Source organism: Calidris pugnax, unplaced genomic scaffold (assembly GCF_001431845.1).
Source record: "Calidris pugnax isolate Ruff unplaced genomic scaffold, ASM143184v1 scaffold171, whole genome shotgun sequence".
Lineage (NCBI taxonomy): Eukaryota > Metazoa > Chordata > Aves > Charadriiformes > Scolopacidae > Calidris > Calidris pugnax.
In genome coordinates this window covers 2,366,084-2,510,262 of record NW_015091064.1, presented here as the reverse complement: position 1 = coordinate 2,510,262, position 144,179 = coordinate 2,366,084, and positions in this window count along the sequence as shown.

Genomic DNA, 144,179 nt, shown 5'->3' with positions numbered 1-144,179 from the left:
GCTCACTGCTCAAAAGGTATGTGTTTTTCACTTGGAGGAATTAACATATTACCTTGCTCTCAAAACTGCTGTGAAAGTTTGGTTTCATTTTTTTTACAGTCAGTCAGACAACATGAGTTTGAAGTATAGTGTAACACTAGTGATCTTGTCTTGTGGTGGAACTGCAGTGTCTCTTTTTCACAGTATCTTTATCCTGGGACAGTTCAAGCATGTGAATGGCTCTCAGATGAAAACCCACCTGGCTTTGACAGCAAAGTCCATGTTTTGCTTATAACAGTATATATAACTGTTATATATATAACTATATATAACTATATATATAGTTATAGTAACTATATAACAGTTATAACCACAGCTAATAACTGTTGGTTCCTAGATTCTTTGAAACCTAACAATATTATACTGGCAATGTTACTCAGGTAAAAAAGACATTAAAAAAATCATTGCATAAAACAACAATTTATTAAATAGGATATCTGCAGGAATGGTGATAAGAAACATAGGAACAGAGTAATCTTGAATTATATCTCAAAACAGTTCCTCTGCAATCTTTCTCTTTCATACTGTATTGCTACCTCAGTCATACACCCTGCAAGGATGTGCCAATTTACACAAAGGACATTACCCTCATGCCATTTGGGCCTGATGCTCTGTAGCCAAATACAAGTTGATCTCTTTGGTTTCAGCAGGCATTAGTACTCTCAGAAGAGAAAAAATGCCAAATCTCAAAGCTTTCTTGACATCTAAGATTTCTATACCTAGACCTACACTGCTTAGGATGCTCATACCAGTCCTTGATCCCCAAGCTATGTCATTCTGAACAGCACATGTCCATTTAGATTACAGCTAACTGCTTCAAGAGCAAACTGGTTGGATCTAAACTGCATACTACTTCAGCCAGATTTCTGCTTGCACACCTGTGGGGGTTTTATTTGTTTGTTCTAGTCGATTGGTTGTCTGGCTTTTTTGTTTGTTTGTTTGTTTTCTCAGCTCAAAATGCTTGAAATAATGTGAGAAGTGTTTTACAGCCCGCCTGAGCAAATGTTCTCAGAACTGCAACCAAATTTAATCCCAGAAAAGTCTAACCACTTTACTGGGAAAGAGAGCTTGGGTGTAAAGTTTTACACAGAGTGTATGATGAAGAGATTGGGATTTGGAGGAAAGGAGGGACCTGACTTTTAGGATAGTGAAGACATGCATACACTTAGAATACATTATAATGGACCTTGTAGAAATATCTAAAAAAACCTAAGTAGACATTTGGATCGAATCACAGATATGATTATAGTTTTCCAAACCTCTTATATCTTGGTCCAAAACCCACTTCCTCTTACACTATAGTCTTTCTACATTCCATATTTTATTGGACTATCTCAAATACAAGTTGTAATACAGGAAATTCCATTTAGATGTAAGGAAATTTTTTTCACTGCGAGCATGGTGAAACACTGGTACAGGTTGCCCAAAGAGGCTGTGGAGTTTCCATCCCTGGGGATATTCAAAACCTAACTGGTCACAGTCCTGAGCAACCTGCTGTAGGTGACCCTGATATGAGCAGTGGAACGATTCTGTCATTCTATGATTTTTTTCTGGAGAAAATTCATGGTTTTCATACTCAGAGCCTCATGAACTTCTTAATGTAAGCAGTGGTCAAAAAGTGTCGGTTTATGCCTTTATACTACACTGAGATTCAAACAGATCAATACTTAACACAGAAAAAGAACAAAACTGGGCTGCATATTAGGTCTTTTTCCATCTTCTTTCAGATACTTATTAAGTCACATATTTTGTATTCAGAAAAGTAATTCACCAATTAAGCTACACTTAGTATAGATGGTCTACATCAATGTTTCTACTAATGGAAATAAAACAATGAAATTACATTATTAATTATACACATGGATCGCAGTTCTCTAAATGCTGCCCTGCAGTACCAGTAAATGTCCCTGAACATTCCTGTGTTGTGCACTGGTTTGCTTTCTAGTAAACCAAAAGTGAATGTGGACTGTCAAATGCTGCATGAAATATTTTAATACCATAAATAGCTATTCAATATTTTTTCCTTCTTATAAACTCTGTAGTAACAATGATATTACACAGTGGACTTGTGTTATTTGTAACACATTGGAAAACTTACATTTCTGCAAAAACTTCTATATATGACTTAGTTTCCCTAAGATACATGTGTTGTGTCTACAAATTATAGATTTGACAAATAATCAAGAAGTATTTTGTATTGATCTAGATTGATTGAAAAATTCTTAACACAGAAATAGAAGAGTAGTTCTAATTTTCCTAGAATTTTAAAGATACTCAGATCCAAATTCAGATTTTATGGACCAAAAGACATGTTAATTCATTGCTAATTAAAAAAGATTTAAAGTAGCTTCAGTTAAATCACCTGGAAAAATTAAAGAATATGAAACCAGACTTGTGATATCAGGAATCAAATTTAATAGTTTAAAACTATCTTCTTAGCTTCATACAGATAACAGTCCCATATAAAGGGCAAAAGTTTTTTCCTACTGACAATGGCTTTGAGATTGATATGAAATAGTAAGGCACTTTCCTTAATTTTACATTGATTTGAAAACAAATATTCTTCAAAGTCTAGATTCACCAGTAACTTGGAATATCTTCATTATAACAATGTGTCCCAGATTTTAAAAATAACATAGGATAATGATATGTAGTGTTTTGGCTTCTGCAGTTGCGTCTTGCTTACAGAATGTGAGAAGTGTTATTTCAAGGGTCCAGGTCACAACTCTGTCTGAGAAGATCTGTATGTCCTGAGCATCATGTCTACCCCAGCACGTGGAGAATGGCAAAGGTAGACCAGAGTAAGTGGTGAAGACAGAGTGAGCAGAAGGACAAATCTTTCCTCACAGGAAGCAAAGTGAGTTGACAGGAGATGTAACAGCTAAAGATAATTGAATTTATTTGTACCTTAAATATTCTTTCACAGAGTCTATTAGTATATTGCAGACTAATTGCAAAATAAAAACCTTATTTTAACTCTGAATTCCGGGAAACATGTCTTTTCCTCATTCCCACCTGATCCTTTGAAATGGTTCGATTGCTGTCCAGTGGTGAAAGCTCCCAGTGGTGGGATCATCATTTCATATGATGTCTTCAGGATGCAAGGAAACACTTAAGTATTAATCACCCTTTTCTTTAAGACAGGGGTTGAGTGTCTTCTGCTAATGGCTTAGTAAGTTCAAAGGCACTTATTTTCCAGAGCAATTAAGTGAAATGAATAATGAACTACATTTATTGGGGTTCTTTCTTCTCTCACGCTTAGTTTTCATGAGTGTAACTTCATTGATTTCCACAAAGATATTCCTGATTTATTTAGTCTTTGCTCTGATTGTTGACCCTGCTAAAAAGAGAATTAATTAATGTCAGATAGAGTGGAGAATCACTGCCTATCAAATGGGTTTGACGTCAGCAGCTCCTTTCACCTTGAGTGCAAAACTGTCAAAGAATCAAAATAAATTTTGAGCCCTTTCAAGCAGCTCCATTTTCAAAGCAGTGACCCCTTCTGAATCCAGACCAGAGCCATCTATTTGGCTTTTTATTATGTGTAACTTCATTGATTTCCACAAAGATATTCCTGATTTATTTAGTCTTTGCTCTGATTGTTGACCCTGCTAAAAAGAGAATTAATTAATGTCAGATAGAGTGGAGAATCACTGCCTATCAAATGGGTTTGACGTCAGCAGCTCCTTTCACCTTGAGTGCAAAACTGTCAAAGAATCAAAATAAATTTTGAGCCCTTTCAAGCAGCTCCATTTTCAAAGCAGTGACCCCTTCTGAATCCAGACCAGAGCCATCTATTTGGCTTTTTATTATGTTTTTTTTTGTTGAGTTTTTTTTTTTTTTTCATTTCTAAACCCTTTACTTTAAAAATGACGGTGTGGTATGGCAGGCAAAACCAATCCTTTTATTATGTTTATGATTGAAAGGTTTAAACTTGCTGTAGCTCTGATAGAAAATCAGTGAAAAATGTTGGCTACTTCCTTATACTGCTGTGATTGCAGCAAAATATAGTTTCTGTTTGTAAAACTTTTTTCACTAGGTACATAACTGTTGTGACACATTCATAGTCAGCACTCACATTCTCTGGAGAAAAAACCAATAAATTCTTAGTGTCTTTAAACAACGGAACCGGATTTCTCTTTAGAGTTAAGTACAGACACACTGAATTATTAACATTTTTAATATGCCATAACAGGGAATCATGTGTTCATGAAGCCTTATTGACAAAACTTGATAGCTGCATGGTTGTCGGAATCCCCTTATTGGATTTTTTAAAAGAAAAATGGCAAAGAAACCCTTTCAAAATCTTTCAGAGCTTTCAGTAATGATGTATGCTTTTTTTTCTCCTGTGAGAATCTTTTTTTTTTCATGCTGCAGCATGTGCAGAATACCGGGTGACAAATCATTCCCATCTAGTGTTTTGTTAGCAGTTACCAGCCTTAAAGGAAGGCACAAATTCTGCGCCTGTGCTGAGCAATAAAAACCTCATTTGTAAAGGGAGAACCGTGATGAAGCACGATTCAAAGCTCAGTGAGCAAACTGAGATTAAAATAATGGGAAATTCAGTTCCAAAGGGACAACTTGTGTGTATGCAGATTATCACCTTATAGATGAAGCAGTGTAATTTGAAATTTCTGCTTGAAAAGACTGGAAGAAGAAGGTGGTAAAAAACAAAAGAGCTGACCTCTGCTGAAAATGTCTATGCAGTGACCACTGCTAGTTATACTGATTGAGAGCTTTATCTCACTTATTCAGTCTGATTCTATTTTGCCCTTGCACCTACTTAATCAATAGACCTTTTATGTAGCTTGTTGCACAGTTCAGCAATATATAGCCCCATAGAAGACTTTTTAAAAAAACTAAGTAAATTCCCAGAAGAAAGTTTTGAGGAGGCAGATTTTAAGGCTAAGAATTTTTTTTTTATTTATTTCAACTAAACCCAAATAAATAGAATATAGCCATTTCCTCTGTGAAATTTCCCGCTAAGTATTACCAAAATTTGCCTGTAAATTTAGCTAGTCACCTCTCACCAAAAAAAAAAAAAAAAGGCACTGTTTCCAAATTTTAAAAACATCTTAATGCAGGGTAGCTCTGATATGGGGCCATCCAGAAATGGAGAAATGTTTGTGTCCACCAACACTACCTCATTTCATTCGTGACATTTTGACTTCATAACTGTAAAATGCCAGTGCATCCTCTCAGAATTTCTGCCTGAGATTTAGATAGTGAGGAAGCAGCACTAACATTGTTAGAGTGAGCACTGCAGCTCATCACTGATTAAAAATAATATTAATCATAAATGTCTTCATAGAAGTTTACATAAAAATTATTTTTTGCTCAAAGAATCATTTAACAGTGTTTTGGGTTTTCTTTCTTTTTTTTCTGTCCCTTTCATTTATTCTCAGTTATTTCTCTTTCCTTAGTGGGCTCATTTTAATTAACTTTTTATTAGAACTAGTTGTAGATAAAATTTGCATATCAGAAATTATTGATGAAAAGTTTGAAAAAATCTTAGTCTTACTTACTTTTACATAAACATCAGGCCAGACTCCAAATACTTTCAACTTAGAAATTCTGTCTCAAAAGAAATGTAAAGTAGATTATTTATATTTCTGTTTTCCAGGCAGATCAAGTTCTTTGGTCAGATCTTTTGTGTAATCTCATGATTTTGGAGGGTAAAACCTACCTCATTGAGGTCAAGAGAGGGAACCTCACTGCATCCTGTAGATGGCATGACCCACAGGGAAGAGGAAAAAAAGTAGATCGTAAGTGTATCTTGAAGCCTCTGAAGCAGAACAGATGAAAAAAAATTAACACACAAAGGAAAAAAATTGCACATTTTCTACTTGCTTTTCAACATAAAAAACTGCTATACAGAACTAACACCCACTTTAAAACTTAGTCAGCAAACAGCTTAACACCGAAAAAGAGTGTCAACAAAATGTTTTCAGACAGAAATCCACAAGTATATCTAATACTAATCTTTACCTAGACCCTTTCTACAGCCTGATTCCTCCTTGGTACTGACTGCACTGTGGCATGGTTGGCATGGTCCTGGATATTGTGCTTGACACCATGATCTTCTCACACAGAAATGAAAGTACTGCTAACTAAGCTGTATTTTGTAGGCAAAATAGAGATAATGAGTGCCTACAGTTTACTCAAGAAACTTATCATAGTAAGATACAATTTTCTCAATGGAAATAAATCCACATTCCCAAAACCAGTTCAACAGCCTGCTTTTTTCTTTGGGACCATATTAGTCTTTACAGTTTTATCTCACCTCATTTCTGTGACCAAAAATTGCAGTAAGAACAAAAAGAAACAAAATTTATTCCCAAGATAAAGATTAAAAGGACACAGATTACATCATTTTGGCAGGTTATTAAAGATCAAAATGGTTAATTCCTTTTCTTATCATTACCCTTAGAGTAGATTCTTCAATTTTCCAGTTTTTGGCAGCCCTCCCTCTTAATGCATATTTGAGCAACTGCCAGCTTGTTCCTCCTCCCCAAAGTCTGCCTGGAATCATGGTACTTCATGTCCGTAGAGACAAGAGAGACACCGTTTCCTATATTAATGAAGTTTTGTGCTTTAACAGGAAATTTCAAAGAGAGAAAAAGCCAGTCAGTCTTATTTAAATTTTCCCTTCTTTTTAGAGTTTCTTTGTTGTTTATTTAAAACAAAATTTAAACAGGATTTAGAGGGAAAGTAGGAATACGATTCAGCACTCTTCAAAATGCTGAGGTAGGTTTTGAATCTCAGGTAAAATCTGTCTGAAGATGTTAAGCTCTTGGACATTAATTTTATTGTTCGGTCAAACACCAGCTTGACATATATCCTGCAATCATAAGAAAAGGGATACAGGGTACTCCCAAAGTCAAAATCAATTTTTCATTACTCAGTGCTGATTCACTGACTAACTTAAAGTAGTTCTATCATTGGAATTTCTGAGTCAAATCGAGAATAAAGAAGTATCAGAGAAAAATTGCTACTAAACTGCTGAACTGTCAACTATTTTGTCAGAAAGTTAAGCTTCAAGTTACTGGAATTAGGTTGAACTACTCTTGGCATTTAATTCCCTGGGCTACTGGCTATTTTGTCATAGCAGCTTTCTCGGTTTCTCTACAGAAAAGTTCTGCAAGAATTGTTTTTTGTGCTGAGAAGATGAAAAACAATAACACTTAAAAACAATTTTTCAAGATGAGTAAACCCGATTCTGTTAACCCAGCTCCAGGCAAATTGTCTCTGCTATTTCTCATATTTAATCTTGCATAAGTGAAAAACCACAGCAGAAGAATCTATGGGAGAGACAAGTAAGAGATCAAAGGAGTTGTGAACTAGGACCAATACTGCACCTACTCTTACAGAATGACAAGAGGAAGCATAAAGAGTTGATGAAAGAGGAAAAAAAAAAAAAAAAGAAACAGAGAAATAAAAAGGAAAAAGTTGTGGAATATTTTAATACGTGAAGACAAGAGTCAAGGTAGAAAATTAAGAAAGGAAAAGCTCAGCCTTTTGAATTTATACTTTTATCTTAGTTTGTGTAATCAGGTATTTGTCTTCAGGCTTTTGAACAGAACTGCTGTGAGAACAATTATATGTTATTACCACTATCAATTATAATAATTCATGAGAGATGGTAGAGAATTGGAAGGGACATTACAGTTTCTTCTCTCACATGAGATAACAGCAGAAAGCAGTTAAGAAAACAGGAATACAAAAGGGGCTTATACGTGAGAATCTTCACTCAACTGTTCTTCATGGGGAGGATAGGGAGAATGAAAGAGTTGTGGTGAAAATAAATAACTTTTAATGTATGCATGTGAGTACGGTTTTGCATTATAAGACAGGGAAGCATTTCTTTTTGCCAGACTTTTTAAAAAGACTGATCTGTGAAATCAATAAATATTTCAGCCACTACCTTCCTGCATTTGCTCTGAGAGTTCTTCGCAATTTTCTGCCATAAACAGGCCCTAATCCCACAATTTTCCCAGCAATTTCCTAGTCCCCTTACTTATTACAGCCAGAAAATTGTTATCTCATCATCTTCATCAGATTCTTTTACACAGACACTAACATATGGCAGGACAGAACAATTGCAAGCTTCAATCATCTTAACGTTTAGGCTGACAACTAGCAAATGATTCTTATTATGTTTTAGCCTCCCTGATCTCTTTCCAAATGCTCTTTATTCACTCTATTAAAAAAGAAAAGAGAGAGAGAGAATAAGACGAAAACAGAAAACTTGCTTTAATATGAGCTGTTACATTTCAAAATCTTTTTTATCTGTCTCCAACTTTTCCATCTCAAACTCGAAGATTACCTTTTCACTTATGTATTTTGTCCAATATCCACATTTTCAGTTCTGTATAATGCAAGGCTAGTTGGTGGTTTGTTTTGTTATCTCCTTTTGCTGCATTTTAAAGTTTCTTGACATCTTTTATTTGAATTCAGACACTTAATTTTTGGATGTTATTTAATTGTCTGCATTATGGTGTGTTGACATATGAGGAGAATGCATACATGCATGTGTGTGGTTGCGTGTGGTGCTGGAGGTACAGAGATGGGCTTACAACCGAGGGTCAAGCTACGCTTTTCAGCCATGTTAGTCCAGAAGGATGTTGCAGGAGCAACATTGCAAGATATTTCATTTTTCATTAAGGCACTAGCTGCTTTGTTATGCAAACTGAAGTTTGAGAGATTTCAACTAATGATGATTGTGAGGTCTACTAATATTGACTGCTGTCTCCATTATTGATCTGGAGTGCTAGTAAAGTTCCCTTAGCCTACAATGCAGGTTTTTGAGAAGTGGCTACATTTTCCTCCTCCTGCTGAACTGCATACTCCTGCATCTCATTAAAATTAATGATGATTGTGTGCCTGATGACGGCAGGTTGACTTGCAGTTTTGCTGGCTTTGTGGGTAATTTTCCCTACCATGCCTCCTGCAATTATTTTTAGCTAAATAATTCATAGCGATCTCACAAAAGTAATAAGCATACATATTTATTTTTAACTCATATTACAAAAGTGAAAAAAAAAAGGCAGTAAAAAGAGAAAGGGAAAAGGGAAGTTTTGTGCTTATATAGGGTCTATTGGTCTTTCACATCACAAAGACGGGGTTGTTCCTGGGTTGCTCTTGGGTTGCTCTGAGTTGGTCTTGAACATGTCTCTAACTGTCCCCTCCCCCAGTATCACTACACATCTGTAGATTTCATGAGGGAAGGATTTTGGATGCCGGTATTGACAGCACTGTGTGAGTTATTTTGTAGTTTGAAGCAGATGACTGAAATTAAGTAAGACTGGAATTCTGGAAGTCTGGAGAAGGATTAACAAAAATAAACCCACACAAATAAAAGGACATTTGTAACAGTGAGCCAAAAGGCTCTTAGAAAAAAAAAAAAGATGTATATATATATTTCCATTTTTATATATAAATGGAAAGCATTCACTAGGAATGATTCCAGTAAGGAACAGATATGCTGTAGGCATGATCTGCAACTCTTGGGAGTCTTTTTTTCATATTCTACTAGTCCTTGGATCTGGCTCAATTGATTCTTTAAAAAGAAGATGAACCTAAAATTTCTTTCTTTGTTTTATGGTTCTTTCAAAATTTACCTAATCTAACTTCTCTCTCACACATGCATGTGCACCTATGCAGAATCCTACGTTTTTTCATGTCTTTTGCACAAGACATGGTTGATCTTTCCACAGGAGACCGTGACCACACAGAGGGACACCAGTAATGGTTCCAGAGGAATCAGAGAATAACTGAACAGGGACATACTCAAATACTGTGCCTCCCACCCCTTCATTGCTGCTCCTCCCAGTCCCCAACATTCTCCACAGGGAAGCTCTCAAAGCCTGCAGATACAGGATTTCGCTGGCTCACAGCTAAATATCAAAGGTCAAACTGAAAGATGTGTATAGAATATGTTCTCTAAAGATAAACTGCCTTTTTTCAGCTGCAAAAGACAACCAGGTATGGAGCAGATGATTCTTCAGAGCAATCTTGAGCAGAAACTGCTTTGGAGGAGGTTTCCCATCCTTAGACACTTCTACTGATACAACAGATGTTACTTCTCCTAAGCATATAAGTATGTCCTGTGCTTATTGAGCAAAAAGACTTGTCTTTTTCATGGACACCAAAGAATCCACTGGGCTAGAAATTACACAGTCCTTAATCATACCGTGGGAGGAACCCTCCAGATACATGTTTCCGGTAGATATTACAAATTTGGATGGAAGCTACCTGGTCTTGTTCATCTGCTTTTTTCAGCTGACTCCAGGAACAACACTCCACAGACTGAATGTAGAATTTCTCTTGGCTTCAGTGGGAATTTAATGAATGAGTACAGAGAACTATCTGGATAGGACTGCATTATCAGACCATCCTCAGCACTAACACCACTGTAATGGGAAGAAAAATGGATTAAGAGCAGAGACCAAAGAGTACAAGAAGTAAGAGCTTTTTCATAATTTATTTTCCTTTCTTTGCAACTTTAAAATCTTCCAACTTGATTCTGAGATCTTGGAACTACTTTTTCTGAATTCTGTGTTAAGTTATATTTTTTTCTTTTCCTTTTGCTGAAAATCCTGGTGTCTTTTGTCATTTTGGCTCCAAAGATTGTATCTGGATCTAAACTATTGTTTTCTGAAATTTTGCAACAATAAGTTTGATCTAGGTCCCAAAATTTGGAACCCAAAATTTGCTGAGCTTAAATCTGGAATAGATTTTTGCAGCTGAGAGATTGAAAACAAAAGCCTAGACAGTCAAGATTTTACAATGGGAATATAGCTAGAAGCGCTACATGGTGCACAAACAGGAAGATCTGAACCCGTTTATTAATTTTAACAAATGCAGTGACTCACGCATTACTTATAAAGGACACATTCCTTTACAAGATTATTCAGTGTCTGTATCTGATTTAGACAGAAAGGTAATCATCCTATTTCTGCAAGACACAGAAAGAGTATTTGGCTGAAATTGAGCAGCAACAGTTCAGAAAGTTTGTTTTTATATTAAGTTCCTTTCTATTCCCTTTCCAATTAGGGCACATGAGAATTTTGCAAGCTCTGAAAGTTAGAGTAGCTTTGCTAAGAAGTGCATCCTTTAAAGTTTTCTGATTTGGAAGACCATAATCATTTTTTCCAACATTCCATGGAAAATTGTCTTCCAGGTTGTTTAACTGGGAAGGGAACTACTTAACTCATTACATTAATCTTTTAAGAAATTATATTACTGTATCTGCCCTTGTTCTTACTCATAACTCTCATTGCAATGACTTTCCTCTAGAAGCCAGTGAAACTAGAAGTACTTGTTCCTAAAAACCTGTATGAAATTTGTCTCTGAAAGGCTATATTTTGCCCTTTTGTAGTCTCTTCACATAAGTATGAATATGCTGCAGAGGTGTCCATGGCTTAAAGGGCTGAATAATTTATCTGACCAGGCTCCTTTTTTTTTTTTTTTTTTTTTTTTTTTTTTTTTTTTACCAAAGATACAAGCGTACGGCTCTTCTCTAGAGACATTCTTTGACTTTTAAGGTTGTTCTGACTTGCATCCTCCAGGGTCCTTTCCTCAAATGAGATCCACAGGAGTCCCTCACTCCTGGAGAAGGATAGTAGTCTCTATAGCAATGATTCCCTCTGCACTTTGCAACAGAACTTTGAAGTCAACATGGAGGAACAAAATGTGAATTTTCCAGGCAACTTCTCTTTGCATATCTACCAGCATTTTTGCATGGTGTCTCAGGAAAAGATTAATAGATGTGGTGTTGTGGGATATGGTGTAGGGGAGAACTTTGTAGAGTGGGGTTGATGGTTGGGCCCGATGATCCCAAGGGTCTTTTTCAACCTGAGTGACTCTATGATAATTTAACTAGCTATTATTGCTGCCCAAATAAACAGGTGATCATGGAGGAGCAGATCAGGTGGAAGAGCTGGCTCTGCGGAAAGCTCTTGTTCCACATATCTGTGAATGTCTTGCCCTGCAGATAGGAGTCACCCAAGAAATCATCAATGTCTTTATCACCTTTATGTCTAGTGGACTGTCGCTGATTTCAATTGAGTTAAACAAGAAATTAATGTGGCCTTAACAGATCAGTTTTCCAAAATCACATGCCTTACATTGGTTTAGAAAATGTCCATGAATTTGAAAAGTTGTTCAGTTGATTCCTTGTGTCTAAGCTGAGGGAAGAACACAGCGGATTCTCAAAGCAGTATTCAGAATTCCGTGCACTCCTCATCTGTCTCTTACCAGGCTAACTGTGCTGTATGGTGAATGCTGATATTGTACTGATAGTCTTATTACAAGACTATAAATGCAGGTCAGCATCTGATTTGAGAAGAAAATGACAATGATCAAAACTGGTTTAATGTCATGTTACATTATTGTTGTATGTACATTGATTAAATGCAAGCAAGTACCAGTAACAGTTTCTTATCTGACAATGATTACCTACTTAATATTTCATTGGGGTTTTAGAGTGGGACATTTGTAATAGCATTTATAATCATAGCACCTTCATAAGAATTAATTGCAATTTCATTTTAGAAAAAGATTTCCACCTCATTTTTGGTACACAAGGTACAAAATAAGCTGCAGTAGATACATTATTTTAATCAATTAATATGGAATTTAGGAAGCACAGAGCTATAACATTTGTTACAGTCAAGTCACTTTTTATTGCTGAAGCAAGAAGACATAGAGAGGAAATTTTATTGGGGTGAGCAGAGTTCTGTGAGAGAAATGATGGAAGCGGGTAGAGAAACGCTACACAATCTAGTGTTGAGTACCATTGAGCATCACTTGCTCTGCTTTAAGGAAACATAAGCACCTTATTGGCGATTTCCCACCCTTTGTCGTGTTGAGGGGTACAAAGTATGTCCCAAAGCAAAACAGGTAGGAGATGAGAAATTGCTAGATTTTTCTTTTGCGTTTCAGATCTTCCTATTCAGAAATTAACAATGTAAAAAACATCTTCATAATAAAGAGACTGACCCTGCAGTGTTCTTCAATTAATCTGCTGTTTCCAGAGCAATTCAGAAAACTGTAGAAAATATGTTCTTTCCTTACCAACAACCACTTTTCACAGAGGAAGGTAACAACACTTTTCCATCAAAACTTCGTGGTTAAAAGCATGTTGATAATCCCATTCTTTCTTTTTCCAACAGGGAAATAAGTACCCATTCCTCCAAGGTGAATTTTTGAAGCCTGCCAGACCAGTGCTATGAACTTTTTTGGTTTTCATCCAGAAACCCCATTGTGTTTTGTAGACATTAATAAACTCCATCTCAGAAGAGCCCTATATCATATAGGGACTGTATATTTGTGCTGTTTTCAAATATGAAAACTGAGACACTGCTATTATTTTATCATCTTCTGCCACTGATAAAGAATTTGTAATGCAACTGATTGAGGTTCCTCCTCTCCCAAGCTTGTTATTCAACCACAACGTGGAAACTGTTCTTCAAAGACCATGAACAGTGCATCTTAAATCTGAATTATTTAATATGCATCCACATCTAGGCACAAGTTTTCTAGCAGCCTTTCAGGTATGGTGTGCCAGATGCATTTCATTTTCGAAGAGGAGATAACACCTGACTGTCAGCAGATGCTGATTTCCACATCTGAATTATGTCAATTTGCAAGGTCAGAAGATGTTCACCACATAGAGGATAACATAATGGATTAATGGTGGGCTACAGTCCCACAGCCCTTTTTGCAAGTGTCTGATAAACACAGTTCTGTGCGTTGAAAGGGAAAATAGTGCAACAAAACAGTGCTGCTACATACTGTCCTAAAGCTGTCTGGGTATAAGTTGTCAGCCTCTGGGTAACAGTACTGTCTCAGGTGAGCTGCATCATTTTATTTTCTTCAACAATTTGGTCAGCTAGGTGAATAACTACAAATTCTCACACTGAAGAAAAACAATTTGCTACATAAAAATCTTAAATTTCTAAACAAATGTGAAGACATTTGATATTGCCTTCTTTTTTTCTTCCTTATCCTTTCAAGGAAGAAAATTCTGAGCAAGATCCACAGCCATCCCGTGTACTCAGGCAAGCTAGGAAGGAGCAATTAGCCTTTCACACATTTGGTGGTGGTAAACTCTGCAATATTATTTTCCCCAAGATTAGGTCAAAGCCATCTTTCTTTCCAATTTGCTTTGGTTTATTTGTGAGGTTGTTTTCTGCATGTTTTGAGGTTCTTTTCTTACAAAAAAAAAAAAAAAAAGAAAAAGGGGGAAAAAATTAAAGAAAAAAAAGAACCCCCCAAAACCTTAGGGCTATGTTGTTTAACTTCAAAAAAAAATAAACCAACTGCCATGAGCACCTCAATGTCCACCATGATTTAGCTGCTGTGATGATATAACCTCAAAGGCCTTTTCCAGCTCCCCAGACAAAGATGTCCCTTTGACACCTCCTTGAGGAGCACTGCACCCCTAGCAACCAGATGAACAGAAGATGGAGAAAGTCCACTAGGAGCTGGTAAGTAAAATACACTTATGGTGGTCTGTCAAAAAATGTAAGGAGGTAATGTGGGTAATAGGCTAATGCCAGTTCAGCCCAGCACTGCGGTGGTTCATGGGTTTGTCTGCATATGGCAGCAAATGATCCACAAACTCTTTGTCTCTGAGATCACTGTGGTGTTGCAGTACCCAGGGCAGTGAGACACCGTCCCATTCTGGCCTTATCCAGGCCACACATTGCCTGTCTCTACTGCCCTTATCTGAGTCGGTGGTATCTGCATCGTCTCCATGATCTATGAATACTGCAGTGGACATACTGGAGAGAGGATCATTCCCCCCATTTCCTCTCCAAACAGAGCTGAGATGAAGGATACACAAGATATTAATGTAGAGGAATGGTATGGTGAGGGAAAGCTAAGGTAGAGTTAACTGCAGGATCACAAAGGCCACCACCATCCTACAGATAGCTGTACCACCATTTCCACCGTGCGCTGAAGTCCTTCAGGGAGGACTTCTAGCCCCAAGCCCTATCTCTATACAGGTAAAAAAAACAAGGCTGGAACAGAGATTTGGGCAGTGGTGAGTAGTTTTCTGTAACTCTTTAATTTTAAACATGTTCCCTTGCATGGTCTTAACCCATAGCACCAAGCACTGCCCGAGACATTGCCTGGTCATGGCTCATGTTATAGTTCAGGCTATAAGAAAGAGAAAGAATTTTACCAGGAGGATAAGAATGAGAGGAACCTTACTGGGAAGAGTTACAATACTTTCTGTGGCATACCCTGAAACCACAGTTGCCTGCTACGAAAGTTGTGAATTTAGCATCAATAAATCTGTATAGCTTGCATTCAGGAGTTCTGAAAGAGTTGACCCAGACTTCTCTAGAACACTACAATTATTTTAAAATAACTTTTGAAACACTAATCCAGATGCTTGGAACAAACCCAGTGATGTGTGAATATTTCAAAAAGGATAAATGAGCAGATCCAGGTAATTACAGGTCTGTCAATCCAGCATTGATCTTCGGCAAAATAATGGAAAATCTGCTATGGGGATTGATTCATACAGAATTAATGTAAGGAAATACAGCAAACTCCATTAAAGATGCGAAGCAGATGCAATCAAACTCACTTGATGACTTTTTCAGATCAGACAGGAAGTGTGGTTTGTAGAGGTAAAAAAGGCTGATAGAATAGACATGTCCAGGATTGGTACTGCATGACATTTTATTTGCCAATAAATTCAGGATTATATAAAATTGAGTTGGCATGCACCATATAGATTGGAAACAAGTTATTGATCAGCCTTAAATTGTAATCATACATGAAGAATTATCATTAAGCAATTATTTTTGTTCTGGGAGATCTACACTGCTTAAAACATTTGTCAGCACAGTCTGTGCAATAACTTTAAAAATCATTACTAACGAAGTTTGCAAATATCATCGAAATAAGGGTAGCAAAATAGAAAAAAAGGAAGAAAGGAGTCAGTAATTGTTTAGCTACTTTGGTGCAATCCTTTTATATAAGAATAACTCAGAAAGAACTTGGGAGACACCAAGGACAACTGACTGAACATGACCTCTGGAAGTAACATGCTGACCAAAAACGTTAGCACTGTCCTTGGATAAAATGGGGGAATATCCATTAGGACCATTCAGCACTGGAGCCATAGCTGTGGAAAACTGTGTCAATAATTCATGAAATGGGAAAGGTTTGAAGACATGTTATTAAAATGATATAAAAGATCGCAAGGCTCTCTGCCTTTTTATATGAAAGTGGTCCAATAGTGGATACTGCTTTCCTTCATGAACATTTCTTCACTTATATAGTGAGACCACCACAGCATCAACACTACTTTATGACTTACAGTGACAGCTCCAAGAGCTCAATCTGCTTAGTTTACCAAAGGAATGCAGTTAACCCAAGAGAAGCATTAGATGTGATGTGTTTAGTCCAGAAACATCTTTGTGAGGAGCAAAACTTCAACGATGTTGAGAAAGGAAAAGCTAACCAACTCCAGTGTCTGGAGACAAATTGAGGGCAGCCCTTTGTTGCCAGCAAAGGTTGTTGGAAGAGATGAGTGCAGCGGTCCTTCAGACCCTAAACTCTAACTATCTATACAGACCTTTGGTTTCAGTGTAGCAGGGATGCCAAGAGGCCAAATTCCAACATAATTGCTGCTAGTCGTAACAAAATGTAACATATGGTTTCTCCATAAACAAGAGTTTATATCCCTGCTCTCAGATTATTATTCTTCAGACCCTGTTACATTGTCATGGTATGTAATAATATAATGTCACTGCCTACCATCGCTCATCTCTCGAAATATACCGTTAATCTGTTATTTACACTATTCTAGGAAAGTGATGAACAGAGAGATTTATTTTATTTAAGCCAATTTTTATTCACACTCTCCTAGACCTAGGCTGAGATATTGGTGACCCAACAATGGTACTTTAATAGATTTTAAAAAAATGTTTAAATTTGAGCTGATAGGTTATTTTTTGTAATATAAAGTGTTATGTTGCTGAGGGGAAAAAAAAGCTCTGACTATTAACTTTGCATTCTTGAATAAGAACCTGCCTACATAATTCAACATTATTTGGATATGTAACTAAAAACAATACAGTTGATGTCCTCACTGATTGTCTTTGACTGCAAATTCTAAAATGCATGTAGTGAGTTTGCACATAAACAGTTGCGTTGGGAAAACTAATACTCTGTCTAGTAGTCAATCCAGGTTATTATCATACAATCATTACTTGTTTGTACTATGTCACCTAGAGGTTTCTCTTGAAATCAGAGAATCATTGTCGTAGGAACAGCCTTTGCCCGGACAGCTTATGGCTTAACAGTTGAGACAGATGAATGCACTTCATCTCTAGTAATGAGGATTTTGCAGAGCAATTTACTTTCTGTTATGCTTGATTAAACCTATTATGCCTTTACTGACACTTGTGCAACCCCATTACCCTTCGTAGGTTTACACAGGTATAACAGGTTGGACCTCTAACAGGAATTAATTCTGTGATTTCTGCATAAGAACAAGTAGGACTCAACTCACTCTCTCTCAGCTGTATTGGCTCAGCAGGACGGACAGCAGTGAAAATTACCTGCAGTGAAAATGTATTTTTAGTTCTAAATTGCAGGGATGTGACTAGATGTGTAGAGAAGGAAGAGATCTCTGCTGGACTGAAAGATGTTTTGTTATACCTTTAAAAATAAAACCAGATTTTAAATAAGAGGAGAATGCTTCAGAAACGCTAAAGTGTTCTCATTGGGTAACATAAAGTTAAGTGAAATTGCTTCTAGTAAACTGTGGAGTGAACCAGTTGGTAAATCTGACTAGGTAGAACTGGTGTTACAGGCATGGTTTAAACTACAGGATATATTAAATCTAAAAATAGATATTTCAAGATCTATTTTGCTACTGAAACTGAGAAAGCTATTCTCTTCCTTGCCAAGACACCTTCCATAGCTAGGGAATATATATTTAATTCGCTGCTGTTGCTGCTCACACAAATATCAAATGAAAAACCTTTTACTACCTTCTATGGGACAAATAGCAAGTCAACAATGTTTAATTATGTGGGATTATATTGGTAAGAATAAATGTGGATTTTTAAAATCTGTATCTCACACTCCCAAATCCTTATGTGCAAGAACTTAGTAAACAGATCTCAGTGCATCATCGCCCTAAGGCAAATGTTTAACCAGTATCAAAAATTGCTTGACCTATATTAGCATTACTAAGAAAATGGTTTTGAGCTGTTATTGTAAATAAGCATGTGTCCTACTTTGGAACAAGCTTAGGCACAATATGCTAGCACACTTAAAGTTTATTCAATGGGAACAGCAAAAAAATTCCCAAGTTCACACTGAATTTGATTGTAAAGGTCAATGTTACTTATCTATTTCTCTTCTTTCTGCAAAATTAGCAGCATATATGACGAAAAGAGTTTTTCAATGGAGAAACAACTGATGTGAGTAGGTATTTTACTACTGATTCCAATATAACTAAAATTTCTGCCATGATATTTTGTCACCTGTTCGATATAATCGGTATTGTATGGAAACTATGTTTGCCTTAGCAAGCAGAATGGACCAAGAGGAGCCAAATGTAGACCGAAGCATATGGTTCGTGGGGCCTAACATCCACATTTTAAGAGCTTTTTTATTTACTATTTGACTAGCTCTACTCTGGTCCCATAGCCTGAATACTTGTGGCTGGAGTGCAGTAGGTGTTCCTCAGGAGCACATGTTGCAGTTTAATTTAATGCAAAATGAATTCAGCTTGGCACTCAGAAACCTCTGCATGCCATGAACCAGGGTAGGGACTACTGGGAGATTTATTTAAAAATATTTTTCTGATCTGAACTAAAACACTAACATGTACTCAGAGCATCTCTACTCCAGGAATGTTTCTGAATCAGAATGTGAAAGTGAAGGAAAACACAAAAAGTGAAAAATAAAAAAAAAAAACCACTCAGACATCAAAGAATACTAAAACATTTTATTCAGGTTCATCTCAAATTTTGAAAAGGAGGGATCAGTTCTTGTTTATTTATACTCATATGTCTGTTGTTATGGGAGAAAAAGCTGCATAAAAGCCTTTGGTTCACTCACATATGTCATCTCAAATTGACCAAAAATATTCAGAAAAGAACAATTGAAATTTGTAACATGTTTTAGGAACGAAAGCTGAAAGAAATTAAAGAGTATAAGCATTTCATTTTTAAGCTTTACCCAGTGAAATTGTTAAAAGTGTGTTCTAAAAAAATGAAATTTTGTTTTAAAATGTATTTATACTACTTTTTAAACAGCTATTAAAATATTTTGGGTCTGGTACAAGAATTTTTTTTTTAAATCTGTAAGAATTTTTACTTTTTTAAGAAACATTTATTATTGCAAATACTAGCCTTTTAGTTTAGCTTATAAAACAGCCACAAATTAGTAGATTTTTCTGTCATTTTTCATTGTGCTAATTTATACTGCTTGGTAAACCCGAGAGTTGGAAACACATAAATAACTCCAAAAGAGTTGGTTTAGGAAGAGCAGCAGTTGTAGTAGTGGTTTGATTGTGTACAACTTTGCCATGAGGAAAAAGAATCCAAATACAAAATAAAGTGAATCCAAATCATCAGCAAATGTGTTTTTTTATGGTATTGCTAAAAGATTTCTGGTTTAAACCTTGACATTAATGTGCAGTTTCCTGTATGTTATACAAAAGCGAAAATATACTCCAGGATACCTGAGTACAACCAGGGCAGTTTTTGGGACATAGACATGCCTTATTTGTTCTTTTTTCCCCAATGTTTTTTGATTAGAGGAACTTAGCTATTAGACAAATCACATTGCATGTTATCTAGTCCCTCTTCTCCTATATCAATGATTCATTCTGACAGAGGAAGTTTAAAGCAACAAGTAAAATATGATAAACAATATCCATCACCACATAGGGAGCTTGGCTAAAAGCTTTCTGTCACCATTAATATTACTGTTTGGTTTTTAGTCTCCCCATTGCATTAGTGGCAGATGTAAAATACTGCAAGAAGTAAACAACTTTCAGGAGATGCTACCTGTGAAAATTTGGCCTCTAAATGAGGATACTGTAAACTTCCTCTAGATAGCTATGTGCATACTCTGATGAACAGACATCAGAAGCAGTGCATAAGCAAAAAATATTCATGTAACTAACCCACACTGATTCTGTTGTGTTATATTGTATGATAAGATGCCACACACTATACCATCAAGACAAGAAAATACTTCTTCTCGCCTCCTAAGTTTATATCATTTGTCCATAAGCAGCTATTTTATGCAGTACTATTTCATCTCACAGAGGATTTGAGCCACATACAACTAAAAGTGTTCAGTTACAGACTCAAAAATTGTAAAAAGTACAGAAGATATTATTATTCAGAAGCTAACCTGGATTTAGGAAAAAAAAATACAGGAATATGCTTAATTTTAGGCAAATAAACAGACTCATTGTGGTACATTCATTCTTTAAGTGAGACACATACTAATGTGCTCTTGTGGAGAGGGATCAGTTTGAGACCCACAAGCATGTAAAATAACCAGAATCCATATTCTGCCCTAACACAAAATCTCTAGAAAATTTCTACATAAACAGTCTTTGGAGATGTTTTATCAAGCTATAAATACTAGTGCAAATAAACAGATATTTTTTTTTTCCATTTGTTGGCATATATGAAAAACTTCACACAACCTCTACACAACATAATTTTTCCCTAATTACCTAAGAAAAAGAATAGTAAATTTAAGACAAAAATAAATGTATTTTTAATATAAGTGAAATGTATACATAAACTTGTTTAGATAGTGTTAGATAACCCCCAAAAATATTTAAATTCATTTTAGTGGTTTTAAACTGCAGTAGAAATCTATGTTTACACAAATTTAAGGGGTAGAAAAGTTTGATTTTTCAAAAGTTAGAAACAATTCAAACAAACTAATGGTTGAATCTCATGGATAATTTTATTACCTCCAAAACCATTTTTTTTTTTGGCAAATAAACTATGCATCTAATAAAATATGCTCCTCTATGTATAGATCTGCAAATTCTCAAAATGTGTTGCTATGTCACTACATAGTTTAAGATTTATTTTATAATTCTTTCATCTCTTTTATAGATAGAAGTTATGTTTTCTGTGGATATGACTATTTTGTCTTAAATCCATACAGCTGAACGGGGGATAAAACAACCCAGAACATAAAACATTCCTATAATATCTAAAACTAGGTATTCTTAATTTGTCTTGAAAGAGATCATAATAAACTGAAGCTAATTTTAATATGCTGCTACTTCTTTCCTGTGGAAACTTTATTTGGTAATTAATATTAATTTATTATCAAGTATTTTGGGAAATTACATATCCATTTTAATTAGCAGTCACAGGGCTCTTCCTTGCTATTTTAATCTGGAGCGCTAACGCTGGACCACTTTCACACCGTGCTTTCAGCAGTCACTTTCTTTCCCTCGATCTCGCTCACATACTCAAGTGTACATGCATGTGTATAAAGCTAAAAAGAAACACCCAAATTATTTCCTTTCTACAATTTAACTGAATTAAAACCCCACCAATGTGTCTTTTGAGAGCACAAGTTAGCACCAGCCCATTAGTGAGCAGAGATGGTGCCACTAAAGTTTCCCCTAACGTGTATATATGTTTATGTATGTGTGTGGTTTTGTATGTATATCAATATAGAGACGCAGAATTGAGACAAGGATTTTAATTTATACAAAACTACATAAAGCAAACCTGGAATCACAGAAACTGTACTACTGCAGAAATCCTCAGTTATTTCAGTACAACAGACTTTGTGTAAAATTTGACTTGGTAAGTTTTGGGTTGTTTCCTACAGTAACAAATTGTTTCACCGTATTAGTGAAGCCTGTGTTTTACCTAACAGCTAGACTTCCCTTTGGATGCTGAATTAACAATAAGTGATTTAAGTCCACCAGTAAAACTGATATAACGATCCTAAAGCCTGGGTCTGGTAGTGCAATCCTATAGTGAAGTATTAGTGAATGTGGAGGAAAACTATGCATGCCCCTACCTTGGAGCCAGGATGGCTTCTTATCCAGTGTTCTGTGTCATTTATCAATCTCATTTCTTCTGTATCATCTTTGTGATACACACACTTTGTGTGTGCAGGCAAAAAATAGGTCATACAGACACCCCTTAGCTAATTCTTCACAATTCTTCGTTCCCAGTTACACAGAGATATAGAGATCTATGCTGTAATTTGAAGATACAACACATTGTATTTCCTAAAACATCTGAATAAGAAATAAGGTCTGTCAATCTGATGCAAAATTATTTCTTCATTAGGCCATGGCTGGCCTTAGAAGGTGGATTTTTCGTAAACAGGTGTTTCTGCAGACTCTCGACATCTCACAACAGTAAAGGAATTCAGAGCGAGAATCCTCTTCATAAAGTGCAGGAGCACTCTTTTCTACATGTTACCCACACAACAGTGGAGGTCTGAACCCTTTAGTCAGGGGAAAGGTTAATATCACTATGAGCAGCTGGATACAGTTAGTAGAAGACCTGTGCCGAGTCCAATTTAGATGTACAATTAGGTGCAGTAGCTAAGATGCTCTTGCTCTAATGGAGAAATCTGGGCAACAACATGGAGGAACTTGAATTTTTGAAGCACTGAATGAAACTTCAGTAGTGATGACTGTACTGGTAGGCATAATGTGCTGATAAAAGATAACATCACAACGGAAGCGGTTCCCCAGAAATGCATATCCCTAATGTGTAAAGAAAGGAGAGACAGTAAGGTGAAACAATTCTTGTTTGGATAAAATCGCCTGTGGGAGATAGGATGAAATAAATTCTGGGAATATTGGGAAATGGATAGGAGTGTGTTATTGATCCCAGAATAAAATCTAGACACTAATAAAGATTATTCTGCTGTCATTGCAAAGATGCATACAGCAGAGAATTATCCTGTTGTGAGGAAAAAAAAAGAGTACTACTGGCTCAGATAGTATTGATACATCCATCTGAAGAAGTATTGTTGTTAATTACCAGTGCCTTCAGTGTGCAGAATTTGATTTCTTTTAACTGAAAAAATAGAATGCCGTTAAAACTCATTAAAGTTCCTCATTTCAAAAAGACGGAACTTCATCTGAACTAACGACAGCCAGGAGTAGTTCTCAGCTCCCGAATCTGGCCGCCTCCCAAACGTATGAGGGCAAAACCTTGGCACACGCTTCCTCCCTTTCCTAGTTGAACTTAGGCTTGGATGTGGAGGAAATCTGGGCACATGAGTCAGGAGGGAGAGGCACCTCGCTCTGACACCGTGCCCTATCTCGGGATCGAGCAACTGGGGCTGCAGGCTCTGCGCCGGGTGCGCAAGCTGCTGAGTTTGGATGCGACCCAAGGTAACTATTTAGGGAGGCCAACTGAACTAAGGAACTCAAGGATTGGATTTTGGAGGCAGCCTGGAGTGTCTCCGTGTCAAACCTGCTAAAGCTATCTGGAATCTGTATGCCAGGCAAGGAGAAAAAAACAAATGTTGTATGAGAACTTTCCAGACCTAACAGGGAGAATAACCATCTTGAAAATGACATTAAGCATAAGTAGGGAGCCTACAAGGAATGGAAAAAAGGACTGATCACCAAAGAAAACTATGACTTCGAAGTCAAGAAATGCAGGTCTAAAGTGAGTTTTGGCAAAAGTGGGACTTGCTAAAAGTCAAACTGAATCTGACTTCATAGAGGAAATCAGACTAAATAGTTAAAGTTTTCTTCATGTGCTTAGATGGAGAAAAGGGCAGAAACTTGAAAGACTTTCCAGTGAGCATTAGATATACATGAAAACCCCACATTAGATTGGGTTAGTTTATATTTGGTCCAAAAAATCCAAACATTATTTTAATTTTCAATAAGACTCATGTTTTTGAACATAAGATTACACACTAGGAAGCAAATAGAAAAGGAGACTTCAGCAACCAAAGTGAACATTATACCCAAATAGTTTATTAAACTCAAATTGAGGTTACTCAGATAACCTGCAGTCTCACAAATTTGGAAGAATAGGTGCATGAAACCCAAATTCCCATAGCAATTGGCTGGAATAAACCTATCAACCTGGTGGCAGTTCACACAATGGGAGTACACAAATGCAGTGTATTAAGAACAGCTATCCTAGCACCTACAGGATGCTTTAGCCTGACCCCAGCAGTGAAAATTTCAGTGAAATAGATCTGAAGACTTCTAAGACCATATAGTATGGTTTTGTCATAGAAAAATTATGTCATACTAGATACTGATGCCTGTTTGGGACTTTTTTTAAACGGGTAATGTGAACTTCAGCACAGCAACCAGTACCCTACCACTGCAAAAACAGGAAAGCTAGTGAAGAGTCACCTGAAGTGTGTGTGTGTGTGGATTAACCCTGTTTAATATTTGCAGAACAACTAAGAAACAACAATAAGCTCATACTGGTAAAGAAAGTAAATTAAAGAGACATTGTGGGTATTCACAAAGTCTGACTTAACTCCAGTGGAACTAATTTCTCTGGCATCTTCCTATGGCAAATGATGGATGAATTCCACCAAGTGCAACTCATAGAATCACAGAATCATAGAATTGCCTGGGTTGGAAAGGACCTTTCAGATCGTCTAGTCCAAACATCAACCTAACACTGACAAAAACAGGTAATGAGGCTCTTGCTCCAACTCACTTTCTAGATAAGTAAGTGAATTCTCGCTTCCCTTGGCCACTGAGGCAGCCAGGGAAGATTAAATTGACTAAAGCTGGTCTGCACACACTTCTGTTGGTACACTTGCTCCTGTGTCCTCCACTTGCACTGTCAATACATTATTAGGTTATTATGCAGGAAAAACAAAGCGATCTTGAAGACTGAAGTAATAGAAATAGGATGAAATTCAGTAGTGCAAAATTCAATAGCTATATTGCTTTTATAAACTGGGAGACCATTTTTAAATAACCAAGGGGAGGAGGACCTGGGAGACCAGCAGGGAGGCAGCCTAGCACATGTAATCTTGAGATGTATAGGTAGAAGTATTTACACAGCAGCAGACACTGGAGGTGTCCTCCAAAACACTGCATACAATTCTGGACACTTACATCACAAATGAAAAATTTAAATAGAAACAGGCTGAAACTGGCTTATGGGAAAATCAGGAAGATGGAGAAGTAGCTAAAAGAGCCTAAAATTTTGGCTTATTTACCCTAGTGAAACAAAGTTTAAGGCAAGAAGTGATTGCCATGTATAAACATGTCAGGGATGTAAACAGCAGGGAAGAGAAGGCACCATTCAAACTAAAAGACATTACTGGCAAAGGAACTAATGAGTATAGACTAGCTGTTAATAGCTTCAGGATGGAAAGTAAAAGCTCTCTGACCATTACAGCACTGAGATTCAGAAGCCAAATTCTGATAGGGGTAGAGGAAAGAAAACATGCAGCTGTTTCTGAGATGGCAGGTGGACACTTCATGAAACAGGGGTATGTGGTAACTGCCATGATAAAGGCCTGACTCAAGGATGTGGGGTGTCTCACCCAGCCCAAAGATGCTCTTCAATCCTAGACAACTTCTCTGTTTTAAACAGATGATTAGACCTGCTCCAGCTGGGACAGGAAATTTGGTGTAACTAAAATGAAACCTGGACTTGAGACCCTCATTCCCTGATATAAAAGAGATTTGAAAGAACGAGTATGAGAAATCCCACGTGATACAGGGAAACTTGCTGGGTCGGTGGTGGCCTTCAGGAATGGAGAGCACAGCTCCAGCACTTCAAGCCACCTTGGCAAATCCACCCGAGCTTCCTACTCACGCTGTGGCTTTCAACATACCTATACTGCTTACCAAGCGGCACTGATCACTATGCTTTATTTTATCAACAAGTTCTGTAACCCATTAAAGGATCAGTCTGAATGCACATAAATTTTGTGGTTATTGTACCAAGAATTTCCCAGAACTGAATGCTCTAACAGAAAGCTACTGGCCGTAAATAACTTGAACTGGAGAATTTTTCACACTTCAGCCTTGGAAGAAAACAGAGAAAGAATCATTTAAAACAATTAAGCTCTATAATTTTGGTTTAGTTTTAATTAATTAAAATTAAGACACAAAATCCCTAGGGCCTTTGAAGAATTTTTTATTATTATGTCAAAAATTATCTTTAATTGTTCCAGGTAAATAATACCACAATTGTCTCCTTTTCTTATGGTTGTAGACTGCTAGGCAAATTGGCTTCTAGCCAATAGTAAGTATTTTTATATTACTCCAGTCTCAGAGTGGTAGAATAAATCAAGCTTCAAATTTTAATGTTACTCTGCTCGTTGTTTCAATTTAAGTTTCATGTATTGCATGGGTGTTTTTTTCCTTGACCACCTTTTTGGCAACTCTTAGAAGTAATTCAGGACTTTTTTGACCTTATAAGGTGCATTGGCATAAATACCACATACAATACATGCCTTTACAATGTGTACAAAAGGCATGTGGACTAAGTTTTGCAAATCTGAAATATTTGCAAGGAAAAAAAAAATAAAATTGCATAAATCTATTAATTATGTCTCCGAGTCTGTTTTCTTATGTAAGTATTATCACATAGCCTAGCTTGATTTCTTATAGTTCATTGACCCATTCCGTAAATTCACAGACAAACTTTGGCAGAGGTGTAACTTGATAATTAAAAAGTATGTTATCTCTTGCCAGCTTGTTATAGCCAAGTGTAAGCTGAACGCTAGCTTTCCCTAATCCCATCAACCCAGTCTGTAGGAAGGGTCAGGGGTCAGTAACTGCTTCTAAAAACACTGTTCAATTGAATCCAAACAAGCTCTTACCTACTAAGCAGCTGCTCACAAACAATTCGGAATCTGTCCTCATTACCAATTGTTAGGGGCTCCTGTTGCAAGAAAAGCCCTGTTTTGAATAGGCCTCTAATGCACCAGTAAGTCTTCATCTGATAGGCTAAGATCTAAAGTCAGCAAATTTTTTTACTTTTTTTTTTCCCCCCTCCTAGCACAAAGAGAAAAAAATTAGAAACCAGCTAATACTGGCTGGCATATCTACTGGCTCTGGCAGGAAGCAAGATGTTGATTTTCAAAACACACTGTTGCACATCAAGGACGACTTCTAGGAACTGGAGGGGAAAAAAAAAAGAGTAAATATAACAATATACAGAATATTGTGAAAGGTAAAAATTGTTTTTCAGTGACTGATAGAACAAAAAAATTGTCTGTGTTTGGAGAAAAAGTTTTAGAATACCATGTAAGGAAAATTGTATTTAAATATTTTAGTCACTACTGAAGATGAGAGAAACATCATTATGTCCTGTGGCCAGATTTAGTTTTGCTAATTATCGAAGGAATGCTGGTCCTGGTGCCAGGACTTGTAGACTTCTTTATTTTGTTCTGCTGTGTATTGTATGTAGAAATGGCTTTGGAAGGAGTAGGTAAAGATGTTAGATACCTGTAAACCTGTACGTGGGGAAATTTTTACTTCTAGTATAGCTTGATGCCATGTATAAAAGCAAATATGTGTCCTGATTTGAACGTACACAGATTTATTCCTGGGAGTTTGTTAAAGTCTTCCTTTATTATAAATGAAAAAATCTTGCATTGGTGACCAGGTATTGCGACAGTCAGTCACATCCTGAAACTGCAGTACAGAGGGTACCTCCACAGCTGTAAACTGGGAGCCTTGCAGCAGTCTCACTGGTTTCAGCAGGGGCAGAATCAAAACCTCTCTGACTGCTTTTATTTTTTATCTTTTAAATACAGCTGTTGGTTTTGAATTTTTTTGCTAGAGAGCCATGAAAAAGAATTAACAAGACCATCAGGAGCTTACAAACACGGGGCTGTACAGGGGTATCTCTTTAGTACAACCCGGTCCTGGGGCCACCTTGGTGAAAATGCCTGCATGCCAGAGACTCAGAGAGTTGGGATGTGGTCTCAGACTCATGAGATATTTCAGTCCCCTCCTCTTATTCCTGAGGTCAGTAGCTTTCACAAGCCTGATTCACAGAGCATCACATCTCTCTTTCCCTATGGTTGACTGGCTGTCCTGGCCAGGAAAGTGAAGTGCACAGCAAGATGAAAATTAAGGAAGATTTCCTAACTCAGGTGCAGAGTTCTATTACAGCAACCCATGCAGAGAGCGTTGGTGCCTTACGCCCCTTTATGTCCCTGTGAAATTACATGATAGTTCTCCTAATTTTATATCACAGTTCTGGAAGCTGTGAAGATCATGTTTCTTTTTCTGTGCTGTTCCTTTTTTTGCTTTCTGCTGCGAAGATCACAGTTTTTCATGGGAGCAGTTCATTTTCATTATTTTCATTGTTCCAGATGGAGAAACAAATATTTTAGGTAACTTTACCAAGACAGTGCTAAGAAAAGAGACTTGATCTTCAGAGAAACAGAACAAACCTTGCGAGTATTCTTGCAGCAGTTTCTGCACAAATTTGAATTGCACATCAAACATTGGTACAAACATTAGTTTTCAAATACATGCAACATTAAATGAGAAGTGAAATTGCTATAGAAATAGACATTATTAGAAATATGTCACTGAACCATATTTTTAGTTTTATTTGAAGCCTTAAGGATGTAGAAATTCCATTTAAACGATACAAAATTCTCTCACTTCCAGAGGCAGTAGTCATACGCAGTACATAAAAGGACTCAGTATATTAGGAAAATATAGCTAATAACTTAAACAGCAAAAAAATGAAGCTGAAGATGAGATTCACTGGTTTCCAGCAGCTATGGATATGCATGTATGCTGGTTTTCTCTGCTCTTTCAAATTCCTCCAGCCTCCACAGAGCCCTTTCTATGGGTTCATTCTATGGGACTCATTAAAGGCTATTTTTCTAAGGGCTTTGGCTGTTGTCTTTTTTATACACTCCCTCAAGAGCAGAGATGAGAGTGATGCCAAGGTCTGAGCTTCCCTCTATGCCGTTTTATCACTGTCCAGCCTCCCTTGCTGACTCCCCTCTGACTCACTGGCGATACACTCATTATCCATTTTGCCAGGCAGGCATTCAGCTATTCCTTCAGAAATTAATTTGCCCAGTGGACTCTGCTTCCAGAATAAGAATACCGCAATGCAATCGAAGCGATCACACTGCTAACTTTGAAAACATCAGCGCTTGCAGTCACTCTTTGTGGAACAAGTGCGTAATCTCAGCGCATTTCTCAAGGGTAGGTATTTACATGCTCAAAACATCATCCAAAATTGGCAGGCTTTTGAGGCTGAGGATGAAGGGGCTGGGACTATGCTGTCCCCCTGCCAGGAAAGACACTGTGGAGCTGCGGTTCCTTTCTGCTACCCCTTGGTTACCTGCTCTTATGCAGAAAGAGGGGAAATGGCTTCAATCACAGGGGTTTCAGCCCCATAATGTCTGTCAGAGGCAATTCCCACAGCAACCTCACATTTACAAACTGCTTCCTGCTTGTGTTGTCTCTCAGACAGATGAGCACTGCAAAGGATGCAGATTTTGAATGTGGTTTAAGATACAAATTTTTAGTTAATCTTGCCTGCTTAAAAAATTTTGCAGAACCAGACATTTTTGTCCTTGGACGGGAAAGTGTCTGAGATTCAAGAATTCATGAGATTATTTTCTAAAAATGGTTCCTGGGACTTCTTTCCCTTTTCTTTTTATTTTTTAATTTTTTTTTCTGTTTTTCCCTGGGTTTTAAAACATGACTGCATTCCCTATTCTTAATTGTCCCCCAGCAAATATTCAGCCAAATTAAGCTTTCAGTCACCCCAGTATAAATCCAGTGTAGCTCCAGTGAGTTCAGAGGAAGAAGGCCAGATTTACATCAGTACAACTAAAAACAAAATTTGACTCAGGGCTCTACCATATTCTTCTGCTGTTTATAGGAAAGTTCTGATCAAAATACGTATCCTAGCAAGACTAGTCAGTTTAAAAAAGAGGAGGAAAAAAAATAATCCTACTCCACTTTATTTTCCTGGCTCTGTTAATCGTTTTTCTTTGAATGTTTCTCTTTGTTTAGGTTTGAGTCCTAAATAAGAGCAACTTGCTAACAGCATGGACTTGATTTAAAACTAACAGTCACAGTCTAAGGCCCCCTGAAAAAGGGTTAACTATAGACCGTACTCTAAAATATCTGCTTAAAAAAATAAGTCTTTAAATCATTTTATGTTGAAGAGAATTTCTTTGCACCCTTCCCCCTTTCAAAAAAAAAAAAAAAAAAAACAAAAAAAAAAAAAAAAAGAAATATTACCTTTTTTTTTTTTTTTTTTAAAAAATTTTTTTTTGAAAAAAATTTTTTTCTCCCCCCCCCCCCCTAAAAAAAAAAAAAAAAAAAAAAACAGAAAAAAAAAGAAAAAGTGAGACCATCTTAACTGTAAGAGCAAGTTTATTCAGGTGGTATGAATCAGACAGGGCTCACTGATGCAAACTATAGCCTCAGAAAGCACAGCAGGCTCTGAGTCTCACAGGGCTGCCCCACGAAAAGATGCATAACAAAAACCAGAGAAGAACAGGCCTGCAGTAATCTCCTTGCCCTGGCTAGAAAACAGGGGTGAAGCAAAGCTGCCCTCTCATTATGGTTTTGGTCTCAAGGTTAGAATTAGACCCTTAGGGTAAGCAGCTGTCAATTAGAGATAACTCCGACCAATGCTGTCTGAAATCTTGGACTTATCTCCTAGCAACTCCCCTTCTTTCAGGGCCGCAACCCTCCGCTCTGCCTTCAGCTCAAGAGTCATCCTGAAGACAGAGAAATAACCTTTTCAATTTGGGCAGATGCATAAAAAATCCAGCTTCCAGAGCCTGCGTGAGGCCCGCATGACATTTGACTGAAGCTGGGTTTTAATCTAGGTTGATTATATATTTTCTTTGTTTTCCACATTGCAGATGATGACAGTTTGGTGATTTTGCTAGAAGAGCGTTCTCAGATAATACCTACAAATTCGGCAGGTTTTAGGCAGTAGGTCGTTTACTCAGAGAGATGCAGGGCTATCATGTTTGTGCATCTGCTGGTGCATCTTTCGCTCACGCTGCCTTTAACACTGGGAGGAATTTGCCAAGAGTTGAGAATTAGGAGTGGCCATGGTTACAGCAGCAGCTCTGGAGTCCTCTATCTAGCGTGGCAGGGTATGCAGAGCGGCGACAAGCATAAATCCTATTAAGAAAAGCATGAGGTTATGCACCATTTGTGTAGGAAACATGACAGAATTTGAGAAGGAAGTTTTAAAAGACACCAAAAAGCCACCCATACCTCTATTTCCAGGGTTTACCATTCATCAGATTATTTTTTTGATCCATAGCAGTGCCTTTTCCTAACCTGATGAAAGGTCTGAAAGCAGAGAGGGAGAGGGGGATCAGAGAGAGGAGGAGCAGGGAAAGAGAAATGGGGTGCTCGCAGAAAAATAAGTGGGGGGAGGGAAAGGAGCTCATCTTTGATTCAGCTGGGGTCCATATTCACAAAGAGATCACTCAGAAATTTTGTACAAATGGCAGGAGCAGAATGTGAGCGCAATGAGGGGCCTAATGCAGGCACTTGTCCTGTAATCAAAGATTCAGCTCAACATGAGTCCTTTGTGAGACAACAGCATCATTCTCCACCCAGGCTAACCCCTGAATGCAGAGCAGCTCTCTCCAGCAAGGCGGGCAGGACGAGCCTCACATTTCTTTGTCTTGTTTGGAAAATATGATTATTCTTTTTTTATTATTATTATTATTTAATTCTTTTTTTTTTTTTTTTTTTTTTTTTTTTTTTTTTTTTTTACCCCCATTCCTCATTTGTTTCTCTCCTAAAGAAAACATTTTTGGCTATGCCGGTAGTAAGGCAGAGGATGTTTGGGTGAGTGGAGGCACTCTCGAGGCAAGGGGAGGAGAGGAGAGGAGCAGCTGGGCTGAGATGGTGGAGCGAGGGCAGCTCCAGCCTGCGCCTGGGGAGAGCGTGCAGAAAAATGGCTGACATTTCCACGCCAGCGAATGCATGATGGGCGTCTTCCTCTGCGTAAGCACAATTCCCCCTTCCTCAAGGCTTCACCAGCCCTACAAAGGTGAAGCGCACAGGGATTCCTTTTTCCCTGCTTAAAGCCCTTTGGCTGTAGAATTTCTCAACCTTCTGAGACGTTTTTCTTTAAAAAAAAAAATAAAATGTTTCGCCATTTTATGAAAATAAATCAGAGAATTTCAAAATGGGTAAACAGACTTTTTCAATTGGGTTGCAATACAAATCCCTTTTTTAAGTTGCAAAGAGTGTTTCTGTATATATATATTTAATGCCACTGTATAAAATTATTTGTAAGTGAAATAGAAAATATAGAGTAGTGTTTACCCACTTCCTTATATTTTTGCTCAGTCTGAACATTACCTGATGTGATGAGTATAATCTATTCTTTTCAGAATTTGGCTCTGCAGAGCTGGAAACAATATGTAGAAAGTAAATTAGATTTGCAAACCTCAAAGCTTTACAAAGAAACAAGACAAAGGAATACAATTAAAGAATTGCCACGTGCAAAGCGAACGTAAAACTAAGCAGCCCAGTTGAACATTTTGTTATTCCGGGGTTACATCAGTGTAAACCAGCGTGGCATTGTGGCAAGGAGGCAGGTCCCAAATTCTTAGGAATCACATTAATTCTTTGCTTTCTTCATTTGCTAAGTGCTTATCTCTATAGAGAACTGACTGCTACCTCTGGGATTGCTAAAGGTATTTGTTGAAAAGGCTACCCAGAAAAGGGCTCAAGCCTACATTCCTCACTGATATCACAGGGAGTCTTGGAAGCAAAAGGCCGAATGTTTAAATTTCAAACAAGCTTATTTTAGACACAAACCTCATATCAAATAGTCAGAAATTGCAATATTACTATTTTAGCATAAAAAGTAAAGTTTAAAATATTGCTAAACACTCTGGGGTCAAAGGAAAAAGGGAAAACGTAGTTTCAAATAACAGATTTCTTGGTGCAAACCTAAATATAAAAGTTAGAAAGAAAATATTACTGAAAATATAATCTTATTGCTAGTTAACCTGAAAATTTATTTTTTATATCTGTTTGATATGTAGCATCACCTTTTTATTTGATTCTCCAAGACACTGTTGCAATTCATGCGTGCTGTATGCATGTGAGTGAGTGTATATATTTGTGGGGGCATATATCCCTCAGGTACTTTGCAGCTGAAGATTTTGGAAGCTTAAATTGTGTACTTTTCTGTCTGTTTGTGTATGTAATTATGTTTACCTACATTTTCATATCCCGTATATCCAAAACACAGCGAAAGTCTAGTTGCACAGTTATAATATAGGGCTTTATCAGATTATTATTTACTATTTGTACACTTATTCAAATTTATAGCAGTCAAAAATGAGCAAATATAAATCCCCAATGGAATATTTTTTTTTTTTTTCCTTATGGCAGACGTATGTTTCCAATTTCGTATTATAAATTTGCGACATTCTATAGGACTGCAAAAAAAAGTTTGGGGTTTTCAAACTAGGCCTGGCTTTAATTCTTGGCGTGATGTAATCACTGCCATACCCCTTCTTGCTGGGGAATAAAACCAGAGAGAAGCCTGCAGGCTTTGTGGCCTACCAGCCTGCCCTGGGCTCCGCCGTGAGAGCTTCCAGTGTGATTCAGCACTCCGCCCCTATTCAGGGACCGAATAAGAATGTGCTTAAGTGCTTTGTGCTTCGAAAACATGCTTAAACGCTTTGTTGAATTGGGAACTAATTAAATGACTGAAAGTTCAAACTTAATATCTCGGTGTAAGGAATGTGTGAATTTTCCCACAGGAAAGAATAGCGTGCTCTCAAAATATGCCCAAAAAGATTTTGTTTGTTTCCTTGGTTTTGTTTTGCTTTTCCTTAGGAAGCAGGTTATCATTAATTTTCAGGACCTTCCCTTCTAAATAATTTAAAATAATTTGTAAAACGTGAACAAGAAAAATTGAAAGCAAACAAAAAATTTATAATTTTAAGGAATTAATTTTGTAGTTCAAGTTTTGTTTTATTTCTGAAATCTAGAAATGCTACTTTGTTGGGGCTTTTTATTTCTCTTTTCTCAGATGTTAATTTTTAATTCTTTTTCCAAGTGCCTCACAGAAGGTTGGCAAAGTTCCAGAATAACAGCTGGAAGTGAGAAGGAATGAAAAAATATATCATAGAAATTCAAATGAGAAATAGGATATACATTTTTAATGGGTATGGTTATCACTCATTTGAACAAATTATAAAGGAGGGATTGTTTTTTAGATTTCCAGATGTCTTCAGCTAAACGTTGGATGCCTTTCCAATAGACAAATACAAGCGATTAACTTCACAGAACGTCTGTGGGTTGAAATTCAGACAAAGATAAAATGGTACATTCTGGCCTTCAGAGCCCAAAGCATTGGAGGTAGGAAATTCTGGAATCCAGGATGTAATCTTGTTTGGGGTATTTGTGGAAAAAGGTACTTCATTTCATGTCCTGAAGAGTGACTATTTTTTTTTTCATATGTGTTTTCCTTTTTTTTTTTTTTTCTGTTGGCAATGTCCAGGAAACCACATATATATATAACATCAGAAAGGGTGGCTATTAAGATCAGATCTATTGACATAATTAACTTATTTGCAAACAGTTTCATGTATTTTTGTCTGAGTCTGCCTTCTTGCACACACCAAATCTACCCTGATTCAGCTCCTTGTGAATTAGGGTGTACAGCAAATAAAGGAACAATCATCTAGTCCAAACATATTTGCATTCTTAATATGGTGCACACATTCAGGCAAGCGGCAATTTGCATGAAGACCATGAGCCAAATTCAGTTCTGACAGTAGCAGGCATAACTTTATTCAAATCAGACAAGCAGCAAGCATTTACAAGGGGCCAGAATAGGTTCTGTGTAGCTGCTGCATATCCACGCTCCAGCATAATGCATTGCAGTTGCTCAAAACTTCACATTTTCCTTAGGTGGACCAGAGCTTGTCAAAACTAAATGCAAGTTTCAGCTGCAAGTTTGGGTATATACGCAATAGCTGGCAAGACACAGAGCTTGCTTGTCTACATAGGTTTTGGTGTGAATAGTAAGCGTACTTTTAAAAATTATTCTCTTTGCAAGCTTTCATAACAGGGATTAGCTGAGAAGCAGCATGCCAGGATGCCTCTGGCCACCTTCAAAGTATCCTTGTAAACTCTGTCACAAGCAGAATCAACTTCATTTTGTCCAAAGTATTAGCATTTTTTTTAAGCCCTCATTTTCTAAGTGTTCTTACTAATACTTTAATGGTGGTTGTATACCCCAGTGCTGTGGAGCTGGCTGATGTGTCTTGCTGTGTTTCAGCAAATGTTGTGAGGAATCTACAGCAATTAGCTGTTCATGCCTCTGCTTTCCTGTTTTGTGCCTTGCCTTTCATGTATCAGATGTTTGTAAGTTTTCCATTAGACATTTCCTGCTTCTAATAGATGTTTGTGAGGCTTTTGCTTTGAGCTATCAAGGCTCCAATTTGTGCTGAGATGTTTGGTTTTGTTTTAGGGCTGAGGGGTCTTTGTACTCCTTTCTTCCTAGAAAACATTATAATCTGGAAAAAATAAATAAATTGTACTTTGCAAAAAGTGAATATGACTCCTTCATCTAAATGGCATGGTTTGCACATGTGTCTTTTGTCAGCAGATCACTCCTAAAATAAAAGCACTTAAACTGCAGTTTCTGCCAACTTATCAGACACCAATGGGTGACAACATATATGTATTGCAGTTTCTAAAGGCAGCTTTGTACTCCAGTGTTTTCATCTTCTTTTCCCTGGTTGGTTTTTTTTTTTTTTTTTTCTCTCTTTTTAATTTGAAACGGTGACTGATTTCTTTTTCTGTTTTCACCAGCTTGATGTGCTGTACTTCACAAGTAAGTAGCTTTAGCTGCTTTTGAAAGAAGAAAATACCTCTTAAAAAGTGTTTCAAATGAGCATTGCCCACTGTGAAGTGGCTGTCAAAATTAACAGGAAAGGCATAATTGATTCCCTGAGAGTCATACACGAAAACTAGCTTAAATTTTACAAAACCGCTTCTGACGTGTTTAAATACTTAAATAAATGTGGTGCTGATCTTTTAATCCCCTCTTCCATGTTTTACCAGCGGAGCAGCATACCCCGGCACCAAGGCAGCCCCAGCCCCTCGGAGGGTGTTTTTGCAGCCAGGCGCTATCTGTCATCCCTCCATTCACGTGGTACCAAGGGTTCTGGACCTGTATTTTGCTTATCGAGCCACCAAACCAATGAATCATCAAAGGAAGCTGTCAATTCACCGCACATCACCCGCGCTTTGAACTTAGAAGCGAGTCGAACGTCTCGGAGTTTTATTTATTAAGGTCAAGACTGGATTTGAATTGGCAACGAGGGGAAGGGGAGTGGTGAGGGGAGCGGAGGATGGCTGCTGACTCAAGAAACCTGCTGGGACTTTGTGGCCTACTGCTAGGCAACAGCCCATCCCCACCACAGCAAACATACGACCACAAAATGAATGACCTCATCTACAAATCAGCTATTTGATATGCAGATCGGACTGCAGCCCTCTTCAATAATACAACGCTGCGCCGGCAGCAGGTGCAGCAGAAAAAAAAAAAAAATTACATGGCCTTTCCACATTTTAAAAGGCAGGGCTGGTTTGTGCTCACCCGCTCCCTCTGGTCCTTTGCAATTCCTGAAGCTCTATCACCTTCATTTTTTATTTAGACCCTGCATTTAAAGAAAACATGGCTACTCCTTTCTGTTCCTCCCCGCGCCCACTCTTAGGCCAAGAGAAGAAGAGGCAGGATTAAGAAGCTGTGCCAGCAGCGTTTGTGATTCCCTCAGCATCTCAATACACAGCCTGAATAAACAAGGGGGATTTTAGGGAGGAATTGCAACTTCTGAGGTTTTTCCCTTCTCAGATGTCGTGTCTTTGCAAATGATTGTCAGAGTGTGGTTTGTTTGGTTGCTTCATTTTTATTTTTCAAAATGGAGCTCCTCTTTGTGCAGAGAGCAGTGCATGCAGAAGAAGGCATTTCTCTTTGTGCATGCGTACTCTTTCATTCATTGTATGGAAAGTGCTGTTTACATTCTACGGCAAGTGAGCTACATGCAGTTTTGAGGGCAGACTTGCAGAAACCAAACACACCATTTTGTAAGAGAATTAAAGTATTTTTCAGCTCTGTGTTAAAAAGAATAAAGAGCTGCTACTCTGGACTATGAAACAGCACTGAGCCTCTTAGTGGGCCTCAAAGAGCAATAAAACACAGTGTAATATAATTTGTATTGTCTGTGGTTGCAGGTTATGTCCTGAAAGTCGTAAACTATTACAGCTTTATAGCTATGCTGCTGGTATTAACTAAATGAAAGGGTTATTTGTTCTAAATCCGTAGTCTGTATGATAGCGAATCTTAAATTCATCAAGAGCAATTGATGAAAAAGGAGGTAAAAAAGCTGCAGAGCCAATGGAGACAAAGCTCCATTGCAAACGCAAAGAGGCAAACAGCAAAACAAAGGTATGGTGTGGTGTCTGATCCCTCCGAGCTTCTGCCACATCCTTCTGGAGGCAGAACTGATCATCCCTGAGACTAGGAGATATATTCAGCTGATGGGCCTGAAGGATGCCTTGGGCTGCTTCTCACAGGAAGGTGTGAGAAATCAGATGTTTGCACTACTGTGTTTAGATCATTCTGAGACGCTGAAGAAAAATCCTGTTTTTGCTGAAACATAAGAGCTCCTTCTTTTCCCCCCTTAAGAGAATTTTTGTCGAAAAATGCACCTAATGACATTGATTTAGAGAGCCACTTTAACAATACCATGTCTTTTTCCTGAAAGCTGTGACAAAGTTTAGAAGATTTTTGTCTGAAACCTTGGAATTTCCTGTTAAAGTGGAATTGTTGTTTTCCACTTGAATCCAGTTGTAATGCTTTAGCTTTATTCAGATATGAATTTAAACATGAATGAGATGTGTGTCATTAATCTTGCTCAGGCCTATGAATTATTTGTCGGATAATTCTGTGGCTGGTTCTTCATAACCTTCAGCTCCTGGATAAGCCATTTGTGGAAGGGATAGAGGGTCTGGCTGGCCACAGAAGTTGTGGACTACACAGCTTTGCCTTTGTGGACTACACTGCTAGTATTTGCCACTATGAAGTCCTTCTGTCAGGCTCATGTGGGACAAACAATTTTAATTTCAGTTCAGAATGCACATCCAGGTAATGCTCTCAAATATTTGCTTAAAACTGACCAACCCATGAATAGTTTTTGACTCACAAGAATGTTGACTGAAAATGAATGCTAATAGGAAGGAGGATGCCGCAGCACTCAGAGGAAATGGGTTTGGACACTCAAATGAATGTTGATGACACAATTGTGATATTGTTTCTTTCAAATGGGCTTTGCTGCTGGAAGACATTTTAGATGTCTGACTTTTGAACTGATGCCTCAGGGTCCCCAAGATGTTGTCTTCAGGGCTTCATTCAGGGCAAAGTCCTGCCAAACTCTACATTTGTCCCCTGCCTGATAGAGAAAAAAGGTGGCAGTTCAAAACACTTTGGGGTTTGGTACCAGGGAGCCTGAACAGGGTCTTGAAAATTGAGTAGGCCCAAGAGATGGGGCAGTCTATTTTCTGGCTCCCAAATCTCCTCAACTTTGCAAACCTCCACGTGCTTTGAAGTCCTTAACCACTTTCCTCTGCAGCACTCCCAGATGGTTGGCTGGACGGTTACTCTGAACATATTTCAATTTTTTAAATTATTTGCTTTTGAGAGTGTTAACCTCCATGCTCCATTGGTGGCCACAACACGGCTGGGGAGCCAGGGAGCCCCTGCAAGACCCCGGCCACGTGCCCACACCCCACAAAGCCTCAAGGCATGTCCAAGGCACCTTCCACTCCCAGCTAGAGCTCAGCAGACAGCACCCTATGTCTGACATGGGTGCAAAGGGGCCACTGACTCTTGCATTTTTAAGGACATGCCATAAGGCAGGGAGATTTCCACTCAAGGCAATACGTTCTGAGCAATAAGCGTTAGAAAACTTTGGACAACTGTAAACGAGGGAATCTCTGGTTGTGCTTTTAATAGGAAATTCAAGTGTCAAGAAGCTAGAGTGGGTGCGAGCAGAGTCTCAGTGAGGAGCTGCATGTGACCATCCAGGTCTAGGGCTGGCAGAGCTTGGTGGCACAGCTCCAGGCCATTCCCTGGCTGCTGGACCCAGCGCCAGGGAATGGGAGCGTTTCCATGTAATATTTGAAGGAGGATTTAAATAAAGATGCCAATAGTGTGTGTGTACAGATGACAAAAAGGCAAAGCTGCTGGTATGAGAGCCATTTGGGATGAGCTCTGGATGCTTGGCCAGGCTGCCTGGGCAATAGCAAGCAACTGAAGAGCCATTTCCAAGCCAGCTAAGTGGCATCTGTGCGGATTTCTTGCGCTTCCCTCCCCTGTGACCAGGCGAGGCACATTCTCCCTGTCCCGCCTGACGGCACAGAGTGGTGGTGGCAGCTCCTGTCCCCCCAGCTGGGGCCCCGCAGGGGCAGAGCCTGCTGGTGAGGAGCTGCTGCTGCTGGGACAACGTGAAAGAAAGGGTGAGATTGTTCCTGCTGGGCCGAAACACCAACGAGGAGCGGGCAGAAGCCCCGCTGCCTTGAAGCCAGAGGGAGGAGAGGAAGGGCGCTGGTGGCAGGAGGACAACAGATCCCACAGTGTTAATGCTGCTCCTGCTGAATGCATCCCTAAAGAACAAAGCAAGGAGAGCCCAGCTCTTGCAAGAATTTGATCCACCGAGCAAGGCTGCTACAGCCTTAACCCCTTCGTGGCCAGCCATTTGGGGTGTAATGTAACCGGAATGCTGTTGGAAAACGGCAGATTGCAACGCTTTACAGGCCAGGGATGCCATAAGCACCGGGAAGGGATCACTGGCTCTAACAAGCAGGCCTTTGCTTTTTGCACTTGATTTTTTGAGGGGAGGTGCTAGTGAAGCAATTGTGGCCAGCCCGTGGCATTGAAAGAGTTATTACAAACCAGAGGATAAAATGTCAATGATGCCTGATGCACAGAAATGTGCAGCGTTAGCAGATACACGCTGCTGATCTGGTAGCAGTGAGCCCTCTCCCCTCAACAATGTGATATTTCTGGGTTTCAGTAACCAGCCCCATAGGAGGTCTTCCTCGATACTTTGAACCAAATTGTGGCGTTTGGCTCCCGGCCAGAGAGAAGAAGCCAGCGGAGCTACTGGCCTTCAGGAAGGGCTCGGGGAGGGATGGCCGTCTGAGATGGCGAGCGGGCCAGGGCAGCGCAGGGGCTCCAGTGGGCACTGGCAGGACGTACTAGCCTTCCTGCGCCCAGGCAGCCCCTTCCAAAGCGTCTCCTAACCCCACTAGAGCAGAGAGGTTGCACTCAGGACACAAATCATTTCCATATCCTTTTGAGTGCGAGCGCTGTGACCGCGAGAGGCCAAGCGCCGTGTTTTCTACCGTGCCTCCGGCACCCCATTCAGAAAAACAGCAGTGTTTCACCTTTCCCTGTGCTCACCCTCCCCTGGCTGCTCTCCTCCCCTGACGACACTCTGCTGCCAGTTCCAGCCTCCTCGAGCCGACAAACTCAGGAGACCACAGCCTGGTTCTTCTTTCTGCAGCCGCAGGGTAGCGGGCAGAGGTGCAGAACCCTCCAGCCTAGCCCTGCACAAGTCACAGCCAAAATTTTTCCTGGGGTGCTTGTACTGACCCTTGCCAGTCGAGCGTGACTTTGGGATTAGAAATCACTGGGCTTATAACTGCCTTGCACCATGCTCTGCGCTCATCCGCTGGGATATTCCTGCTGCTTGTGGCATCCTCATTTCTAATTCTTAACTAAAAAGGTCACTCCAAGGCTCCATCTGTGCTGGATGTGACTTGCTGCTATTGCAATAGTGTTTGCAAGTACGTAGGACTGACAAGCCATGCTGGTAAACATCAGGTTTATACCAGCAAGAGACCTCCCCAAGTGGGTAAGCGCTATTACAGGAGCATCTATGTTTACACTGGAGGTTTTGCCAGTCACCCCCTGAGAAACAGGGGGGTGGTTTCTTCTTCACTCCATTCTCACACATAAAACTTTTAAGAATAAACTAGATTTAAGCTGTAGCTGAACAACTGCAGACAACAATACAAAAATTTGCTTCCAGGCCTGAAAGTGCTTGAATTTCTTTCTGTATTGCTATTTTTTTTTCCTTTCCTTTTTTTTTTTTCTTTTTCTTTTTTTTCTTTCCCCCAGAAAGACCCATATTGTAACACTTTAACAGAGAAAACTCACTCTGCCTCTGCTTTCCTGCTTGGTGTATATTTAAATAATTGCTGCATTTTAACAAGCTAAATTGCATTCCCACCAGCTGTCCCTCAGACCAAACCTTCAAGGATATGCTAAACAATAATGACTGCAACAACAGTAATATCAAAAGGCCTCAAGATCCCTTCAAAGATAAGATGTCTTGCTGTTTGCTTCCATACCCGGGCACTTTTATGCAGATTAGCAAAACAGCATGCATATAGCCTCCATAGGCAGAGCAGTGCTAAGAAGGGGGACAGTTTGGCCTTCTGTGAATGTAGGGAAGGAAAACATCATAAAAATCAGAGGCTGATGCTGCAGTGGGTACCTCTGCTGAGGCCAGAGCGCACCACGTTACCCATGACCTGGCAGGCATCAGCATTTCAAGTATTTCTCCCTCGACCACAGATCAGGAGATAGATGCTCTTCTCCCCATGGCATCTTTTGTCCTGCAGAGCCCTGACCCATGGGGGTCCCGCAGTCGGTGGCTCCGCGCTGGGCATTGTTGGGGTGTGTGGGGCAGGCAGCAGGGGCAGGCAGGCAGCGAGAGGAGGCAGGGGACAGACAGTGGGGAGCATGCATCAGGCAGGGGGAGCAGGCAGGGGAGCAGGCAGGGGGGCAGGCAGGGGAGAAGGCAGCAGGAGCAGGCAGCGGCCAGTCACCCATCAGCCAAACTGGCTGGCAGCAGATGGGGAGGGCAGGAGCCAGGATTAGCAATTCCTCCTTTACCTTCCCACCCCTTCCCCGGCCCCAGCTGGCTGTTTAAAAAGAAAGCCATAAACCCATTAGTACAAAGACAAATGAATCTCATACCCTGAGGCATTCCTTCATTCAGAACTGGCCTTAACTACTTTTCCAACCTTCCTCCCTTAAACCCTGCAGTCTTTTGGATTTTCTAATTGTATAATAGCAGAGTTTGGCAAAATGCTTGACAATACAGTTAGTTAGGAGATTTTTAGTATAACTCTATAACCTCACTTTATATGTGTTCAGGTATAGACTTATATATGCATATGTGTTGAAATAGCTGCATAAATCTGTGTCAGCATATATGTGTCCAAATATATGCTCGGATAGTTTTCCATATTATTTATATAGATACGTTTTTGGGGTTTTTTTTAAAAAATACAAGTTAGGCCCATATAGTGTCAATTAACATTGGAAACTGACTGCATGTTATAGCAAAGTTTAATATGATATGATTTTATGTGTCCTTGATTTTACATTAATGCTAAGCACATGTGAGCCTGTGGATCTGCAGCCAATGTGAATTAGTTCCCCTTGCAGCTACACGGGATGTAGAAAATAATGTGGCAATACTGTGGTGACTATAAAGGACTTGCCACAGCAGCATGGTGGGAAGGCTTTTGAGGAAATTGCAAGTGAAAAAAAAAAAAAGGCTTTATGGAGGTTTTGTTTTGTTTGTTTGTTTTCCAGTAAAAAAAAAAAAAAAGGAAAAGGCAAACAACAAACTTGCCTTAGATATAGATGAGACAGCACAAAGTACTGTGTGCTGAGTTATATGTATTCATTTAGAGGATGCAAATAAAGTTGTTTAAATGTGAATCCAACTGAATTAAATATGTCTGAATTATAGTTCAGATCTTCTGGAACTGTGCATGTTTGAATGTGCTACTAAATTGTGAAAATAAAGGTAAAGGGACACTAAGTCACTCGTTCTTAAACTTTCTATCACAATCAACTACTTTTGGCTGTAATTTGCAATTTCCTGCTGTTGATTATATAGATGTATACAAAAATGTGTTAACTAGCCCATAGTTTAAAAATGTGTATTTAAACTATGTGGAAGACTTAAGTTTCTTTTATAATAATTTCATCTCATTTACTCTTGGCAACTCACACTTCTTCCTTCCCACCAGGTCTACCACCTTTTGATTTTTCAGAGTTTTTACTCAGTGTTTTTTACTTTCCACGTGCAAATAAAATTATGTCCTGCATGTGGTAGATTGTGTTTACGAATCACACACAGGACTTTCAATCAGAATGATGTAGATTGTAGGTCAAAACACTTTTAAACTGGTAGGCCCCTTTGGTACGCTCAAACCACTGAAGTTGAGCACGCTGTATCCCTTCAGAGCAGGCAGCAGAATCAAGGGTTAACGCTTGACAGTGACTGGTTGGGTTTTATGAATATGGCCAGCTATTCCATTGAAATAAAATGTAGCTGCTGAGATTTCCTTGTATCACAGCTCTTTCTTAATCAAGGCTCACATCATAATCAATGAAGGTATAGATTACTAAAGATTTTGCCCTTAAGTGAAAGTCCTTGTATTTGGTTTATGTAATTTATAAAAATCTGGCTGGACTAGAACACATTAAGTATTCTTCTCCTGTATGAAACCCATCCAAGCTCAGGGTAGATTAAGTTAGTTTTACTTTATATCGTGTTGCTTGTCATGAATAATCCTGAAACCAAGGGTGATGGACACATGACACAGTGTTAAAAATGACAGGCTTTTCAAGCAGCTGGTGGACCAAGAGACATGATTGCTGCTAAAGTTAACTGGAGTTATACGAGTAAGGATGTGATTTACCAACACAGCTAAGTTATCCAGGAGTCTAAGTCTTGATGAGACACTTCTAAATCTCTTCTGTGCTTTGGAAAATTGCACACTATATCCCTTAGTCTTCTATGGATGTCTCCAGCTGCACAATTGAAACAGAGGGTAAGCCAAGTTGATTACGTTTACTAAACCCACCTAGCTTTTCCCTGTAAAAGAGGCCAAAGAGGGCAGTGCAGCACAAGGTGACAAGCTTCAAGCCTCAGAACAGTCACAGATTAGCACAAATTGCTTTCGTAAACAGGATTTTGCAGAGAGCAGAGCTGTTAATTGTTATTGTAATGCACAACATTTTAATTGAGTTAATCGGCACAAAATGTTTATCTCTATTGACTGAGATAAAATGTCAAAAGCTCTTTGATGGCAATTGGAATTACAGTAGGCCACCTTGACAATAGAAGTCAATGTTTTACAATGTGCTGCTGTTTAGATGTGTTTGCTGGTGAAATGAAACATAATGTGGCTTATCTCTAGGGTATCCATTTTGCCTTGAGAAAGAGTGTCCCAAAGCACCACTGCAGGTTGTTTTTTCAAGTTCCAACTGGCTGTAGAAAGAGGTGAAAGACGGGCTGACTCAGGTTAATTCCGTTTCTCCAGGGAAGTCCCATTTGCAAGCTCTTAGCACAGGGCTAAGCTTTCACAAGACCAGGCAGGGCTTTGCTTTGCCCGTGGCCCACAGCTGCCTGCCCAGGGGAGCACCAGGATGCTCCGCACACAGCCAGCTCCATCCCTCCTCTCCCTGCCGAGCCATTGCCTTCTGCTGCTGGGAAGGCACCGAAGAGATGGGAAAGAGGGGAAAAAAAAAACAAAAAAAAGTTCAAGCGCCACGCCAGAGACACTCTGCAGGCAGCAAGATCCAAAACTGAAAGTCCCAAGGCCAAATGGGAATTGAGCCAGAGACGGTGACGTGCTGCCTGGCTGCCAAGTCTCGGGGCTGCTGAGAAAAGTCCCACTGCTCTTTTTGGAGGGGTACAAGGTCTCCCAGCTCCCAGCTCTCTTCCACTGAGTTCGAAGGAAGCCCTTACGGTCATTTCAGCCCAGCTGCTACACCTCCCCCCAGCGAGGGCCCTCAAGTGAAAAATAAACCCACTCAATCTGCAGCACATTGGAGGGCAGCTCCTGATTCCTCTGCAGAAACGCCTTCCTGAATGGTGAAGTGAAGATCCCAGGTGGCTGTGGCGGGCAGGCAGGGGAAGACATGTGGGAAGAGCAGGCCTGCTCCTCCTTCTCCTCCTCCTCCTTGAGACGATGCTCAGGGCTGCCGGTGCCCACCAACACCAGTGATACACACAGCCCCTGCTAATGGCGGGCAAGCACACCAAGTCTGCGTAGCTCAAGCCAAAAATGCAGCTGTGTCTTTCTCTCTTTACTACAGTGTATCATTTTATCAGCCCGAGGGGGGTTCAATTCTCTTCAAAGTTATAATTTAACTTCCAGGAACGCAGCCCCCAGTTTTGTTCGGAGGCAGAAGCTTCTCGGCAGTCCTTCGGAACGGGAGAGCGCTGGAACACGGCCACGGGTCAGAAAACGCTGCCCAAGGAAGAGGGTGATGAAAGTACCGACACTTTTGTTTAAACAATTTGCCTTCCTTTTCCCCTCGAGGAGTAGTTTATAAATCATATACCTGTCAAAGCGGTGCCAACACACTACTCAGACAAATTTCTATTTTTGACACAAGCATGTGTTTGGCTGCACTTCCGATGGCTGGCTGAAGCTGCGTTATATTGAGATACATCCAGACAGAGCATCCCTGCGTTCCAGCGACCACCGTCTGTGACTGGGCAGGTCACCCACTCAAACTAGAAGTGCTGAGGCTTGATTCTCAGTCCCTTGTTAATTAAACACTAGGAAGCAGCTGAAGTTGGTTTTTGTTCTGTTTTGTGGTGTTTTTTTTTTCCTGCTGACAGCTTGCACAAACTCTTCCAGCAGAGTGGAGGGAAGGAATGGACCGAGCAATGAAGTGAGGCTGAGGTTGTTGCAAGCAACAAGCACAAGAGAGTTCTATGTGCTGGCCAGGCAGTCCAGTTCCTTTAACTAATGGTGAGAGGTAGAGAAGCTCTGAGGCTGCTTTCATTATATTTTTTCCTGGAGCACCTGCTTTTCTTTACATATTTTTCATATAGTTCACCTAAGGTCATGTCTGTTGCTTTGAACACTACCATATTTCAAGAGCAGGAAGAAAAAACAAAAGGGTCCCACAAAGCCATCAAAAAACTATTTTCAGGAATCAAAATCCCTGTAAATATTTTCATAAGATTATCTGAATCACTTGCATCTGTCCTATCTTTTATTAATTCTTCCATCCTAGGGTGAACTTCTCTGCAAGAGACGGGCCTGGTGAGATATTTCATTGTGTTAGCTAGTACAGCATCCCATAAATGAAGCGGTTTGGTAAGCAGAGTGCCTACCAGGCCATCAGCAGTAAATCTACAAAAGGTTAATGAAGCCTGAAACTACAGTCATTTTTGTGTGATGGCCTCTCTGCAACCTCTTTGAAGGAGACATCTCTGTGGTGTGAGCTGCAGAGAAATCTTTCCAGTGGAAACCAGCTATGGCTGGGGAGCAGGGGCAAGCAGGGAGAAGTTATTGTGGGAACAGGATGGAGCTCCAAGATTTCTTTTTTAATATGATTTGGGGTTTTAAAGTCCTCTCTTCTGCAAACCCCTGTCTTCTCACAGCAATCTAGCATGAAGAACTTTGGTTATTTCTTGCTTTTGTTTGATTCACATGTTTACCTGTCTCTTACTGTCTTCTTCAGTATTTTTTTTTTATGTCTGAGAATTATGATGGAATTGTTTTACTATCAGTGGAGTAAAAGGCAGCTCCATAGACAATTTCCTAGCCTACTTGTGCTTCAGAGTTACACCAGAGAAATAAGTTGTGTGATACAGTTGGCTTTCACTCATAGTGTAAGCTATCTTGTAGGTACAAAAGGATGGGTCTGAGTGACCAGGCGAGCTGTAAAAGTCACTGTGGGTACAGGCACAGTCTTTTATACACGTTTTTCATTGGTCATTTTCAATTATTCTCCTCTTGACCAGTACTTCTTATGCTGACTATAGAGCATTCTTTTTTTTTTTTTTTTAAGTAGTCTGTGTTGTTAAATTATTGCAATGATTCCTTATTGCACATCACTACAGAGGGGAAAAAGAAGAAGTTTACATGCAGTTAATTGTACAAGCAGAGCATCGCCATGAAGCTTTGCAAAAATTATATTGGTCTGGCATCATAGCAGGACAGTCACCTGCAAGTGTTTGAACATTAAAAGCTATCAACGGGGAGCAGAAGGGCAGGTAGCTGGCCGGATGAACTTACATGGGCAAAGGCAGGTGAGAGAAAGAAGAGATTGTTTTGAAAATATATGATAGGAACACAAAAGAGACAAAAATATGTTAAATTGAAAAAAAACAGTAGGTGATGAGATTTCGTCAGTTGAGATTTAGAGCTCTTCGGAACAGAGGCTGTCTTCACACGTTGCATTTTTATGTGTTTATAAAGCAGGTTCTGACCTCAGAAAAAGGACTTTTCGAAGTCTCACCTGTCTGAATCTTTAGTTATCTAAACACCTTTTATAAAATGGCCCAAAGTCATGTAGATTTAAAAACACCTCAGATCTATAAATAAAAAATGATGATAGATGGCAGAAAAATGAGCTGTGACAGGTAGATGTGCTGTGACCAGAGGGACTGGTCTGTTCTTATTTTGCATCCACATTAATTACCTAGAAGTGGGAGTAAATAGCATCTTAATAGAGAAATATTACAAAGGGACCTGGAGAAGTTGTAGGGATTAATTAGATAATCTTCATAAGGCATTTCGGATATGAGTACTTCTTTGCATACTTTCATTTAATTAAACATTTATTTCATCTAACAAAAGCTCGCTATGAAGAATCGGTATTTTTACTAGTCAAATAAGCATGTAAAAATTTAATTTCTACCTATAATTTTTTTTCTTTCCTTCTCAATGTACATAGAGGATGTGTGTCTGTGGGTATATGCCTGTCTGTACATACGTGTGTATATGGTAGTAATAAAATATGTGCAGAAGTGTATGCACTCAAACAATATCCCTATTGGGACAGAACTAAGAACAGTTTTCTTAGAAAACCAAGAGTTTCCGTCATCTATTTTTTATATTTGCAACAGTAGTAAGAGAAGTGAAGAATGGACATGTGCAGGTGAAAGCACTTTCCATTTTACAGTGCTAACTCTTCTTTATTAGAATCTCGATGGGAAAGGAGAAAATAAAAATCTATTGTTCATTTTTACTTTGATCATCATACCCATCATTTTACATACCACATGCTTTCCTCTTCCAAGGGCATATATTGTATTTATTCTGCAGCTGCAGTATATTGATTTTGGACTACTGAGTTCAGTGCAGATGAGTGACAAACTAAATAAGCTGCTGGGTGACTGATAAGTAACCGTGTTTAATCTCTTGGCTCCAAAATGAAATCCCATAACTCATTGCAACAATTTTAGTTTTGGTACTCAGTCAAGATCATACAATCATATTAATATTTTTTTTCTTATAGAAGTAAAGACCAGTAGTACAACAGAAGCTTTCATGGAAACTACCGCAATTCTTCATTCTACCTCTACCAAAGTACACACAGAATTATTCCAGATTTATACTAATGCATCTGTATAATTTCAGCTGATAGTTTTAATAAGATGCAAACATTAATCTGCATTTCTTTTGTGTTGTATTTATTTTTCAGTAACTGAATAAATTATTACTCCTTTTTAACAGCTGTGGTGTTTTCTAACCCTTCATCCACTGAATAAACAACAAACTACTCAACTTCCTTATGCGGTACTCTGGGTTTAAAATATAGATGTCAGACCTGCCTTCTTGAAGAAATGTATTATTGTTATTATTTATGATAATAATTTATTGATTTTTCTATAGGTAGCATATAGTATATAGTGATATATAAATATATTTTTTTCTATTTTTGTATTACTATATTCTTAGGTCCCCTATCAATAGGAACAATCCAGTTACCAGTTAGTAGTGGTAAACAGTGTATATCTTACAACATGCACTCTGAAATCTCGAGGCAGTAAAAGAGAGAACAATATTTAACCCAAAACCTCATTGAGGTTTATAAGGCTAAAAATTTCTCCTCCTTCTTGGCCCAGCTGGACAACACAGCCAAGGAGAGCTTACAAATTGTAACACAACACAATGGTATCGAATGAATTGTGGCACACATACTCCCAGGCAACTGAGAGCAGCATATATTCCATAAAATCACAGCTTGTGCACGCTCATGCACTGCAAACCATTAGACTGCTTGAAGCCAGGCTGTGCCTGCAGGGGAGGTGTGACTGCACCATGGCCAGGCATACTCAAGCTCATTTTTCCCTAACTGTGGCGGCCACCAGTGAAGTCCTCCAACAACTTGACATCTCCAATACAACAGATTTATTACTGTGAAAACCTGAAGGACGGTTAGAGCTGCCTATGGGCACTGGACTCACCCCTGAGTTTCAGCAGAGGCAGACTTGTTGCCAGCTGACCTTTTTTTACTGAAGAGAAACAACCATCCTCCTGCTTGTAGGTATTTGTATAAATAGTCATTTTTTACACCCTTTTTAACACGCATAGCACTTTTGGAATATTGCTGAGGTCTTTTATACAGAAATGCTAGGATGTGCTAAAGGAATAAAATTGCCTAAGAAAATAAAAATTTCCACCTGTAGTTGGGCATAGGAATATGTGCAACCCAGTAGCATGGTTGCCACCTGACTGAATGGCATGGGGTGCAAGGAGGAGAAGGTGGGTGCTTCTGAATAACTTTTTCAAGAAAATCCAGTAAAATGGGTTTCATAAAGGAGTAGCTGACCAGTAATTAGCCAGGCTTTGTTCCTGCTTTACGTGCTAATGGAAAAGCAAGTTTCTGCATGGAATGGCTGCTTAAAAACCTCTCATTAGACAAACGCGCAGGGGTTTTTAGCATTTTCTGGTGAGGCAGACTGTAGGTTATTTAAGCTGAGGCAATGGTAAGCATGTTAAAAAATTATCAAGCATTCCAATGACCTCAGGCTAGACTTGAGTTTGCTCTTAAAGAAGGAGACTGTGATAACAGCACAATTCAGACAATTAAAGTACAGTAAGGTTCACAGCAGAGGTGACTGGCTGTTTGAAAAGTGCTGCAGCACACAATTTATGACATCCTTTATTTTAACGCTGCTCCTGTAAATGCTTTAATGTGCTTAAGCCAGTTTATTCCTTTGTAATGGTCTGTGATTGCAATCAGGCATGCCCCATAGACAGCTTCACACTTCCGTGTGAGGTATTATTTGATAAAAACCCTAATCAATAAATCTAATTTCTTCTCTTGCCAGATACAGTTACATAATGTGTTTCCAATTTGGGCCGGGATCAGTTTCCTGGAATGCTGAATAACCTGTGCGATTCTGTGAGCTTTATACCAAGCTGGCATTCAAAATCATTATGACTGGACTCTAGACCTTGCTTTATAAAAAGAAAATAGGACTGTGTCTGAAATGAACTCATCTTTCCATAAGATTTTAAGGACAAATGAAAAGGTTATAGAATTAAATAAGGATAACATTTATAGTGCAGAGTGTAGCTTCCAGAGTTTCCTTTCTAACTGTGTTTTTAAGGTGACATCACATATTATGAGCTAAGGAATCATAATACAAATAAATGCTATCTTTTGGTCTAAGACTGAGTGACTAGTAGAAGCTGGACAGTTGGCACATTATTTCAAAGAGTATGGATTCTGACAAAAAACTTTTCCTACAAAACATATTGCTGTAAAATCTTATGACTCTTCCAAACTTTGGGGAAATGCCTAGATTAGTCCAGATCTTCATAGGATCGATGCACTGTAGAAATGAGAACTGTTAAAAACTGAAAATTTCATCTCACGGGATTTGCTTCTATTTGAAAGTTTCATTATTTCATTCATTCTTTTAACAAAATGGAAATTCTGTTAAAAATGTGTTTGGAAACATAAGTTCCTTCAATAAATGTGTTGAACTGCAGTCAATCCTTCAGGTTCATCTTCTGCTGAGTATTGCATCTCTTTTGTGTCACAGAGTTCTCAATAAATGGCATTTCACTTTCCAGCTGAATGACAGGAGTCACGCTGGCAGAGGAGAGTGACAAAAGGGTATTTCCTTTTTATAACACCACATTTAGAGTCCGGCCATAATCATTTCAAGTGCCACCCAAGGGAAGAGCGGGATTCACCATTTTCAGTGCATACTTCTGGGTCTGTACTTGTAGTTTTGTCTAGTGACTGCCTACTGTAAAAATACAGAAATGCTCTTTTTGCCAGACAGATCTGCTGCTGGCAGCCCCTGGAGGGGCAGGGCTGGAAGCCCACGCCGGGCTGCCTCAGAGCAGTACCTGGGGAGTTCAGCCTGGATTTAGGTTAGTAATTTTTAATCTCTCCAGGTAGGCAAGACCGCACTCTTGGGTACCTTGACCTTGTGGGATGTTGTCAATCCTATGGCCAGTGCTCAGGAACCACAGGCACTGGTTCCTGTGTGTTCCTTCCTGAGAGTGGAGGTAGGTATCTAGCAGAGTTTAACAGCTTTAGTTAAAATCACCCAAAGTCAGAATAGACTCATCTTCGATGACTTTTGGTTTGTGAAGAACTACTGACATCATATGTGTGTTAGGATATCTGTGTGTGTATATGCTTGTGTGTGTGTGTATGTTTATATATACATCACATATATTAGATATTCCTCTGTAATTCCTTATTTCCCTGTGTAAATGGCAGATTTGGTTTAACCTGTCTCAACCTTCATTCAAGCATACAGCACATGGGGAAATGCTGAAAAAGGTTGTTTTTTTTTTAAATTATAGTAGTAGAAGTAGCAGTATTAATAGTAATTGTTGTTATTGCTTGTTACAGACATATTATTATAGGTTATTACCTTCATAATCACACTCAAAGATTAATACCGAACTCCATAGAGGTGAACAAAAATCATCACTGCTGTACCTAGAATTAACAAAAACTCATATTTGTGGTACTAGTTGAAAAATTCTGTGCTTTGCTTTTTAAAATCACTCAGATAAGATTTCAGTAATATTATTAGACAAACAATTACACAGTGAAAATTATCAAGACCAACATGAGGTTACAATCATGTTCCAGCCACAGGTGTCCAGCAGAGCAGTGTGTGTTCAACACATAGCAGATACCCATCTCCAGCCCAAGCAAATGAAGAGGGAAACCCTGAACAAATTTTTTTCCTTCTGTGGCCTGAATAGTTGGCCAGAAGTTTTGAGAGTCTGGCAAGTTAATCCTGTTGGAGGAAGACAGTGACAATACTCTTTCAACAAAAATGTACACGTTCCTGTTTTCTTCAAAAAACCGTACAAACAACTAGAGGCCATTTAATTACCAATGGTATCAAACTTCTTTTCTGCCAGAACCCTCTAAAGACTCTTTCAGGGCTCTTCCTGGGGACAATAATCACGATATCTTAGTGATTCCTCTGCAGGATATTCCTGAGCTGAGATTTGCAGCTTTATTTTTCTCTCTTGTGTGCACATATTTACACATACACATCCATTTATCTTGCCAGAGAGTTTAAAATCCCAGGGAAGTATAATATTTTTTTTTGTGCCTGAGGTAAAGATCTGAGCCAATACTTTAGATTTGGAAAATACTGTTATTTCAGCCACCTGCACCCATTAAAAAAACTTAGTGGAACTTAAATGAAAGGTAGTGAAGATTCTTTCAATTAGATCTAAGCTATTATATAGCAATATTAAACGTATTTCTTCGTAGCAGTCTTCAGAGGCTATTCCAGTGGAATGAGTCATCATTTTGGGCTATATTTGCTCCTACATCATTTTCAGAAGACAAACAGCACCTTTGGGTGATCAATGCTTGCTTATTAGAGAGAAACAATGCTGCAAAGCTCCAGCAGCTAGACACTTAAATATCACACAGGGATGGAATTTTTCTAGATGAAATCCTGAGATTTTCTATGGATAATAAATGTGTGTACGTAGGAGGTTCAAATGTACTGGGAAGAGTTTCTATCCAGCATGATAAAGATCAGAATTAACAAAGATCATGGGTCACCTCTAAAACTTTGTATTTCAAGATATTGAAAGCCCCACGGTTAAATTCACTCAGTAGATATCATCACTAGTTTCAGAGCACTTAAAGCAGGAGAAAAAACATCCCTCTGCAGTCAAGTAAATTACCGGTATAATCTAATTAAGCACACTATTTTGCAACAAAAATAGTCTATTTTAAAGGGAAAAATAACCTCCTGGTGCTTATGCATATGGTTTTCTATCCAAACTGCCAGTACTTAGACCTTTGTACAAATGATATAGAATGAAAATAACGTATTGTTACAACAAGATCTAATTTTTGCTGACATTTTAAATTAAGATTATATTACTAATTCAGGATTATTCTTCACTGATGATAGATTTTTTACAAGCCCAAATTACTTACAGCCAGTAATGGAAACTTTAATGGAAAACTTTAATTTTTGCTTCAGTTCAGTTCTACTTTAGACTGATCCTTATACCACCCTCATTTCATAATCCTGTGCAACTATGTTATACCACTGCTAAATATATCTATAGAATGCTATACAGTGGTAATCAAAAAACCGTCAAAGGATAGTTCAGATATTCAGTATTCTATTTATATAAACTTTTGGAGTAATCTCTTTCTGTTCAAGAACACTATTGATTTGCAGATACCTATTGATTTCTTTGGGACCTTTCCACAGCAAAGGATTTGCTTATTAAGATCGAAAAGGTGGAGTACAAAAAATAGTTAGGTTTGCAGTGTGAAAAATTGGCATACAGAGAGACTTGCTTTGGTTTAAAGTTATGATGTTGGAGTTAGATAAACTTTGGTCATTATTTATATAAACTCAGTATATATGCTAACAGTTCTCCACTTTTGTAAGGACAGGAAAAAGGGACTATTTCTTGTCCAATATCCTGGGGCAAAGATAGTTTGTATGACCAATATAGAATCAGGATGCATAGACACAGTTTGCCAGCAAATGATGTTTGTGAGAGCAAAGAACATTACAATGAATGTCATACATTATGACATTATTAAGTTAAACGTATTTCCAGGCTACTTAATTCTCCCTTACAAAGTCTGATATATATTGTGAGCAAAGTTGTTTGTCTGAGGTAATTGTAGTTGCAAGCACATTCATAATATGTAATAAATTATGTACCTTCAGATACATCAAGCATTGGAGCAGGCTGCCCAGGAAAAGTGTGTGAGTCACCATCCCTGGAGGTATTTAAAAGACGTGTAAATGTAACACTTAGGCCTAGTGGTGGACGTGGCAGTACTGGGTTTATGGTTGGACTCAATGATCTTAACACCCTGGAGGTATTTAAAAGACGTGTAAATGTAACACTTAGGCCTAGTGGTGGACGTGGCAGTACTGGGTTTATGGTTGGACTCAATGATCTTAACAGTCTTTTCCAACCTAAACAATTTTGTGATTCTGTACTGCATATCTTACCACACTACGGTGTGTACTTCTGGCTACTTTCAGAAGCCTCAGAGACAGAGAACTGAACCACCAGTAAAGTTTTTGAACCATATTAGGGTGACGCATGTTGATAAAGAGAAGATAATTTATGGGCAAGTGGTACCATCCAGTCTTGGAAGTGAAGACAGATAAAAATCTTATCAGTCATGTGATCAACCTCAGACTTCCTTGCACAATCAGTCTTATTTGCTCTGTAGTTTCCCAGCTGTCAAACATATCACAAAATAGCTCATGTAGCAACGAGGTTTTCCCAAATTGCCAGGGCCATAGCTCAACAGCAGAACTTAGGTCCTAAACTATTCACTCTAGAGGATGTCTTGGGTATAGTACTGCTGCACTCCAATGATCAAGAGGAGGAAATCTGTTAAAAGTTCATGCCTTGTACTTGTTAAGTGTTTTCTTTCTTTTAATTTATTACATTTTCAGTTATAACCTAGTAAAATAATAACATATAATTTGTATAACGTATTGCCTATATAATATATAAAAGTATAAATATATAAATATATGTATATCAGATTAAAATTGTGTCTATGAAAGCCCAACCCCAAATTGTTTATATTCCACTTAGTGAGAAATTAATGTGCCTAGGTATTGTGTTGTTTGTCTTGCCAATAATCTCATTGGTACCCAGTGTACCTAACTGTTTTCTTGAAAATTATTTCTAGAAATAAATTTTATTTGTTCATTGTCTTTCCAGACATGTGGGCCTTACATAGCAGTCATTAGCATAGTTGACAAATATTTTTCCATTGCCTGTTGTCCTCTGCTCAGTAAATTGAGAGCTCGCTTTTAAGTTACTCGATGCTTACAGTAACATGAGACAATCAACATCTATCTAGCAGCAGGACTTCAAAGAGAAATCAGTATTTCCCCTGCCAGTCCTGCCCCATGCACAGCAGCTCCTGGAAGCAGCTGGGTTGCTTTGAACTCAACTTTAACTTTACTTCAGAGCCAACTTGGGGCTCTGATATAGGATGTAAATTGGAGTAGCAAGGTGGTGTAACCCACTGGTGAGTGGGTGTTAGAGGGTCCCCTCTGTGCAAACCTGTAGCATGTGTGATTTGCTGTAATCCCTGATCACAGCTACCTGCTTCTTTAGCTCATGCTGGAGTAATTTAGTGGTTTTATTTCTGCACATCCCCAGCTGAACCTCAATAAATAACTCTTACTGCAAACTGCTGGGCCACCTGAAGCTCAGATTTGGGGGAGTCTCACTGATCAACTGGAGGTTCTTTGAGCAGAGGAAATGCACAGGTATGAATATGTGGCAAATAATTTCCTTCTTTGGGTTTTTTCTCCCTGGGTAATGGTCTCATCCGTGCTCTACGTCTACTGATTCATGCTCCTCTTGAGCTATATTTAGAATTAAACCAGCACATTCCTTCTGAGAGGAGACTGGCTGTGGTTACATAGATTATTGCCCTGGGGGCTGTAATGCAGTCTTCACCTTACTTCAAGCACTTTGAACTGAGGAAACAGATGGGTGCCAAATGGCAACCAGAAGCGGTCTGGGTCAAGTGACGCGGTGGAGGTGCAGCTGGTCCGGTCTCAATGTGGACAGCCATGGGCAGAGCCAGCACAGACCTCCCATGGTCAGGAGACAAGCGATCCCTTCTCAGAGGAAAGACCTTTAGCAGCAGATATATTCAGAGTATACTGATAATTCGTATGAAATCTAAATTGTAATGAGGCACAGATCTTCAGGTTCTCCTGTGAATGCCCCAGGGCCAACCTTTCTTTGTCAGCTGTGCCTGGTCCTTTCAAGGCAAGAAGCCTTTGAAAACATCCATATGGGATACAATGTGGAGGGGCAAGAGGGTAAAGACAGACATGACTGGACTGATAAATATCAATTGATAGGAGATCATGAACAGTGGAGGAAAGAATACATGCTTTATTTTCTTCTGAGGCCTATAATTAAATTCTCTACAAGTGACAAAATTTTCTGGCACATCCTTGCACAGAATTTTAAACTGGGTATACTGGACCAGAACTCATGGTCTTCTTATCAACTTCCTCTTTTTCATCTTGCTACTGAGTACACACCTTCTTTACTAAGCCCAAAAGTAGATAATTATGATTTAGGCTATAATTAACAGGGGAAAAAAATGTTCACCTGACTAATCGGAATATGATTTTAACAGCTTTCTTCACAGGCATAATACAATACAGGAAGAATGGTCCCTTTCTAGCAGAAAATTATATACATGTTTTATACTCTGTACATATGTAACCCTTGCTATCAGTTCCCACTAGCCCAGTAAGTGCAAATCACTGCATAGACCTTTAACAAAAAATGATAACATTGCTGTCTGACTGAAGCCCCTCAGGATTTGTTTGTGTAGGAGCTCCAAATGCTAACTCTCACCTTCTGGAGGCCCCCCTAAGATAATATAAAACTGTTGTGTAATTTAACTGAAAAAAAAGAGGTCTTTTCTTAAACAAAAAAAATAATAATGGTTTAAAATGGCGAACCTTTCGAAAAACAAGCCAGTCCGTCACTGTACTTCAGCTGAAATGAACACCAGCTCCCTTAGAGAATTCAGCAGGAGAAAAACTTGCAGAAGGCATCAGGCAGCATTCCCAGGGCTCAGGCTGCACCAGGGCTGACTGAGGCACCCAGCAGCAACAAAGGAGGTGCTTAGGGGCAATGACCCACTTTTCAAAGCCCTCCAACACCACCAGATCAGAGTTTGGAGCCAGAGAAATGACTAATAAAGAATAAACAACCATGTTTCAGCAAATTAATGTCAAGCAGGAAGACCTACAGGTTGTGGAGAATCAAGAAATGGAGCTCTTCAGGCAAAGCTGAACCTGCTCAACTGAACCTGCTCAGAGTCTTGAATGCAAGTTCAGTGGGAGCAGGGCCTAAACAGAAGTGCCAGTAAACAGCAAAAAAAAAAAGAAAAGAGGTGGAAAGCCCAGAGCTGAGAGAAAGCTAAACAGAGGTCTCCAGTGCATATAAGATGTTTGATTTGCTAATTGATCAATTTACTTTTAACTACATGAGGAAAGCATTATTATTTCTCACATCATGGACACAATCATACCTAGGCAAAGATCCCACCGTCAAATAGAACTTTTCATAACACTTGTAGTTTGTATAGCTTTCATTATTTATATACCATTCCAACAAATCTATCAGGTTGTCCCTGAGCACGTAACCTCTGTAACATTCCTCATCTAATATTTCTTGTAATGGTAACCATAATTTCTACGTTTGCAGTTTATTCCTGAGTTTTGAGGCCCTTTCATCTGCCACGCAGCAGTTTGCCCCAGGGGGGTCACCAAGCAGGGAAGGCACTGTGGTGTTGCAGGGCAGCCCAGTGGGATGCACCTACCGGGGCCCCAAAGGTCCTGCTCCACCCTATGACCCAAAGGGCTGGATTCAGTGCTGTCACACCAGGCAACTGGGACAACTTCTGTGGGCTGACAGGACCTTTGCTGCTTGGATGAAGAGTAATTAAATAAATTGCAGTCATGAAGAAGGAAGTCAGTCTTCTAGGTTTTATTGCCTAACTGTTGGAGAAGTGAAATAGCTACATTGGTGCAGCTACATCATTTTACATGGACTGAGGATCTAGCCATTCAGTATAATTTAGCAATTTTCCAACCCCTTATTCAGCAGAATGTGGTCAGAGGTGACCTTTTGCACAAACCTCCAAAGGCCACAGAAACTGAATACTTCCCAAGCTGACCATCTGACTTATCCTTGTGAAAAGTTACTCTGTATTAGAAGGTCAAAAGAAAAAGAAAAGAAAAGGCTCCTCAGCAGGGAGCTGCCCTTTGGGATGTTAGGTAATTTAAATTAACTGGCATCATGCTGAGTAGCTTACATTTCTATATCTGTATGTGAGTGGGAACAGCTAAGGTCAAAGGGTCAGCCTCTTCTTCAGCAGGAAGGCATCCCTTTGCTGCCCCTTCCTCGCTGAGCATGATGCTGAACATCAGCGGTTTCTTTTGGGGTCTACTCCTGCATTCCGCACACCATGGCAGAAAAAGTGAAAATGTTAATGCGACAACAAAAGTCAAAATAGATTTCTCTTTGCCCTGGCTGTTACCTTCCAGGATTCCTTGTCAGAGCTGCTCAGCATCCTCATGTTTCCACTAACGATATAATGCCTACTCTCTAGAGGTAGGAGATTTTGTAGGAAAGCAGGAGTTATCTTGTGCAACTACTTGAATGGGGAAGTTTATGGAGTAGGAACTTGTTTGAACACGTGACCTCTAGCTTCTAAATTAGGAAAAATAATTGCAAAAGGTAAAATAAGTTTTCTGCTAACAGCACAGTGGGAGTTTAAATGGTCTTGTAGCCTCCCAGGTCTAGGAGCCAGAGTCTTTGTAACATTGAGTTTCTGCAGCCTCTGCCCATGATGAGTAAAATGGAAGAAATAATAATTAAAAGGGACTTTGCAAAAATAATTTATTTTTGGAAAAGTACTTTGATGCTCATATATAAAATCAGCATATTGCTTCAGGAGTATAACAAGCAGTTCCAAAGGTTTTGTTCTCACTCAGATGCTGAGGTTGTTCTATTTTGATTCAATTCAATGTGATTCAACTTGATCCAGTTCTGTTCCCAACGGCGTTGTTCCCTGTCTAGAACAGGTTTTTTTCCATGTGCTTTTTCCTTACCTCTTTTCTTTCCTCTGGAAGACAAGGGGGGAGAATCTGTATGAGGTCTTGACATTTGGGCATTTGTTTGTTTTTCATCTAATGTGTGAATGATGTGCTATGCATTTCACTAAGGATAATAAAGCTTACAGGAAAACGTCTTTCACCTGGAAGGAAGGACAGTTGATATTCCAAGCCAGTATCAGTGAAATCTGTGATGCTTCATTCCCCTTTCATTCATTCATTTGTTGAAATTACCACTAAGATACACAAAAATGACTAAAACATCTTGAGCAGAACACAGCTGTTATTACAGCTCATGAGTTAGCCACAAAATAACTCAGTAGCCTATTTAAATACATTTTGTAATTTTAAATATTTCCTTTAAAGGTTTTTCAAATTACTCTTGTTTCATTGCACGACCCGAGATCACACAATGCAATATTGAAATTCAACATACTTTTCAGGCTTTTGAGGTTACTTAGTTCCACTAGGCGTTTTACACCACGTCAGAGGTGTGCATTATCTCACCGCAACACAGTCCTGCCATGTCTCATTGCGCAATTAAGCTCCTGCATACCAACTAAATCAGTTAATTGATATATTACTGACAAGTTTATTAATAGAAAAACAAGACAAACTGATTCCAAGGTGTTAGCATATCTCTAAACAGAAGATTGCTTAAAGACTGAAGGCAGGACTGTTTATTTGTGTAATTGCCCTATCACTGAACTGTTGACTAGTGCTGTTTTGTAACTCAAGAATCTCCATATTCTTCTTGCCAAAATTAACAGAAGATAATGTACCACAGACTTCAAAATGCTATATAAATTAGGATTATGTCCAGTAACTGACTGGGAATGGAACTGTGGGATAGGGAAGTGAGGTTTGAGGCACACCAGCAGTAAAATATATGCCACAGCTTTAAATACCTGAAGTCACTTGTGCCAATCAGCTATGTTGCCCTTAAAAATTGAAGGGTGATTCCTATCATCTCCACAATAGGTGTCAGAAACAGGTGAGATGAATCACTCTCCAAGGTTGCCTGTTTCTTTCTATGATGATTAGATGAGCCTTGAGTGGGCTAGTTTAGATTTAGACAAGTAACATGTAGATATCTCCACCCCCTAGATAAATTCCACCCTGTACAGCAGGAAATTGTCCGCTAAATGTGCTTCTTCGCTATAGTCAAAGGTCTACATAGAGCAGAGACAGGCAGACCCGGGCTGACTTTGACCAGCAGGCTGAGCCACAGCAAAGAAGGCATGTCAGCACAATTACTGCTTCGTCGGGACACCCTGGACGATTAAGATTGCGCTTGCTTAACTAGCCTGACCTGAAATCCATCCACAATTTCTTCACTGCCATTGTTATCCACTCATGTTGCATTAGCAAGAAACACCCCCCTGTGCTTCAGTCATGGCTTCCCCTTACAGAATATGTGGAAACTAAATTTGTGATCCACCAGTTCTACAAGACTTAGGGAGTATGGAAAGCGTCTTTGTCTTCTAGTGGTCATTGTTGATTTTGATCTTGTCAGATTGTAACTTCTTTCCAAGCCAAAATGTGTCTACTGAATTGGAAAACAGCCTACTTAACAAATTGTGCATGAGGATAACATTCCCACATGTCTCCCCAGCCATCGGAAGAGAGACCTGCTGTTTTCCTAAGTCATGTGACAACCAACTCTTGAGAGAAGTTCAAACCTCAGCTGAGTATGTATGTGGTCTTTTTGCCGAAGAAGATGATTTCATTTTTCTGTGATGTTAGACCTGTGTACTTCAGGACTAAGATGAAGCCTGAGACCAAGAATAACTCAGTTCAAATAACACCATCACAGACTAAACAGCTGCCAGCAATTGCCAGTGATTATGCTGAAGTTCCTATCTTGATTTGTAGATGAAATGAGCTAAGATAAGTGTCTGAAATGTTTATGTAAACCATCACAGGGATCTAAGAGCAAATCTGATAGCCAAACTGTGCTCAGACATTGTGCTAATGGCCCATCTGAAGCCATTAGGAGATTACTTTTACCTGATCATTGCATCATTGTATTAAATACAATTAATCAAACTCCTAACACATCTTTTTTTTTTTTGGCAGAAGGACAACACCTTTACTAGAAGTTTATCCAAAGCCTAGCATGATGGTATTCCTAAGTCTGACTCTGGCTGCTATCACTAAGTTTCAACCACTCAGCCATCAGGAGGGCAGTGCACTGTCAGAAACCAGGTCTGTGTATGTTTCTGCAATTGTTACGTATGTGGTAACAGAAATTAGGTTGCAGAGCAGTTGCATTCACACTGTGCCCTGAAGGAGTACATAAGCCCACCATTAATGAAGGGGCTTACTGTTCACCTCGTCTTGCTGTCTCACACGACCTCTCCCCTGGTATTTCATAGACAGATGGTTAATAAGTATTATTGTCTTACTATAAATGCTCTTGCTTTTCTTGCCATTTTTCAAATAAGTCTAGAAAACATTTTGAAAAGAATGGGTGAAATCTAAATGAATCTGAACATTGGATGAAAATCTTCAGTTTTGGCTTTTGCCAGCTTTTAAAGGTTATTCAATTTATGTTGTTGTAAGTAAAATAAGTCAATGAAAATTACTTTCTTCAAAGCAAAAATGGCAGGAGTGAGCCTTCTATCACACTGTCTGTACAGGATATTGAAATAAACTGTTCACATAAGCTCAGTCAATTGTGGAAAACTAAAAAAAAAAAAGCACATATGATGAAAGGTAATCACTTCTTTTCACTGATTCTCATTTTAGACAATTTTTATGCATTACTGTGGGACACACATAACTTTTTAGTTTACTGTGAATGAGTCCTGTAACACTTAACCACAAAACTACACAGATGCGAAAGGGGCACTCGTGTTACATAGCCAGCTAAACTTTGTTTATATTTATACTCAACTAATTAAAATCCCAGCTCCAGGACACAACAATTTCTTTACCCCTTTTCCATCATTTGTGATATTAGCTCTGCTATTCTCTACATGGACTAGAATTACTTGCAGTGTAAGTGTATTACTTGACATGCAAAGCACTAGTGGAACCAAACACTATTTAGAACAGGGAACAGATTATCAGATATACAGAAGACTGTATATTCAGCCCACTGAATTTGAAGGAATTACACTCCCCAGTGGAGAATAGGGTCTTTGAATACATTTTTTACTGATTTCTCTTTTCAGTTTTATCTTTAATAGGAAAGGTTTGATCCTTTCAGAACTTGAAAACATAACTTACTCTTATAAAAATTGAATCACTGTACGTGTTTTGCAACCTTTCACTGCCAATGGGAGTACGGCTGTGCTACCCAGAAGAGTTCTCAGGTCATTATGAGGTACTGCCATGAATAATGTTCTCTGAAGGAAGATGTGGGCAGTGTGTCCATGAACGTGCATATGACTATATATATAAAGGGAATGACATACAGACGTATTGCAAAAGCTTTGCGATTACACTGACCTGCATGTGGTTTTGAGACACTTGCTGAGGAAGTAAAGCCAAATGTGCGTATAAGTTAAAGCAAACTTATAACCCACAAAAGATGTAGCCCCATGAGCCCATATGGAGATGTGCTGACCGTGAAAACCTTTTCTCTAATAGTGAATATTTTGCTATGTTCTTAGAGAGGAAATGGTGGTACGCAAAGGAAATAATATGCAGAGGAAATAAGTGGTCCTGTAATCTAAGTATTCATTTATGCCTAAAGTCTCTGCTCTGCTCTTCCCAAAAGTGCTGATCTTCCTTTCTTTTAATATTAAAAAATTCCAAACACCAAAAAACTAAACATAGAGGATGACAAGTATGCAAAAGAAAGTATTAAAGGTGGTGTCATAATTGTGAAATCATATTTTGAACAAGGTACTTTGCATCTCAGATGTAAAATATATCCCAAATGGGAACATGGTTTGAAATATTCTTTCCCTCTCCCATCTATGAAAATGTCCATCAGCCATGGTGAATTGGTGTAAATGCCAGGAGAACGTGCAATCTGAGCTTCAGGCAGTTTGGGCCTATATAGAACTGAAAAGGCTGATGGATTTTTCACATAATACAGAACAATATAGGGTTGGAAGGGACCTCTGGAGATCATCTAGTCCAACCCCCTTGCCAAAGCAGGTCCACATAGAGCAGGTTGCACAAGAACATGACCAAGCGGGTTTTGAATGTCTCCAGAGAAGCAGACTCCACCCCCTCTTTGGGCAGCCTGTTCCAGTGCTCTGCCACCCTCAAAGGAAAGAAGTTCCTCCTCATGTTTAGATGGAACTTCTTATGTTCAAATTTGTGCCCATTACCTCGTCCTGTTTCAATGGGCAGTTTACCTTTTGTATATTTTAAGATCTTTGACCATGTATTTCTGCTTCCTCATCTGACCCTTTTTCTCATTCTGATTCATTCAGAAATGTTCAGCCTTTGGAGCTCCGTCCTGCTAGGACAGATACTGTCCCTTTCCTTTTTTCCTCCCAAGAATGCTCCAACCAAATAGAAGGTACTTCTCTTAACTTTGATGTCTTTTCTGGAAGTGCAAGGGTCTGCAGTAGGCACTTCTCCTGTCTTTTTCACGTGTGTGACTCAGTGTGAGAGGGTGTGTTTTGTTGAACATGTGTGGGGTTGAGAGATCAGAGACACTTTTCCTCACTGTGTATTGGTGAGCAAATTACTTCAGCAAAAATTACAGATATGGAGGGATGAAGGAGGGGGCAGGAGAAAGAGAAGCGCAGCAGGAGTTACCTAGGTAGCATGCACGCGTGTAGGGTGTGGGTGTATGTGTTAAAGCATAGATTTACTTGTACCATCTGTGGGTGTCTGGGTGAACCCACCAGCTTCAGTAGGAATTGCACATGCACAGGGACTCAGGTGAGTGATCAGTTCTGCAGAAGGCACGTCTTGCCTCTTTAGGCAGATTAGAGCCTTTTGGCATAAAATATAAGATTTGGGTTTTCTTCACAGAAGGCAAGTTGATTGGAAAAAATAAATGCTAATTATATTTTGAGAAATAAGCCTTGTATGGGGAACTTGTTCTGAATGAGAATTAAATGTGCTGTCAATGTTTTACACAGACAGCCAGATTCCTGGTTGATGTCCTCTGTCGACAAGGTTTCTACAAAACTGCATTGGTCTGCAGGCTTTGCTGGTGTTGGTCACCATGTGTGACATGTGCTTCTGCAGTCAAAGCAGTTTAAAATTAAAAGTAGCTCATTTGCCCTGAAGCAGCAGCCAAAATAGCAATACAAGAGAAGACCTGACTTTTTGGAAAATAGTTAGGGTATTCAGTAATCCACTCAGCTGCATGTTGTAATGGTCTGATAACTGTGGGGAAACACGTCTGGATCCCAATCCTCACACTTCACCAGCCCATTGCAAATTAAATTAGGTAAATGATAGTTAGCTTAAGCAGATATTGTGGCTGGAGCTAAGCGAGTGACCGACTGCATTCAGATGAAATAGAAGAGTCTCCACTCCCCTCTAAATTTCTCCTAGTGATACTTATTTTCCTAATAAATGTGTAATGGAAATGCTGAGTCATCAGGAAATAGGAGAGGAGGCTTAAATGGAGAAAGTGAGGAGAAAGGAAAGGGAAACATAAATTTGGGAACCCTGAAGATGCAGAGTTATGATTCAATTCTTGGACACCTCTTGGGCTATATAATTTGAGGATATAATACATTATTGCAGGGGTGAAAACGAGCTTAGAAATCCAATGGATAGGTGGAAAATTTTTGCTGCAGTTTTCACGAATCTGAAACTAAATTCATATCAGATCTGTACTCATGTAACCCAAATTAACAAGTACAGTTACATAGTTGTAAGTGTGGCAGTATTTCAATTAAAATAAGAATTATATTCGAGTTGTGTCACCGATTTTTAAACAGGTTCTCCTGTTTGGGAAGAGACAGTTTCATATTCCCAGTAAGCATAGTAAATGAATTTCCACATATGCAAAAAATGCAAAGACAGATCTTCAAAGGACATGATATCAGGAAGAATGTCCATAGTTTTGTACATGTACTGTGTTAGCATCTTTCAAATTTCTCCAATCTTGCTTAAGTAAAGTGAGAAGCAGTGCTCTCCTAAATCACTGCCAGGATTTTACGAGATTTATTTAAAAGCTGAACTATTTCTTAATACAATTAAGAACCCAGATCACAATTTGTCATCAAAGCAGAATGAAAGTTCCAAAACCAATGCCTTGATTTACTGATAGAAAACTCCCATTTAGTTCACTTGGTTAAGAAATGGGGAAAAAAAAACATGAACTGGGCCAACTAATTGACTTTGGGAAAAGTTGTCTGTTTAAATGGTCAGCTTAGAAAAGACACAATTAGAATTATATTGGTCTTTTCTCTTTACTTCCAGTGTCCCACGAGTGTATTTATGAATCTCAAGAGGGACACTTTTTGTCCTGTTAGCCTTAATTGCATTTTGTTTAGCTCAATCTTTTAAACAAAAAGCTCTTTCCAGCATGGTTGAATTTATGGATCTCAAGTTTCTGTAAGGATGCACAGTTCTTGCTCAAAGTTGGCTCTTTGTACATGTGAGCTTTTTTGGATCAGCTACATTTTAACCTACAAGTGGGAAATCTGACCTAGCAACTAAGGGGAAAATAACCCAAATGATCAGTCCAAAAAAAAGTAGGAAAAAGTTTTAAAGATACAGAATTAGAATCCAAACTTAAGTAACATTTTCTATCACTTTAATATCATAATTCAGCCTAAGTATGATTCATAAATTCAAGTAATAAAAAGCAGGACAACATCTGTTCCACGCTATGTGAATAGGAGGGAATTTGGACATTTGAGAAGTTGTTATGCAGACATTACATTCTACATGGGAACATACGAAGAGTGTTTACTGTAAAAATAACTTCTGATGCCTACTTGTATTTCTTTTTAAATGTACACATATGCCTTAAGATTTTAGTCCACAAGTACTGTAATTTTATTCTAAATTTAATTTTTAAATTAGACTAAAATAAATGGATGAAGTAAGGAAAAAAGACCCAGGTGTATGCTTTTATTTTTTAAATACTTTCATGTATCCTACTGAATGGAATAGCTTTTGCGTATCCCCACAGTATCCCCCAGATTAAAAATCCAGGCTTCCTCTGTGTAATTCAGATAATATATGTGAGAAATATGTCCCAAACTGGCACTGGTTTTTAAAGCTTCCCAACCTTGTATTCACTGCAATGTTAACCACTAATTATTGCTACTAATAAAATCCCTTGGTACATTGATTTATGAGCAGGGATTGCTTAATTCAAGATCAAAGCCAAACCTTTTTATTCATATCTTAAGAGATGAAGGATGTAATTGAGTTCATATATGGGCTGTTAAGTAACTTGCATATTTACCTCATACTTAAAACTGCTTCCTGAGCTGGTGTGCTAGCCCTTTTATCCAGGGGTATGAAGTTCAAACAGTAACACTACAGAAAGAGAGCTATAAAGAGGGATAGACTGGGAATCCCTGCATCCTGATTACCCAAGATAAGAAGGTACTTGGGAGTGGAAGCAAAGGTGGTGAGAGCTAAATTAGCTGTCTTTGAGATAAAAAGTTAATTTCCTTAAGAGAAGAGCACAGCTAAGCAACTGTCCCTTTTAAAACTAAATGTTCACAGTTAGGGCAGCAGACAACTTTTACATTTACTGGAGATAATAATTTATGGTTCTGGTGGTTGTCTCTACAGAGAAGATGGCAGGCAGTGGTATATACAAACACCTTAAGAGATAAGCATCTGTGGAAGAATGCAGTCCTCCTGTAAAGCAGTGGGTAATGAAACAGAAAAAGAAAAAAATAAAGAGAAGAGATAATATATGCAAAAAACTGCTTTTAACATGAAGCTAAAAATACGCAGGATTTTCTTATGGAGCTCCAGGAATGATTATAGCTGATCAGAGCAGAAGCTCAGAGAAATGCCAATTACTTGCTTCCCAGATTGCTCGGCATAAGTGATCAAGTGCATGCGCAGCTGATAGATGTGCACAGAAACATTTTGCACACATGCTGCAAAATTCAGCCCCTGAATATTGAAACCTATTTGTAAATATTTTGCTCTGATTTAAACAATGCATTTGTCTTTGGAAGCAGCTGGTGTTTTTCTGTTATATTGATTTCAATGTTAAGAAAGAAAACAATTTATGATTGATGTTAGCAGTAGTTTGTTATGCAGCATCGTGCATGCTTAAAAAGCCCTTCATTTTATGGTATGTCTTCATACAGAGTGCAAGAAAGGAAAAGGCAAGGAGACTTGCAAGTACTTGTCTCAGATAGGATTTTTCTTTGGGCATTGCCCTTTCTGGTCTGAAAAGTATTTGCATGAATGGGTCCAGCAGGAAGACTATGTTCAGATCCCGGTAAGAAGACAAGGTGTTTGTGCATGCTCACTTTTGTTTAGAAATGACTTGGGCCTGGAGCAACCCAAGTATTGGAAGCTGGTTTCAAACCGTATTGTATCCTGCATCCTCCCTTGCATCTTCACCATCCCTAGCTCCTCTGAAGAGTCTCAAACCCCTTACCCTTACCGTTGAGCAACCTGGTCTAGTGGGAGGTGTCCCTGCCCATGGCATGGGGGGTTGGAACTCAATTATCTTTAAGGTCCCTTCCAACCCAAACCATTCTATGATTCTATACCCACCCCAGTTTTCTCCAGTCCTTCCAGCAGGACCTGACCGCTGGCTGTGCTGGGAGCACCCTGAGGTGCAGGCAGCTCCCTCCTGCCTTGGCAGCCTGGCTAGAGCCTGCTGGGGTGCCTGGGGAGCTATCAGGTTGGCCTGGCCCTTGGCTGGGCTGCTAGCTTTGGTGACTCGCTATCCCTGGCCAATTGAGTTCATTTTATGGGATTTTACACCTAGTGCAGAGGCAAATGTGTGGCTCTGTGTTTACAGACCAATATCTTAGGAAATGTGCTCGCAAGCTTACTTTCAAAGTTGTGGAGATACTTGAAGAGCTTCATTTATAAACAAAAATATAAGAAACACCCTATAATTTTATTTCTGTTTGATAAAAAAAAACCCACCTTATTCTGAGTTGAACAGCATTTTCCCTTTTCCATTTCAGCCTTGGCCGGGATGCTGTTCCTATTGCAAAGACCCCAGTGTAACTTCATGGGCATTTGCCTGAATAGAGACTTCAGTCGATGCCCTGTCATGTTTTAGAACAAAAATTTTTTGATCATCTAATTAAGCAAACTGGTTCATTATAAGCAATGCTAAGGTGTTAATTCAATTCCTGCTTGTGATTTTTTTTTCAAGCTTGTTTACCTGTGAAGCCATGTGTAACTAAAGAAAATCCCCACAGCAAGTGGTGGAAGATGGAGGGAGAAGAGGCCTCACTACCGCATTTCTTTAAGCTTTAGTCCAAAATCTCCAAGCCCCCAAGGTTTAATTATCGTGTGCAGTCTAGTGTTGAATAGGAAAAAGGGACTGTAGCACGAAGGAAAGATTTTCACACTGATACTCACAAAAGAACAGGAGCATTAAATGAAAAAAAATGTTCTGAGGTTCTAAATGCATTTGAAATGAATAAAAGGGAAATAACTGGCAGGGACCGAGCAAATTATGAATGGAATTATAAATATTGAGTATTTATACATCTCTCCATCATGAAATGCATCTTTAGGCTTATTGCAGCAGAATAAATAAGCTAGAAATGTACAAGTTGGAGTTTTTCAAGCTTTCTAAGGCCTTTATCTCACTTCAAGTTAGGTTACTGGCTTAAAGGAACTCAAAAGGTGAAAAAGACCTCACACTATTATTCACATTAGCACATATGTGACCTGAAGAGGATTAAAGGTTTGTTCAATCTCTATTCATAGTTTTCTTAAAGAGTTTTCAAAGGACCTTTTAAACAAAGGTTGCCAAACAAAGCACTTCTTTTGTTGCTACTTAGCTGAGGCCTATTGTCAATTAATAAGCAGGCTTTCACTCCAGTGTAATTGGGGCTTTCAGTTCTAATCATGCTGCATACATAGAGGAAATGTGAATGTAATATTAATAACAAAATAAAATTGTACATATATGTGTGTGTGTATACATACATACATACATACACGTCCTCCACAAACACAAGCCTACAAATCTCCATGTAACGCTGTACAATGTGCTGTTACAGCAGGTGCTGTGTTCCACCACTGACTTGGCTGGATTTCAATAGTACCTTTAGTCTGTATCTCCAGAAAATGCTTTGGTGCTTTGCAAATAACCTGTAAAAATAATAATTATAGTTAAAGCTGGGGTAGGTACTGTGGTTACATTTATTTCAGCCACCAATATGTTTTTAACATTGTTAATTAATTTAATTTAATTTTCTAGGCGGAAATCTTATTGAGGACTGACTTTTTGGAAAAGTTTTAATTAAGTCTGTTCCGTTCTATTTTAATGACCTAAAAATTAAAGTTTACCATCTTTTCAACCTTTTCCTGAATAAGCAGGTTTCGCCTTGACCATAATAAAATAGTTTTCTATTTCTCGATGATTTTTGAGGTCCCTTCCAACCCAAACCATTCTATGGTTCTTTCTAAGCTGTAGAACTGTATTCTCATTTATATTCCTAATTGTTATTCCTAACTTATTGTGAGCTAGAAGAATATATAAATCCTTGAAAATCAAACTCAGTACAGAAATCTTTACTTTTAATTTAAAATCTCTAAGAAATCATGTGTATTGCTGGGATCACTGTATATGGTTGGATATAGACATTTTAATGAACACATATGCCATTACTGATAAAAGTGTGTGTGTAAATACTTACAGGGTAGGTGTCAAGAGGATGGGGCCAGTCTTTTTTCAGTGGTGCCCAGTGACAGGACAAGAGGTAATGGGCACAAATTTGAACATAAGAAGTTCCATCTAAACATGAGGAGGAACTTCTTTCCTTTGAGGGTGGCAGAGCACTGGAACAGGCTGCCCAAAGAGGGGGTGGAGTCTGCTTCTCTGGAGACATTCAAAACCCGCTTGGTCATGTTCTTGTGCAACCTGCTCTATGTGGACCTGCTTTGGCAAGGGGGTTGGACTAGATGATCTCCAGAGGTCCCTTCCAAACCCATGTGATTCTGTAATTCTGTGATTCTGTAATTCCTGTACTACATGCATAGGTATACAATGTGCTAATGTGGGACTTTTTCAGAATTTGATTCACAATTTGATGACATAAATTCAGAACATATTTGTCATATACAGCCCCTATGTTAGAAGGGAGATGTCTCTATTTGAGTGGTCCATACAGATGAAAACTGCGTAAATGGAGCCCTGTTTTTGTATAGTTAGCCTAAACAATTTCTTAACATTTAAATGAAATACCAGTGTATAATTCTGTTTGACTTCTTTAGTATGATGCAGCTCTCAAAAAATGTAGCTCTGGATATACTGCAACTATGCCCTGCACCCATTAGAAGAGCACTGTTTTTATATAATACTCTTGCTGAATATACCAAAGAATCAAACTGAGCATAAACCTGACAAAAATCCATAGCGCAGGCTTGCCCAACCGATCACATTCTGCTTCCATGAAAATTCACCTTTCCATAAAAAATCATTTGTTTTTGTTAATATTGAAATTCAAATACATTTTCTGCCTTAAGAACAGACCGACTTTCCTCTAGGGCTGCACAGGTCCTAGTGTTAGGACTATCCCTGACAAAAATCAATAACAATAAGTAACATGAGGTCATTTGCATTAAAAGATGGGAAGATACTCTGGATATAGCTCCCTCATCAGACCCAGAATTGAAATATCTCCTACTCAAGAATTAATGGTACAACAGGTAGCAGCAAGGCCTTATAGCTACTCTTTTGGATGAAATTACTTGAGTTAAAAATGTGTCAGCTTTTGGGGCACTGAGAGCGTGTACTTGTGTTTGTGCTGCATTGACTCAGAATAATCACTTCTGACAGGAGATAAAAAATATAAATGTTGAAAGTTGTGTTCCCCCATGTGGTGTCTACAGATCTTGCCCAAGAATACCAGATGAGGCTTCTGAAAGTTACAAATGTGGTATAGTGCATGACATTTAAGCTAAAAAACTAAGAAATGAGGTTAATGTCTTCTTCAGTATGAGAAAGAGATGGCATATGATGAGCTGATGTTTTTTATGGAAGACATATCTGTAAAACAGGGACTTTCTTTGCCTTGGATCTTCTCTGGGGTCTTCCTTGCATGGTTAGGAATGCCACCAGTAAAAGAATATCACTATTGTGAACCTTTTCTGAAGTCATCAGATCTTGCTAGTGAACTATTGGTTTTGAAATTCAGAAAAATATTCAGAATTCTGTGCATTCCTTTTCAACATGATCTGAAAATAGTTATTTCAATGGGTCTGTAATCATACAAATCAGCTGCGTCTAATGAACTGCCGAAGGAGAGGTTTGTATTCAGAAAACCTGTGAGAACGTGTGAGTCATTAAGAACTGCAACACAGGTCAGGGAAAGCTCCAGTCAGCCCAATATACTCTACAAGGAACTATTTATGTCTTGCATTTTTCAGTGAATTTCCAAAGCTGCTTTATGGAGCTGGCCCCAATCATGCACCAGCCCCTGCTGTAACCACCGGCCCTGGGGAAAGAGTATTAAAAAACGGAGGAGCTGTAGACTGATTCTTAGTAAATTAGATTTTGAGAATCAGCATGTCTGGAATTTTTGAGCTAGAAGCTATATCTAGACCTTCATTTAAGAAGTCCAAGGAAGATCTATCTTCTGTGACATTTTCTTGCCTTTTTCCCCTCTGTACTTTTTAACCCTGCAACATCATGCCACAGTGAGTTCCATAACTCAGTGCATTTGCTTTCCTTGCCTTTACTTTCAACTTGCCACCTGGGAGACCCTTAGTTTCTTGTACCACTGCTCCCCAGTCCGATTCTTCATGTCAAGATTTTACTTAGCTGTAACAGGTCTCCCAGTCACCTTTTTCCTACATCTTCCATCTTTTTCTCCCGTAAAAATCACTGCATACCTTTGATCATTTTTGTTACTTTTCCAACTGCTGCGTTGTCCTTTCTGAATGAGAATGACTGGAGACACACATTGCATGAGACCTGGGCGAAAGAGTGTTTAAGGCAGCATAATGATGTTTTCTGTTTTCTCTTTCTTTAAATGGCCATGATTGTATTTGCCTTTTTGGCTACAGGTGAATACTGTCAATGTTTTCAGGGATTTGTGCATCCCTGTCCTAGGCTAATCTACAGCAGTGATTGTATTTCTGTAATGAGGGTTATTCCCTTCTCCTGCATACATACATGTATTCATCTGCTATTTCGTTATTTAACCAACTGTTGTTTTGTTATTTGTTTTGTTTTGTTAGCTGTTTTGTTATTTAACTACAACTGTTTATAATCAGCTTTATGTTTGACCATTCCAAGTAGGTTTATATCATTCTCTTCCTATACGCTGTTTTTTCCATACTAGCAAGTACAGTGAATGGCATAGATCACAGCAAAGATGAGATTTCTGAAAGTGTAAAGCAAGTATCCAAGGACAATTTCCATCTTCTGTGATGTTTTTTTCTCTGTTGTTGCTCAAAGATGGAAAAGTGAAAGATAGACTTCAGCAAGCCCATTGTTCTTTAAGAGTTTAATCCTATAGAATCTGAAAAGAAAATAGTGCTTTGAAGATGTAAATACCTAAAATATGGGAAAATGAGCCTAAGCAGAGTATCTTTAGTCTGTTTTCTGGGAAAAACAACAAACTTCGAGACAACTGTCTCTACTGATGGGGACATAATTATGTAATTAGTTATTGCAAAAATTTTTTTGTGCATTATTTATTTCAGTATAGCTTGCAATGGTCAGGAGATTTCGTCCACCCAGCTATCTAAAGTTACATCTAAGTTAGCAGCTTTCCTACTCATGGTTAGTCACTTTAAACTCGGATGTATACCCAAGTCCTGTCCTGCACACAAGTTCTGTCCGTAGTAGGAGGACAGATGCACATGGAAAGGATGTTTCAGCCCCTCCTAACACAGGTGTCCCAGAACAGCAGGATGAGTCACCATCTGGAATAGTGCCCATCTTTCTCCATTGACTACAGAGAGCACTTAAACAACTAGCTAGGCTAGACACCTAACTTTTAAATGATAACAGATAACTGAGATGCATCTTACCCCACATAACTTTGATTCATTTAATCCTCATTATAACTACAGACTGAACTTTTGTGAGCACAAGTAGCTGGGTTGGTGGCTATGGGTAAAAGACATCTTTTAATTTCTTATTTCAGATAGAACCATTTCCTCTGACTTGTTTCCAACAAGTTCTGGATCTTAAAGACTCATTTACATGGAAAAGTAAGTGTATTTGACAACTTTTCCATGTAAGTGGAAATGATGCCAGTTAAATTACACTGATAAACTCCACACATAAATTCTTATTTTAGAATGAAAAGGGGTTTTAAACTTCAACTTTTTCCAGAGAAACATTACCAACATTTAAAAAACATAAGGAAAGAACCCTTAAGCAGACAAATCACCATTTACAGCTTAGTGAAGTAGTTTGCTGATACAACTAGAGCACTTTGATTTATCATCTTACTTTAGACAGCCATTATAGCCAAAATAAGTCAATAGGGACATAGAAGCATAGTACTGTAAAGAAGGATAACAAAATTGTGGTTTTATTTTTGTGAACTTGATAGAAATTTCTTTTTTTTTTTTCCTCCTGTAAATCAGAATGTTTCACAATAAAATCCCAGTTGTGAATTTTTTACTTTTGGATAACTGCTTTCATCCTTCTAGCAACCAACTTACAAGTGTATTTTATCTTACCATGATACTTTTTAATCCTTAGCAATATAGAAAGAATCTTAATTTTCCCTCTGACTTAATAAATTTGCCTCCCCATTAGAAGAAGTTACGAGGCATTGGCAGCTGCTGTTGCAAGCAGCACTCATGCCAATTTAATTGCTATGCTGTCATTAGGCTCCGGTAGTCCAAAATATTTAGAAATATAAGCACCTTCCATTTCATGAGAGGTACTTCTATGGCCAGACGCCTGGGAAAAAATTAAGGGGAACACAGAAAGGAGGTGGACATCACTACTGCCTCAGGCCTTCTCTTTATGAAAACAGCCTTCCAACAGTCTGCAGCATGTCAGCGTGGAGTGGAAGTCAGTTTTTCCAGTCTGCCCATGTGATGTGTGTTGGACATCAGTGCCAACATACACATTCTTTTCGAACAGGCTTCTACATGTTACGGGGGGTACCTCTGAGTTACTGCCAGTTGTTTTTCTTTCCTGCATCTGCCTTTCCGTTAATAATAGCAACGGTAAAAAGAAGCAGCCTCCAAATCAAATATTTCACATACTAAAAACCAGAGGTGTAGATACCTGCAAAATAATAGTAATACCTGTTCCTGGTGGTGGAATAACCATTTCAAGAGGAAAAAGGATGGTGTCCAAGCTGGCAGTGGGGCTGCGGTGGGTGGTGGCAAGGACAGCAGCAGCCTTTCCCATCTCACCTTTCCTGTGCCCTCACGCACTGCTCACAGCTCTTGCAGAAACCTGGAAAGTGCATGGCAATAGGCTTGAGCCAAAGACTGGACAAATTATTGACTGACTGCAGCTGCAAAGGGATTTTCAGGGTCCTGTCAGAATAGCCAGCATCAAGGGCAAGCTACAGGTTACCTCTAAAACACTGCAGATGTTTCTCTGAGAGTTCTGAAGGAGAAAAGCTTTGCTTCCATTCTAATCTCTAACTGCCTCTGTTTCTGCTGCTAAAGCATCTGGCCAAACTGGCACTGGGGGTACTGTGGAAACAAGATAGCCTGAGAATGGCAAATTAATAGTGACAAATTAAGTCATGGATGCTGTGTTTGTTTTTTGAAGAAACTGCATACGTATTATTTTTCATGAAGTCAACTCACAAACTAGAGGAGGGAACATCTGAGTGATCTAAATGTAGCCAACTGGCCAGCTCCCCAGGAAAATGTCAACTATATATCCTTATATCCGCTGAATTAATCTCAAAGAAAGGATTGATGCCTATTAAACAACAATCATATTAGCATGTAAGTGATCTGAGACACCAATATACCATCAGGCACTCATGTGAGCAGACTCCCCACGCACTGTTGTGCAAATTCCAGAAGGAAATGGATTCCAGGAGGCTAAATTCTGCCCTTGGAGGTTTGCAGGAATTATCCTCTGACAAGTAGGCATTTGTTTAGCTCTTTCATTAGATAGTGTGTCACTTCAATGAATCGTTTTCCTTGTCTTCCATCAGCGATTGCTATTTCTTTGCAATAAATAGAGTGAAAAGGAGTTTAAGCCACGGGGTTCTTACCATCTTTCCTATGTGGCTGAGAAATCAGTGCAAAAGAGTTTGGATGAGGAAGTTAGATGAAGAAGTCCTAATCAAAGATCAGGCATTGAATATTTTAAGGGCAACAGAAGAGTATGGATGGAGGAAGTCCCTGGGAGATTTTGCAGCTTGAGCATTATACTGGAAGGAACAGGAGAGCGAAACCTAAGGATGACACTGAGGCACAGAGACGGGGTGGGATGGGGTGAAAGAAGTAAAACGCTTTCCCTTCTTTCTGTCTTTTCCTTCCACTCTCTGTGGTGCATCTTGCACTAGCAAATAGACAAAACATTATCAAAAATTTGAATTTAAGTAGTTGGAACAGGTATAAAGGTATCTAGAAACCTGGATTAAAAATATTTTCCAGGGTTAAAAAGTTTTGGATATGACAACTGACTGTCAAGGCTTGAGGAAATGATATATACATGAGGACAGGTATCTGGTTAAAAATAAAGAACAGTAATCATAATATTCTGATTTTAAAACCTTGTAACTGTATTTAGCCTAAAAGTCATACCATGTGTCTGTAAGTTTTTATTTATTTTTTTAATATAATAAAAATGTAAAGCAGTTTCTTTCACTCAAATTCAAATTCTACCACATTTTAAGAAAACTGAAGAAAATAAAAATTCTGAAAGTTTATTCAAAATACAGATTTCACCCTGAAAAGAGAGAAACTACAGAAATCCTCTAGGCACTGCATTATTTTTAATAAGGTAGACATGGAAAGCGCTCAGATAATAGTGTTTTGAACAGCATTATAAAAATGAAAAAGAAAAATAGAAATAAACACAGGGAGAGGGCCTTTTCACTTCCCCTTGTTACAGGAGTAAATGGATATTCAACTAAAACGTAAAGGTGACATCCAAAATTGATGAAAGAATAATTTCCCCTCTTGACAAGAAGCACTGTTACCTTGCAGTTTTTGTTACCACAAAATAGATTTAAGACTAAGGCCTTTGGAAATTTTCTATATCAATGTGAAAACAAATTGAGAAAATGTCACATTAAAGATCTGCCTGGAGAATTTGATTCATTCTGAGCATGAGCAGAAAGAAATTACCAGTAGCTCCATTTCTAATTGAAGTGGAATCTGATGAAGTGAAGCCCCTAAGTGGATGCTCACACTGGAGATCAGGATAAATGGTTAAGAGAATAACAAATATGAGATCTTTCCTGAAATGCTCTTTTAAAAAAAAAAATAATAAAAGCAAAGGGATTTGTGTGGCTGACTCCCAAGTTAATTTGGAAAGTCTTGATTAGCGGCTATAAAGAATACTATTTTCCTAAGTAGGAAGAACATCAGTTGTTCAGCATTAAAAGAAACTCACTTTTTCTGTGATTCTTTCCCACTGCTATATTAAAATCCAAGTTTATTCAAAGTGCTTCACTCCAGTTGTTTATAATTAAAGGAGACAGAATATGTGGATCTTGCAAAACTGCCAGTGAATTGCCATGGGTTCGTTTTCAAAGAAGCCACCAAGTCACTAGATAAGGAGCAGAAATGCTGTCAGCTGCTGAGTTGGAAAAGTACATGGAAGGACAGAGTTTTTGAACAGAGGAAGCCATAGGGTATAGTCATAGTGTGATGCACAGAAAATCATTATTTGCCTTTCCAGTAGAAATGACTTGCACCTCTTCCCAGGGCTCCCAATACACAACCCCTTCAACAGATCCTAAACGTACAGAGGTAATGAGTGCAGAAAAAGCAGATACTACTGGTACGAATTCACCACAGGGAAAATGTCCCACAGGAACTCTGCAGTGAATGGCCTCTTCTTACTTTCTTTCCCTCAAGGTTTACATTTTGTGTTTACACAGACTGGGGACCAAAGAGGACTTTTATCTCCCCTAATTTTAACCATGTGGAAATTAGACATCTAATTTCATGCTTTGTGGTCAAAGGAGACCAGCATCACTAGAGCATAGTTTATCCCAGCTGTCTTTGACATATGTCTTTGGATGGGACAAATACTCCTTTGTAGGTACCTGTGTCTGCTCATTAATTATAGAGGGAACCTCAGTGAGTAATTTAGACTAGACATATCACTTTTAGAAGATAAAGCTAGGTGAGACGGATAGAACTCTGGCTTCAGTGATCAAGACCCAGTTCCATGTGCAAGCTTTCTACAGGTAACAAGATTTCTAGGACTCCTTCTGTGCTCCCCAAGAGGATGAGTGTTATGGGCATTCTGACACTTCGGGTATCAACAGGCAATAGTAGAGAAGACAACTAATAACAATATTCTTTCAGGTTATAAATAAATCACACTTCAGAAGGTTATATAAAGTTGAACAAAGAGAAACATTTTCATGTACTTACTAGAATGTTATTCAGTTTCCTAAAACTGCCAAACTATCATTACACTTTAAGAGTCTCACTTTATCTCATCTTATTCTTTACGGAACTACAGATTTGCTATATAAGAATTGAAGTGAATAAACTCATGAACATTTTTCCCATTAGAGTATTTCCATGTTTTTTCCCCTGGAGAAAAATATATGTGTGGGCAAAAAGTTCATCTTTTCTGAAGAGGAGAGTCAAAATAAAATCTTGCAAGGATTTCATGACAAAATTTCATAAGGAAGATTTTTGGCTTTTGCTTTTAAACCTTGACTCAGAATGCCCTTTCTGTATTTCAGTGCACCTATTTAGACTGACAAGAAGAAGATTTGGAATATTATTTCAGAATGTCCAATGATTTTGGTGGCAAATACACTATTTGACATTTCTAAACCAAAACTTATGGAATACTTCTTCGGTGAGAAATCTATGCTCTTTGACTTCTCATCCCCCCTCAGAATTCAGAAAGCAATTGCAAAGTGTCAGATGACTTCCTGAGGGAGGGAAGATCCATTTTTAGAACAGAGGGTCTTAGTATGTTGTAGCAGGGCTTAGAGTCCCTCATTTACAATGAAGGCCCCATTATATTGCTTGCTACAATAGCAGAAGACAGTCCCTACCCAGACAAATTATGTACAAGAAGATTGCTGCCCCCCCCCGACCTTGTTATTCAGACATAGGGTGCAGAGGGACACCTGGCTGCTCAAGGTCACACAGGAAATATGTGGCATCCCCCAAGCAATGCTCCACTGCTTCAACCACCAGATCATTTTAGGGTTACGTGCAGTGCAAATGTCAGTAGAATTTGGACTTAAATACTATTATTATGTTTTAAGTTGTGTGTTGTGTTTGATTGCACAACTGTAAGCGGTTACTTGTTTTTTTAAGAAGGGCCAGTTCCTTGGGCTATGGACAGAAACTTCCGAACTCATGGTTAAATGCAAGATGCTGAATGAGGTCATTTCTAGATGCTTTCTACCACCTGATAACAGTGTTTAGAAAGACATGCTTTCAGAAACCTCAGGTTCGCTTCTGGTGGTTCCCTGCTTTAGGAATATTTTCTTGCTGATAAATGAGACGCTGACTCAGGGCACCACAAGGTTGTTTACCGCTTGTGTAGAGAGATATATATCTATATATATATGTTTGCAAATGATATATATAGTTAGAGCTTTGGTTATATATTTAGAGCTTTATATATATATACACACACACACAAATATATATATTTAGCAAACATATTTTTCAAGTTCTATAATAGTCTAGGAAAGACGTCTGGCTGGGTTTTTCCCATAAAAACAGTGGTGCTTGGCAGTGCTGGGTGTGGGAAACCACATCTTAGCTTGAAATCCAAAATGCTGACCTGACACCATTAGGGTGTAGCTTGTGCTTGGTTGCTGGCTTCTTTCACATGCAGATTTTAACTCTATCCCTTCTGACATCATTCTGGAACATAACCTGACTTGCTTACTCAAGGCTAGGTTTCGTCTTCCTGACTCACATCAGCTTCAGCTGGGCAAAGCCCTTAATTTTAAACACATGCTGGAAATTCAAGCTCACGTCTAAAGTTCTCCACATGCTTATGTGAGTCTCCAAATAGGCCACTGAGAAATGTTTTGTTGTTGCTTTTTTTTGCATTTCCTTTCTTTCTGTTTTTTAACAGATGGGATTGGGCAACTCACCAACAGTGAGGTATGTTTTACCTGGCACTAGTGTATTCTGCTCGGGTGACATTTTGAATGAATGCAGTGTATTTACATGACAAAGTTGTAAATTCATCACACATAAATACACTGGAAGTAGATTTATTGCAGTCACTAATATTGCAGTCGCAGCAGGATTTTTCTATGGGCATTTGAAGGTCCCTTGGGAACTTGAATATGCTGCAGAAGCCCAAATTTTGGCTTCACTGTTGTCTGCAGCCAGATGAAGCAGTGAAAGCCATCCAAGGTGTATTTGTCCCACTTCAGTTGTGTTTCTCACTGCACTGTGGGAAGTTGCTGCCTAGAGCTGCTGAACCCACCATTAAGAAGGATTTCAACATCTTCCTTCATCCTTGCGATATAGTCAAAGTGATGTTGTGTCTCTTTTCACCTTTTGGAAGGTTAATACTCTGGCAAGAAGCTTAGATAATACATCAACAAAAAATTTTAGATTCTAAAGGTATTTCCTAATTTATTTTCTAGTTTCAAATCACTATCCAAACTAGTCCACACAACTTTTCTCTCAAGTGCAAATACAGTATTAGCAAACCTTCGTGATTTTAACATGCTGAACTATTGCATAAATGCATTAGCAAAAATATTCTAACTATGGTTTCACCCTCTCTTCCCCTTCCCTCACAAATTTTTATTGGTTAAAACACACAGATCTATGAAGTCCCGTTTAAAGAGGAGCCATCCAGCTAACCCTGCAATTATATGCAAAAGAAAAAAAAAACAAACAAAAAAAAGGTGGGTGAGGGGGAAATCTTTATTATAATTCAAAATTCAAAATTGCTTTTTCACTTAAGATATTTGTATTTTAACTGTTAATTTTATTTCAATTTGAAAAAAAACCAAACCAAAACAAAACCCCAAAACATCCAAAGACCAATAACACTTGTAAGACTATGGTTTTCTTCTAAAAAGCCGCTATGGTAAAAAGGGTGAGGGAGGTGTTCGAGTCACAGATGATGAACTGGTGATCAGGGAGAGGGAGTGATGCAGACAAGGTCACACTAAATTTCTGTGGCAGGGCGCAAAGTTCATCACAGGTCCCAGGCTAAGTCCAGTTTTAAGCAGAAGGCCATACACCTTCCCTTGTGACAATCACTCCCTTCATACTATGTAATTCATCTCTTCCACTTAAAATATTTGAATTTCATATTCTCTGTGGACATGAGCTTGCAGCTGCTCTGTTCATTGAAATATATTTGAATTCAAGATGAAAATGAACAACCCCTTCCATGTTAATAATAAACTCTGTTTCTCTTGCACAGTTTAATTTAATATTGAAGTCAAAGTATTTTCTGTAATCTTTCACATTCACACACACACTCATTGGCATTCTCAGCTGCCCCTTGCAGGTTTGCAGGGACCAAAAGAAAACTCCTGGCTTCTGGTGAGGGACTTTGCAGACTCTTAGACAGAGAGAGAGAGGAAAATCATTAGGATTCTGGGGTAAGTGCAGGGCCTAAAGAATTTTGCTTAAATGGTCAGCAACAAAATTAGAATATTGAAGTAGAGGATCCACTTCTCAGGAGACTCTTCCTGAGCTGTTTGTAACCTCAGGCAGATCACTCCACCCTGGAGAAAGCAGATCACGTATTTTCAAAGTAATTAAATCTGGAATCTAGAGTAAATGCCATGACTGTACATTACATCAGCTGTGGATGTGAGTAACACTAACAATATTCATATTTTATGTTATCTAAAAGCTCTTTGTTTCTGAACTGCAAGATAAATGGACATTGGGCAAATGGCATTATGTATACAGAATCACAGAAGTCTAACCTAAGTAGTGTTATACGGTTTGTGTACAGTTTAAAGATCTACTAATGTTATTGACTGCAATGACTAATGGAAGATTTTGAAAATAAGCATTTGATGAAAAATTTTAGCACCCCAAAATTTATTGTATTTTGGCACCACTAAAAACGGTATTCTGGCCCTGACTTCCCCGGATCCAGCACTGCACTGTTGTACAAATAAGGAGCCTGTTTGCCACTGGAGTGCGACTTCCAGACTCGGCTGTGCTGTTCCAGCATCCCTTGACCCGGGCTAGTCTGTCTTGGGCTAACTCTGATTAATATTGTTTTACGACAGTGAAAGGAGCACAGTTGCACAGAGCTGTGATGTCTCTTTTTTCAAAGTTCTGCTTCATGTTTATAGGAATCAAGGCAGCATTAGGAATGACCCAGCTACCTAGCAACAATCACATCTCATTCTGGTTTTGATTTTACACCACACCAAACTAATTTCTTCTGACAAAACTCATGCAGGATCTTTTCTTAGAATATCCTCTAATTCACCACATATGGCAGTTGCTCTGCTAGCTGCGAAGGAAGGCTACTCATTACTTGCTAAATATATTTTCTCTTATGTGATCTTCTTTGCGGAAGGCAGATGTGTTGCGTGTAACTGGCATGCACGTGCTTGTTTGCTTACACATCCAGCAGCGCATACAGGAGGCATGCAAGAAGCGTGTATGCTAGCATGTGAACTTTTCATTTTTAAATAACATGTTTTATCTTTGCTTGTGTCTGTAAAATCGGCTACTTGAGAAAAGTACTCGGGGCAAGGATGACTGAAGGATCTGGCAGACAATTTACAATAAAACTCTTCAGACTCTAGATTTAAGTTTGTGAAATGTGCATGAGAATTTTTTTTTTAAAGTGTAGCACAGATAAAGCACAGGGTTAATTAAAACCAAATGTCGCTTAGATTGGCACCCTAATGTTCTCTGATCAGTGTGACGATTAGCCTCAGATATTTTGAACAACAGTTACTCAAAAGATATTACATTACCTTCCATGTCTAAAGGGGCTTAGTAACAATAAATATTCTCTTCAAGATGCTATTATTTTCAGCGCAGATAGGAAGGCTTGACTGGACAACTGCAGGAGAGTATCTAATTCCTTGTGAGCAGAAGTAAAAATTAGCACTTTAGCTCTTACAGGGAGACAAACATATTTAATTTAGCAAATTACTCCATTCTCTTGTAAAGAAATAGTTGATTATGATGCACAGGAATTCAATTTTATGAATATTCCCATTTCCTGAGGATTAGCCTATCATCAAATATCAAAAAGGAGCAAAAATGTTTTTGCTTGAAACAAATCCTCTAAAAATTAAGAAAAGTTATGATGACAGTTACCTTGACACCTATGAAAAAAAAAGGATATTGTGTTTCTTAACCTGATAGAAGCTGCCTATTTGCCACTGACACCTCCTGAGTGGGTTTAGGTGAGGTCTTCATCCTGGACAACAGAGTGTCCCACCAACACCTACCACAGGTTAACACTCACAGCACTGGTGGGATCCTCTACGCTCAAAGTGCATTTAATGGAATTTAATTAATTTTTTTGTAAAATTATTTTGCTTTCAGGGCTACAGCGAGACACAGGCACTATAAAAATAGCTCCAGACTAGCCTCTCGACCGCCTGTAGCTTTACTCGTAAACTAAGAAGCAGGGATTTAGCAAGTGGAAGGCCTGGGCAGAGAGGTGTGGCTTGCAGCTCTTTTAAAAGTAGCCAAGTACATACTTAATTGCATTTCTGCAGGGAATACGTTCCAGAAATGTGGGCTTGCTACCAAGTAAATTCTGTCAGCAGCAGAACTGCCTTGTGGTTAAGGCACTGGACTGTGACTCAGGATATCTGGGTGCCAGTCACCGCTCAGCCACAGGCTTCCTCTTGACTCAGAGCCAATTATTTAATCTTATTTTCCCACAGGTAAATTGAGCAATAATTCTCTCCTTTCTTGCAGGGAGGTTGTGAGGAGAAAAACTCATTAGTGTGTGCAAGGTATTCAGAATCTACTTCTTAGATAAGCATTTTGGGAGAGGGATCATACAGCATCTAACAAAAGGAAGAATTCTATTGGGGTCTCAGAGAGTTTCCATAACATTAGATCATATCCAAGTCATGGTAGGTGGACCAGAAAAGCCAATAAATAAATAATACTTCATTTAATCTCCTGCTAGTTGGAAGATCAGACTTCTCGAAACCATGTTGCTACTGTTTTGCCATCTGCTGGATTACTGTGTTTTGGGTTTTTTTGGTTGGTTGTTTAAAGTGGGCAAAGAAGTTGCTAGGTGTGTCAGTACTGATCTTCAACTTCACAAAAAAATAAAAATAAAAAGAATACTTTCTACTGTGAAAATTACATTCAGAGGTGAGTTTTACATAATTTTCATAGGTGAAAAGCAGAGCAAAGAAAACTTCTAGGCACACACCAGGAAATTATCAGTAGAAATCATGGTACTTGGCTTTATCATAGCCGCATCTTTCTGTAAAGTAGTGGTGGAGACCAAAAATAGCTTATTGGAATGAATTTCCAACAGCTTACTTTGTGTCTTGGACTGCAAAAATTGACCAGTTGCTTGTCCCAGCCTGCTGTGCTGGACTATATCTAACCAACACCCCAGTCTGCAAAGACGTAGAACCCATTCTGGGTAAACTGAGACAGAGCCACAGCTTCTGGAAGATGGAGTGAGCTCTGACCTACCTTGTAGTGCACATTTCTTACCCAGATAGATGTGCAGCACTTGTATAAGACAAATTCACTCTGATATGAGTAGCCAGTGCTGAACAGGAGGATAAATCACAACAGCACGAATTCTGTTTTACACCCCTTCTGAAGGTCTCCACCAGAGATTTGCTGAGGTTGTAACTCCATCAGTGCAGACAGGGTGATGGAAACTTCCTTAGTCCAGAAAGACAGTAACACCCTGGCTTGACGGCGGAGGAGGGGAGTTTGTGGTTATCAATACTTATCTCTTACCTAATGTGTCATTTTGATAGCTGTATCATCAGAGGCTGCCCTATTGCTGTGTCTTCCCCAGCCCGCTGGCAGAAAAGGCAGGGGAAAGGGGAGGGTTAGCAGTGACCTTGCATTGATTGAGGACACAGAGCTAAAGTGCCAGCTCCTGGGCAGGCAGCACGTGCCAAGGGAACAGTAAGGGACAATGAATTTCAGGCACCCAGATGGAGATGGTGATTCAAACCACAAAACTTAGGCAGGGTAACAACTTTAGGGCCAAAATCTTAAAAGCAAACCAAACCAAACCTACTTTTGTTCCTTCTGCCTTTCTGATTTCTCAGTTTCAGAAACTGAGTGTGGATCTCATCCTGTAAAGGCCTTACTTAGATCTACTTTGCTCACATCAATAAATCCAGAGAGCCAAATGATACAGAGCTGAACTGCTCAAGGAGGAAAATGATCTGGGTTCGGCATATTCAGAGCAGGGTGTGAAATTATTGGTGTACATTTCATTCTCAGAAACAGGAATAAAGCTTTCTTAAAACTACATTGCACCCTAATAACTTTAAGAGGCCTGGCTCTGTTTCAGTTTTCATGCTCTTCCTTCAAAGTTTATGTTTTTCTACAGCGTGTCCCTTAAATCAAATCTGCTGTTCTCATGAACCAGCAGTGAACATCTGTCCCACGCTGCACACCTTCCTGTACTGGTTTCCTTGTTCTTTCCTTTTGCATAACCAGAAAGTCCCCAAGTTTTGACCACCCTCCTGCCTCTTCCCCCCATTGCATGTCCCAACTTCCCAAAAGAAAAATGAAAGCACTATTTTGTTTGAATAGGAATATGCTACCCCGTCAAAGTTTGCCAGGGCCTTAGCCTAGGAGAAACAGAGCCAACAAAAATTTGATGAAATTGCCTGCTCTAATATCTTTTCTGTTCCAGATGGGATATGTAGAGAAACAGAAGACACCAACCAATGTTGCTTTTATTACTCTTATTTTTGCTGGTTAATTGTCTGTACGGCCACAGTGTCTGGGACATCCAACAGGATTCCATCAAAATTCCGTATTTTTTTTCATAAAAATTTGGAATAGAAAACCCTGACTCAAATTAATGCCCACGCAGGCATCTATGGAGTGATTCTTCTGTGTCTAAGGAACAGTGTGGGGAAGGACTTCAAGGTGTGTGTTTGAGAGTTTCACAAGTGAGCAAGGAATATTGGCAGGTCCAGGCCAGAGCACCAGGGAAGCTGGCTCAACAGCAGTGATGAAAGATAAGGAGGTGATAGGTGGCACAGAGCCTTGAAAATTAAGACACTACAGTGTGGTGGAAAAGCAGGAGATCAAGGAAAGACAAAGGACTGAGAGACACAGGTTATATATGACTAGTAAAACAAATAGCTTGAAAAAATACAGTTTGGCCAGGATATAATCAGAGCAGGATAGGAATCTCTTACAAGTTTCTTTATTTTGAATGGGAGCATTAAACTACTTAGTGTGGGCATGTTAATTAATTTTTACACTGTTATTTCATTCTACATTACTGTGCTATTATTCAGGCCTGTATATAAAAAACTGTAAAGAAGTATGACTGATTGTGTGTTTGAACTTTCAAGCACCTTGTTTGTTTGGTTTTGATTGTTTCTTGCCAGATGGTTAAGCATATGCTTAACAGTTTTACAGGGGGAGAAAAGAAACAACAAAAAACCCAACACATGTAGTATACAGTTAAGAGTTTAAAAGGTATTGGGAACACTTATTAACTTATAATGCAAAACTAATTTTAAAAATAGTCATAGTGACAGGATAGAGTTTGGGGCTGAGAAGACCTACATTTAGTTCCCTGTACCTCTAGAGATACAGGATCCACAGACCAGGAAAGGAATTAACTTGCTTAACTTCAGCAATCTAAAATTTAGCTGAGTAGTCTGAAGTAGTTGCATGAGATAACTCTCTTATCCAGTGATGACAGAGTTATCTCTGAGGAGTTTATTTGCCTGCCTTGTCTGAAACACCTACATTCAAACGGGAAAAATCACCTTGGGGAGGTGTCTGTTTCTCTTCTTCGGTTACTGACGGAGCCTAAGCCCTTAAATTGGACTCAACACCCACCTTTTAGATGACTACGTGTAATCTAAACAATCCCATCTCATTTTATAACATTGTCCAGGATGATTGCCAGATATTGCACAATTAAAAAGCAGAGGAGAACAGAAGCATTCTCTTGTCAGGAGCGAGACACCGGAGTGGTTCCTGTTGCTTGTGTTCCTCTTCTTGATGTGTTTTTCCTTCTGCTTTTTCAACTCTTTACATTTATTTCCAGCTAGAAACCATGGCCTAAGTAAATCCCACCTCGTTACAGACACTTAAGCGAGGTATCTAAATTAGGAGCCTGGTTGCCCTTGCTTCCTGTGCAGATGATCAAAAGGCAGAGGCAGACACTCATATGCAGAGGGCAGCTGGGAGGTGCCAGGTTCTCTTTACAGGCTGTGGGGGGGTCCCAAAGCGATCCCTGCAGCTCAGGTACTGAGGTACTGCAGGTAATTGTTTGAGGTTAAATAGGAAAATACGAGCTTAAGTGACAGCTGCTTGTAACAACTGGAATTCATCCTCCTCTAAAGGTCTACTCTAATGCAGGGAAGCTGTGAAAGGAGGTTTTAAATCCTTGAAAGAATTAGACTTTTCCTCTGAACTCTGTCTATAAATAGTGGATTAATTATTTCCCTAAGGGAGACTCGGTAGTTCATGCTTGACTATGATAACTCAAGGTAATCATCCTAATTTTGCCCTACAGTGTCTAACAGGGACATTTGGAAGTGTAAACTAATGAAAGAAGAAAAAAAAATCAATAATTCCACAGAACACAACCTGTCCCTCCTCCACTGCAAGAAGCAGACGTTTGTATTCAAAACGTACAAGGCACAGCAGCTAGGTTGCTATTGGCTATTTCTTTCCTAAGAGAGTTCAAAAAGGGGTAAGGATGCTCGAGGATGAGGAGATTTGTTTGATAGATGTGTGTGTGAGTTTGATCTTCCACTGGAATCGTCAGGAATTAAAGTGCACTTTGAGGCAGGCTGTTGCAAAGGAAATAGGTGCCTGGTGTTTGCTAACCCAAATGAAACCTTTCCCTTTTGGTGCAGAGATAAAAGTCAGAGTTTCATACCAACACTCAGCTATCAGGAATGTGCCTTTCATGACTGATAAGTGATGGTTTCTACACGCAACATGCTGCAGGAGAGCTCAGCTCACCCTCTTTCAACTCTTGTGGTTTCGAATCCATAATGAAGGACTTGCAAATTGCTCCACAAAACTGCGCAGAGGTGAGAATTATGGAAAAGCCTGGACAGTGTGCAAAAAACTGGCTTTGCCAAGCAACAGATACAACCAATACAGTGTATTTTAAGAGAGAAAGAATGGGGTGGGGGAGGAAAGATGAAGAAAAAGGCTTTCAAAGCATATCAAATGAAGCTTGTTTGATAATAGTCACCGCAGGTGGGAAAGCTGATTTTAAGTGTGAAAATATTCAACATTTTATTGCACACAAATGCTTTCATAAAGTAGTGGTTTGTGCATGTGCATGTTAGTGTGTGTGTGTGCACGCGCGCGCACATACAGCGAACAGAAATCTATTGAGTTCCACCAGACCAGACGTCTGCATTCTGGAGGGCTCATTGCAGCCAATAAATTTGACTAAAACTTTTTTTATTTTTTTTATTTTATGAATTCTGCTATAAAAGCTAATCCTCCTTTCTAGACTTAGCATAATTACAAGACACTACTCTGAGTGCCAAAAATGTCAACTGTAGGTTGCAAACATGGACACGTTTAAACAGAACCATATGTTAGAATGCAATGCAAGACCTTCAGTAAGTGAATCAGTTTACCTTTTTCTGAAGAGTCAATTTATAATGCAACCTTAGCTCTAAGAAATAATAATACAGCCAGTGATAAATTACATTGCTCAATCATATATTAATAAGCTTCATTGGAAAGAAAGATTTTATCGGTGCTCAAAATTCACTAAGCTACAAGATCACAGATGTTCGGGGTTCTGCAGCCAGAAACTTAATATTAATGAACTCTCATTAATACCTAATCAACTTGTGATATTTTGATCCTATGAGAAAATTGATGGCCAATAAAAATAAACTCAAGATGTCTTCCTATCTAGAAAAAAAAAAGTTATAAACCCAGGAATGCACACAGTAACCAAGATGCAGTAACTAAGGTTAAGCAGCTGGAGGTTAAATTTTTAACTTTTTTTTGTACAGGATGGATTTATTCTGTCACCTAGGCAATTTCAGAGTCTTACTTTGTAGGATTTATATAGGCATTCAGACTTAGCAGATGTATTCACGTGCAGTACATTAGCTATGCAAAACTACTTTCCAGGCTATTCTGGATTAGGGTCTTAAAAACAGACCTCTCTGGAAATGAAATCCTTCAAAAAAAAAATCCCTGTTCATCTCTGAACGTGATTCTGTTGCGCTTCAAGTGTGAAATCTACTTAAACACATATGGCATTGGAAATTATATCATATGCATTTCTGTGTAAGAAGAATGTGCTGGGTTTTAACCCTGCAGTGACGACAAAATGAGGAATGCAATTGTATTTTGGTCTTGAACAAGGAACACAGAAATTGTCACAGTAGATCAGAGCAATGATCCATCTGGACTACTATTCTTTCTCAAAGGTGACCAACACCAGCTGCTTCAGTGAAAGACACACCAATATGTAGAATCAGCAAATAGGGAAAAAAATCATACTTAGAGCAAATGTATTTTTTAATCAAATAAATGTATTCCCTGGGCCTACATCTTTTGTGAAATTCTAAGCATCTCATGAAAACATGAAGAATTGCATCATATTTATAGTTATCTAATATGATTTTAAACCCTTTTCTTCTTCTTCTGCACTCTGAGGCATTTAGGGAAAGGCCTTGTGTCAGCAGGTCCACAGGACATTTACACATAATACAAGGAAAACAAAATTCTTTATTCCTTTTCATGTGAGCTAATCATTGGATTCCCTGAGCATTCTCATGTTCATACAGGTAAATGGAGGTATTGTCTCCATTACATATTAGTTTCTTATCATACATCATTAATTTCCTCTCTGTGGGTTTCATTCCTTCTCTCCGTGGATAATTTCCTCACCGATCTTTAGGCATACCCCAGTCATGATCCTCTTCCCCCGCAGCTTTGTTGAGAAATTCCCTCTGGGAATTACCTGGAGAGAAGATAGTAGCCACCCTTTGGCATTTTGTGGTGTGGTGGCAGCCACACAGATGCTCAGTCCCACCTATCTTCTGGGCTTGCCCTTCTCCACCTCAGGAAGTTTAGGGCTGTGACTGCCCCACTACACTCTCATCTCCCAGGACAACGTTCACCCTGTGATGAACACCATTGCAGGTGTGATGGTTTTTAACCATTTCTGTCTCTCAAGCAGAGTTTCCACCAGTGACATCTCAGCAACAGCTGACTCTTTTCCCCAGACACTCGCAATAAACTGGTAGTTGTGAACAGCAGGATTTCTGGCTCTCTGATATCTCAGTGAAATAATTTCTACATAAGCATATGGCTGAGCTTCCGCACAGAGCTGCATAGCTGAAATGATCACATATGCTGAGTGCAGGGTTGTAAAAGTGGAAGATTAATGTCTTCTTTCATTAGGATAAAGGGAGGTGGCAAAGGCTACTTTTGAAATTGAATTAGAAGACGGCTGTGACTACTGGTCTACAAAAAATGATAATAAGTTTCATGAATTGTATGATAGCCTATATCAATTTCAGGTGTTCGTGGACAGGCACAATGCATTTCCTCAAGATGTTGACCTTGGTATATTATATTAAATCGATAGACTCATTTTCCAGATACCTCTAATAACTGAAGGGAAAACTTGTTCTGAATAACTGCACAAATGAAAGTCTGTGACCTGTAAGAGTTTGAGAAACAGAGACAGAGAGTGATATGAATATTATAATTTTTACTAACTTGGACATTAACACCTCTTTCTGAAGACGGTATAGAATCCAATCATTGAATTAAATTATTGAAATAAAGAGCTGACTTGGATTGTACAGAGCTCCATATAGTAGTCTACTATCATGCCATTCACAGAGTGTTATTCCATCTCTAAAATAAAAGCCAGATGGAGTATATAATATGTATATCACTACAACAGAGAAAAAAATCAACTTCTTCATCTACATTCTAGCTTTGTATCATCAGTCCATTGCCCATCATTACAGAGGGACTGGCTGACACCATGCACACATGGCAATGACAGAAATCTTTCTCAGCTCTACCTATGTGTACCTATATACAAACCTATAGCAGTCCCATTTAATAGAGGAAATCTGCCTTGAAAGATGACAGTTCTCTGCCATAGCTTAGTGAAGCTGCAGCTGGGTGCAGTAGAGACTGAGCACTGATTGCAGCCTGTAAGAGGGGAATCTGCTCTGCTGCATCTCTGGGCCACCTCCAGAATGGAAATGCACCTACCTCCCACAAAAAGTGTGAGAGACAATGTATCATACTTTATTAATAATGTATACAATATTAACATGTATTTGCTGTAGGAAATAAGCAGGTGTGTCAACAGCATATGCACTGGAAATTACAGAGATGTGATGCAAGGTAACATTATGAGGCACTTTAGACTTTTCCATTTTGTGCTTAAATGTACTAAGTGAATAAGATGGTTATCCACCTAAATTGTTGCCTGTTGCAGTTGAACCTCTGTCTGTTTATCAGGTGAGGTCCTGGTGTTTTTCTAAGTATAGCTGGTAGAGCTTCAAATCTGTCTCCCTGCACCCTTTGGAGGGCCTCCAACAAATATGAACCATTCTGATGTTTTACAACAGTGCAGCAGCTTGTCAGTGCTTTTGTTTCTGAACAGTGTGAGAGAAGTGCCAAACGATGCCATTGTAAAATATCAGAGTGCTTCAGCATGTTGGGGAACATGGAGTGGCTGTCGATGTGACATTGATTAATGACTGTGAAGTGTCAAAATGAGATATTGCACATTCAGTCTTGGATTTTGCATTAATCCAACCAAAAAACTATGCCTTACAGGGTAGTCCCAAATTCCAACCAGCTGCAAAAAAAAGGGCATAATATTTAGGTGTCTGGTATTTTGTTAACTAATTCTGGCCTTGTTATTACTAGAGAAAAAGAAAAAAAATAAAAATTAACAAAGTAGAGAAAAGAAAACCAAGATGGCCTATTGGTATGGAGATGGACAAAGTCATAGCTCATGTGATATACTTCTGACTTTCTGCTTAAGTGAGCTAGATATTTCTTCTATCTGTGTCATAATCTTCCTAAAGTTTAAAATTTTATTTACCCACTAGACAAACAAAAAGCAATGACACATTATCTAATGTTTGCAAGATACCATCTTGATAATGCTTGTTAAAATATAACCTAGAGAAAAATAGACCAATGGCACTTTTAAAACTCAAGACTGGAGATGGAAACATAGAAAGAGGAGTTGTAAACAGAATATTTTATCTGATGCATGTAAGAGGGTTTTCAGATGTACACAAAATAGCATCATGCACTTCCAAAGCAGTCTGAAATTTGCATACTTAACGGTAAAGATACTGAAGAACAGGTTTTTTTCCATTCCAAAACACATTTTAAAACCCAACACAAAAACCAACTGTTGAAAATGCTGGTTCAGTGTGGAAACAGTTCATTTCAGTACAGTAACAAGAATTTGTTTTTATATTGTTGCTTAGTTTTGTTTTGAATATTCAAATATCACATATTTTACAGTGTATAAGTGATATGCCCAAACATTTACAGCAAATATCATGCTTTAAAACTCTAAAAGAATTAATCAAAATTATAAAATACCTGCACAATATTTCATTTCTGCATGCTGGTTTAAGTGGAATGAAATAAGAATGTCAGGTTAATTAGTTTTTACTTAGTCCCATTGAAAGTTTTATTGACATAGATGCCTCCTCATGGACTATATGGTCATTATGCAATTTCCTTGCCTGGCAAAAGTCCCAGACACAAACTCTGCTACCATTGCTGTTACTGTTAGCCCCAACTAAGACCAATGGCCTTTTGTGCTAGGTACTGGGCATACAAGCACACCTTATTCCAAAAATGTGGTAAACTATGAAAGTAGAAAATGATGAAAAAAGCAAACATCACTGTCTCTTTTTCTTATATGTAAAGTGAATGGATTATTAAACTGTTTCACCTAGAGCCCTTAGAAATTTTGTGCAGAACTAAGAACTGATACTACATCTTAGCTGTAAACCAGTTAAGACTTTTCTTCTGAAGGGGAAATATAAAAGTGTAAAATCAATTAAAGTGTGATGTAATGGCACATTTTCAGGTGTGTGTGCAGAAAACACAAGGTATACACAGAAGTAGAAACTGTTTAGTAGATGCCCAGCTGAAGCTACAGCCATTCATTTGTGTTCTTGAAGTTAATACAGTTGATTCAGCTATAGTCTGGCAGATTGTGAAATCTGGAATTAGACAATTATCACTAGCACAAAGAACTTGACATAATAGTAATTACCAACCTAGTTTTCATTCACTGAATCAGTGCTTCCTTTCACCTTCCTAACTCAAAAATAAAATGCACAGGACTGAGAATTTTAGGAGAGATCAGTTTTTATGGGCAAATAAGCACATCTCAGTTCAAGAAGAAGGATTTAGTTAGCAAACATTTTTTCTGGCAGCAATGAATAAGTGTATAAAGCAAACAGCCTCTTCTAATGATCAGTGAAATATAAACTCTTAATTACTGTCCAAGTTAAGCATATTAATTTTCTTCTCCAACTTGCCTCATTGTTTTAACATGCTATTTAGAACAGTAAAAAGTTTTAGGAAAAATGTTTAGAACAGTAAAAGCTTCATAGACCCCAAAGCCTATCACTGGATTCAATAAAACCGTGAAGTTAATTTGGATGATGAGAATAATAAAAAGATGACTAATTTGAAAGTCTCTGATGAGATGAGAAACAACATAAATTATTTGGCATGAGTTAATTTAGAACAAGAATACTTCCCATAAACATTTGGATAATAAAGTATGAATTAGACCATCAAGTTTCTGAAAGACTTTTTTAGAATGCAGAGCAAAAATAGTAGTGATTTTCTAGATTAATTAAGACAGGTCTTCTGCCAAATAGTTTGCATGTCACTGTGAGATGAGAAGAAATTGGATCATATGTGTACCAAGTAACTAGCTATTAGGTTGCATCTTAATATTATAGACTAAATTACAGGTGTAAAATAATGCGAGAAAGGGAAAGCTTTGCATATGCTAGGAAAACAAAACAAAACAAAACATAACAAAACATTTCCTCCTTGTTGTCTGAGCTTAACTATGGTGAAACTGACAAAATTCTGATTAGGAAGCTGCAGTCAGCTCTGGTGAGGAGTCTGTGGACACCAGGTCTATTCCAGTAAACTCAAAGCATTTTGGTAATTACCAAGATCATTCCTGTTGTTCAGTTGTCAGTTTTGACCTGAGCTACCCAAGCAATGCCCAGGGCTAGTTCAGGGGTTGGCCATCACTCCCAGTACCTTGTCTGGACACAGTGCTCCCGGGTCCCTCTCATTTACTTTTACGGGCAAAGCCTGAAAGACACAGTAAAGATATTGTGAAATCTAAGCAGTTTCAAAAGTTAGAGGCAGAGAAAAAAAAGCTGATGTAGGAGCAACACAGACAGGGAAAGATGAAGAAATGAGTCCAGAAACTATTCTAGGGGAGATTTCAGAGAAGAAATATTGGAAAGTGAAGGAAAACAGCTGAAGGTTTTGGAGGATTAAAATGATACATTTCTCTCTCCTTGGTTTCTGTAAGGTATTCTATAGCAAGTACCATATACAAGGTGGAATTATATGACTCTAAGGATTTATGCTGTACAGCCTACTGCTTTCAATGAGTACTGCTTTGTTAAGAAAATATGTTGACCCTGGAACAACACAGAGAAGTGGCAATAAGGCATTTTAAAAACCTTTCTGCTGAGAACCAGTTGGACTGAACGGATTACATTGGACCTGAGCTTAAAAGTGTTCATAAAAGATCCTACAGCTATAAATAACAAAATACCCTGAATTTTGCTTTCTATGGGCAAAGTTTTAGAGAGCTGTGCTGCCAAAGAAAGAAGATATCGTTCACATACATTCATATACGTGCTGTGTCTGCATCCTGCATTTTCATAGCAACACCTGAGGCAGATGAGAATTTTGATCCAGAGAGAATATATTGTAGCTGGCTACAGAAGTGCTGGCAGCAGGGCCACAGGGGCTATCTAGCTGTGCTATCAGGGCCGTTGCCCTTGTTAGTAATGAACTGACTGCTTAAAAATGTATATGGTTTCAATGAGTTTGAAAGACCACAAAACATTACAGAATCCTAAAGAAAAACATAAAGTCAAATCCCTCTGAAACATAATTTACTTTTTCTGCCAAATCATCACTAAAGGCACAAACTGCAAAGTGATGGATTGACAGATTTATCCCCACAATTCATTTCTGCTCCATAGCTTAAGAAGAATTAGTATTTCTTAGCCAATCAAACAACCTGTAATAATTGTATCTGCTTCAGACCTGGTTCAGTTTTCATTTCTCTTAAATAGCAGCATTTGCAGTAATATCTTTTAAAGTCGCTTCCACTCAACAAGTATTTCTTGGCAAACAGCATCTTTGTCTCTCTGGTTTTGTTGTTTTCTTTAACGAGTACTAAAAATCTGATTTTGAATTCCAAATAGGTCTTTAACCAGGAACTTCTGTTCTTAATTTAAAGTTGTTTTCAGATTGTAGATGATCTCATTTACACTCTATGTTGTAAAGTTATAGAATGAGTTTTCTCTTAAATTATCTCTGCAAAAATTAGGGAGAAGATACCTTTAAAAAGGCAAAACGGCATAAAAGGACTAGCTTGTTGCAACACCTGAAATGGGTTTGAATTACCCCTGCCATTCACACTCTCACAGTACTGACCATCTGTGTAAAACATCTCTCTTGGCAGGGGTTTCCTCCTTGGTTTGGTAACCTCTGCCGTTCAGCTGATGCAGCTAAAAGAAACCTGGTGGTGCTGCAGCAGGTGGCTGCAGTGTCGGGCTCCACAACAAGGAGCTGTTTCTTCCGTACTGATGGATGCAGAGAGAAGTGCCAGCTTGTCCGGGCTCCTCAGCAGAGGGAGATTTCCAGCCACCTCCCTGTTTCGCACTACCTGTCAAAACAGTCTGCCAATTAGAGGATCAAAATTAACGATCAAACTAGCAGAGGAATGTTTGGTTGCCGTTGCACGTCTGCTCCTCTGCCAGGTTAACACCTACATTTTGACAAAGAAAGGGAACAAACATTTTCTTTCTCCATACATCCTTCAAAACTTGAAAATTTTCCTCTGAGATGTGCAAGTTTCACAACAGTTCTCAAAGTGAAATTTTGAGGAAAGAAACAGGAATTTAAAATAGTTTCAATTGCTAAAAGCTCCCGGTCACAAATTCTCCAATTCTCTCGACCCTGGTGTTTCAGTTGGCATCTGATTGTGCCAAAAAAAAAAAAAAGGTTATTGGCTTTTCTTGATGCATAGATAAACTTCCCCTTCCTTGCTTCCAAAGTCATAATCTTCTTTTTCTTCCAAAAGGTTTTTGTGAAATACACAGAAAAAACTACCAAGCGTAGAGAAACAGTAAACATTGCTTATGTTTATTTGTGTTTAAAACCATTTATGTATGTTTTTTGATCCAAAACTTCGGAGGCATTGGAGAAGCCCTCATGGCTTCAGTGGGCTTTGGCTTGGTGCCTTGGCTTGCTTGTGTAAACACACGCTCAGGCTACTTGTCCCCGTTTTGACCTTGGATGGGAAAGGCACTACTCGTAGGGTGCCACAGACACTAGGAGGATTGCAGCTGAGGTGTGAAATAAGTCTCAGCCACATTCACGGAGAGAGAATGCTTGGAGAAGGAGAAATACATGAGAAGAAAAGAGATGGAGTTAGAATAAATGCAGAGATTTGAGAAAATGTAAAAGGAGGAGGGAGGTACCAAAGGCGGCAGCAGCAGTCAGGGAGATGAAAAAGATGCAAATTTCTTGATGGGGTGGAGGAGGTCTCTGTTTGCTGCAGTGGTTCAACACTCAGGCTGCATGAGATCAGCAGGGAGAGAAGAGCTCCTCTGGTAGAGGAGAGGACTCTTCCAAATCCCTTCCTGTTACAGCCCACTGTAGTGGAGACAGGAATGACCTTCAAATAAATCAAAAGCTTTGTTTTTTTTCACCCAGATAAGTTCTCCAGAGCTTTTGATTCCATATTACCAGTTTAGAAATATCAGGAAAACTGGAAGATGGAGCTAGACTCTGCATTATTTAAGGTACCTTCTGTGAGGGTTATAATAGCTTATTGTGTATGATTTTTTCCAACACACAAACACATACTGGTTGCTTCCTGCACAAATAAAGAAAATACAATTTTGAAAACAGCCTCTCTCTTGTGCTTCCACTGCTAGTCAGGGATTAAATATTAACTCCCTCAAATAATGCTCCCCCCAGCCATTCTATTACTATTTAGTTACACCCCAAGTATGATTTTACATTTCCCTTGTTGTATGAAACTCTCACTCTGCAGATTCTATATGCTATATTTGGCAATATAATTACTGTTGCCTTAAGCACTTTTTTCCCCATAGAATATTTCCTCCTCATTTATGTTATTACATTCCAAGAGAGTTTTCAGGAGCCATAGTGAGTTTCCTTGTATTGCCTCCAAAAAAAGCCTCGCTTAGGCTATAGCTTCTGGACTCTAATAGTGACAAGCCACAGATGTTTCAGAATTGTGTTTAGGCAACATATAAGTATAATTATTATTGTTGTTGTTGTTCCTATTGAGCCTTTTGGCTACAGTTAGGGACAAGGTCCTATTGTGTTAGGCTCTGTATTCGCATGTAATAGAAAATACAAGTGTACAATCCCAGACTAATTAATTTAGGTACTGCTCCTGGCAGGTGCTGAGCAGTCATACTAGCTAGATGGAGCATTAAGAACCACTTTACACAGCAACAGCAAAGGCATGTGCCACCTACAGCAATTCGGGGTTACCCAGTGTTCTCCCCTGCTAATGGTATTTAGCCTGTAAGTGTACACTACTAACAAGTAGTTTTGTGAAGAGAACGGCCCGTTACTTTTTAAAGTTCTTCTTTGATGTGTTATTTACTGAGAGGAGACAATATACTTGGTTCTGCCCAGAACAAAAATTCTAAACGCATGCAGAGCCCTCCCAAGGGCCGTGACATCTCATCAGGTTGGGATGGGGGTTGCAAGCCCCAGATGGCATATTTCCATTCTACTCTTTCATCTGTCTCTGGGAAGATATGTGCGTCCAGTTGGCCGCTTTTCTAAATTTGCATTCAACATATCATACAAACAGTTGATGCACTTTTTCTTTGGCATTGGAATATCAAAATGAGAAATGTTTGACAGTCTTATTTGTAAAATAGTCCCACATGGCTAACCAGTGTTTCCTGCTTAAGGGAAAATTAAAGAATGCTCTTCCTTGGTGTCATGTCCGCACTATCCAACAAAGGTCTCAGATTAACTTTTTGGCCCCAGATCAGCAATGTACTTGAAAACGTGCTTAACTTTAAGCACTTCCTCAAGTCCCATTGAAGTGTACTGTCAGCACTGAACAAATAATAAATCGCAACAACATTTGAAGCTAATCCACTTTCCTTTCAGAAAGCTACATGATAATGCTATAGAGCAAATATTATATGCAAAAAATGTTTCTTTGTGAAGTCACTCAGTGGTACTTCAGCAAGGGCTTAAATGATTCGGTGAACCAGGTTTTCAAATAGGTTTATATAATACAACAAGATCAAATTGCAATGTGTGTTTTTCAAAACATCGGCCTGATCCTGAAAATTACTAGGTGAGTAATTTAATCAGTGTTTTCAGAGTATAAGTGCAGGCTGCAGCTGAAGCCAGACGGCAAAGGTGTCAAATCCCATTAACAAGTATAATAAGTAGTATAGGTGATTACGGTAGCTTGCTGAGTACCTGCTGAGAGACGCTGACCTCAAGGGATTGAATGCTCTGTACTTCCCAGAAGATACTTGCACCAGGCAGAATAAGAATAATACAAAGAAGTATCCTAGTCACTAGTCAAATAGGTGTTTATTGTTTGTGAAGCTTATAAGGCAAAACTACGCTTGTGGTTCTTTGCCTCACTTGGACATGAAGTGTCCAGTATGTTGGAGTGCTGGAAGCTTTGCTGGATGGCCAAGCATCTGGGTTTTTTTCATTTAGCATAGCAAATTTTCAAGGAATGCTTATACTAAATAATATTGCCATTGAGAAGCAGGCTAAATTCTGTCACTTTTTGCCCTGCTGGTGCAGCTAAGTTGCTAATGGCTCCCAAGCTCAGTAGTCTAAATCTAGACCAGGAAAAAAACACCAACAAACCTTGTGTTGTGGTGAAGAGTTTTCTTCATTCTTCAGTCTGAAGGACACTAGTGCTTGATGTTCAGGGAACTAGAACATTCCTTTTATGAGGAAATGCTGAGAGACCTGGGTCTGTTTAGCCTGGAGAAGAAAAGACTAAGAGGAGATCTTATCAATGCTTACAAATATCTAAAGGGTGGGTGGCAAGAGAAAGGGGTCAGGCTCTTCTCAGTAGTACCCAGCGACAGGACAAGGGCCAATGGGTGCAAACTGGAACCCGGGAAATTGTGTCAACATGAGGAAAAACTTCTTTACTTCAAGGGTGACAGAGCACTGGAACAGGCTGCCCAGAGAGCTGTGGAGTCTCCTTCTCCGGAGACATTCAAAACCTGCCTGGACATGATCCTGTGCAACCTGCTCTAGGTGGACCTGCTTTGGCAGGGGGGTTGGACTAGGTTATTTCCAGAGGTTCCTTCCAACTCCCGTGATTGTGTGTGCTGTGAAGCTCGCTCTGGAAAGCTGATCCAAGCAGCAGCACTAACTGCTGCCTGTGAAGAGCATCTGCTTGGCTGCCTGTGCTGCCCGGCTGCTCGGGGCACGCGGGGCTCCCTCACCGCCTCTGCTCGGGGCACTTGCCAAACAGCAACCTCCAAAGCACCATAACGAGAAGTTTTGTGACCTTGCAGGGTTATGTTCGTTAGGGAAAGGTTTCTTTGCTGAGTTTCGAGTACTTTTGACACACAAGACAAAGCAGACCACGTGTGCCTGCGGGACTGGGAGCTGAGCAGGAGAAGAAAGGGAGGGAGGAGGGACAGGAGCAAGGCAAGGGAGGGGGAAGAAAATCAAACGCTGTTGTGGTTTTCTCACATGGTAATTATTTACTTTTCAACAGCAATGCAAAAAGCATGCGAGGCTGGAGGTTTGGCGCTGCCAAGAGTATTCAGGGGCCACTTTGGTTTTCTCTGCTTTCCTGGAGCATGTGGAAGAAAAGATGCAAGCAGCCTGTGGGCCAAAGGCCTCCTCCTCAATTTTCGAGCCCTTTTCCTGCAGAAGGCAAAGCGCAGTCCCTGTGTATTGCCCCGGGACAGGGATACTCAATGCAAAGCTCCCTGCTGTGCCCGCAGGCTGGTGAGGACCACAGCACACTCCTTGCCCCACACACCAGTCGGCTGCATCAGCTGAAATAACACTGTGTGACACAGTCGTGCTCTGCTCCTGGGATGTGAAAAAAAAAAAAAAAAAAGGCCTGCTGGATTCTTTTACATTTTTAATAAGGCATAAGAGAACCAAGCAATGTTAAACTATCTGCCTCAAGTCTCCGCTGTGCCGGGGGTGGCAGCCATTCCTTGCTCCAGAGTATAATCTGGGAATGCAGCTGCACCCTTCCTCCAAGTAAGTGTTAGGACACGCTCTGTCAGCTGTGTCCCAGCTCTGTCCCTTTATTTAGCACTAGAGCATTGTCTGATAGCTCCCAGACACAGTTTCGGATGCCCAAGAAAGGCTTCGAGGAGGGCAGGGCACTCTGGTTCTCCGCAGATGTTGCTGGGAGTATGGGTAGGGCTATGCCAGGCATTACTGAGTACGTTCAGTTAGAATGCCAGGTTAGGAAATGAAAGGAGCACAGACGTAATAAAAGCAGAGCTCAGCTGCTTTGCAGGGACTCAATACGGAGATTTGGGGAATATTAGGAATTATGAGATATCCATAACTCATTGTTACGGAGGATGAGCCCTCTGGATACTTAGCTGATAAAAACCATATTATTTCAAAGATGTAATTTGCCACATTGCGTTGGGTTTCTATAAGGAGGTAAAAGCCAAGCTGTACAGAAAATGGCACCTTTTGATTAATTCAGCTCTCCTGTCCAAAGCCGGGAAACTCCAACACTGTTTGAAGAATTTTGTTTTCAGAATTTTTACTATCAGCCAAAAGCATTTTTTCCTTTGGATTTCCTCTCAGAAAAGTTAAACTTTTGGTGCTGAAGAACAATATAGTAATTTTAAAGAATTTGTAAGATCAGCTTGAAGAATATACCTGGTATGTAAGGACTCAGTGTAATTAACCAAATTTTATTTGAAAGCAAGTTAGTTATTGACAACACATAGAAATCTCAAATAAACAAATATACTCTTTGGTTTAGCAGTAATGTCAAAATATTTAAAAATATAGTCACTTTGAGTCAAATTAAATAGTTGTCTTGAAAATGTATAGTTTCACCCGTACTGAAATATATTAATGAGAGTTTCTCGTGTCCAGTTTCTCTCAACTGTATTTCATTTTAAAGAAATAAAATAGAAATACTATTTCTTAAATTCTAAAAAATAAAAGAAAAAGACATCGTAGAAAAATAATTTCAAAATGACAGTCAACACTTTATGTTTTAAAAAAATGTTCAGTCCTTCTTCCTTCCTTTCCCTTTCCTATTCTCTCTCTCTCAAATTTAACAAAATAAACCTAAGTTTGTAGAAAGGCTCACTGTCACTGAATATATGTTTCCCTCTCATATAAAATCCAGTGAAAACACTTGTCCATCTTTTTCAGAATATCTTTTTCAGAGGGCGTCAGAAGAAGCAGCTGAGCCTGCAGGAATTCCCCTCCAGCCTGGGTGCTACCAATAGATAGAGGGGCAACTGCTTTGCAATTTTGGCTCTGGGTAGCTCTCTGCCCACTAGTTATTCACGCATGTCTACTTTTAACAAGAACTAAATTGGGAGAATCTAAAATATGACCCTCAGAACAATTCAGAAGCCAGAGGAGCCTGTGCTGACACATACAGAGCAGGGCAAGGCCAAAGGCTCTTATTGTTGCAGCGAAGCTTCCAGTCTCTTATCCTTCCTTGTTATGGAAAAACCGGCACAGATTTAGATTTCCCAACCAGCATTAGAGGGTGGGAGGGATATTGTATGAACACAGAATCACTCTCAACACAATGAAATCGGACCGCACTTTAAGACACAACTATCTTTTTATTCTGCATCTGTATGGTCCCTTGCACAGTGGGAGTCCCTGGCTGACTCCAAGCCCTACTGTTTTTTGAATAATATCAACAACAATAACCATTCCGGCTATTTCTAGCAGGAGCTGGGATTGTAATTGCCAGTTGCACATTTGATAGCACAAAATTGTTCTGAAAAAGTGTAAGACAAAAAAAACCAAAACAACCCCAAACCAGAAAGAAAATAGAAGGAGCTTGATTAGAATCAGCTCTACACCCTCCTGAATAGATTCTTACCCATTGCTGGCTGCCTGTTCCTCTGTACAATTCCTCCATCTTTCTGACAATTCTGCATTTACTTTCAGTATTTATTACGATTCTTTCTAGTAGAATGCTTTAGCACTTTTGCTAAGAAAAGGAAGTCTCAGAGCATGCGTCTTTAACAGATTTTGATGCTGACAAATCTCTGTATTATGCTGAGATATGATGGAGGCCACCATTTAATTTACACAGGTGTATAACTTAGCGAAGTGTGAACAAATAAATATTTATTTTATATTCATGGCTATGCATTAGCTTTAAATGCATCATTTATAAGATGTAACCTAGATTTATGGTGATTTCTGTACCTTTTCATAAAACAAAATGAAATATTTTATTTTGTTAACTTGTGTTGGAAGTCTTATTCCTTACCCTTTGTTCACAGTCTTCACCTGCAAATGAGCAGCAATTGTGGCGTTACATTCCTGGGCCATTTTGGGGGGTTTGAAGTGACTTCTGTGAGATGTTCTGTGTCCCCACCACAGACTCAAGCTGCAGTGTGAAGAAACGCACTGCAGACTAAAATTAAATATTCACATAATTCCTCTGATTCAAGGGAATCAGGTTATTTACCTGAGTAATTAATATGAAATGTTAATTAATAATTTTACTTTCATATAAGTTATTTTATTAATTTTTTTTTCCTTCTGGAAATGAAAAACTTTAGTAATATTTTCAGGCAGACCAAAATGATATTACTTTAAACCTATGCTTGATCAAAGGATCTGCTGATTTAAGGGTCTCTCAGTGACCCCTCATTGACTTTCTCCAATGTTATATTGTTATGTCTAATAGAAGATAAAGATGGATTAATAATAACCAACGACTGGAGTACTGAGTCAGGACTGAAAATAGCAAGTGCCCTGTGCAGGTCGTGTCATGTATAGTGTATGCAAACTATGAGGAGACAAAGAAGATTAGAGAGTTTAGATAATAAATAAAGAGGAAATGGATCCAGTCCTCTGCTTTTAAAGCTGGATTCATATGAAAACCCAAATGTACCAAAAATTTGAAGCAAATCAGATACGGATAGTTGAAATAATCCCAAGTTTGTTCAGGATGGGGTTCAGGGTTAGTTCAGAGAGAGTTCAGAGGAGTTTCCAAGCACAGATTCCCTTTTCCCGTTATTCAGATACTCCCAGTGGGGAGCTCCCGAGCAGGAAGGTCACCAGTCCTAGTCGGAGCCCCAACAAACCTGGTGAAAACTCAGTTCACCTCAATGAAGGTAAAACCACTGTCTTATAAAAAAGATGAACAAAGTGTCCACATCACTGCATTGCAACGTGCCTGGAGAAAACACAACATTATTCTTACAAATACGTTGTATATGAGATTCAAATTAAGATATGTTGCCTGAAAGGCTTCCCAGCAAATTTCAGCTGCCAAGGGTCTCCTGTGAAAACACTGCGGAGCTGCTGTGAACTTGTGCAAGGGGCTGGTGTTGACTCCCTGGCAGGGAGGCAGGTTCGGGGCTGGTTAGCGAGTCCCTCAGGTCAGCCACCACCAGCACCCTGTAACTGTCTCTGCGCAGAGCACAATGGCTTCATTTTCCCATTCACATATACAGTGAGCATATGCAGAGTGTCAGCTGTATTACTGAGTTTGTCAGCTGGAGTTTCTCTGCTGAGAGGGCTCTAACTGGAGTGCGATGGTGTCTGTAGATACGCCTGCAGTGACAGACCCAAAGGCTGCTTGAGATTGAATACTAAATTGTGATTTATTTCCCCTGGTGGCTCTGGCATGTGTGTTTCAACGTCTGGAATATATACTACATTATTATTAGTGCTCAACTGTGTGTTTTAATAATCTCCTAGGAAACAAGGAAAAGGGGGTGTGTGAAATAACCATAATTGTCTAAAGACAAGTGTATACAAATTACAAAGAATTTTGTTAATAGAGTGCAAGCAGCTCTAATTATAATGAAGCATAAATTCAATGCTAGGGCTGTCAGACCTCTAGGAAATAACAGGGTTTTGACTTCCCAAAAAAGAGTTTTGCTCAGTAGTTTCTGATCCTTATACTTACTTGGGTTGTGTGCAGGAAATTCACTATCAAATCCCATTCATAAATAAAGGGATTTGTGCGCCCGCCTGCTTCCCTCCCCCTTCCCCTGCAAATACCCCTTTTTCAGACTGTGCTCTTTAAAGTTTAGCAAACATGAAAGGAAATTGTTAAACTCTGGTAATTACCCAAGGATAAAAGTGATGTATCATTTCAAACAGGATTTCTCTCAGCATTAATAATGACAACCCATGTCATTATTAATGGATATGAGAACGGACTTTTTTCCTTAAGGTTTTTTTCCTTAGCCATTGTAAGTTTTTTCACTTTCCAAAATGAAAGAACCTGTAAGAAAACAGGGGCATGCTTCTACATCTGTGGAAGAGTTCTCACCATTCCAAACTCTGCTTTGTCTGAAATAAAGGAAGTCAATCTACATTTTCCAAAATTGCCAAATCAATTTAAACTCATTTCAAGGGTCATACACTAGGCCATCAATGACTGAAATACTTACATACTGATCACAACACCCAAAGGCAAACTAAGAAAAGCATGGAGTGTTACTGTGTAAGTCACTAACAACGTTGATAAAAAAGATACTGGAGCAGTGTAGAACTATTGTAGGTAGAAATACCTAGTGTCTGCTGAGAGGTTAGAGTTTCAATAATGTCTAGAAAACTTGATAGAATCATGGAATCACAGAATGGTTTGGGTTGGAAGGTTTGCAAAGATCACCTAGTTCCAACCTCCCCTGCCATGGGGAGGGACACCTTCCACTAGACCAGGTTGCTCAAAGCCCCATCCAACCTGGTTTTGAGCACTTCTAGGGATAGGGCTTCCACAGCTTCCCTGGGCAACCTGTGCCAGTGTCTCACCACCCTCCTAGTAAAGAATTTATTCCTAATATCTAATCTAAATCTACTCTCTTTCACTTTAAAGCCATTACCCCTTGCTCTATCACTATACTCCCTGATAAAGAATACCTCCTCATCTTTCCTGTAAGCCCCCTTTAGATACTGGCAGGCCACAATAAGGTCTCCCTGGATCCTTCTCGAGGCTGAACAACCCCAACTCTCTCAGCCTTTCCTCACAGGAGAGGTGCTCCAGCCCTCTGATCATCTCTGGACTCGCTCCAACAGGTCCATGTCCTTTTGTTGGGTGTCCCAGAGCTGGATGCTGTACTCCAGGCGGGGTCTCAAAAGAATCATTGACCACAACTCTTTAAGTGCGGCCATCCAGCCAATTCCTTATCAGTTGAGTAGTCCACCCACCAAATCCATGTCTCTCCAATTTAGAGACAAGGATCTTGTGTGGGACGATGTCAAATGCCTTGCACAAGTCCAGGCAGAGGATGTCAATTGCTCTTCCCTTATCCATGAATGCTGTAACCTCATCATAGAAGGCCACCAAATTTGTCAGACATGATTTGCCTTTAGTGAAGTCATGCTGACTGTCACCAATCACCTCTTTATTTTCTATGTACCTTAGCAGAGTTTCCAGGAGGATCTGCTCTTTCTGGGCTCAAAGGTAAGACTGTAGTTCCCCAGGTCTTCCTTTTTCCTCTTTTAAAAATTGGGGTTTTGTTTCCTGTTTTCCAGTTGGTGGGGCTTCACCAGCATGGTTAGATTTGGGTCTCCTATTCTTATTTGTGTCCAGTACTATCCTAATCATTGAAATTGCTTTGAAAATACTGACCAGAACAATAGTAGTTGAAGAACTCTGTAGGTCAGGGCAGCAGAATCTGATGTATAACATATAGGGCTCTGATCCAGGAAAGAGCATAAGCAAGTGCTTAAATCTATTCCTTTTCAGGAAAGAAATTCGGCACATGCTAGATTTTAAGCATATGCCTAAAGTTGAAGTTAAGCATATGGTTAAATGTTTTCTTGAATGAAGGGTTTCCTGATTCAAGGCTTTATAGTGCAACGTATGGCATTTTTGAGGAAACCTGAAACATTCTCACTCTTCACAGAAAGACATAGAAACTGTACAAATCTTTTTTAAAATACCTGATTTACTGAATTCTATTGAGGAAGGATAAAGGTTTAACATAAAACCTATGAAGTGCAAGAACAACAAAAACAAAATTTTAATCTAGTAGGCTCATTCAATAAGCAGACACAGATCCCCAGAGTTTTCAAAGAAGAGAAATTAGTCCCTAATGTGCTCATCAAAGAGAACAGCAATGTTACCTAGTGTGTTTTGTATTAGTCTTTCACTTTATCTCCTTTACTAGATTTTTTTCGTCATCCCTTTTTTTATGTTTGGTGAGAAATTAGGTCATGACTGCAGACAGGGTGCACACAAGATATGCAAGTCATAAATCTCCCTACTGCAAGCTGTTTTCCATCCTGTTCTCATTTTATTTCTATTTCATTAATAATAACCCCACAGCCTAATTCTGTGAAATAATGCAGTGTTTGACTGTGACTAGCCTTGAACTGATGCACGTGATGAACTACCTAGGAAATGGAAGGTACCTTTCCTTCCAGCTTATTCCGGTTGCTGGTACTGGAGACTAACACAAGCTTACTCAGGAACACAGGTACTGCTAGACTGTGAACCATGTGTATCAATGTTTCTGTGTGCACGTCAGGTTGTAGCTCTTGACCAAGGATTGCAACCAAGCCAGTGATCCTCCAGAAATCTCCCTAATGGAGGCAAAAAAAGGAGGAAAGGGCAGGGGAATGGTGAGGCAGAGCAGAAGCAGGCAGGATCTGCATCACTACAAGCCTTCATAGCTATTGGTTTGCTATTATGTCTGATTCTTCCTTTTTTTCTCCCTCACAAATCCTTTGGGCATGGCCCTCATATGTCCCAATCCAGAAGATTTGGTTATTGTTAACATTTTTACATGCTGTTAGATGCCCTTTCAAGCTGAGTTGTATTCAGATAATAATAACACGGCTGTAAGCCATGTGGATGACTGCACTTTGGTTTGGTTGAAGAAAATGGTCTTCTCTTAAAATGTCAGTCCCACTCGGTTATTCAAGAGGGCACAGGTTTATTATGTGTAGTCTGTCCATGACCACTCCAGCCATACTGCAGTTTACAAGTCAGACACCTCACTTCCGAGTTGGCTTTTTGATTCATCTCAACTCAAGACAAAAAAACACACTGAGGAAAGCTGGGAGTGTCTCTAACTACTATCATTATAGAACAAATCTAAGAAGAGATGCAATTTTATTACTAAAAATATGTCTTTTTGACTTAGCCTTTGCAGATTTCAGCTAAGCCGCTCTTAAAAAAACCTAGTTATTCAAGCTGCCTCTCGCTGTATTTATTTGGTGTCTCTTTCTTTAATTTGTACCCCTCAGGACATCTATGGAGGTCCCGGGAAGCCCGATGGATTCAGAGCCAAAAAATGACTTGAAGTGTTTTGGGTGGAGAAGGAAGAGAGGAGACACGTGCATCAGGTTTCTGAAATGTGTCTTTCAGGACATATTTGTGAAATAATGAAGATTTTCCCCATCTGCTGAAACTTATCAAGATAAAAAATAAATCGTAAATCCTCACTAATGTAAAATGTAAATCAAGGCCTATTACGAAAATGAGAACTGTTACCTTACTAAAGACAAGTCAGTACTGTCCTGACAGAGGCATCCACCTGGGTTGTTAAAGATGCAGATTCAAATCAATGTCTCAATTAGAAAAAAGAAGGACTTGAGGCAACTCCCTCTGAAAGCTCTATCCAAAATAATGATTATACAGAGGCAGGATGTACTTTTTGAGGGTTTTGGACAGGAATCCTAACCTAGATTGGAAAAGCTTTCCTAATAAAGATGTGTTAGAAATTCCTATGAAAACCTCTCGTTTTGCTCCCATCCATTAGCATTCTCTGATGAAAACAGGAAAACATTTAATCAAAAAGCACCCTGTCAGCTCTAGCTGATAATTAACACCAGTAAATTAATGTTCATCCCCCTCTAACATCCCTCTACCACCTCCATGTCTGCAGAGCAAAGCACTGCCTGGAGAAAAAGTGTAAGAGCACAAAATACACCCCACAGTTTGTCCTCTCCCACTTCCCTCAGTGTATTGACAAAGTAATTAGCCATAGTTTCTGATCACCGTTTCACTCGCCCTCTTCAAGCCCGTAGTCTGAGCCCCCTCAGGCAGCAGTAAGGATGCACTGATACCCGAGGTATTTTTGCCTTGCGGAAGAGGGAACTATGGCAGGAAGTGAGGACCCAAGGCCGGAGAAGAAATAGGAAGACACCAAAGATCATTGTCAATGTCGGTCTTCCATGAGTCTTCCGGCACTGACTCATGGGGAAGAGACACTGCTCTTGTTTTCCTTTCTCTCTCTGAACTGGGGGCTAGTCCTGTTAATATAAATGGTGCGTTTTTTTATTGCTTTTTTTTTTTTTTTTTTTTTTTTTTTTTTAGTCATGGAGGTTAAATGATTTGCTGCCGTTCATAGAAGTTTTTTTTTTTTTTTTTTTTTTTTTTTTTTTTTTTTTTTAATGTTCAGTTCCTGTTCAACTCTACGCGCTCTGCTGCAGCTTGGGTTAGCTGATCATGCTAAAACAAGGCAGGACAAGTTGCACAGAGACAAGGAATAGGGAAAAAGGACACTGCGAGGAAAGGAAAGAGGGAAAAACAGCGCTGAGAAAAGCACCATAGGAAAAAAACAGGGCCAGGGTGACTCCACAGTCATCCCGGGGTCAGAAGGACAGAGATGTAATCAGAGGAAGGAACAATCTGAGGAAAATGGAAGCCAGGCAGAAAGAGACAACCACACTGAGAGGGCTGTGAGGGGGAGGAAGGGTAGCAGAGAGAGATAAAAGAGAGAATTAGGCAGGGAAAGAGCTCTGAGACTGGGGGAGGCTGCTGGGCCGGGGGGTGGGAGGGGGGTGAGAGCCTGGTGGTCCTAGGACAAGCTCCCCAAACCTGTGGGGTACAAAATGAGGCACGCACATAAGAAACTAGTACAGTAAGGAAATACCTAATGCTTTTCTGTTCCTTTCCAGCCTATAAACAACCTTCTCTACTGCTACCCAGCCCTTCAATACTCTTTATTACTGGTATAAATAGTTTTCAAACCAGAATGGGCAGGAGATGACTTTGAACCCAAATATGGCATATTTCTCAAAAGAAGGATGCTTCCTGGGAGGTGAAGAAAAGACTGAGGGTGGGCTAGGAAGGCTCTGTAAAAGAAAATAGTTACAGGAGAAAGAAAGTAAATAATAAGAGGGACAGATAAAGAGGAAAAGATGAAAAAGATAAAAGTGATGGATGAGAGGAAGAAAGGCAACAGAAAGACACAAAATAAAAAGAATGAGAACAAAGGAAAAGAATAAAGAGAAGGAAGCAGAGAGGAGAAAAAAAAGACATCCAAATGAATACCTGGAGGTCTTCATGATCAATATCTTTTCTTTTACTGAGAATAAATTTATACTGCACTTAAATAGTACAGTAAGTCACCATTTACACTTTTCAGAGGATGATGCCAAAGCTGAGCTTTTTAGGGTTAAAGTCCTCGGACTAATTAAGATCTATTCTCAAAAGGGTATGCCTATGACCCAGCCTCAAAATGAATACTTTCCTCCACTTCAGTGTACCTAAGCAGACATGAAAGTGAGTGGAAGGAAACAAATCTGCTCTCAGTTGTACCTCCTGTTTTCAATTTGAATTTTAGATTAATTAATAACATGGTAATGTTTCACAGATATAACTAGATTACAGACTTTGAGGGAATCTAACTAGCTTTACATTTGACACTTTCCCATTAAGTGGAAGAAAAAAAAAACAGGAAAGGAAAAAAAAAAAAGGAAATAAATTAATTATGTCAGCTACCTATATTGCCTGTGGCATGGCTATCAGTCATGAACAATGTATTCAGACTTTATAACCTGAATGTTCTCCAAACAAATAACACCTTAAAACAGCAAACCAAACAATAGAACTAGCTTTATTCTGTCCTTTTCTTTTCAGCAGTGCACACAGCAAAGGAGACATAGGAGGAAATCAACTGTAAATGGCATCTTCAGTAATGAAGGAAAAAGCTGGATATCCACAAGTCTGTTTCCTAGGCAACTGAATGGAGGGACAATCAGAATCTCTCAATTGCACCCCATTATAGATATTTTCTACACAGACCAGTAAAAGGAAGAAAAAGGTGATTGGAAAATCTTCAGAAAAAAATCCTCCTGGAGCACTTTGAAAGCATGGGGGAAGTGAACAGATAATATATAAAATGGCTGCTGACGTGGAGCTCCTGATTGCAATCATCTTCAGAGCAGTAAGAAGAGGGATGACAGGAAAACTGCGCATTTAAACATTGCATTCTCAAAGGTCCCAGATTTCATCCCTGGCTCCAGGGATGGGGCTGCACTGAAAATTATATTTTATAGGAATAGCTTGAAAATTGACTTTGACTCTGTGTAGAGGATTATTCTGAAAATCTGCATTGTAAATTCACCCTCTATGTTATACTTTGGCACCTTACCAACCTAATGGTCCAAGATTGTTAGTATGACCCGATGAACCAGAGCTGTTGTTGATCCACTAATATCACTTCTCTGAATAATTTATAGAATGCACAAACTTAGGCAAATGAAATAAGCATATGCCAAGGGAGTTCACTTTTTTTCTGCACTGGGTAATCTCTTAGTACCAAAAGTAGCAGTATATGCTTTATTCAAGAACATACTGGGGGAAAAAAATAGATATACAAGCACTTAGAGGATAAAAATATTACAAGGCATCAAGGCTAGACAGATAAATGAATGAATCTAGATGAGCCATATGGACTTCTTCCATCCCTAAATGTTAATTTTACAATACTAAGTATCACAGCTACACTGTCCATCCAAGGAAATGCTCTGGGTATAGCCTGGCTAAAGAAAGCTTAGGTTGCTTGTTACCATGTGTGCCCTCCCTCTTCTTTTTTGCCCTGTCTCAGTAGATTTTTCTTTTTTCACTTCTTTATAGTTTCTAAAATATATTTAGCTTTTTACTGTAGGCCAGAGGCCTAATAAACATCAAAGCAGTTTGCTAAGGCTGACCACCACATCAATGCAGTCTGCATTTTAACACAGACAGAATGTGTAAAGCCAGCACACCGAGCCGAGGTGCACCCTGTCATCTGACCTGCCTCAGTTAATATGTTCTAAGAAAAAAAAAAAAAAGAAAAGGAGAAAAAAAGCATTGCTTCATTTATAAAACATTATATTTCCTGATTTGGGCTAAGTGAGCCAAATATATCTTCCATGCTGCAGCAAGTATTAGCAGAGTGAGTACCAGAAAAATCATTGTCCATCCTGACTGAGTTGCTTTACCAGGGATTACAACTAGCCCAGCAGAATAAAAGAGCAGAGAAGGGAGGGCAATGCTATTGGAGAAGGCTTCTTGATATTAGGAGGATTCTTTTTTCTTTTTTTTTGTAGAATTTCAACTGTTTATACGTTTGGGCTCATTTCTTGTCTGATCTGATTTCTCACAGAGGTATGGTCTATTTGGCTAGGGACCAAGTTAAACCTCTTTACTCTCAGCTTGTCTGAGGCTCTTCAGTTGCAGAGGAAAGTTTTGGTTCATTTCCAGGGATTTTTTATTGCTCTGTAATTGATTGGCCTGCTTTACTGTGGGGGGCTCAAAATATTCATATGTATTAGAAACTCTGTGAGAAGATGGGGACAGCAAGTGCAGAACACAAAGTTGCCATGGCAGAATTTATTAAAAATATATTCAGGAAGAACTCTGAAGGAAACAAAATAGAAGATGTTTGGGAAATATATTATATATGGACAGTAGCTACATACATCCTTTTGGTGTGGGGAATGGGAAACCTTCCTTAAAAGTATCAGTTTTTAGCCAAAGCTAGAAGTGAACACCAATTTTAATGAATCATTTGACATTATTATTTTCTCTAGGATAGCAAATCTATTGGAAAGATAGACATATTCTGGCAAAATAAGCATCTTCTGAAATGAATTAAAAAAATTTTATGGGAGAAACTTCTAGTCTGAAAAAAAATCCAGAGCAGAAGTACCTAACTGTAGGATTGTAGCTCAACTGGTGTGCAAACTTCCTCTGCTTTCTATCTCCTTTCTACTGAAAAAACCTTATTTAATCTGGAACAGGTGGTAGGAAAACTGGCATTTTGGCAGCAGTTCTATCAGATACAGTGTCATACCATACCCTAAAAATAGACAAAAACAACTGATTGAACCAAAACTGAAGCTTTCCTCCTGCAGGTAGACAGACCTTCTCCGGAGTTCTCTGGAACTGCAAAATCCTCTTTATTATCTTCTTTCAGTCTCTGCTATCTTACTTTCTTTTTCATCTTATCTAAAAATCCCAAATGTGTTTCTGTTTAGCTGTTTGATACAGTTTTCCAACATTGCTGTGCCAATGTTGGTACAGCTAAGACACGTTAGTGATATCCTCATGAAAAGAAAATTCATGCTTAGGGAACTCCTTCAGTCTGTATTATTTTCTATTCTTTCTCATTATGGCATAATTTAGATGAAATCTTGAAACTGAAAGGAACAATAGTTCTTGGGGAGATGGGGGGCAGGGAGAAGGGGGAAGTTATTGAGCTTACATTTGGAAGTAAAATAGATGACATAAGTCCATACCCTAATCATGGCCAATCATGTTCTTGAAGCATGGAGGAGACTGGCCAAACCAGAACAATGGTTGTGGAGGTGCGGAAGTATCCAGAGACCACGTAGGTGGAATAATCCAAAATGCCAGCTAGAAAACACTTGTACCATGTTCCTGAGAGGAAGCCAACAGAGGAAGCTTTTGGGGAGTGAAGTAGCTGGAAAGAAGTTTCAGAAGAAAAGTAAGAGCGTTCAAATGCTGTTCCTATTATAAGGGTGAAAAGTACATTATGTACATTATTCATAAATAAATAGCTTTGCAGCCTGCACATCATTGATTCACTGAAATCATCAATAGATTTCCCTTAAAAACCCCTTCCAAGCTCCTCAAAGCTGGCTAGGACTCTGCTCGGGAAGGACAGTGTTATTAGTACAGCAGGGAATGGATTTGTTTCCAGTGTACCTGGCAGGCACTCGTACAGACACACGATGACATCAGTCACAGTCAGGACCACACATGTATATTCACATGTAGCTGTAAGTCTGTTGGACAGCCAATACATATGGTTTATACCCTTCTCCCTCTTAGCCAGGAAGGAATCCAGCTATTTTTAAGTCTGGATATGCATATGGCCAAATATAATGATATTCCTTGTGCAAAGGAAGAAAAGGAGAGACTTAAATTTTTCAACATGCTCTCCTTATTTCTGGCAGTTTTCGTTTTCCATTGTGCTTACTCACTCTTTCCCTGGAAGAATGAAGGGCCTTCCAGGAACTTCTGGTCTTGTAAAGCCTAGATTAACACCCACAAAGCCACAACCTTTATTCATTCATGCAAGTTGTTGTGGAGTGACCAGCCAGGACAGCTAGTTTGGATGCATGCAGTGATGCACACCTCTCAGGTTGGCAGCCCCTGCTTAGATAGAACAGTCGGAGGACAATGCCCACAAGAAGTAAGAAATATTTGCACTGGGCAGATTGCAAACAACCTTCAGACTACTATTTACCCACCCCAAGAATTAAGCAGTAATGAAGCGTAAGTAAATTTGGAATTCTCACAGTTGTCTTGAAACTAACTTCTAAAATAGAAAAAGTGGCTAAATCTTCTGCATAAATTATTATCAATTGTCCATCTAGATTTTGTTACATTGAAAACCGTGACAAAGACCTTGGAAACCATGATTCATGAATTTTCCAGGAGCAGCCAAGTGCATCATCCTCTGAAAAGAATATAAAGGAGGAAAGCTTACATTTGTCAAAAATTCTGCCTGTCAGCAAGCACTTTTCTCGCTTCTTTGTAGAAAAGTAGCAGTAAAGCAGAAAGTATCTACATTGAGGAGACAGTGACTGTCAGTCATCAAATGACTGCCTCTGGTTCTGTCAATCTCATTACTGTGTGTGATTTTGAGCAGCAAAAGAAAGCAGAGACAGTTTCAACATAACCTCTCCTTTAACAAGACATAATTGTACAATTCCAAAATCCAGGCTTTTACTGCTCTTTTTTTTTTTTTAATTAAATTTTTAAATAAAGTTGAAAAAGGAGAAGAGAGTATAAATCATTATTTATCTTGACCCAGGATACCCTTCCTGATACTTTCTACATTCCTGAGAAATTTTTAGAACCAAGTATGACCATACAGAAAGGAAAGTACTAGCTGGCTGTATTTTCCATTTCCCTTTCTCAAGCAAAACCACAGTGCTTCTAGGCCACCCATCTTAATTCAAATTCACTCCTTGCATTACCTCAGGGTGGGTTTTTTTAATAAAGTGCTTTCATACAGTTGTATGGAGTTGTGGCTTTGTATTTGTCACAAGGCAGCCTGATTTATATCTCTACAGTTCTCCAGTGATTTTGAAAAAAATGACCGTATGACACAAATAGTGAAATTACCTGTTGATAAAACCTACTCTTATATTCTGGCAGCAGTCAAGCGGCATAGTCTAGATTAAAAAGAAGGTCACATGGTGACCTGCTTACTGAATCCATGACTATTTGTCTTTGAACCACATACTCGTAGATTTCTGTTACAGACGAGGTCCTTCAGGCTGAGCCCTGTACAGATGCTTTTGAAGCTTTTAAGAAAGCTCAGGGGTCTTGCTGTCACAATGACACTGCTCAGAGTTCCCCTCAGAGATACGTACTCATGTTCCAATCTGTATTTTGCTTGTGCTTCTCCCCAGCAATTAATCTCTGGGTAACTTCTAATTTCTAACTTATAGCTGTTCAGAACTGAATATCTTTAGAAGAGCTGTTATTGTTTCATTTTACTACAGGGTGGTAACAAATTTTAAATGCCATTATTATTTATAGGGAAATGGGTTTAGATATAAAAGTACATTGATTTTGTCACTCTCTTCCTTCCACCGGACCCCACTGTTTTGCAGCCAGCTGTTAAGATATTTAACTTCCCAGCAATGCATTCTACTCCCTGGACTCTATAAATTAATGAACATTAGAAACTTTTCAGAACTGAGTTCTGATTTTTCTTTCCCAGGAATTCTTAAACTGGCTTTGTATTTCATTTGCCTGTTTTTCTAGGTGGCTACTTTAATACACGCTACACATACTCAGACGCGCTAAGTGAACGCTCATCCAAATGACATAAATTGGCAGCTGCTGCTCCTGCATTCAGGGGCTTAGTCTTTTTATGCACGTTTAAGGCTGCTGTCTTAGCAGTTTTCAGGAGGAGCAGCCGTTCACCTCCAGAGACGATGAATGGGCAGGCAGTGTTAGGTGGCTGCGCAGTGTGCCGGGGGTTATGTCAGCGCTGTAACGTGGCCACAGACCCGCTGCCAGGCCAGGCAGCCCTGCCAGTATCTGTCTTTGGCATCAGCACACGCTGCTCTGTATTTGTTCGTGAGGCTGGAGCTCTCGTGCATCGCTAAACCTTTTGCCAGATGGTTGTGCAATAGCTCCGACAGATCCCAGGGCAGAGCTATTACCCAAACACTGGCAGAATCAGCGGCTTCTCCAGCGAGTGGCAAGACTAATAAAACCAGCTGGCTGCTCAGAGCCCAGCAGAGCAGCAGCTTATGGGTTTATACACATCAGTTTGTTGTTCTGCTGTATAAGTCTTCCTATTATAGACAGCTATCCTGGTATTTTATATGAAGATAGGATACAGACTATTCACATACTTCATTGTGATCCTTTACAGAGCAGATTTACTAAAAGTTCATCTAGATCTGGGACAATATCTATGCAATTGCAAAGCATTCCACAGCTTTGTTAGCCAATATACCTCTAAGCTACATACAAATATAGCCAGGACAGAAATGAAGCATTTGACTAGCTGGAGCCCAGAGTGTCAGAACTGTATAACAGTCTATGAAATACTGCCAGAGCAGGCTTCTGAAAGATAAACAAAATTGCATAGAGTAGTGAATAAAAAGAGTGGCAAAATCAGCCTTTAAACACAGAACTGCAAATAAGATATATAAGATATTACCAGCTGAGAAGCAAAGTCCTCCAACAAAATTGAGTTTTAATCATGTCAGGCTTTTAATTATAGAGCTGTGGAACAAAAGCTAGAAAAATGAATCCTGCCTTAGAAGTTACCCACTTTGAAATGTTTATCCTGAAGATCTTAGTGTATCAGTATCTCATTTGATATGGATTCTGTAACTGTATCTAGGTCTAATTTGAATCTGTCATAATAATCTTAAAAGGAATCTATATAACATAATGATTACTGTGCCAGCTGAGGGTAGAAGTTTGTTTAGGATAAAGCCATGTATTGTACTATGGTCATTTCTATAAATTTTAAAACAAAAATTGCCAAATGGTCATCCCCATGTGATTGATAGTCTGCAAAACCATGATAGGTGAACCATAGCAGTGATTTGAAAGAGTGTGTCATTTACATGAAATTTATATATTTAGTACAATGTTGATGCAGGTGGACAATGTCGCCTGAGAACAGAAAATTTAAGAACCACTCCTTGGGGTGCAAAACTTCATGCCTGGAAAAATCACCTTTTCTAAAAGATTAAGGTTTAACTGTAGCTGAATTTTTAGTTCTGAAGTTAGCCTGGCTTAGACAAGAAATGTGGTTGAGGTGACCTCCAGATGACCATTCCAAATAAAATCTTTCTGTGGTTTGAACCTGTGAATGATCCTGTGAATGCAAGAGCTCTACCATACAGTCTGCTGAACACAGAGAAGCTGCGAGAACATGATTGAAGGCCAGAGGTGTTAGATGATAAAATAACTCCTGTATAGCTTTGGAAAATGACACCTAGAACATGATTATTGCAGCTGCTTCCAAGGTATGATTACCATTAAAAACTAAAAATTTGCCTAATCGTGTGTATACATCCAGAGCATTCCTGCTCTTGCCTGATCACTGTCACTCCTATTGTCTACAAGAGAGGCAAGAAAGAGACCCTGCTCTGACCCCAACAAATGACCCACAGTTTTTAATGTAGTCTATATCTAGACTTCATTGATAATGTATTTGTTTGTTAAATTGTGGGTTTTGTGTTTAAAAAAAAAAAGACATACTCTAACTGACCTGGAAAATAGAGACCTCCTGCAGTAATTCCTAGATGTCATTTAGTAGCCTGGAATTAAAATCTCTGGTTGCAGTCCCAAACTGGTAATCATCACCCAAAGAGCAGGACTCAGAGATCAAGTGATGCCAGAGGGTTCAAGAAGAGAGACGCAGTGCCATGGACACTGGTGGCCCTAGCTGTATAGATGCTGACACTATTGGCTCTTCCATCTAGTTTGTTTCCAAAAAGTATTGACAATACCCATTGTTTTTGCTCCTGCCTCTAGTACAGTCATAACAGTCATTTTCCAGGATGGATTATTTTTCCACAGAAATAAAACTGGCAGAGGGGGAATAAAAATATGCTGGTTTTCAAAGGAAGAAAAATATTCAAAATAATGTGCAGCTCTTGGCCCTTCATCTGGTCATCTGTCACTCAGGAAAGTCAATGTTGTTAAGCAGCACCAAGGGATTCATGTTCAGTGGGATACTTTTGACTTTGTACCTTCTTGACTTGCACTGACATCACACTGCTCTCATCACTCTCAAAGGCCTGAGTTATAAAAGAATTTGCTGTCTGGCAGTAGCATCTCTAGATGAAAGGACCCCATGTTAATGTTTAAAATGTCAGTCTCAGTAGCCCATGTGTCCTGGTGGCTGATAGGATTGTGCTTAGCATTGGAAGCATTCACTAGAACCCTCCCTCTCCACTAAAAGCAAGGCTATCACAGTTTCTTTTCCCCTGACAGTGCCCTTCTTTGCTCAACGAGCGTAGGTGGGAGCTGGGTTTTCTGTGGGCAGAGTATAGAAATGCATCTCTGCTGAAGAAAGTAGGGAACAAGAAAAGAATTTAGCCTGAATCACAGTTCATTTCCTGGCCAGGTCTTGGGGCAGTGCTCACACATGTTACCCTTTATTTAAGAGAGACTTCAGTGTTACATGCTAGTCCTTTTTTCAGAATGGCAAGATCACAGCCAAAAGTTGTATGAGATAATAACAGGTATCACACACTGCTTGTGGTTTCATAGTATCCAAACTCTGCCAGACTAGTTGGATTATGGGCAGTTTTAAGTTAATAAAACCAATTTGTTTAAAAAGAAATTACCCATTTGGCTCTTGTTGATCATCCAGTTGGTCTTATTTTTCCAAGAGGCAGAACACATCTGCATCCAATTAGTATATGAGTTGGAGTGCCTCTGCACTGCTACATTGCAGTTCCTGTGCATGGTTTGAAAAAATACATAGGATGTAAGCTCTTCTCTCATCCTGCTGCAAATCAAGAGAGGCTTTAACAGAGCCACAGAGCCCAAGGGGTGAGGACAGAAAGAGGGGAAGAAGCAGGGTGGTGAATACCAACAGCACTCAGCACAACTCCTTGATCTCAATGAGGGTTTTTTGTATTAAAGGTAGATCTTACACTTGGTTTCTGACTCCATCACCATAAAAAGAAAACTATTTTAAAACTCTATTTATTTTAATGTAAATTAGTTTAAGCTTCACATGATCATAAATAGAGTACTGTTAGTAGAAAAGAGCAGTTCATTAGTGGCTCTGTGCTCGCGTCTGCCTTCTCTTTGTCCCTCCTAATCCTGCTGGGGTAATCAGAGACACATAAATATCAATTAAAGCTACAATTAATACAATTAAACAAATGCAACAAGCTACTTTGATGATGGTTTGTATTTAACCCTCTTATTTATTGAGTAACCGCACTCTCTCTTTTCAAACGTCCCGGCCAGCCTGTGAGTGGACACTGCAGCTGCTCGGAGCTGAAGGTGGAGTTTAACAGCAGACAGATGTCTCATAACTGCACCAAGGGATGAGCAGCATAATATCAACGGAAGTTAAGAGAGTTATAGGATGAGGTAACCTCCAGGCTTCAGAGTGTATTCGAACATGGGAGATTGAAATGATAGCCCCCTGGGTTTTGGCAGGCAATGAGAAAGATTTGGAGAGGGGGCAGCTTCCTTGGGTTGGGTGGGTCTGCCGAGCTCAGGGGTTGGACTGCCTTCCTTTGCCCAGCGGGACAGCAGCAAGCTGTGAACTCTGCTGTTTTACAGGACCCATCAAGAGACTGGTGGAATTGCCTGTAGTGAGGCAGCCTGTCTAGTGCCTCCCCAGACTGGATGAGGACTTGAAAGAAATACCGTCCCCCCACCGTTGTTCCCTCCTCTGGCTGCTCAGTTTGAGGATTCCCCTTCCATGTTCCTCTCCAGCACATAACCCTCACCACCCTAAGATAAAGATAAATCATCGTGTAAACTAGAGAGCAGAAGTCAGTTGTTACCTGGCTGGTACTGCACCTCCAGCATGCTCTGGAAAGGGGGGTGAGGGTTGGAGTCATTATATCTCCTCTGGTGGACCCCTGTGCCCATCATGCAGGCGCAGAGTGCTGGGAAGCCTGTCCTTCTGGCAGTGCAACTCACCTGTGGAAGCCTGTGAATGCTCGACTTCCACGCACACAGAGCTCACAGGCTTTTATTGGCAAAGGTTTAATGAAGGCAGCCTCCTTCAGTATGTGGCAAAGAGAAGCCACATCTTTAGGAGGCTCTAACTGAGTTTGTGTGTTAGGCAAAGGCTGGTGTTGCTCAGTGCACAACACCTAAAATTCAGGTGCTGAATAAAGCGTCTATCGGACTCCTTGGCTCCCAGTGATTGTGGAATGACATGCTTTGTCAGGAATAAAAAACATGGGGAGTATGCCCTGAATGCTTGAGCCTTGTATGAATGCGGAGATTGAAACACTTAAACAGCTTTACACTCTGATTGTGCAATCTGGATACACATGCAAAATAAAAGTATCAGAAGGTAACACTGTTTCTGACAACAGCTGGTGCTACAAAACTTTGGTAGCAGTTCAGATGCTTATACATAGGTGTTTTGTGCCATTTTAGACACTGTAGGTTATCCAAGAGTGATCATTCCACACTGAATCATTCCCTTGGTATTTTTAGTATGTTTCAGTTAATATTGGTGAAGGAGGCCAACAATGAAACTGCTGGAACAGTTACAAGCCCAGTGCAGATAAGCCATACAGCTAGAAATTACTACCTTGCTTTAAATACCCAGTCTAGCTCCTTCAGAAGCTATCACTGAAACCAGAAGAGTAATTCTTTCTTCAAAGCCCAGAGAGGAGGGATGTAAGACCATCTGTCCTCAGCAGATGAAACCCAGAAGGAACAGATTTACCTGCTGCTTCACAGAAGACCAAGAGAAACATTGGGGTGCATGTAACAGCAGAGAGATAAAGAGTAGGTATTTTGGATGGTGATAAGTCTGAAGATGGTAATAATTCCCCTACTGGCTGTGGAGAGGCTCACAGTAATAGGCTTAGGCTAAAAAGTCTGACTTTTAGATGGCTGACGGTGTGCAAAAACTCTCCCCCCAAATGAGAATCACTGCACTTTAAATTACAGATATCTGAGAGGCCACACAGTCTTAACATTGTTCATTTTTTCCTTTTTCTACTTGAAAGCAGATGATGTGAAAAGCTGTAACTTTGAAGGGTTCCAGCATGAGGCAGCTGGACCAGCTGTGCTCCACAGAGGCTCGTGTTCTCCAGGTCCGGCTGCCTGGAAAACCGCCACTGCAGGAAGCTGATCTCCATCAGCCTTCTCGCCCCTGAATGGTCACTGAGCATGGAAAATGAAACTGAAGTCTTGTTCCTTTTGGTTAGATGAATTTCCTGATAGGTGTCAGGAAATGTTGGAAATGTAAACTAAACTGTTGTCCTTTCTTTTCTTATAGTTTTCATAATGGACTGTAGCAGACAAGGATATTTAAATATTTTGGTAATTCTTTTCTTTTTTTTGTTTCAGTTCCCACAGGTATTCACATAGAAACACAAAAAATTCACTCGAACAACTCTTCCTGTTCTTTAAATGCCACCTGACATGCATTAAATTGTGCAAAGTTGCTCATGTTTAATTCTGTATCTAACCAAATTGTGCTAAGTGTTGGGTCATGCATGTCAGCGTCTATTAAACACAGTGTTTTGTTTCTTCCTAAATTAAATCAGGCTGGGAAGATTGAACACAAGAAAAGTAGACTGATTCTCATGACCCACTGTAGACATTTCCACAGAAATCCACCTAACCTGTGTCTCTGGATTCATCTAGTGAATTCTAAAGTTGCAGTTGAGTAAGGTGGGGAAGAAAGAACATTGAAAATGAAAAGGCGATACAGGAACATTTCAGCTACTAGTTAAAAGTAACACCTACCTCAAACAGCAGCTACTTGTTTGCTGAGAGAAATGGATGGAGCAAAATCCAAATGGAAAATTTTTCCAAGGCTAAAATATAATTATTGACTCCGGTTTTACTGTAAGAAAATGAAGATTTGGCACACACACCAATTGTGCCTGGAGTGCACAAGATGCAGGCCAAGGGAAGAGAGAAGGGTAGGGATGGCATGAGCCGTGGTATTAAATCACATTGGGTGTTCTTGCACTGTTTCACAGCCTCTTAAGATATTGCCTTCTTCAGTCCTAGGAGGGTGAAACAGCTACTGGAAAGTCTAACTAAGCTGTCCTGGAGGCAGACACCTCAAGGAGGGTGGTGATTCCCTCTCTGCCCATTCAGGAGATGGCAAGGAGCGATAGGTAATGCTAGGAATACAGCCAGATCCCCTGTGATAAGATTTTTAGCAGTTCCTAGGAGATGTAGGGTAAAAAAATTACAAATATCTTCCGCACTTTTCCATACGTTGGTGGTTCCCTTTCCAATAACTGAAGGACAAATAAAGGGGCAGAAGAACCATTGTTTCATACCTACAGCCCTGATTACAGAGATGTGAGGGTTGCAAGATTATGTCCGGAATCTAGAGAAGATCTGTCTTGATCTTATTAATAAAACACATGTCACGAAAATAAATAAAAAACAAAATTATCTTTCAGATTTTTCTTTTATTCTACAAAACTTTATTCTGTAGCTTTCCTTCTTAATCACAGGAGACCGCATTGTGTTTTTAAAAACTCTTTGGCAGGACATTAATAGCAAATTTTAGTTTGCAGTTCCACATTTAAAATTTAATATATTAAAATTATACCATGTTTTTGCTGTTGTATCTTTCCTAGCTTCAGAGGAATCCATCTAATGAGAAAGAATGATTTTAATTAGTTTTAATAGCACTGGAATTTGTACATAGCTTTATTAATAGTATATGGAGATTGTATTGAAATTCCATGGGTATAAAAGTGAAATTAAGAAGTACAAACCAGAGGTTAAAAATAAGTTAAAAGTGCCCATGTAGAGGACCTGTTTGTTTTCTGTTAGTACCAATTATTCTTCAAATATGAGTATTTTCATATCTGTTGAACCACCTGAAAAATACGTGAAAGTAAAGAGCAAGATAGCATATTGATTTTCTTGTCCATTGGTCCTCTGAAAGAAAAATTGTTATGATAACCTACCATTGACCAAAACACAAACCCTTAGTTGAAAAAAAAAAAAAAAGAAAAAAGATGTCATCAAATCCAGGCTTTCACAACATATAGGAAAGGAAGGTCTATTTGACCTGGTCAAATACTTTCTTGATATCTAAGAAACAGATCAGTGACTTTAACTGCATCAAGGTGGACAAGTGGATTTCATTACGTTTTGCTTTCATCATTATCAGAAAAGTTTCACCCATTAATAAAAACACTGTGATCTCATTTTATTATTTCCAGGAGCTACTTCTTTGCTAGTGGACAAATTTAGGGGCAGAATTTGAGATCTGCTTTCAAGTGAAAAATTTGGCTAGCATATCTAGTTGCACAAAATGTTTGTAATGTATATATATATATCCTGGCTGCCTGGCTACACTCTAGAAAATGTTCTCATTATTTGGCTGGTTTATCTTTGCCTACAGATGCTCTGAGTGATGGAGTGTCATTACATTCTGAAGTAAGAATCTTTAGGAAGTGTAATCACTGTAACATGACTTTGAGGGCTATTCTAGTTTTTAACCATGGAAACTTATTTAAAAAAATAAGCTCAAAATACAGAAACTTATTTTTAAAAAAGAAAAAATCACCAAGAAACTTTTAAGATTAAATGATCAGTGCTTATTTTCTTTCCTGGTGACTACTGTATCTAACAGTAGACTATCCGACTATCCAAGAAGACCACGCATACAGATTAGCTCTTAGCAGGGTAGCTGCAATTATTGTTGTGGTTGTTATATTGTGGTGGTGTTGTTATCAACAAGGACTATAATCCAAGGCTCCCTGACAAATTCAAACACTAGAGAAGCTTACGATTATTTTCACATTTCTTGAATTTATTACTATTTGGCACAAAATGGAACTGAACAAACTTTCTCTCATAGTCTAGTAATTACAGAAGTGTCTTAGAAAATTAAAAAAAAAAAAAAAGGCTTAAAATCATTGCTGTACAGAAGACTTGAATATGAGTCTCCAGATGTTTTAAACACTGTAGCTGGGGGACCCAGTCACATCTCCTCCTTCTTTCAGTGCTAAGCATAAGTAATGGGGTTTTGTTGCCTATTGCAAAAGGCTCTGAAGCCAAGCAGACATCATACTGTTGCTCAGGGTTATTCAATTATTTCTTAGATTTGTTTTAATAGCAAGAAGGTTAAAATAATAAAATTCCCCAGAAATTACCAAAGCTGCCTGTCCTGCTTCTGGAATATTACAGACAGTCCCAGCTGGGTAAGTGGACAGCTTAGTTCTGATGGCTTGTAGCAACATCAGGAACTTCACATATCTTATAGATACAGATGCAGATATGTATGTATACATATATATACACATATATATGTATTTATGTATCAGAGGAGGGAGCATTACTTACCTCTGATAATCTGGGTGGAGACCATCCCTTCAGTGTGGAGGTGTACTCTGTGCCTGATTTAGATGCTCAGTGTTCCAGCTCACTTTTCCAGTACTGCTGTAATTATGCACCTTCAGTTCAGAGTGGGGCAGGTTTAACTTCCATCCTATGAACTCTATGACACCCAAGATGTTCCTGCCTACGGCACAGGTTTTGACGAGGTGGTGTTCAAAGGCCCCTTCCAATGCAAGCCATTCTGTGATTGATTCTATTATGCATCCATTAAACAGTCTGAAATGTGAGACTCGTGGCAAATACAGAAAAATGGAAAGTTTATGTCTGCTGTCAAGTCATTAAAGCAGTCGCCTGGATTTGATGTATGTTGAGTTCAAGCCTCTTCTCTCTGTATTGAGTGTGATGGTGCTGCGATGCTGCCTCATGCAAAATACCAGCTTAATGTCAAAGTGTTCATTCCCAGTAATCCTTGCTCCACATGTCATCTCTTTCTTACCTTTCTGACATGGCCAGTTCTCCCAGGTGGATTAAATCTGGGATGTTGGTTCCTCAGTAGGAACTCTTCTCATATCAGGAACTAGAGTCTCAAGCCTCATCTGGGGGTTCCGGGAGGCAGCGTTTTTGTCCATGGCAACATAGAAGTGAAATTCTCTTTGTGGATCCAGAGGAAGATTTTCAAAGGTGAAAATGTCAGTTCTTTATCTAGATGCAACTGAAAATCTGCCTTTGCCATGCCCTGTTATGAAACATTTTCCATTAAAAAATGTTGAAAAAAGGGGGTTTATTCCTAGTTGTAGCTTTCATATATTCAATATATTTCTAGGCACTTTAGTCTGTGGGGAGTTATTTCCAGTGGTGTTATAATATTTAATTAAGTGACCATCAAGAGCAGGGCAGAGGGTTCCTAAACATCTTTAATCCGCTGCATAGTTTTATGGGATGCCACCACTTGGGTTCTAACAGTGAGGACCATTGTTCGACTCGGTGAAGACTTTGACAGGAATTTGATGGTTCATCACAGTTGCACAGTTTGTTTTCCATCCTGTTGACAGATGATTTTTAGTCTTCTGAAGTGCTGATATATAGTGCAACTGCCTTATCGTTGAACATACCAGCAATTCTACACTCATTTTCCTGACTTTCAATATTTGAGCAATATTTCAGCCAGTATTTTCCAAAGAGTTAGTGTTATATGTACTGCAAACCACGAGTGTTCTATAATTTTATGATTAATATGGGAGATGTTAGTGCCTACATGTCCATATACAAACTTACTAACCTATATCCTCGTATGTCTTTGAGTTTTGCTGCAGAAACCATTTTGTCTCTGAGGAAAGAAGTTAGGGAGTTAGCATAGTGCTTATAGTTTCGGATGCCATTACAGTCAGTTTTCCAAAGGAGAATAAAGTCCCAAAAGATGCTACCAGTTCAGGATGATATTTATGTGCTGCTTGGATATTGCTTTGTGGGGTAATGACTGTTGCTAATAACAAACCAGAGTTTCTTCTCAGCCTTTAGTGATTCTTCAAAAGCATCTAGGAAAAAGCCTGGGGAACACATTTTCCATTTTTGAGGCTGCTGCATAAAATCAAAACTTTTGTGGCGGTAATTTTTCTTTTCTTACATATTCTTATTTCCAAAACAGTTTAACAAGTACCTTGTATCTCTCCAAATGCACTGACTAATTCCAGCAAATGCCTAAGCTATTCAACCAACTCCAAAGTCCTTCATGTTTATAATTATCCTTTCCATGACTTACTTCGACTCAAGAAGGGAGACACACAGGAAAAGAACATCATCTGTCATTCATCTGTCAATGTAAACAATGTGCATACGCACTATAACAAGGGACTATTAAATCTATGAAACAGTGCAATCATCAAAAGTGGCTGACAGACTCATCTTGAGAACAAAATTCCGAAACTGACATGTTACGTTGTGGGTTCTTCTACAGGAACAGTTTTTCTTTTGAATGCTCTGCATTGGTTTTCCATCCTGTAATCCACAACAAATGGTGTTACTTAGGTGCTTATGTATTTGTGCCTTTTACTCTTGCCTTCATATTACTTAACCGGGAAACAGTTACTCTTTCCCAGGCCAATGGCTAACACTCCGTTCCTCATTCAGACTAGCCGGTGCTTCCTGATTTGCTGTTATCTACTAGCTCTGATTCACTTTTGCTTTCATGGTAAGCCTTGTGTCTTTATCTGTTATATATCGGCATTAAGATCCAATCCTATAGGAATTATGAAGTTTAGTGACAGATTTAGGAGAGTGCTTAAGTCGTCACCTAACTTTAAGCTCATTAGTTCTAAGCATTCAAGTGCTTAGGAGCAGACATATGTTCAAGAGCTATGCTGATTCTTGGTGATAAAGCCTACCACACTTAGCAGGTAAGTTGACTCCAGAAGCTTAGCTTCATCGGGACTATGGAAAAGAGCTCTAGAATAACAGTGTTAGATTTCTGTTCTGGATTCTGCCCAAAGTCACACTGAACAGTTTCCCTGTTCTTTTATGAGAACTAGGATTATATGTACATGTATATCTAATGTGTACATTACTTAGTATTTGTAATTAAATCAATAACATGTTTGATTAATCCTCTCTTGTATTGAGCAGAAGTAAATCTGATTAAAAGTATATACATCTGAGACTAAAATGAGTTCTTTTTTCTCTTTCATTGATTCTCTATTATTGACAAAATACAGTTGTTCTATACTAAAGTAGGTTTTATCTGTGGATGATAAAGAACATTACAATTATGGATAATAACTAGAACTGGCATTTTACTGTCAAGCTGGCAGCAGAAATTTGTAGTGAGGTTATCACTAAGGAATTTAACAACAAGGAATGGATGCATCCACTTATAAATACTTGAGGCCATGAAATGCTTCAGTCAATCTTTAGTCACATACTAAATCTTGGAACATTATCTTTACACATTACAGCCAGTCACAGTTGACGTCGATGCCACTCTACTAGACAAATGAGCTGAAATCTCATTCATAGTATTTTATTTAGTGAGATTTGCTTTTCAGGAATCTAATTCAAAGAGAAGTGGACATTTGAAATATGCCCTTCTTTACCACCCTTGTACTATAATTGCTGTAGATTGAATTAGAGCTCCAATCTTATCAAAACACTCCTAGCAGCTCCTGTTGTGATATGAACATTGAACAAAGTTACTACAGAATCCTTGCATCTTGGCAGGAATATTAAAAATAAATCTGTTCTTTCTGTCATGCTTGACCTTGATATTGAACAATGAAAATGTGCCAAGTGACTGACCAGAATATCAGTGTGCTATCTCTTGGCAATATACGAGGGACAGAAAAATGTTTCTCTCTGTGTATAAAGTGATCTTTGTAGCTACTTTTGAATCAGATGTGTAATATTAGTGCCAGAAGGTTTGGTACGTCACCAAGGATATGACTGACAACAAAAATGCAATGTTAATAATTGTATAATGTTGGCCAAAATATTATTTAGAGGAGACAGAAGCAAAGGGAATGCTCTTTAAGAAGTCAGAAAAGCTTTACAACTGCAACTGTAGCTAGAACAAGACCTGACTTCAGAAAGAAAAGTAGAACATGCTTCTTGCTGTGATCACAAGTTTTGACAAAGGGGAAGAAAGTGGCACTGTGTAGTACTCAAGGTACAGATTGGGCTTGATTTCATGCAAAAAACCCACATTAGGGTAGTATCAAGAGCAAGAGAGAAGTGAAGTCACTGTATTGTTTCAAATGTTGTTGTTGGGATGCTCTCCCACATTGTATACTGTGTTATTTTCTTCCTCTTTGATCTTGATTCAGCTTCCATTAAAGATAACGCAAACCAATGAAAACTGGATCAGGCCTGGGTGGGTAGCAGGGTGTTATTAGCACCAAATTTCCTCCTTTGTTTGCATCTCCCATCATTTGTATACTGAATGTTTCCTTGTCGCTTTGTAATTTGAGGGCACCCATCTGTAAATTTGCTCCCTAGATGCTGTTTCAGGATGTTATTGCTGTTGCATGCAGCCTATCATTTTGGAGATGCTCAGACTTCATTTTGGCATCTAAGGAACTAGAGCAGCCTCTGGAAGCTGTAGAGGTTCGCAAACAGAAGGGAGCCTGAGGGCAGGGAGTGTGGTTTCTGGGGAAGCTGGAGGCAGTCAGAGGATGTGGTTTTGTGGATGGAAAAGAAGTTGGACGGAGCTCAGGAGATGGTCCTTCATAAAGAGCTCTGACAAAACCCAGAGCCATGGCTATTGATAGTGCTCTAGTTTTGATGCTGTTGCAAACTTAGGCATAGTAGTGCTGGTTATGTACTAAAGGAATTGCTTAGTAAAAAAAGGAAGAAGTAGTAGCAGAGAGAACCTTTCATGAAGTAATGAATTGAATCATTTGGGCCAAAATATTTCTGAAAAAATTCAGGCTTTCTGGGATCTTGCAGAGCTTAACGAAATCTCTGTTTGAAATTTGTGTTGCAATAAAAACATCAAGTAAAATTAATCCTACACAGAAACTGAAATAGAACGTAAAAGTTAAAAAACTCACAGATGTCTAAAAAATGCTGCATCAAAAGCAAGCTAGCTCTTTCAACAAATGTATAACTTTCCTTAGCCTTGGCTTAAGCAATAAAATACACTTTTTTCCTCCTTTTTATATGCTAAAGCTGCCTTGCTATCTTTAAAATCTGTTTTAAATCTTCAATTTAAACAAGAGAACAATGTATTTTCTTCAGAGAAGACATGGTGTTTAAAAAAGAAATGAAAGCAGTAAAAATTGAACACCATTTGTAATGTCCACCCTTGGTCATTCTCATTAAATTGCATGTATGTGTATTAGAATCAATTAAATGAAGGCATGCCTGCCTTCCAACACAGAAAAGAATTAGGTAATATATTAAAAGTAGATAACCTTGTTTGCCTCCCACTCAACCTTTCTTCATCATTCTTAATAGCAAACATCTAGCTATTGATTAGTTCATTTTAAATGCTACTAAGGTAAATGCCAGACTGCTTTGAACTGATGAAAGAATTGAACAAAGACGAATCATAGTAATTGTGGCATGTCGAGGAATGCAGATCACAAGAAGTGAATACAAGAAAATGCCTAATGTAACCTTTTCTTTCATGTAAAATCTTATAAGAGAAAGAAAACGCATGCTAAGGCAGTCAGAGAAATTTAACTTAACTCATGGCAGATCCCTCTCATCTCCTTCGTTCTGCCTTTGTAGTAAGGACTGCAACTTCATTCTAAATCAATACATTTTCTCAGGCAACATGATTCCATCATAAATCATCATTTGCACAATGTGTTTCTGCTAATAAATCTGCAGCTAGAAGGGATAAAGTGGAAACTGGTTAACAATAAACTGTGCTGTTAAACTAGGGCAGAAACAATATACAACACAAGGTTATTATTGACACCTGCATCCACAATATGCTTTCTATCTACATCAACTGTTGTGGAATTAAATATGTTTTCTCCTGCAAACAGCTGCCTATAAAGTTCAAGCTGATGCTCAAGACAATGAAAATGCTGAACCCAAACTATGCATGAAGAGATGAGGTTTAATGTATATAATTTAGCTGCGAACCTGGCCAACTGCATTTCGAGCAGATTTTTCAACAGCTTCTCATAGCAAGGCAAAATTTGACACAAATACATATTTTGTGGCTTGGATGTAAACCTAAGGAACTGATTACCCAATAGACTAAAAATTTCCTTTGAAACCTCAAATGCATGCTCAATATAATCAGTTAAAAAGCTAAAAACACAAAACTGGATAACAAACACCCAACTCTGACGATAGTATAAGCTATTGATAGTCAATGTAAACTGGAAATTTGAGGGTTATACATTTCTATGTGGGGAAGAAGAGATGCTTTTAAAGCTGTTGATTTAACAGATTTAACACACAAAGAGGTGCTTTTAAATCTCTTGACAATTTTTCTCCTCTGAAATTAGGAATTTAAAATAAAACAGCTAAATCTTAATTTAAGAAAAAAATTTTGAAAATCAACTGAAAATTATATTCCACTGGTTTTTAGTGACGACTGAACTCCAAATTACTGGCAAGAACACGCAAAGAAATGTGTGCCATTGGACAGGAATGCTCAGAAACCCAGGAAATGGGAAGAGATAGGTACAAGTCCTTAGACCACATTAACTTCTCCTTTTGCCTTTGAAAACCTGCCTTGTGGGCTAATGTGTCCCAAGAACTTTGCTCCATGCCTCCTCTCCAAAATAAATTCCCCCTTTGACACTTTCCTTCCTGATTTTTGCCACCCTCACACACTTTCCTGTTTCCAGAACTGCAAGCAGTCATGCATCAACCATGTACTCCAAAGCAGAAAATATAACTTCTAAATAAATGGAGTCATTTTCCAACAAGTTCAGCATCTTTCACCCCTAAATTAGTAGAGGCATTTCTTGATTATGAATCTGAATAAAAAATTGGGAGGTTGTGTTTTATTTAAATCTTGGAAAAAGTCATCTGTCTTGGTCATTCAATCTGCCTGTTACAAAACAGTGCACAATAGAAAATGGGTGCTGCTTAAGAAAAGACCAGATTCTGCCAAATTTAGCCATGTAGGGGAATGGTACTGCACAAGTAAACAGAACTTATTCAGTTTTCTTCAATAAGACTTCTATAGTAGTCAGCGAAAAGAGCTTCTAGATTTATTTATTAGTGTTAACATAATTATTCAGCACATTTCTGTTTAGTTCAAACATTAGGAAAACTCTGATACTTTTGTGTCTACTGTCACTGTGTCTGCCTGAAAAATCTCTGCATCAAGGAAATTCTGTGCAGCCCCTACAAACAGTTTCTTTTCCTTATTCAGGAACTGAATAACAGAAGTCCAGTCCTGGGCCAAATATTGTCCTCGCCTGATAAATTTGTTAATCACCTCTCACATCTTGTTGATTCAGTGTCAATCAAAGGCAATACTACTGCTCACATACTTACAGCTGAATTGTAGCTCAAAGCGTATGTGTAAGTGCTTTTTTGGATAGGTGCCAGAGTTGCTTGGGTCTTTGCCACATCAGGCCCCTTGTGAATACATTTTTCTCACTTGAGCCATATTTTCAGGACCAGACTTGCATCTTTCGGAATGTTGACAGCTATGCAACTCAGACACAGGTAAGTAGGGGCTCTCCTGTGATGAGCACCTTTGACTTCTTCCCATGCACAAGGTCAAGACAGAACCTACAAATATTTCAGGATTCAAAAGTGAGTGGACTGGAGAACCTATCCCCAAGTGAATACAACTGTCTATGTTACCACTAAATATCCCACAGATGCGAAAGAAAATGTATTAGAGCACTTAGAGGAAGAAGCTAGACATGGAGATATTAAAAAGATGAAGAAATGTGCATAAAGTACTTTAATGAATAATTTAAAAATTGCCTGGGCAACAAAATTTATTAGGCTAATATCAGGTTAAATCTTATCCTTATACTCAGACTATCCTACTGTGTCTGTTTTGGCAGTAAATCACAAATTTATCAATTATCTACAACCTTACAGGTTTTGCCTCATGTTTTCTAACCATTTTTGAAAGTCTGGCAGCCTTCTCTGAGCTCCTGAGCAAACACACCCAGATCACTCCCACACCCCATGCGCAGTGGGGCTGCACTGGACTCCTTGTGCATCAGGTGTGCAGTTGCCAGCAAGTCTGACATCACCGAGTTGATCTGCACATGCTCCTAAGAGATACCCAGGACACAGTGGATTGATTTAGCACCATGCCCAAACATTTAGTCACATCAGGTATCCCCAGCCACCAGCTCTGTATGTTTTGGGAATTGCATCTATGGGCAATGCTGTGTAAATCTGCATCAATAATGGAAGGGACAATTAAACCTCAGGTTTCAGATCTAGCCCCTGTGGAACAGGGTCTTTGAGCTTCTAGAAAAATATTCTTTCATGTATATATTTCTTTAATGTAATCTGCAAACTTAAGGGTGTTTTATATGGAGAAAGCCTGGGGGATTGCCTTTGGTACTAAATCCTAGGCAGTGGGTAGTAAAAGCCATCCCATTCTGTTGGTGGAAGAAAAGCCCAGCTTAGTTTCCACCCGAGGCATGAATATCGTGCTGTCTTGGAGGGAAGGCCCATGTGACATGAAAAATTCAGAAGAAATGGCTTTGGGGTTTGAATGATTACCAAAGAAAAAGAATACTGATATCTTGCCAAATACCCCCCTCCTAATATGCTCAAGTTTTAATAAAAATGAAATATTCTGTGAAATATTTAAGCTATTTTCTTTCAGTTGAGGGAGTGATGGTTTACTAATAATACATTCATTAAGATAGAGAAATGCCATTTCAATATCTTATGGAAATAACACTTATTTTTAGAAAAAGGTTAATATAACTAAGACAGTGATATTTCTTACAGTTTAGGAAGATAAATTTATGCAAATATTGACTGTAATCTTCTTATAAAACATAAAATGTATATTAAGTTATTTTGCCTACAAATATGTAGGCATCTGTTTCAAGCCAAATTTCTTCAGTGTGTTTTGAACTCATAGGATTCCCTGCTTATTCTCCTTGCTCATGTAGAGTTAACAATGCTAGCATATCTGCCACAAATCATAATGCTTTTTCTTTATAGTAGAATAGTATCATGAAAGCAAAGAGTGCTGGAGGGCTCTGGAGCTTAGAAAAATAACACCTCACAATGACCTCATTTTTTATTTATCAATAAAATTTAAATTTTAGTCACGGTGATGTAAAAAATGACACATATATATATGAGCAATAAGAAGACCAGAATACAAAATATTTATTTTTCAGGATTGCAAATTAATCACTAGTTTCGCTGCGTTGTTGTAAATGTATAAAAGGTACATACATACTGTAAAGGCATCTATGTGTTTATGGAGTCTAGTATATAAAGGTTATTGCTTCAGACTCCATCCAGATATGCAATGGTGACACTTCCTTCCCAGACAGGTAAGTAAATGCAGCTCTAATGTGAATAAGAGGAAGGCAGGACTGCTTGGCCAGTGCTCTGTCACATGCCATACAGTAAACATGCCCCTTCAATGATCACTATGCCTCCTTCTTCACTAAATCTGTGTCTGTACTTTCTGCTGAAACTGGTGGTTAATGGACTGTGAAGTTTGGAAGTGAAGATTTACTGTTAAGTCACTTTAAAGAAAAAAGTTTTAAGGTACAGTACGAACATGTGTTAGTTAACAGCAACTTATTTAGGAGTCTGAACTCTGACACAATGTCTTCTGGACTAGGAAGCTGGCATTCCTTCACAACTGGAGGTGACACGTTTGGCAGAGTAGTAGCAAGTTGTGTGGATATGAACTGCTCAAACTCTCCTACTGGTCATCTTTCATCAGGACAGAAACATGTTGGGAAGATAATGTGGCAAAGTATGTCGTGCTTCTCTCTCTGATCTGTAGAGGCCCTTGACCTATCAGCCATGTCAACTGGGCAACCCTCCTGAAGGTCTGATCTGAAATTTTTATTTGATTTTTTATGCTATTTCATCTGATATTTGATAATAATGGTCATACACAACACTGATCAAGATGGGGGAAGTGCTAAGTGTCAAAAGAAAACTTGTATTTGGAACACCAGACAATTGTTTCAGAATGTTAAGGAAATCCCTTTTGCCCTGTTCAACCCTTGAATCAAAGTTGTTTTCCAGGAATTCTCTGTTATACTGGCAATGACATCCCACATACTTTTAATCAACTTCCAAGGTCAAAACTGAAGTAGAACAAGCCTTCAACAAGCATGAATTAAATATCATTAATTTATTTAAATTAGCTGTAGATCTACTAAATGAAATAGAAAAAAACATGCTCATTTCTGTCTTAGCAAGAGGGGAAAAGCTAAGACAATGTGGGATTTGACAAATTCCTTTGATAGAATGAAATATATGCTAATTTATCTGAGCTTTTATGTATTTTTCATTGCTCTGCTGGACTTTAATAGGGATTTTCTTTCTTTCCTCATTGTACCGGACAGTGATATGCATCATATAACCTCATTCAATACGCCAATGATTCAAGAATTTGAGATTTATTTTTGAGATTGGATTTGATCAGACAAAAATTTTAGCTTTGTTTGTTTGTTTGTTTGGTTTGTTTTGTTTGTTTTGTTTTGTCTGGTTCTTCTCTTCTTTGACAGCACTGCCATACAGAAGACTTCCCAAAATTGCTCTGCAGGTTCATGCAGATAACTATAATGAAGGAGCCACTCTGACAGGTGCTGGCCCTCCATTCTATTCAAAAAGTTATTTTTCTCTTTCTGTTATAACACACCCACAGAGAGGGGTCTGCACCACAACCCTGAGTCCAAACACTCCCTAGTTTGGGGTGAGCTTGGATCCAAACCAAGATTTGCAGCTGGGACCCATCTGTAGTTATAACACAATATTGAACAAGTCTGCAGTGGTGTAAATTGGCACAGCTTCATGGACTTCAAAGGAAGCATGCCAGTTTGCAGGAGCAGAGGGTATGGATAAGCTTACCTCTGTGAGGAAAGAAATAAAAGAGGCTGAGGAAATCAAAGCAGATAGAGGAAATATGAAAATCCAGATCAAACCGAAAAACAAAAGCAGGCCTTGAAAGTTAAAAGCCTAGTGTGATGCAGAGATATGGACATGTTTGGGATGTATTTGTGGTTTATAAGTGCTTGGCCTTGTCTGCTGTGTTGTATTTTATGCCAAGAAGTCCTCAAGAAGCAAAGAACCCATCGTTTCTCTCACTAAATTTCCCACAAAATTGTTGCTTTAACCATCATCTTTCTTTGAACAAGAAAAAATGTCCAGAGCTTCTTTGAGAATAAACCCTCCCCAGATTAGTAATTCAGTCACTGCTTCAGTCTCAGAGTTGGTGTGCATGCTCATACTCACTGTGATCCCCTCCTGCTGCAGGGCACCCCAACTCTTAGCAATTCTCATCCTTCAAGCAGTTTTGAAAATATTAACTAAATTCCCATGAAATTCTTATGAAGAAGATGAATTATCTTAACTACATTTTTATAGTCACCAAGCCTGACTGAGGTTAAATAGCTCGACTGACTTGAGAGAAACAAAACAGTTCCCCATCAGAGATGGAACTCAGAGGCTTTTGTCTTTTATACCTCTTCTGACATCACTTAATTATATCTTTCATTCTCTATATCTGAATCTGCATACACATTTTTGTGGTTGAAGATGGATATGTTTAATTATTTGATTTTAAAACCCTGAATTTAGGCTTGGAACATTAAAAAAAAATATTTACAGGAATTTTATTTTTCCTCCGCAACAGAACTAAATCTTTGTACGGGTAAAGGAAAGTGTGTATAATTTTCAAACATGTTATTTTGCCATGTTATTTATCATGTGCTGTTTGAAGTGAATAGGCATGCTATGGTTGTCCCACACATCCCTTAAGACATGCTTGGATACAAATACTTTATTTCAGTGGGAGGCGCTTAGTAAAATCTGTCAGCAAAAATGAAGTCACTCTAATGTAAGCAAACCTCTTTCTATTTGTTGCAGTCTTTTTAAAGACCTACTTTAAAAGATTTTAGTTGTCTCCTAAATATTTCTTCCTAGTCTGCCAATTTTAATTTCGATGAAGAATAAGGAAAAAATAAGAAAACTTAAAATGCAAAAATTTTTTTGAGATCCCATTAAACCAACAAGGAAGGGTGCAAATATAAACAGTAGCTATATTAAGCCTGACAGGGTTGTTGGTTTTTTTTCCCAGGTTTTTAGTACTCTGCTGAATATGAGCTCTCTTATTTCCTCAGCTGAACACTGCCAGCTTGGTTCTTTGCATGGGTTCTGCCGTGTACACTGCACTCAGCTGCCACCCTTCTGCCTGGACCATTGCATGTATTCTGCACCACAGTGAAGTTTACATGCTGCGGGGATGCCTTGGAAAACACTCATGCCTGCTGCTTGCACAGCATCCGTCCTGGTTAAATCCCAAAGCACACCTTCCATGCACTCATTTCCTTCAGGGGCAATCCCAGCCACCATGAGAATGCAGCCACCTTTTGGCAAGAAAACAATGAAAACAGCAAAGTGATCCATGCTCAGGTGCTCATGGCTGAGAGGAGGAATTGTCTAGAGAATCATCTGAAGTTAGACTTGGGTGAAAGGCTTCATCCAATCACTGTTCAGACACAGTGATATTTAGAAGATGATTGCTGCTAGGAGATCACAATTGAGCTGGCAAGCGTGTTGGCGAGCACCAGTGAAAGTAGGCTAAATAAGCATTTCCTGCTCAAACAAGTCAATTATAACCTTTTTCTTGTCATAAAACTGCCAGTTGATCTAATTAGATAGAGTCAATGAAAATGCGAAGCTGGGACCGTAGATCTATAACAATATATGCCATAGCCTCTGTGTTATCTCTTCTCTCTTTATAAGGGTTTGATCTGAACCATTTAAGCCTTGGCAAGGACTGGTTTGCACAAAGAGTAAGAAAACGTGCTTAAGCATCTTAAAATGTCATTTTGCAGTGAATAAAATGTAAATACAAAAAAATACCAAAAAAAACCCCAAACCCCAAACCAACCCCATAGATGATGCTTTCTTTCTCTGTAATATTTAGTTTCAGAGAAAAGGAAAAAAGGAAAAAAAAAAGTTTCTGTTGAACTATTGAACTGTTTCCCAAACACTCCTTGAAACGTGGAGACTCCTTCACCCGTTCATTCCTCTTAAGCACATCCAGTCTGGCAGCATAGATAACCTCTGTGCACCTGCTCAAGGCTTGGCTTTTCAGGTTACCCTTTCCAGCCTGCTCTCCCGGGTGTGTGGCCGAAGCAGTGTGCAATGTATGCAGGAGCATGAAAAAGGGCTCTAGGCAGCCGTCTTGTGACACACATCTACCCTAAATCAGTAGGAAAAATAAGTGTTACTACATTTGTGGCCTAAACCAAACCAGATAGGGTGCAGTAACACAGCCTACAGGGTCAAGGCTGGGAAGGAAAAGATGAACTGGGTTTTTTCCCTTGTTGTATACCATTTAGGTGGTTTTTCAGCTAGGGCTAGATCCACACACACACCCCCAAAAAAAAACAACCTTGAGAGATGCAGCATCCATAGCTGTAACAAATACTTTTTAGGTGTCAATTCTGTTTTATAAACAAAGGTGGTTTAGATTCCCAAAGAAACTTAGACATCTAGATTTCACTTTATCTACCATTAGAAGATCAGACCCTTAGAAACTCTCTCATAATCCTACCTGCAATTACATAAACAAAATACAGACACCAGCCTACAGCGTGTTCTGGAAGCACAACTCTCACTCTGCTGTACTGAGGCTGTTCCAGTCTGTGTATCAGGAGGACGTATTCCCTGCTCTGCCGGACATTTAGGTGAATTTATCTTAAGGTTTCTTTGCAGCTGGGACTCACAGCGCAGTGATAAGCACATAAAAAGCCAGTAAGTGAAATGGGTGATTTGTAAGAACACAGTCCCTGCCCCTGAAGAAAACAGGACTGTCCCATTGAAGAAAATGAGTAATTCTGGCAGATTACTGGGTGCACTGAGAGTACAAACACAAAAATATTCCATCTTTTTCAGTAAATTATCTAGTTAAAGACAAAGTGGTGCCATCTGAGCGGTGCTGTATTAAGAAAGAGGAAAAAGTGATGTGGCTACAGGACTTGTTAGTCACCTGATGCACAGGGTTTAAGAAAACAAGCATTGAGGATAAAAGGAGAAAAAAAGTTATATATAACCATGTAAAGATACATAATAGATGATTGTTAGATAAATGGATAAATACATGCATACATTTAGATCTATGTATCTGTTAATTTCATGTATGCAGCCTGTCTTTGAAGATGTAGCTGTGTCCCTAGAAAAATATATGGCTCTACTACTTTGTTTTGATCTTAGTTAACCATGTGATACTGTAATTAACTGTGTGACACTATGTTACATGAGAAATTTTTAGTTAAACCGGAGAAACCACCAATTACTGACAGGACAAAGGTATAAAAGGGGACCAGCCAAGTTTTAGTGCTGCCATAAGAACAAGCACGGGGTGGAAAATATTTTACTGCAGGGGGTTTCCTACTGCTCTTTCCAGGCGTGGATTCTTGGCACTGATTTTGTGTGCGTTTTTTAATGCCCTTGGTAAAAAATAGGCAGTGTGGTGCTGGTATTTCCTAGTGATACAGTGTTGGGAGGGAATACGACTCTGAAGGGTGGCTGGGAAGAAGCACACAGGAAGAACTGCATGAAGTTGTAAGCTGGAGTAATTGAAATTCAATACTACAAAATGCAAGGTCATGCACTTACGGACTAATAACAAAAGCCTCTGCTACAGGCTAAGAGCTCATTTGTTAGAAATGACTGAGGAAGAGAAAAACCTGGGTATATTAGCAAGTCACAGGATAACTATTAACTATCAAAGTAATGCAGTTGCAAAAAGGCCACGTTAACAGGGAGAGTATTCCTAGTATGGATAGGGAAAAAGTCGTGACATGGAACAAACGGAGATATGCTCAGTTCTGAGCTGGGAGTACTGCATACAGGTCTGATCAACACTAACAGACAAACTAGAACCAAGATTTGGGCACAAAGGTGCTGTAGTAGGGGAAAGAGCTCATGGCTATGTGCAATAGGGAGAAGTGAGCAGGTTCATGCAGCAGGGAGCTGGCTCCAGCTCAAAGTCAGTGCCAATACAAAAAAAGCAGTAGCACACATAACTTTAGGTTAAAATTCAAGTATACTTAAAATCAGTAGAGCAGTGAAGCAGTCAAACAATTTGTGTCAGTAGCAAGATCTGCCGAGATGGAATTTGACCAAATAATAGAAAGACTTATGTAATATGTATATATAAAGTCATTTGTAATACGAGGAACCAGGACTTGATAGCCCAGCAAGCCTTTTCCAGCCTTCAGCTCAGAAGGATTTCTTTTCTGCAGCCCTCACGAGACCTGCAGTAGCTGCCTTCCCTTCCTGTGCTCCCCAGACAGGGCACACTGAGAAGCAGTGTTGGTGTAACATGATGCAGACCTCCATGGCTCTGTGCCCAGAGCTCTCCCAGGACAAACCTGCCACTTGTAGCTGCAGCCAGAAGGCTCAGTGCCACAGGGGCGCAGACGCCTGCTGCAATGGGGAGGGAAAGGTTCAAAGGCAGGAGGAATCCCCTGCACGTGGAGAGGTGGAGAGGTGCAGGTGGAGAGACTCCCCACAGTTGAAAGGAAAAGTTCACTTCTGCAAACAGCTTGCAAAGGCATTAATCAGACCTCTCTGATGGCTACTTTACATATATACTTAGTTTACAAATAACTTAGAGCATCAAAAAAGTTATAATAGTCTACTAATGTGATTCTGGTCTCTGGTCACAAATATTCAGAGCAAAACTTTACTGCTGCTTTCAGTAGTTTTATCCTTCATACTTACTAATGTATATATACACTAATATATTTACTAATACATATATATATACACATACAGAATCACAGAATTGTAGAGATTGGTAAGGACCTTCAGAGATCATCTAGTCCAACTCCCCTGCCAAAGCAGGGTCATCCAGAGCAGGCTGGAGAGGAACACGTCTAGGCAGGTTTTGAATGTCTCTAGGGAAGGAGATTCTACCACCTCTCTGGGCAGTCTGTTTCAGTGCTCTGTCACCCTTAAAGTAAAGAAGTTTTTCCACATGTTCAGATGGAATTCCCTGTGCTCCAGCTTGTGTCCATTGCTCCTTGTCCTGTCACTGGGCATCATTGAGAAGGGCCTGGCCCCACCTTCTTGACATTCCCCCTTTAGGTATTTATAAGCATTGATGAGATGCCCTCTCAGTCTTCTCTTCTCCAGGCTAAACAGGCCCAAATCTCTCAGTCTTTCTTCATAAGAGAGGTGCCTCAGTCCCCTGATCATCTTCATAGCCCTCAGCTGGACTCTGTCCAGTAGTTCCTTGTCCTTCTTGAACTGGGGAGCCCAGAACTGGACACACACTTATTTTTTTCCCTTTTACCACAAGCAGCTCAATTTAGTATAAGTAATTGTATAGCTAGTATAACTTAGTTTAACTTAGTTGTTAGTATGTGACTGGACATGTTGCTGAATATATTTAATTTCTTGTAAAATAATAAACATTCATTCTAGGTTGGGTAAAAGTATGCAAACATAATTCACTTAAGTTGTGAGCTTTCATGGGATTGAATGTATAAGGAAGTACTGTTCAGAGCAGGTGAGGGTTTTAGACTTGAAGTCATGATGTGAAGTTTGACAAACATCAACAAAATAAAAGTGATTTCTCTGATACAGGATATTGTTAGATGCCAGACACTGTGAAACATGACTGTACTGCCAAGGCATTCAACCTAAGGTATGGTTTATACCCCTCCAAAAGCAGTTTGTTAGGAAGTAACTGGGGAGGATTAGCAAAAGGATATGGAACATTTTAGTTGTAAGTCACTAGTTCAAATCCTCTCCAGGGTAGAAGTGAATAAGGACCTAAAGCACTGGAATTGATGGAGTTGGGGCTATGGCAGGTCTTAAAGTTATGTATGTGCTTAACAGCTTTGTTGGATTGAGGCTGGAAAGTCAATGTTATTTGTTGGCCCGTGTGAAATAAGTTGATGTCCCTGATTCAATCCCACTAAGTCAGCACCAAAGGATTAAACAGCAATGAAGTGCTTTTGCACATCTGGTGCTTCTCCCGCTGGAGCATGGCTGAGTGACAGGCGGGGAAAAGCCATACCTGCCTTGGGTAGAGAGGATTTTAGTGTCTAGTGCTGTAAATCTGGCACCTGTCACAAGCACTAAAGCTCACATTACATAGGTCAAACCTGGAGCTTTGTTTTTTCTTAAATGTTTTTACAGCTACATCTAATCAATATAGTCTTCTCTTTGTTGTAGGAAGAAGTAGTAATTAACTTTCTGTCTAACACAAGCACACTCTCAAGCTGGCATAAAAGTCTAAAGAAGAAGAGGAAAAACAGTTTTGCCTAAACTAATCAGTGTCCTTTGCCAAACTCATGCAATTACTGAGATTACACACACACACACAAGAATAATAATAAAAAAAAGATCAATGTAGCATATCTTCATTTTATTACAAAAAAACCCCAACAAACTAAGGCAGTAACAGAAAGTCCAGAGAGACCCTGGTCAAGCATTCATCAAGGTAACACTTACAGGATTACATGGGTGGAAGTATGTACTCACTGTAGGATTAAACAGTAATGTCACAGTTTTGTGATTTGCCTCTGGAGAAGGAAAAGAGATCAAGAGCTTTTATCGTGTTCAGGTGCAAGCCACAGGAAATTAGGCTTGCTTTATAGACCATGATTTCCTGACTACACAAGCATAACAATAATTAGAAATCTTACAGAGGAGATTATATACTGCAAATGTAGTTGTTTACCTCTACATCCCTATTGTGAGATGAGTTTTCCAATACCATTAGTTACCCTGTATGTTTTCCCTAGCTGAAACAGGAAGAAAAAAAAGTCTACGTATTATGAGACTTCATACTTCTGAAGCTATATGGTTCATGAAGCAAAATGGATGTCATAGAGCAATAAAGGAAATTAATTTCCATACAACAGGTGGAAAAATCAGCCTATAACTTAATGAAATTTCAGGAAACAATATCATTTGTATGGATATGCCATATATATGTATATCACTTGTACCTTTATATCATTTTCTGTAGCTGTTTGACTGAAAAGTTCCTGTAGACCAGAGCCACCATAACATCCCAAATTCATGCTGTCCCTGGAAGACAAATCCAGAGACATTAAAAAAAATAATCCCCTAAAGGTCAAAGAAGACATATATGTGAAATTATACTTGGGTTATAAAAAGAAAAAGACTGGGCATGTAGTGGATTTTAAGGTGATCTTATTTGGTTGTGAAGCATCTGGAAAGCTTTTTAGTAACAACCAGATATATCTTTTATAGTTGAAGAGATAAGCCAAGCTCCGTAGAACCAACCTTGAAGAGATCATGCAACTCAATCACGTATAACTGAAGGGTAAAAATGCCAGAGGCACGTTTCCTGTTTAAGTAGTAGCTACCAGAAGTTTATTGATGACCATAGCACTCACATGTTGTACCTACCACACATGATTTCCGGATTTTCATCCACTGCGTAGCATTGCATTTTTAAAATACACAATGTAAAATATCCTTACTGCAATATATCGTGTCCAATAAATTAAGGCAGCCTGTCAGTTTCCCATGTGTTACCTTGCAAGCTTGCTCTAATTCAGCTGAGCCGTTATATTGTTTTAGAAACACATTGTGCATATTATTTAGACACATGCCACCAGCAATGAGACACTTAAGCATAATTGACAGCTGCCTTATCATGCAATGGCAAGGTGTGTGTCAGAGACAGACAGCCTTCAACAAACAGAAGTCATGATAAGATTTCCACAGAATAAAGGGTATAGTTGTATTAAAATTCTATCTGATTAGATATAATCAGTGAGTTTGAATTGAGAAGGTAAACTCTAATACTTTCCCTTCCTTTGATTAATATGTCGTTAGTTCTTTATCAGCCTTTGATATTTCGCAATACAAATCTCATTGCTCACTATATTTGTCTTAGTATTAATATTAATTATGAGCTCATCATGATATATATAAGATGGGATTAATCTCACCTTCTTTAATGATCTAATATCTAGACATTCAGTCGTGTCACCTCAGAGTTCATTATCACTCTCTGGAGGACAATTTAGGCTATCTACTTTAGGTATCATTTTCTCACATGAAGCAACCTGAATGATGCACTTCGATAGACCCCTAACTTTTAAATGGCTAAAGTGAGATGAATGCTACCCACAGGGACAACCCCTTCATCCTTTGATGGCAAAGATGAGGTGACCTCTACAAAAAGAACTCATTAGAGTGGTTTAAAGAATAAGGATGAAATAAATACTGTTACCTTCCAAACCATTGGGAGTTTTACTACCATCCTCATTGGAGACAGGAGGTCACCCCAAGCCTTTCTGTGAAATCATTGCAGTTCCTATGTATTATTTCCTCAATTGTACGACCACTTGTAGAAGGACACCACACACTTCCCATCTTTCCTGATAACAACATCAGACATGAAGAGGAATATAACTGTTGAATCCATTACATTGTCTTGCAATCAAATTTTTTATCCCTTTTTGGCAACAACAGCTTGCAAGGAAAGTGAAAGTTGGGCTGCATGGTGGAATTAGCAATAGTAAGGACTGAGACCTCCCTGAGACTAATAGTTTTCATGTGTTCTCCATCTGTAAACAAAGATATATTCATGATATTAAACCTACACAGAGGATATACTGAACACTGCATTACTGGGAGAAAATGAGAGAAAAGCACAAGCTCTTATAGTGGGTATTAGTAGATGACATAAATCTTCATGCTGGACCTGATTTGGAATTTAATTGGGAGAAGTGAAAGAATGCAAATAATGCCTCATGAACTCATAATGTTTTGGGAAGAGATACATAAATAAATAGGCTCTGCATATTGGGATTACATTTTTGTTTTCTTTTGATAGCTCTGAAAGCAGTTTTGTATGCTTCACAAGTAATAAAATTATTTTCATGTAGGTCAATACTGCAAGCTGAGAGGCTCAAAAATGCCGATCAGTGTGACATACCTGCCTATTCCCTCTGCTGGAAGGAGGTCTCTTTCAGTGAAAAATTAAAGCTGATTTTTTGCTGGATAAGACAAGGAATACTAAAATGATCTACGGCAATATTGTTGTGGTGGAGGTGGAAATCTTCGGGTAATGAGCATCCGGGTGAACTGTTTAAGAGTTGCAAGTTGATCCACAAACACATTTTCCCTTTGCCTTGAATTCACAGAGGAGAATTTCAGCTGTAATAGGAGCAAGTTGTGGAAAAACTGCACATTCAGGACATGTTTTCATGAGACGCCTTGAACAAAAGAATATAAAGTTGTGTGAGCTGGACCCTGTTGTGGTGGTTCTTCATAGAGCACTGTGGAACTCTCAGCACCTATAAAAAGCTTTTTAGCTCTTAAAGCTAGGGAGATCATAGCTACATATGATGAAATTCATACACCAGATTCATTTTACTGAAAATCTGAAGGTTAGTATTTAAAATTTTATTTCTTATCCAATTGTGTCAGAGTTTTGTACCAGCAGTTTTGTGTTCCAGGAAAGAAAGAATGTTTGTTGCTGTTTATTCAGTTAACCAAAGCTCTGAAGCATACCTGTAATTATTGTGTTACATGTGTTTTATGGATATTTGTTTAAATTATTGTCATGGGTTTTTTTATGTCGGTGCAGTATGTCCAATTATGAATAGATTAATCTTCAGGTAAAACAGAAGGACAGAGAGATTAAAAGGAAAGGAAGGATACCATATTATCATCTCTATTAGTGGTTTTAGTCACTAGATTAAATTTGGTATCTAACAGTTTATTTTACATAGAAAGAGAAATTATTGATGAAGACAATTTTAGTTACAAAAATAATGTACATAATCCTATTTCCTCAAGCATGACCAATCAGAACACAAAGTTCACCATTCACAGTCATTATGGTTTTTAGCCAGCTTCCTACTAAAACCCCTTATCCTACATC